At 36.7% G+C, this 144,179-nt stretch overlaps 1 long non-coding RNA gene across 1 annotated transcript; it reads right to left on the bottom strand.

The window, feature by feature from the left end:
• Positions 1-20,636: 20,636 nt before the first annotated feature.
• LOC134512599 (uncharacterized) lies at positions 20,637-98,954 on the bottom strand. Its single transcript, XR_010070171.1, has 3 exons — positions 98,720-98,954; positions 96,687-96,720; positions 20,637-20,771 (listed from the first exon to the last, which is right to left on the bottom strand). It is a non-coding gene; the product is annotated as an uncharacterized LOC134512599 (long non-coding RNA).
• Positions 98,955-144,179: the final 45,225 nt, after the last annotated feature.

Consider the following 144,179-nt stretch of genomic DNA (forward strand, 5'->3'; position numbering starts at 1 on the left):
TCTGCTTATTAAATACGTATTCGTTTTGGGCTTGTGTTTGGTTTTCTGTACATAGCTAGCCTGAACTAAGAAACATCCTTTCCAGCCCCCCAGCGAGATGTCACAGAATTTAACAGAACTCAAGTAGGCCTCTCTACCTTTCTAACATTCCAGGAAATCAATTTTTTGACACATCTGACATTGTTGGATGGTCTACATTTTTTTTACAAATCACTATCTGGTCATGAAATGCAATAATAACAACTCTGAGCTCAGAAAGTGCCACTCATAAAATGCTTTGGAGAACAGAATAGTATGGATTGCTTTTGATCGAGGATACTTAAGTGAAATAGCAAAAGTATAATCCTTTAATCCACTTTCATATTCTAACGCAGTCTAAGATTTGTAGATAATAGCGGGAAATCTGTTTCTTGGCTGATAGGCATGGCTAGCAAGAGCCCTAGTTCTTGCTGTTTCAAGTACCTGAGGATTATATTTAGGGTGTATTAAATATTCTGCTCATTCTGATCAAGGTTATCTTGAAAATTTTGAGACACTCTGTTAATTATCCCTCACTAAACATGAATAAAAAGTGTTAGAAAGATTATTATTGTGATCTTTGCCATGTCTGCTCTTTTAATGGTTTTCATAAGAATTTTACAAAGACAAAGAGTTTATGGAATCCAGGGAAAAAGAAAACCTAAGAGGCAACTGTTTTACCTACAAAGAAACAGAATGAAATCAGTAGTGTACAAATCTGGATATAGGACAAAGAATAACCTTATAGCAAAGAGGGAACAGGAAAGGTAGGAACCAGGTCACAGGTATATAAAAAGGAAAGTAAAACTGATTTGGAGTGAGGCTTAAGAGTTTGCTTATTTTGTGCTGGGTATATGATTACATCGGATTAGCCCTATTCTCCATCAAACAAGCTCAGATTTTGTAAACAGAGATCTTGGTTTGTCAGTAAGAAAAGTCTTTATCTGGCCATTCTACAGACTACTACCAATGAAAATGGCAGGATCAGAACTGGTGACAAGGAAATAGACTAAAGGGAATTAAACAACCAGAAATTATTAAAAAACCTGAGAAATGAAGCAGAATTAATTAACATAAATATATTTTAAAAAATTTCCAGAGAATAAGTACAGATTACCAAATTAAAATCAAACAAACAAACAAACAAAAAACCCAAACTGATCGTTATATGTATGCATTTCAGAAGACACAATTTAGAAAAAATAATTTTTGCAGTTAATATTATTAATGGATAACAGAAAAATGGAAGGTGGAAAGGGAAAGCAATTTTCACCTCCAAATCAGTTAAGGATATATAGGTGACCACATGAAAATTGTTACAGCTGGAAGTGATCTGAAGGATGATGATACAGAGATGTGTGACTCACTTTTGGGAATAAAACCTTAAAATTTCAAATTTGAAAGGTTACTCTTTTTAGCCTTTGATAGAGTTCCCTTTAAAACTTTTAGATTGTAAATCAGTCACAGGTTTCAAAGCGAAAGTGATAGTCAACTACAAATTAGGATAGTAGTTTCAGTATGCTAAACATGGAAATTATAATTCTTTTTAAGATAAGACAACTTTCACACCCTGAGAGCATTAATGTCTTTAAAGGTAATAAGTACATACTTCCTGTATGTACTTATGTATGTATACACTATATGTATATACTTAATGAGTAAAAAGTGCTAATAAATACCATGTTTAATTTATACAACAACAGATATTGCTAGTGAAACGGCAGTCAGATGATATAATGGAGAAAGTTAATTTGAAACACACTGAAACCAAGAAAATCAACTTTGTATTGTTTTTTGCTGCATAAATTTGGAAAACGTATAGTTGTAAAGGGAGAGCCAACACTTTGCCATCCTAAATTTGTTTCAGTGTTTCTCAAATACTTGTTCAGTCTTCCCTTAAACTTACATGAACTTTTTTTTTTAATCCACAACATTCTTTGGCAAGGAGTACTATAAATCTGCTTACTATGATGTGTAGAATCAGCTGTGTTTGATTATTCTGAACATGGCTTCTAGTAGTTTCAAATGAAGGTCACAAGCTTGGGCAATGGAACAGAGAGTGAACAGCTGAACAGTTCTTCCATGCCCACTATGCCACTCACAGATCTGTAGACTTTTACTGTCCCTACTATATGATCTCTTTTCAGTTTTTTATACAGCCTGTTTAGTCTGTTTCACAAACTCCTAATAGCAGGTATTTTCTGTTTACCGTCAAAGTTCAGTATTACCAAAGACAAAAAGGAAAAATCCCCAAATGACAACATATTTATGGTGATAAGTCCAACAATATACCATGTTTCGTATCTGTCATTTTCATGTTTGAAAAGTATTAAAAAGAAAAGCAAGAAAAAACAGAATTAATTACTTCTGATGTTTTAAAATATAAATTGAAATCAGATGGACTGCTAACATACAAAGAGTCTTGTATAAGACAAATACACTCAGGATAGGCTACTGAATTTTACATTTTAAACCAAGGACAATAGATAACCTAGCAGACGACTGACTCTGGTGATAGGTTTTAACTTGAACTAAATTTGTCTAGCTCACTCGTAAACCCCGTGAAGAATGTTGCCTTACAACAGCATCATAATGCGTGAGAAACGGCAGCACTAATGGATACCAAAATGATAAAGATAGCGTTCTGTGGAGATGAATGCCTCAGAAGAAAACTTTAAAATCCTGTAATTAACAAAGAGTGTGATGTATTGCAATATGCTCAATTTTACATTGGAAGGCACTATATAAAGCACATCTATTGATTAACATAAATCCTGACTAACAGTTTGATCTATGGATAATAATGATTTGTATTACACATTTACATTTTACATTGTTTCAATCACTACATCCCGTAATTAACAGTAATTCTCTCATTGGGGTATTGAAAAGAATAGTAAGTGGGAGGACAATTTGGTTTCTGTACTGAGAAAAAAGACTAACCTTAAAGACCTACTCTCCCACAAAACTTATCTTTAAAGATCACTTTAGGTGCTGGCAATAGGTCTGTTGCTGTAAATGGATATAACGTAAAAACGCAATCAGACTAACTCTTCATTTAGAGAGATGATAGATGGTAAATATTTTTAAAAAAGAATAATTATTGGAGGGAAAGCACTGTGTGCAAATGGTGTAGAGGGGCAGAATCACCTCCCTGGACACACTTCTTTTGATGCAGCCCAGGATTCCCAAAATCTTGGGAAAATGATCATATCTTTAAATAGATTTGAAGACTTAGTTTCATTGATACAATTATTTAATGCAATATATTTCAAGGTTTTCACAACATTCTCTTTTTAATTTATATATAAAATAGAGTTATGAGGTACACATAGGAGTCAAGGAGCAGTCTTATGGGACCCATTAGTTTTGGGGGGGCTTGCTGTCAAGATAATCAACTATAAATAAAAAAGAAGAACAGAAAGTGGTAGACTATCCAATGAACATACAATGAGAATATAAAACTATGCATTTAGCTTCAAAACTCAGCTACTTTAATGTACTAATAAGAATCAAGAAGCCCAACTTTGAATACTGAAGGAAAATGCAAAACATCAGCATCCTAAGGGAAGTACCAGCATTACTGATCTTCTGATCTTATGGTCTTTCCAATGATAATCTTTCCTCTTGGAGCTTGAGTCAGACAGGTTCTTACAGAGTGATACAACATGGAAGACTTATTCATTACAATAATTGTTCATAAAAGAGATCTGGACAATAGTAATATTCTTCATGGTTAAACCTGTATTTCTTTTATTTGAAGCAGTGAAGACTGACAGGAGGCATAAAATGGGCAACAAAGACAACAGGAAATCCCACTACAGCAAAGTGCTGCACTTTATGTTGTGGCTACTTATGGTAAGGTCTGTCTTCCAGATGCTCATAATTAAATTAGTAATAGGCTATGTTATTGCAGTGTTTTCTGTTCTCTTTATTTCCTGTATCCGTAAATATAGGACTGAACCCAAAGGCTTTCTCACAGTCCATCCAAAAGATACTGGGCCTTCATCTACGTTTTAGGGCAGTCTAATAACTGTTTGGTAATAAGAAGCTGGATCTCAGTAAGTTTCATTTGTATTTTGTATCACTTCTCCATTGTGTTAAGATTTTTTTTTTATCAGTTTGAATTCTCTTTCTTCTGTTCCTTATTATTGTAAGAATATTTTGATTAGTATAAGTAGCCAAGGAAAAATAATTGCTCCCCAATCAGGGAGTCCCATTTACTTTGTGTTTTGTAGCTAAATTTATTTCAGCAGAGGATCAAAATAGAAAGAATTATTCAATATCTGATTTTCAAATTATATCTCCTCAAAACAAAATTTTACTCTGCGGTGGTTTAGCATTGTCTGGCACCCAAAGGCCCATCCAGCTACTTACTTACTTCCCCCTCAGTTGGACAGGGGGAGAAAATAGGAAGAACAGGATTGAGACAGTTTGTGAGTTTAAATACAAAAAAAGGAGATTACTTTACAGTTACTGTTGCAGGCAAAACAAATTTGACTTGGAAGAATTTTAACTTATTGCCAATTAAAATAAATATATTATTACTGATTCAGGTACTGGGAAGCAAAAACAAAAATCCCAGAAACAAACATTTACACACTTAGGGAAAACAGCTTTTCCTCCTGCTTTCCTGGGTTCAGCTTCAGTCCAGACACCTCTTCTCCCTGCTTGTTACGCTCAAGTTATGCTCAATGCTTTCAGTGAGGCAGTAGGAGATGTGGTGGGTGGTTTTGGCCAGGACATAGAAGTTTCTCTCTGCTGCTCTATCCTTTGTGCTCTGTTCTTTTGCTCTGGTGAGGGTCCTCCATGGTCTGCAGCCCCTTCAAGGGGAAAGGGCTGTGCCTGATCCACCATGGAGCACCTCCTCTTCCTTCTCCCCAGTCCCCCTTTTTCCACATTCAACTTCACTCCTTCTACCTGCTCTCGTCTCCCCAAGCAGCACAGGGAGATAGGGAATGGGTGTTAAGATCAGTCCCTAAAAACTGTAATTCTGTAGTTCTTCAACAGTAGTAACTGGTAGATAGAGATTCCTGCATACTTTAATGGGATGTAAGAGGGCACAGACAGACCTGTGAGCTAATGGCTTTGACAGTCTCCCAAAACCCCAAAAGTTACAATGGGAAAAAGCAAACAAACAAACAAACAAACAAACAGACAACTGAGTTGGTAGCTGGTTTTATCTTAAAAGTTCTGAATAAGATAAATGGCTTTTCCTAAAGGATCACTATTTTCCAGGAACTAATGAAAACTGATTTTCTATGGCAGACTTTTTCACAATAAGCAAGGTTGTCTACCTATATAGTCTTCTAATCAAATACTCTGCAGGACAGGGAAAAAAATCATAATTTTCATGAACTATCTTAAGTCTGAATAAGCTGAATACATTTTCCTGTTGTTATGAACAACGAGCAATTTGAGCCTGAGCTATTTATTTGCTCTTCTAGCAGCACACACTAGCTGGCTATGAGAAACTACAGTTTGTGTCATTAAGGTTTCTGAGACAAATCTTCTGGCTTAGCATGCCTTCATTACTGAGGAGAGACTCCATTCTCTTTCATGTTTCTGGAACACTGTGAGAAGTTAGAATGGTTTCTGACAATTTCCTACCTGCTAGGTGTAAAAGCTAATACTTTGCAGACATAGGTATGGATGCAAAAAAGACTATGTGGAAGGCAAAAATACAGTTTTAAGCAACTATGACAGCATGTTTCTACCTTTCCGTAATACCTTACTGGAACTACATAAAAACTATATCAACAAGATTGCAGTACTATTACAAATGGATTGGTACTTTAAATATTACCTGAAAACATTAGATTTCAATGATGTGTTTTTTACCTTTCTCTTACTTTCCCAGAGAGCAGTATAGAGTGATTCAAAGGAAGAGTACTCTCCTCCCAAGATCTTAATGTTTTTGTGTATGGTTTTTTTGTTGGTTCTTTTTTGGTTTTGTTTTGTGTTTGTTTTGTTTTTTTTTTACAGCAGCCATCACCACAGAATTCACCACACCTTACCGTATGCTTCATTACTAAAAATACTTCTGATTTAATGTTGATTTAATGTATCTTCAGAAGAACTGTTTTCACTGCAATAGTGCTACAAACACTAGTGAAAGAATATGTTATTTCAGAAGCAAATATCCGTGGCTGGCTTGAGATACGCCTGTTTACATCAAACCCACGTGCATGCTAGATGCATAAATATTTACAGATGCTGTTAGAGGTGTCTTTTGTAACTACTATTAGGCTACAGCAGCTAAATAAACTGCCTGCTGTTGTTAAAATAAATGGTAAATTGTATTAATAATTATTGAACAAAATATGAACACAGAAATACTGTTTTCCATTTTTGTGCATCTGCTGTGCAAAGTAAGTGTAGACTGCTGCTATTCTGATCTAACATCGTGTATAATCCACATCATATTCAGATTGTATTGATGTAAATAATTACAGGAGGTTCAGAGTAATGAGATCAACTTGAAACTGTTACTTAAAGGAAAAATAATTTAATGAAAAGCAACTTTTTTTGTATACTTTATGTGTATTTCTGAAGAAGAAATAACCTATAGTAACTGAAAAGTGCTTGGTATTCAGATGCAAAAGTTGCAGCGGTTCTTGCAAAGGTTAATTGATAATTCTTTAGGATTGGGCGATGGGAGCTATCGGTACATACACAGAAATAGAGCAAGATTAGTGATAAAAGTGTCAGGAGTTGCTGAATTCAGTAGGCTGACAGAGCTGAGGCTGCCATGGCTCCACCTCCCCAGGTCCAGCCAGTAGTGAGACTGATCCTGTTCCTGATAGGCACACATGCACACAGCACACGTACACATGGCTGAACACACAGATTAACACAGATGACACACTGAGAACTCACACAGACATAAACAGCACCAATGGCCTCTTCCTGTTCCCCTCTCTAGTTGATCAGAATGAAGGTCTCTTTGTGGGAAATACATATCCGCGTCTACAATGTGGATCCCTCCAGTCTGCCCAGTAACTGGCCCCTGGATGCCAGGACTCCCCAGTTGCTGACTCTTGTGTATTACGAGTCCACAATACCCACACTTCTAGTCCAAGTGGAATTTCTGTTTCAGGGACAGGAGAAGGAATATTTTAAAAAGCATGAGAAAGGCCCAGTAATACAAAGAGAAAAAGTTGGAGAAGTCAAGATAAGATGACAACAAACAAAGGGAGCTTCTCAGGGTATGTGGAGATGAAGTATACCACAGAAGATTTAGCCCTGACCTTCATCTGAAGTAATTGACTGTAAGTATTTTCTCAAATTTTATGTTCCTTATTGACATAAATGTATTTCTACCTGGCAAAATAAGTACATAACGTCTTCTGAACCACTTATTTCAATACAAAATAAATTATGATTGCAATTCCAAATTTTCACTCATGTGCACACATACATTTGTGAAATAACCCTTTGAGTGAAATTGGGACACAAATACAACAGTGATGGGTTCACTAGAAGATGGATATTCTGCTCCAAGACACATGCTGAGGCTTCTACTGGGCCCACTTATTTATTTATTTTCTGGTTTAATTCCATTGGTTTCAACAGAGCTATGTCAGCAGAGGTATGACACACTGCCTTCAACGGGAATAATATCCATGCACCTAAAATCAAAGTTTTGAGCTCAGAAACAGTTTGGGAAGGATTGAAAACAGCATAGACACTACCATATTTCAGATTCCCTTTTCTCTCCTTTATATTCTCATGGGAAATGTGTTATGCTGAAAAAGACTTTGATTTACCTAAGTTATGGTTCTGTTCTAGTTTTACGAAGTTAAGAAAATGGCTAAAAAAGATGGTTGTGATGAAGGTGATGATTATCAAGTTGGATGATAATTTCTGTAGATAGGCTAGCTCATGAGCTTGTATTTTTCCCTTTCTAGCTGAATAACGAATCTTAACATCAAACTACTCTAAGTTCAGAGCTGCCTTTTAAATAAAGTTAGAATTAGAGCACTTTATGGTACGGTTGTTATCTATATACAGTATGGAAATATTTAGTGTCCTCTATCAATGAATGCATAAAATTCCATTAACATGATCAGGAGATATATGTGGGCATCAAGGAGAGGCTATATTTTTCAAAAAGACATTGAGCTTTGGAGAAAGATGTTTTTAGACTTATCTCTGAATGATACAGTGTCAGCTATCAAAGTAACACATAACAAGCATGAGGTTAGAAGTATGAAATGCCAGGCCACAATATGACAATAGCTTTTAGATAAGATATTGTTGGAGAAATGTATTGACCATGAAAAGTGAGTTAACTGAAAGAATTCCTAAGCAAAGCTAATGACTGGCTTTAGCATGTTATTATTAACAGCCATACGTACTGTATTGGCATAGTTACAAGTATTGGTATAGTTACATGTACTGGTATTTTCCTTATGTGAATACATTTTTTTCCTCTGGATTTTCAAGTATGCTGAAAATATTCAGACAGTATTTAAACAGGATTTGGGACTGAACAACTGAATTTGTGACTTGCTAATCACCCAAACAGAAATAGGTAGGACAATGAAAACAAAAATAATGCGAAATGACTGTTGTCTGTAGTTGAGGCTATAGGCATGCCATAAGATGACAGACAGCTGCAGAAGGTTGAGTGATTGCATTTTGAAAACATATCCAAAACATTGCTGTTTCCAAAATGAAGTTGTGAAACTTCCTTTCTCTTTTTCTCCTACAAAGATGTAGTGCTCTGTTAGTCCTTCCCAGTTGTGGCTCTTTCAACATATTTTTAAAACATGACTCCAGCTTGTCTGTAGATTTCTTGAATGAGCAAAAGTGTTCTTTTACTTTATTGTTTTCCTCATAACTGAACATTGGTGCATACATTTGCCTACTTCAAAGATGCTCATTAGTGAAATCAACAGTGAATCTCCAGTCTCCTGGAAACTCTGCAGTGGTTTAATGAGACTTTGTAGCATGATTATCAGACCATTTTGTCTTTCAAAGAGATCAGTAATTTACTGAGAATTAAAGGTAAAAATCAGAATCCTTAATAATGTTACCACTTCAGCTAAAATATAAAATGTATGCAAGAGTTTATCATTCGGATGATGGACAAGACTGACAAGTTGTGCATGAACCCATTTATGGTAATTTCATTAAAAAGAAACAAAGTTGATAATGTAGGCTCCAAAGCAATGAATTGTGTTATGTGTAAAAACAGCCACAAGAGGTAAGAGGCAATGTCTCTCCACAAAGTGTCTGGAGCCTGTTCGCATAATTCTTCTAGAGGAATACTCCACAGATTGATGAGAAAAAAGTAATGCAAAGGAATGTTTCCTCTTTTTTTATGCCTTGTAAAAAAAGTATTCTTCTGCAAGAAAATGGAAGGACTGGCACCGGTGCTTTATAGATACTGGCTTTATGAGCAACTTTAATTCTCAGAAACAGACCTTTCAAAAATGAAATAACCTATGCAATGCAAAATACAATCATCTGAAAAATTAAAATTCTGCTCCAAAAACTTGAGACCACTGAGTTATAATATGATTGATATCGCGGAAAGAGCACCCATAATTCAAACATTCAGAGTGTAAATTTTGTTGTCCTGCTTTTACTAAATTATCATACAAACACCAAAATTATATCTTGCTTCTCTGACTAAACCCAGGAGAGTTTATTTAACATGTTTTATTCCTGAGATAGGTTCTTCTTCTCCCCCCACTTTGGTAAAAATTTTAATGTCATTAAATACTTTAATCAAAATGTGTTGGGGTTTTGGTTTTGGGTTTTTTTGTTGTTGTTGTTGTTTTTGTTGTTGTTTTTGTTTCCTGGAGGAACAGCTGATTTCAGACCATTTCCCAGACTCCTTTCTGGTTTATAACTGGAGGAAAAATACAAAAGGCTGTTTTTAGGTAATTCTGCAAAGAAGAAAATTTGCACTGGCAAATTGCACTGGCTACTCCTGCAGGACCAGAAGAAGAATTGGGTGTGCCATATAAAATTTTGGTAGACAAGAAAGATGGAAAAGCTATTTTTTTCCATGCTATCCCTGAGATCAGAAGCAGCGTAAATGATGTAAATGATTATCAGATTCAGTGTAAAGGATAATGAATGCCAGTGTATTCTCAATATCAGTATTGTAATTTACAGTGATTCAAGTGAACAGAAAACATTGCAAGTACCCTAATTTTAAACCAATTTCAAACTCATAGAAAAGAAAGAATGTTTACAAAACACAAAACCATCAAAAAAACCCCATGATAAAATCTTTGCTTAGTCAACTTAATGTCTTCAAACAAACAAGACACTTGACATTGTCTTAAGTTTTAATGTAAAATTAGAGGATCGTAGTATTTAAATTATGCAATATCAGTAGTGTCTCTCCTACACTTTTGTAAGTATTTCAGTTTCTCATTATGCAGGGAGGATGATCTGACCTAAGAGGAGGACAGAAAAATTAAGAAAATAGGATAGAAATTATTTTAAGAGTCTCATTGAACTCCCACTGGAGTCGATGGGTAAATGCCTAGCTATTTCAGTGGGAGTAGTACTAGACTTATGATAAGCAGGTTATATTTTCTAATATACAGTATGTAGTGGTCCTATAAGATTCAGAAACTAATTGACCTTCAGGTTGCTTCATCTTGTAGAAAGAAAGAATTATGGAGCAAATACTTATAGGTCTTCCTAAACTTGGAGGAATTGGATCACATTTTAAAGAAGAATGCATAAGAAGAACTCATGCAGTTTTTGGTCACTTATTTCACAAAATATGTGACGTAGACATAAAGAAAAGGAACAAAAACTGTGGATTTAGTCAGGTGATTATATTGCACATATTTCTTAAAATATATCTTAGACTGGTCATGTAGCACAAATGCCTATCCTGGATGTTTTGGGTAGCACTGTAGCAAAAGTGAAATAAAATCTACCTAAAGTTTGGTTATTTGTTTTTGTGTAGGTTTTTTTTGGTTGTTTTTTTTTTTTTTTTTCTCCAGAGAAACTTCTTTTTAAAATTTTAAAATATGAAGTTTAAGTGTCATTAATTCTTGTTTCATCAGCTGGAAATAAGCATAAGTATAATTATTTGAGAACTGGGAAACAGCAGCTTTTGGACATTACAAATATATAACATTACAAATGTCAGCTGTTTCAGTATTCATTGTTTAATGCCCACTCCTCTAGGATTATTATAATTTCTTTCATTAGTACTGTGAATTCAATGTTTTAATAAAGGGTGTCGTAACTTGAAGAGAGTCGAATTTAAGAAAACAACTTTGATGATTGCCATTAATATTGCTGTAATTAGATATCAATAACAAGTAGTTTAGAAGGGGCTACAGATGCATATACAAATAAGTTTCGAAACCCTTAGTGTGTAGAATGAAACTGGAATCAAAGATGCAAAATAAGAATGTCTGGAAAGCAAACCACCTCAAGACTGTAGCAGAGGAGCCAGTATGTAGAATAGCAGAGGCATTGCAACACAGGCACCGGTTGGTGCCAGAAGCCTCAGGACTCAGGTGGTCAGTTATTGATATAGAACAGTGTAACAACCTAATGAAGCTGCCCATAGCTGATAGCATAGTTGGAAATATTTAAGACAACAACAGCCATTAATTGCACAGTCGTAACTGCTTTAGAATTGGTTATGTGAAACTAACGGCCCTGATATCCTGCAATGTTACCAGACGACTGGAGGGTGGCTAATGTGATGCCCATCTACAAGAAGGGTCAGAAGGAGGATCCGAGGAACTATAGGCCTGTCAGCCTGACCTCGACACCAGGAAAAATCATGGAGAGGATCATCGTGAGCGAGCTCTCACGGCAAGTGCAGGGCAGCCAAGGGATCAGGGCCAGCCAGCATGGGTTTAGGAAAGGGAGGTCCTGCTTAATTAACCGGATCTCTTTCTATGACCATGTGACCCTCCTTCTGGATGCAGGGAAGGCTGTGGACGTTGTCTATCTGGACTTTGGTAAGTCCTTTGCCACCGTCCCCCACAGCATTCTCCTGGAGAAGGTGACGAATGATGGCATAGACAAGTGTACTCTTTGCTGGGTTAAAAACTGTCTGGATGGCCGTGCCCAGAGAGTTGTGATTAATGGGGTGAAATCCTCTTGGTGGCCCGTCACCAGTGGTGTCCCTCAGGGCTCAGTTTTGGGGCCAGTTTTGTTTAATATCTTCATCAATGGTCTGGATGAGGGGATTGAGTGCACCCTCAGTAAGTTTGCAGATGACACAAAACTAGGTGGGAGTGTTGATCTGCTTGAGGGTAGGAAGGCTCTACAGAGGGACCTGGACAGGCTGGATTGATGGGCCAAGGCCAACTGTATGAGGTTTAATAAGGCCAAGTGCCGGGTCCTTCCTTTTCATCACAACAACCCCAAGCAACGCTACAGGCTTGGGGAAGAGTGGCTGGAAAGCTGCCCAGCAGAAAAGGACCTGGGGGTGCTGGTGGACGGCCAGCTTAACATGAGCCAGCAGTGTGCCCAGGTGGCCAAGGCGGCCAACAGCATTCTGGCTTGTATCAGGAATAGCGTGGCCAGCAGGAGTAGGGAAGTGATTGTGCCTCTGTACGCAGCACTGGTGAGGCCTCACCTCGAGTGCTGTGTTCAGTTCTGGGCCCCTCTGTACAAGAGGGACATGGAAGTGCTGGAGTGTGTCCAGAGGAGAGCTACCAGGCTGGTGAGGGGTCTGGAGACCAGGTCATATGAGGAGAGGCTGAGGGAGCTGGGCATGTTTAGTTTGGAGAAGAGGAGGCTGAGGGGAGACCTCATTGCCCTCTACAACTACCTGAAAGGAGGTTGGAGAGAGGTGGGTGTTGGCCTCTTCTCCCAAATGAATAATGACAGGACCAGAGGAAATGGTCTGAAGTTGCGGCAGGGGAGGTTTAGATTAGATATTAGGAAGAATTTCTTTACTGAAAGAGTGGTCAGGCACTGGAACAGCCTGCCCAGGGAGGTAGTTGAGTCACCATCCCTAGAGGTGTTTAAGAAGCGTCTAGATGTGGCACTTCAGGGCATCCTCTAGTGGCAGAGATTGTAGGGGTTGGTGGGTTTTTTTGGTTTTTGTTTGTTTGTTGTTGTTTTGTTTTGGTTTTTTTTTTTTTGTTTTTTTGTGTGTGTATGGTTGGACTCGATGATCTCAAAGGTCCTTTCCAACCATGAAGATTCTATGATTCTATGATTTAACTGTCATTAAAGGGAAATACCTTTAATGCCTGTGTTTGGTTTAACCTTCCACCCTTGAGATTTGACTACAACAGAAGGTCTCATAAAAATAACAAATAAAAAAAATATTTGGTAACGCCTTTGTATATTACTGATGCAAATTTAGGCAAACAAGGGTTAGAGGGAGGAACTGAATGTTGTCTTTTTACAAGTAAAGTTAAAACTATTTTTGTTTTTATTTTTTTCAAGATGAGAGGCTGAATCACTTGCAAAATAAAATGCTATGAAGACCATTTGCAGATGATTTGTAAATTTTATTACTCTAATCTATTCAGCACATATTGGTAATATATCATCATACTGACGCTGCACTCAGAGTGCGTTATATTTTTAGGAATGTTTCACTCCTGTGCAATTCAGCAAAAAGGAAAAAAAGTATGGTCTTCAGAGGTGCTTTTGTATGATGTAGGTTTTAGCAGCTAATGGATTAATTCATATAATCCAGCATGGAAGAACTTCATATGATCAAGAAAAACAACTCCTATACTCCTGTAAAATTCATGATGTCTAAATAAAGCAGTGCTTTTTGACTCTTCAAGCATATTATTGCATAGATTCTTTATTCTCAAATAGTTTTCTGTTGCTCTGTGTACAAATTTGGTTCAGTACAGGGTTTTAAAACATTCTGCAATCACTCCTCTTTGTTTTTTTTTCGTCATTACACTTTGGTTGTTTTGTCTGGATGTTTGATGGTCTGCTAGGCAAAATCCTGAGAAATTAGAGAGGGATTGATATTGACCTTTTACAGCTTTGAATCTACAGATGTTTATGCACATGCTTGGCTTTCGGAGTGAATGGTTCCACTGACATCAGTTTGACCACTTTTATTAAACTTAGAAATTTTTGCAGGGTCAGGATTCAATACTGCAGAAATCCAAATGCAAACAGAAGAGGAGGTGACTAAGCAGGTTTCTCTCATTGGTATTAACAAAAATTCAAATGCAAACAAAATAAATCTAAAAGGAAATAGGAAAATTCAGTCTTAATTTGCAAAAGAGGACTTAGAAGCAAAACCATTCCCTTATTTTTAATTAAATTTTCTCTTACAGTCAAACCTTTTCTTTGTATGCACAGGTGGAATTTCTATATTTCTGAAGTACCAGTAATTTAATATGAAATGATTTACCAAACTGTACATCTGATAATTTAAAAGCTAGGCTAATATTACACTTAGATTAATTGCAAAGGAAATCAGTGTTTAGAAGGCAATGTCAATTGTAGTGGTAATTATTAATTCTATTCCATTTAGTTTTAAATAATTTACAAACTTCTGGAACTTAAAACACAATTGTGTAACCTACTGTATTATATCCTACAGAGCTGACCATTAAATTTAACTGCAATCTCTATGGCTTGTGATCTAAAACTCTTATCATTGTAATTCCTGCAAATGATTTGTTTACATTTTGCTTATATTTAGGTAAATCAATTTTCCTATAGAGTTTCAAGCTATGACAAAATAACTTGAAACAGAGAGCGAATTAGTTAGATTTTAAAATATGCACAGAAACTCTGAGGATAAAGTAAAATCACCAAATACTAAGGTCAGTCATGTCAATTTCATCTTAAATAAACATCAAGCTACCAGATCATGTTGAAGAAAAAGTGGTTTTACTACTCCCACCTGTGAAGTTCCCTCTGGAATTGTAATATGGAACATTATTATCAACCTCTAGAGTCTGTGGGGAAATAAACTCCAGTTCAAGTGACCATGGATAAAGCTATTCTTCAGGGAAGAAGATAGCACCTATTTTCTTATCCTGAACACCAGCATCTTAACTGGACTTGAACAAAAGACAGTTTACAGCCTTCTTAGCACACAGATGTTGGACATTAGTCAATGTGACAATGCAAAAACTTTAGCTGGATGCTTTGCAAATGTAATTCTAGCCAGTTTGCTCATATCAGTTCAATTTGTATAAAACATGATTTTTTTTTCTACTCGCTTTGTGTAAAATTAAGAAATAATAAATTACAAACAATCTTCCTTTTCATGAACACCTCAGATGCAAAGGATAAGCTATGACATTTGATCTTTCCTGCAGGTAAGAATACTTTTTTCTTTTTTTTTCATAATTTCCAGACACCATTTTTCAATGTACTTATACTTTCTGATATCAAATTAATATTGCAGCAGTGTGATGTATGGATGTATGATATATGTATGGATGTAATGATGAATGTGGTCATTCTCATTAAAGTACAGTCTGCTATGTGGGAAAAAAAAAAAAGAAAAATTTATAGTGGTGAATTATGTACATATTTCTGCAATATCTTTTAACTACAGACCATTAGAAATTATTTTCATCACCATACAGTACGGTCTGTACTGGTTCTTATTTCTTGAGTTTACAAGGGTAAGAAAGAGATCAGATGACCGGGCAGCATGACCCTGTTTGACAACATTGCCTGACCTGTGTCGGTAGCTATCCAAATCAAACCTGCAGGTATCCAAATAGGAGAAATACTTTTCACGTTTGTGGCTTGTTGCTATAACACCACATCCAAAAATAAAGATGTTCTGTCAGTGTCATGGCATGAAAATTTGCATTTTTCAAGAGTTTGTAAGAACCAAAGTGGGGGGGTTGTTTGCTCATTTGATTTTGCTTTTTTTTGGTTTTCCTTCCACTAGTTCTGTATATTGGCAGGATTCTAGTAGGATCATTAGTTTATTTTCATACGGCTGGTGACAAATAGCAAAGAAACAATTTTTTAATGTTTATATACTTAGATTAAATAAATGTCATGAAAAGTAGGTATTCTAGTTGAACGTAGATTTCTTATATGCACCAACTGCTGTGAGGTTCTTAGCACGTGTACTTTTAAGGACAGGATATTTTTTATTTTCATGTAAAACTACCTTATTTGGAAACCCATAATATACCCATGGTAATATGAAGCTTAATGCAAGTGCAGGGCCAAAGATCACTTTCTGGCCCATGCTGGAATGTAAAATCCTGTGACCAAGCTAATAATCCTGTTTAAACTGGGTAGATAAAGCTTAATATATCTTTGGGCAATGAATTCACACTCCTAACTGTAATGCCAGTGTACACAGGCTGAGGAAGAAAGTGCTGTGTTTGGTGTGTTTTGCTTTGCTGTGATTTGTTCTGTTTTGTTCTATTCGAAGCGAAGACCTGTCATTACAGAATAAGACAAAAAAGTCAGTAAAAATTCTCACGCTTGCTCTGCACCTTGACATTAGAAATGTGCTGTTGAATCAGGTTGTTATACACATGAGAAGGGAATTTATCATTGTTAATTTTTCTAACTGATAGAAGGTAGATGATTCTGTATATAAATTATATTTTTTATATATTATATTGATTTTGGTTTGGAAAATGTAGTCTAATTACTTATATTCAAAAGTATGTGCATGTAGGTCTTTTTCATTGGATCCATATGAAACACCTACCTCAAAACAGAAAATGCTACATATATAATACATGTGGAATTACCATTCACGGGCTTCTTCAGTAATCAGTTTTTTTGGGAAGAGTGCTTCAGAAAAAGTGTCTGGTTTAACAACTATTAATTGCCCCTTTGAAATGAGTTATTTTTTTCATCCTCATTTAAGGATGAAGCTTAGGGAAAATAATACATTTATAATACAAGTATGATTTTGATAAACTGTCTGATATGATCCTACTATAGTATTGCTTATTCCAGACCCACAATTTTAGTAGTCATTATTGCATACTTTTCGTCTCACATTCTGAAGATGATAGGCCACTTGCACCTTTTGACTATGCTCCAAATCTTCATGCCTTTTAAATAATAGCAAAGACTACTGCCTTCATGGTTGTGGCTGTAAATTCAAAATGGCATGTTTTCAGTAGATTTACATTATTAGCATACTCTGCATGGGTATGCAGGACCACAAATACATGAATGCATATTACTACAATTACGGAGTAAACTGTAATGCAGTATATAGGTTTTTTAATAAAAAAAATGCATTTTTTTTTGTTTAGCAGTCATTCATAAAATGGTACAAAGAAAGTGATCTGAAGTAGAAGTATTTTACTGTCTTCTGAACTAATGGTCCAAGTCTTATCACCTGGCAACACCGGCTCAGCTGTGATTCATGATAAATAGATAAAATGTAAGGCTATAGGCAGCAGTCATAAAGTCTAACTGGCCTCATGAGGCTAATCTCCCTTGGCTTCCTCAGTAATCCATGGACAATGATAAGTCCTTGGAAGAGTGATTCAGAGAAGGTGTCTAAATCAACCATTATGGATTGTCCTCTGGAAAACATATCTTTTTCCCTTGCTTAAAGATGAAATCCAGGAAAATTAGTCTTAAGGATTCCAGTACACAAAACCAGCTCTTGAAACAGAGACCCTATATGAACAAAACTACCATCAATTTAAAACTCTGCATTCTTAAAGGGGTCCTTATGAAAAGGTGAGGATGCTAAATGTACCCCGTTTGCTCCGCCTGGGAAGCCTAACTGTGCAGAGAGCAATTGAACGCTTAGACAAACAGAAAATAACTCATGTTCATGGTAATTCAAAACGAAAAGTCTGTTTTCATAGGTCTTACTGCAAAAAATTCTGTCACTGAATAGCACTGCTGAATGTGCTTCAAAGGAAACTGGTCAAATTTCTCGACTGAGCCACAGAACATGAGGTTTTGCTCCAATAAAACACCTAAACACATGCCTAACTGACAGGTTAACATCTGTGGTACTATTTGTGCTTAAAATCCAAAACACATTAAATACTTGAAATGACAGTTCGGGACTTTAAATCAACCAAAGGTAAAAATAATTTCAGGGAATTGTCTAACCTATTCACATGGTATAATATTGACAAACTGATTCAGAGTACTCAAGGTCTCAGTACTACATACACTGACTTTTTTCCTGAATAAAATGCAATATATAGTCGTTTATTTGTTCTGGAATAGTTCCACATTTTAGCTATTTTTGCCAGACACATCAACCAGTCTTGGTTTTCATTTTTATTTTTCTCTTCTTGCAACATTCACTTTTTATTTATGACTTCAACAAGGGAAACCGATGCAGGAATATCTTAGCTGACATAACACTCAGGACTCTGTCCCACTGCATGTATTAAGGGTTTCAAACATTTCTGTTGTGCCCGCGGTTCTTGTGCCATGGCAATGCAATACAGTCAGAACACCAGAGTCAAATGAGGTGATTTTGAACTCTTGCCTGCTGTTGAATATCATATGAACTGGAAACCACAGCACTGTACCCATAGAGCCAACTGTTCTTTCAGAGAGAGAGGGAGACAAATAGGGTATGCAGAGAGCAGATGTCCACGGATCTACAGAGATGTAGCACTTGTTTCACATTAATCTCCAAGCACCAGAGGTTAAAAGGTTAGGCTTTCTGGCCTTTTCTCCATGTCACTTGGTATAAGTATGCAGCAAATTTTGATTCACATAGTTTTGGTATTATCATTCCCTCCTCCTACACATTCATACACATTAGCTATTTTTCTTCTATATTTACATAAGGTAATACAGCTGTCATGCAAATGTGTTAAAAGAATCACGAAGCTTCTGCATTACTAAGGAACAAAGAGGATAAGCAAATGGGAGTAGTAATTCTGACTTTCATTGAACAATTTTATGGGTTTATATTGGACATAGTGACATTGTAAAGTATATTTTCCCAATCCTGGTTGTGCTAAGAATATTCACAAAATGTCATTTAATAAATAACATACTATTACAAGTCAATGCACTTAACAGCTTTGAAACATTAATTATATATGATGTAATACAAATTAGGATCTACATTGTTGAGGTCTACATTAAAAGAAAATGAAAACAAAGATCAACTATGACAAGGTGGTAAAATTATTCATCAAGAAAAAGTATTTTTACAAAGTAAAAGATAAAAGAAGTCCATCTTCCATCCATGAAAAATGCATTCTCAATCAGGTAAAATTATTGTCTTATTTCACCCATTAGCAAATGCATCACAGTGAAAGGATTGAACACTGACACAATCAGAATGTAAAAACACTTCTGTAATTATTCTCAGTGTTTACTTCTAGAAATATGGAAATCGCTGCCACTTCTAACTTTTGCATGGTTGTTCCTGCTTTTCAGTAGCCTCTCAGCACATGATTTGCTAGAGGGTATTAAAAATGCTACTTGGTTATAGTTGCAGTGGTAGATTCCAGTGCTTAAAACTTTATTAGGGCAGAATCACCCATGTGATCACTCTGGGTGTCAGATACTTCCTGAGACAACCTCAAATGCTCAGGAATAATAGGTAGGTAATTTATTTAAAATACCTAAGTATTAACCTCAGAAAAAAAGCATGTCTGTCTGTTTCATCTAATCCTGTTTTGTTTCTTCAATTTGAACCTGAGGAAATTTTTTACTGAAATATGTAACTTGTGCCAAAGTTACTTATTAGAATTTGATTCACTTTTTACACTTCTACCCAAGTTAAGATAGTGATATAATTAAAAAAACTATGAAGCTTGATCCCCACAAATTTTCACTCAGGAAAAAAAAATAAAAACATGATCAGTCATACTGAGTTCAGCAGTATAAACACCAGAATAAGGTTACTTTTGTATGTAGGTATTTTCAAGGCTGAAACAGAAGTTATAATGCTAAAGGTGTTCTCCTTCTAAAATAGCTTATACAAGTTGCATGAAATAAAAAGATGGTTTTTGTCACTGGTTATTCTGTGTTCCCAATGACCACACAAGGTGAATATTTGTTTAGGGAGTTTTGCCATTATAAAATTATAATTTTAAAAGGTCTTGATCTAGTATTTCTCTTTCAGGTGCTTATGCCAGTGGAATTCCAAACAATAAGAAGAAAATCATCTATTGATCATAGCATGAAGAAAAGGAGATTTCTGTTGTATTAATCCTTCACTCTTTCAGGAAACCTGTGTTCATCTGAAGTTAAACAAATGGTAGCTCTCCCAACTTATTCCAGAGAGATATTAATGTGTCCATATAAAAAGATAGATCTATAAAATTTGGTTCAGACAAGTATATCTTAACAATTTCCATATATTTATTTAGATAGGAGCCAGATTCTCAAGCTATATCACCTACAGACTATCATGGACTTCTTGATTTTACTTCACCTAATGACTTGTGAGCTACGAGAACAAGTGTATACAGCAACATAGATGCTTATTCTCAAAAGTGAGATGCTCATTATTGACCACAAGTGCCAAAAGAGTTGGCTGTAGGATCACTGACAGCAATATTAATATTAAATGTGTGTACAAACTGGTTGGCAGATAACTTCCAGTTCATACAGTGTCATTCTCTGTCTGATGGCTTAATTCCAGTTTCACAGTGCGCCATACTGACGAGCAGATGCAGCAGACTTGCAAAAGAGGAGGTGAAGAAATATGATCACCACCATGATCATGTTGCATGATGGAGAAGTATCTCTGTCCTCTTCCAGAAGTGCTCATGGTTGTGGATGCAGATGGTTGGAAAGGAGATCAACTACTTCTGCCATGTCCATTTGAAGTGCCAAAGAGAAGACACGGAGATACACAGAACGTATATAAATTGTAGTCTCTGCAGTTGAAAAATGGGAAACAATAATTATTTATTTGGTAAATCTCCATTTTTAACACTGGGATTCTTATTTAGGTCTTTGTATTTTTTGTTGTTGATTCTAAATCAATGGAACAGGGAGCTTGTTTGCTCCCTTATGAAATTTAAAAATTACACTTTTACCCCCAAAACAAATCAAAATGACCATGAGTGTATCAGGATTTTTTTTGCTTTGATTGCCCTTTAGATTTTGTGATATTTCAGATTTTTTTGATTCAATAGAATTGCCTCACTAGTTTTGGTTTATGTTTTCATATGTTCCTAGAAGGCATTCTATATGGAAGGGTTGAGAGACATCCTAACACTTTATTTAAAAGGGTATATTTCAGGTGATCAATCAGTACATAGGTTTGACATCATATAGAAATTCTGCCCTTTCAATAAGGTTGCCAACACCCATTCTCCCGCTCCAAGCAGTATGTTCATCCTCTAATCAAAGCATAGCTCAGCCTCTTCTTAGTGGTGCCTGGTGGCAAGAACAAGCAATGGACACAAACCAGAACACAGGAAATTCCATCTGAACATGAGGAAAAACTTCTTTTCTCTGAGAGCACTGGAACAGGCTGCCCAGAGAGGTGGTGGAGTCTCCTTCTCTGGAGATATTTAAAACCCGCCTGGACATGTTCCTGTCCAGTCTGCTCTAGGTGACCCTGCTTTGGCAGGGGGATTGGACTGAAGGTCCCTTCCAACCCCTACAATTCTGTGATTCGGTGACTCTAAGCCTTTGTGTTGAAGCCAGCTGATAAACATCAGTAGAAGAGTATATAGGATTTTTAAAGTATTTTCTGGTACTAGTGTTTGGTTGAAAGTTGACTGTGGAACTCAAAGTTTTGGTTGGGTAATCTTGTGGCCTGTAAGTTATTGCCAAAATATGAATAAAGATGCATTAGAAGCAGCATATTAAAAAATAAGCATTAATTTTTCTGGGAAATTTTTAATTAGATTCATATCATCATGTGGGTACGTATCTCCCCTTTCCTTTCTTTTTCTAAGTTTACTGTTTAGTACTTGCAATTACAGGTTTGACTGGTACTTTCCTGGATGCTTGGTACTTTCACTGAATCACTGAATTTACCCTAAACAGGACTATAGCATAGCATCAAACATCTCAGTGTATGCTGGTTTAAACTTATTTTTTTCCTCCACTTCATGCCTCTCAAGTTCAAGTTTTAAAAAGTGTATGTGTATTAGAGTACTTAAAGACTACTTAAAGACCTGCAGCCTGAGTCTAGGAGCTACGATATGTACAATTCAGATTATACAATTTGTGGTGGAACTACCATTAGGCCATCGTTTTCTCTGTCATAAAGTATCAGACACATCAATCTTCCAGTCTAGGTGTTCATCCATCTTTAAAAAGGTATCATAATGATTTTTTTCTACTAAAATGAATAGTAGTAGTGTCTTATTGGAGCCCAGTGGCACTTTCACTTAAGCATGAATTAGAAAGTGTAACAAAAACATTGAAATAATACTTTGTTTTCCCTGTGTTCTGACTTTTCTGGTCTTGCTGCAGCAGACATTAAATGAGACTCAAAACAGAAATTTCTATACATTACAAGGAGATGTTTTGCTTCTTAGCAAATTTTTAAGGCAGTCTTAGGCAAAACGAGTGTGGTCATCCAGACAAAAATAAATCTGAAAATGGTTAATTAATTCCTTATCACTTAGTTGCTTATAAATACAAGCAAATCCTTAAAAATGTTTTGCATTTCTCACATAAAAAGCCAACCACTTCACAAATGAACAGTGTCCATGCAGGGGAGGGAATCAATGAACTGTATTATATTCTATATTTCTTAAACATCCTTTAGACACATATTTTTACATGTGGATAGTTTATTTAATAGGTAGTGCTGAGTCACTGTTAGCTGTGATATACTGTACCTTCCTCCCTGTATGGAGACCTTCTCTTCTGTAGCCATAGAAGAAGCCTTAAAAAAATTTCTTAAGGTATTAACTTCATTGGACTCAACTGCTCAACTCTAAATATTGTTATTGTAAAATGAACTTGGGATATTTTTGAAATATTTTTCTGTTTGATGGCTACGATTCTGGAATCACCAAACCATGAGCCACATAGTGGCTGCATGTCTTCTGAGTTTTCTGTTTCTGGCCTGGAGCATCATTTGGCTGTTTACAGCAAACCTGCACAAGCCTATTGCATAAAAGCCGGAGCAGCACATGTAAACACTGCATGCTGGCATTACACTGACTCCCAGCAAAAGGAATAGGTCTTTTAGATATGCTTAGCTACAAAGCTTTTATAAAGGAGACATTTCTGAATAGCATGCATTTCCACCACAAAACTAGTTTTCAACTCTTTCAAATCACTGATAGAATCTTATTCATGAACTGAAGTAAGAGAGTATTATTTTGCTGCAGCAAAATATTTCAAAACAACCAATGAATATATTTGCAGAAGAAACTAGAGTGAAATGCAACAAGAGCTCCAAGGATTTATATGTAGAATAGCAAAAAAAAACCCCCAAAATAACCCTGTGAATATAAATCTGACACTATAATATGTAAATATAATAGCAAAACAAACAATCACTCCCTCATCATTCTATAGAGACCAGATATTTAAGAAGCAAGCTATCATTATACTTAAAAGCTTTTGTAATGTGATTAAATTCTTTTAGCTATGAGGGAAGTTTGAAGATTTTAAAACCTCTCTGAGACCTCTTTAACAAATGCGTGTTGATGACAATGAATCAACACAAGCTACAGGTCCAGAGTTAAAATGTTCATGGAGAGACAAAGACTTATTCAACAAACTGATGATATTAATCCATGCTGCTTGCTTTGGAAGAAGAGTTTTCAGCGAAAGGTTCCTTATTATCTCAGAATACCATGTCGCTGAGCTGTTGTGTGCATATGTATTTTACACTCTCTGTGCCTTCTTTTTAGAAAATTACAAAAGGACTTCACGTTGTTCTGAGGTGGAATAGAAATGAATTTCAAAATCAGATGAGAAATAAAAGGTTTGTTTTCCAGATAGCCTTAGGTCTTTGGAATTGCAGGCTATATTACATGGCTTAAAGTCAAGGGGAAAGTATATAGTCTAGGGAAGGAACTGGAAAACTTGTGCTGGAGTCCTCTCTTTTTATTACTGCTTAATTAAATTCACTTAAAATTAAACCGTTTCTTAAATATATCAGCACAAGAGAAAAGAGAATCATCACCTCCTGTTCTAGAGGTTAAAGAATCTATAGTTATTCCATAAAACTTCTTATATTTTCCAGTGCCTGGAATTTGTTGGATGTCTTTTGGCAAATTCTTATTTTAATGAGTCTTTCACCTATTCACAGCAGAAAATTATGTAAAGAAGAAATGGTAGACCTCTAGGCATCAGGACATTGACACTCCCTTCAAAAAAATTTATTTAATGAAAGGGTGTTGATACAAGACAACGCTAGAGTAAACAAAATGATCAACAAAGTGATGGAGCACCTCTCCTATGAGGACAGGCTGAGACAGTTGGGGTTGTTCAGCCTGGAGAAGAGAAGGCTCTGGGGAGATCGTATAGCAGCCTTTCAGTACTTAAAGGAGCCTACAGGAAAGACGGGGACAAACTTCTTAGCAGGGCTTGTTGCAATAGAAGAAGGGGTAATGGTTTTAAACTAAAAAAGGGTAGATTTGGACTGGATATAAGGAAGAAATTTTTTACAATGAGGGTATTGAAACACTTGAACAGGTTGCCTAGAGAAGTGGTAGATGTCCCAACCCTGGAACCATTCAAGGTCAGGTTGTGCGGGGCTTTAAGCAACCTGATCTAGTTGAAGATGTCCCTGCTCATTGCAAGGGTGTTGGACTAGGTGACCTTTAAAGGTCCCTTCCAACCCAAATTGTTCTATCATTCTAAATAACTTACACTGTCTTCTTTAGGTAACATTTGTCCGTCAAGCAGAGAGCAAAACACATCAGTGGGTCACCAAACCTGATAGGTATTTCAGTGGTATTTCTTAAAGAGGTCGAAGCCTACAGGTAGATAGCAAGAAATCACAAGACTTTGGCAGTAGAAAATATATCAAAGGTAGTCATGCCTATATAGATTTTAATTTATTTTTTTTCTGTTAGTAAGTGGCAAAGTCAATAGTGCAAAGTTAAATGTGTCGTTGCCATTTGGTAGTGGGACAATTGACAAATACTGAAACCAGTCCAGCAGCAATCACTCTGGACCTTGGTCAGAGGTATATAGCTCCATTGATATGCCTACATTAATATGCCCTTCTCTAAACACAAGGTTACGTGAATGTGGCTGGAGTGTCTGAAACCTGAGTGGGTACCAAAGTGATATAAGTTTTTTGAGGCGCTCAGATAAAATGGTGATGGATAAGAGAAGCATCCCAAGTAAATGGATTTCATGACAGCTATATTTTCTGTCATTTGATCATTTAGCTTCTGGCTTAGCAAGATTATTGAGCATCCATTCTTTGCATATCTGGATAGTCAAGTGTAGTCAACATTATTTTTTCCGAGGTTAGGCTTAGACATTCTTCAGTTTCTTTCAGAGCATTGGTCTCTCATGTCTAAAACAGTGAGGATGAAGCATTCTTTCCTCAGAGAAAAAATATTAGAAGGTATTAGTTCATTAGTATAAAGCACTCAGATGTTATAGTGGCAAAGTCTATGTACGCAGAAAAAAGATAGATTGCATATTCTGCACTTACTAATGCAATTCTGACTTTGTGCAAGTAACTGCAGGATTTTGGGTTTTGCATATATAATTAAAAATGTAGTTGAACACATATCTCAACATATAAGTCATATCTTCAAATAAATTACTTGCAAGTGTCTTGATATGTAGATCAAAACTATATATTTAACGTAATATTCTTTTGTATTTAAAGACGTTATAGAAAATTAGTCATTATTTCTTCACCTGTAGAGTAATAGTTCCTAATGTTCTCAAAGTCGCATACTAGCGTCTGTTGAGACTTAAATTACCCCTCTGGGTTGGATAAAGAATACCTAAGTTTCACTTTACTTGCAGTTGAAGTGTAGCCAAACGTAGGTTAAATGTAGCAGATTTCTTCTGCTCGACTGAATCAGAGACATGTTATCAAGAATATACTTGAGGTTATTCTGAACAAGAACGTTCTTAGAACAGATGAGTAATACTCTCTGTTTTAGGCAAAACAGCAAGGAATACCAAGCTTCTCTTTGTGCTTATTCCAAAATACGTTAGCTTCAGGGGAACAGTCATCAATGACACAATGCTGAGGTATTATATAGGTCAGTACTGATTCTGATCATAACATAGGAACATATAATTGTTGTGTATTAACACCACTTCCTAAAGTAATACCCATTAGCCATTGTTCTATTTAGCCACTGAAGCAGTCTGGGAGCTTGTTTTGAAAGGTATAACAAGATAACAGAAGGGATTACTAAACTCTGAGATTTTTCATTTATAGATTGAAATAACAAAGATACTGTATTTCAGCTCTGGACAGAAGAGTGCTTTAACACATTCTCAGTTTTAAATGAACAGTGCTTAACCCCAAATTAAACAGTTGGCTTTGTATGACCTACACTGCAAGACACAGTGCCCTTTTTTGTAAATATGGAGATGCACACTGTGTGATCGAAATTATGTGTGATATTCAATTTCATACTGCATACTGCATACCCTTACACAACTCATAATTTCCAACATTTTCTGGAAACTTTCCTAGTGTATGATGTGCATGCAACTGAACAGCTTTTAGCTCTGAATTGGTTTGTACTCAGATTATGTTTGCATGTATATATATTTTTAATTTTAATTTTAATTTTAATTTTAATTTTAATTTTAATTTTAATTTTAATTTTAATTTTAATTTTAATTTTATTTATTTATTTTATGTATTTATTTTCCTTATATTATTTCTAAAACTACATTTGTTGTTTAAATAGTATAACAATGAAAGGGAAGGATAGCAGAAATGAATTCTTATTTTTACCTCTAAGATCTGATATAGATTATACACAATAAATTTAAAGGATCAAGTTATAACTATTTCAGGAGGTTAGTGTCCCTCAAATGGAACTTATTACCCCACAGTGAAGATGTGTTTATTGGCATTGGCCACCACCATGATCAGCAGGTTATCATTTTAGCTTCATGAGAGTTAAGAGCTAAACTATATGACTTGTAATGGATGAGAAATGTGCTTGAAGAAAATTCTCTCTTCTAAGACGAGCGGGGCAGTAAGATCTTAAAGTACAAAACTTCAGTCACTTGTGCCTAGCTGATCATACCCTATTTCTGTGTCCGTCAGTTTCCCTATATGTAGCATGGAGTTGTTTGTCTAGTTCAAAGGATTGTCAGGAGAATTAATTGCATGGTATCTGAATACTTGAAGATGGAGAGAGCTGCATATAACGTTGTAAATCATGCTTGTTGCAATACTTTGACTAGAACTGTTAATTATCATGCTTGCCTTGGACAAGATATTTTTTACCTCTTAATCCGAGAAGTCTCATTTGCAGGCTGGACAGGGCTTTTACTGTGATCTCAGTCGCTTTGCTAACTAAAGCAGCATGTATAATAGGACCAGCTTTTCTCAGCATAAGCAAAATTATTTATCTTTATGTATAATCTCAGCCTTTTGCTTCCTGTCCAATATTCTTAGCATTTAGGATCCAACTCTGCGGATCAGTGCGCAGCAGGGGCAGGCACTTTCCTTCCAAGGCTGTTAAATAGAGGATGGGGCCAGACTCATGAGCTGGCTGGTAGCTGTTGATAGAATTTGTAGAGGATGGAATATTACTTTATCGTAACTGCTTGCAGGAATTATAGATTTATTCATAGTATCAGCTTTTGCTCCCCTCCTGTTTTGGTTGTGCCTTAAATAAAGCATAGGGCTACTTAGTGGGATCACACAGGCTCAACTGACTTTGGAAGATGTGGTAAGACTTCCTTCAGTTAGCATTTCCTTCTAATGCTTTAGTTACATGTACCATTGCAAAAACCAGAGGTTTAAAATCTTACCCACATGCACTTTTGGAAAGTTATTTAGTACTGCCAGGAGAACAGTCACCACAGTTCATTTAGAAATTCTACTGTACACCATTGATGGGATCTTTTTTTTTTTCCTTTTCAAGGTCCTTGAACTTTCAGGTTCTGAGAGAAAGTCAATCTAAGATACTGAACCTCAGCTTTTAGAACTAACACACTGTGCAATATGAAATGCATATGAACAAGACAAAGGAACCCGCATACATTTTTACAGAGTGCATATTAAGATGCTGAGGGGTCATTTCTTTCAGGATATCTGAGGAAATTAAAGACTCCTCCTTTTCAGGAAAAGATTTTCATTTTGTTGGAGGGAACCAGCGTCTTAACTGCATAGGCAATATTTTAAAGGTCTCTTTCCATTATTATTGTTTGTGTCACCAGAATTAATAGGAGCAAAAGAACTTTTCTTTTATTATTTATTATTACTTTCTGCTATACAGACACCATCTACTAGTTTGAAATAGAGTGTGTTTTGCTAAGAAGCCAATTAAATCTGGTAGTAGCAGAAATCATTAATATGTGGGATTATTTTCTATGATCATTTTAACATGATTTTTACTACCATATTCAATCCTGACATACCTGAAGTAAGCTTTTACATTGGAAATATTTCAGATTTTTTTTTCATTACTGTGATTTTTTAATTTACTCTGCATACTAACAAATAAAATGTGTGAAAGCTGACATGACTGTTTTTTTCAGTTATAATTTAAAAGCATTTGGAGGTGATTGAGAACACGGAGACTTTCAGTAGGGGCTCACATTTGGGGGTATTTTAGACATTGATCAGAATCAGAAACACACTTTAAATGTCAATAAAGTATGTGTCAGTTAATAAAGAATTAATAAAACTCAAAATATTTGTTCTTAAAAGTGATGTGATATAGAATTAATTTAGATTACTGGCATCTTATTTATGGAACAAAGAAATTTCTAGAGCAAGAATCAAACTCATTCAAGGTAACACAGTTTATTTCTCTGTAAATAATACAAAAGAAGTTTTATATTAATGGATGCTGATATGCAACTCTTTCTTTTGTAAGCTATTTAGGAAGGATTTGACCTGATGAAACACATTTTAAAAGCACACTCTTAAAAATGTTATGCAGCTTCCTCCATATAATTTCTATCTCATTTTACCTTTTTATTCATCTTCCTTGCATTTTCTGTTCATTTGGTCATTTTCTTCTCTTTGCTTAAATGACCTTGCTTTTCTCAATGATATTTTTTTCATTCCCTTTTATCAGCTCATTGTTATTTATGCTTTATATTGCAGTATTTCCTAGCGTAGGGATTCTCAAACACAAGGAGTCACAATCCCACTTAGGGTAATGAGTAAAACCATGTAAACAAAAGTGTGGTTGCAAGTCTGGAAATGACCCCAGAAATCAGAATGGAAATGGGGATTGTGAGTCCTGAAGTGGAGCCAGAAGCAGAAAAGTTTTCAGAACATTAGCCAAAGGGTAAAATAATACATATCCAAGCCTATTCTGAAAAGTGCTGCAGACTCTACAGGGGGATAATTATTAGAACAAGACAGAACTGTCAGATGATACAAACAAATATGAAAAAATGAGGTGATTTGGAGAACAAAAATAATAAATTGTGAGAGATTCTTGGCCTGTCAAGTAAATCCCATTTTTTTTCTGCCTTCACTTTCCTCTTGAACTCTTGCTCCTTCTCAAAATTATCACTAAGTACTTCAAGCTTTCAAATGTTCCTCTCTCTCTGCCCTCCCAGTTTGCAGCTTTTCTCCATATCTTTGTGAAGAAAAACAAGGTTGGATGGTGTGGGAGGGAGCTTGCCTTTTAAACAGTCCAGGATCTTCTGCCGATACACTGGCAGCTATTAAACTGCCTACCCACTTCTCTACTAAGCCATGTTTTCATAGGGCAATACAGGCCATCCCAGGTCAGGCACCATACTGCCCTGCAGTAAAAAAAAATCACTTCAAAGAAAGAGAAAAAGGATGCTGACAGATGAAACTGTGGCTCTTTTATGGGAAAAGGCAAGATGAGGGACCTTGGAGCTCTATAAGAAATGGCATAAACTTTGGATCCACCACTGAGTTAAATGTAAGAGGTTAGACTAATTTTGACGGAGTATTTGAAAAATTTTTTCTAGCAGGTGTGCCATGGAACATTTGTGATTGTAATCTCCATTTCTTCCATAGCTAGAATTTCCAGCACCACCTGGACGCAATACTGAGTTGATTGTTTACATTTCAGTGACTTTTAAGCTGTTGCTAATCAGTTCTTTAAGGGTATGTCTGAAGACATAAGAGGCAAGGTTTAGAATTTTGATCATAAATTCTTTATCTGTTTCACATTTGAAATAAGCATCTTAAGGAATATCAGAGAATTATACAAAAATGACATATTTCCAGCAGTGTAGTGCATGTATTTTTATTTTATGTATTATGTATGTGATTTCTCTACTTATCTTTGTTAAATTTTGATCAGGTTAATATTATTGGAATCAGTAACACTGACACATCTAACAGCAAAATGAGATGAGAGACTTAGAAGTGTTTTTCCTTGAAGAAAGCTCAGAGTGCTTTGCTCGGGATCTCAAAGCAGTGCTGTTGGTTTTTCTCCAGTTTCACTTGCTTTCCTTCACATTATTTATTTATATAACTCAAGAAAATAAAGGTTAATTCGGGAGAAATCGGTGCAAGCTTTAAAATCAATACACTGAGATGAAAAACTTAGCAGCAAGCATGTTGGGTAGTTTACTTCCATTTGGTGTGGCTGTCTGGAATGAAATGAATTATTTCCCATTAAATGCGACAGCTTTGGGGATAGAAATACACTGACTCTAAGTGGTTTACTGAAGTGTACATCAGTGTGGAAAAATTAATAGGCTGCCACACAAATTAGGTGGGAAAAAAAAATAATTTTTATAGACAGCATATTTTTTATAGATGGGGGGGGTTGAGGAGCCCCTCAGTCTACTCCTGCTCATCTGTCTATCTTTGAAATGGACCGTGAACACTGGAAGAAAAAAAGACTAATGTGTAAACAACACGGGATGAGGGTGAAGACTACTTTATTGGACCTACTAGGACTTCTTCACACTCTGTTTTAGCAAACAGAGTCAGAGAGCATTTCAGCTGGGAGCTGGCCCAGTCTGTTAAAAGATAACTTGCAAGGCCATGGGAGATTAATTTTTGTATGACGTACGGCTTCACAAACTGTACTGGACACACAGGGTGATGATATCTCGCCTTTTGGAGAAATGACACTGCTACACTAGCTTTTCTGTCCAAGAAAAACTCATGATCAAAATTCCCAGTGGAGCAAGACGTTACATTAATCACACATTTACAGAGAGACACCGTGGTAATATATCATGACAAACACAGTATTTCCTCTTTCTGTTTCCCTTTTGGCCTGGATATCTGGCAATGGAATTACTGTTTAAGTATCTAGTTTTGATTGCTGTGCAATCCATGCCTTATCAATGAGTCACTTCTGAGCTCTGGACATGCTACCACTTCCAATACGATGAACAGTGCTGTGTTTATATGTGCTAGGTGGTATTTTGTTTAAGAGTTATGTGCAGCTACCAAGCACAACTTGTAGACTTTGCCTGCTATTCCCTACCCCTGTTTCTTTTTACCATCAACTAGCAGTGGCTGGGGTAGCTCACTGGGCCATGCAGTCAGGAATTACTGGGTTGGGGTTCAAACCATTGAAATTGTTAACAGGAGGAAGGTGGTATCTCCACACTCCTGAGAACAGCTCCCAGGAGCTGCGGCCACTGACGCTTCCCTCCTCACTGATGCCCGTCCAGTCTGTGAAAGCTCATTGAGCATCATGCCAGGGTACGGCATCATAGCTTATTAGATCCTATTTATATTTATGTGTGTTAACCAACACATAACTGCTTTAGACTATCAGACTGTATATATCCTACTTGCAGAGTGTCTTCTTACCAGGTTAAAGATGCCCAAGAAAACTGGCCCAGGAGAAGGATGGGAATTATAGGAAGAGACCATCAATAAAAACTCAGGCACGCAGTGAAACAATAAAAAGCTACATATATTCACCCAAGTTTAAGTTTCTTGATTTCAAACTATGTTAGGAGTTTTTACATAGATGGTTAGAGATATGGTAGGTGCATAAGTTCTTACAGTTTTACATTGAAGTTTCTTAGGTTCCACAAATTCTGCTTCTACATATATAAATACGGTCTTCACAATAGAGAATAACTTGGCTGTATCAAAAGCAAGTTCTGCCAGACTCTTTTAAACTAAGAATTTCTCTTACTTTGTTGAAGGATAAGCAGACATTTTTCCCTGCAGATGAAATGTGAATCTGTCTTTTCAAAGCAAAGATGTGGAGGTCTCCTTTTTACCATGGACCTATGATCAAATAAGAAATGTGAGGTTGATTTGTGTCTGTGGACAGCAGTTCAAATCTTTATGCTCCACATCTGTAAAAGTCTTATTCTAAGGTGGCAGTACTATTAAGTCAACATAAAATAAATAAATAAATAAATAAATAAAAATATCTGTTCTCTTTTGTATAAGATAAAGAAGAATGCATTGGAATCAGATGTGATGTATATAATAAGCCTGGCTGTCTTGTCTAATGATTGTTCAGTATGTTCATCTGATGACTAATGGCTTCCAGTTCATCACACATTTTTAATATTTTATCAGCGCTTTTATAGGGTAGAATGTATAAGCAACCCTTAAAACCAGCATGAAAAAATAAGCCATTCTTTGAAATTGTTTTGGATCAATTCCAAAGAAAGTGCAAAGAATGACATGATCCTTCTTCCAGACTACAGTCAAAGCTGGTGGCTAAAGTACTTCTGATTTACTGGGTTTGAATTCAATAAGGTAAAGGAAGATATTAAGTCCGCATCTCCTTGAGCTAAAATAGAATGTTACTCTTCAGCTGCTGTGTGGGGAAAAAAAAGCATTAATGTCATCTCCACCTACCATTCTAATTCACCAGCAAATAGCCTTTGGTTTTCATTTGAAAGAAATGTCAAAAACACCTACTTTTAGGAGGTGGCTCCACTCCCACTGCTCCCAATTGGTGAGAAATGCTCATGGTCTGGAAACTATCTAGACAGAGTCTGTTTTTTCTGCTTGCTAAAGTAACCAAATTCCAGCTTGGGTTTTTTGTTGTTTTGTTTTGTTTTGCTTTTTTTTCCCCTAGAATTTTGTGAAATCATTTTTGTGACAAACAAAAAAAGTATCTATATCCTCCTTTGCATCCTCAGGCACACAAACTTCCTTGAAACTTTTCTAGAAAAGTTGTCAAGCCTTGTTCTACAGTGGGACCCTGCCCAGTCAGCAACCCATTAGGCACTTAAAAGGGTGATTATTGCCCAAGGAGATGATTTATCAACATCAGCAGTGCTGACTAATTCATTTATTACATCAACATCATGATTAGAAATGAATGAAAATGTCTCTCAGTAAATAATTTTTGCTGATTCAGTGTTTAATAGTGCCCACATTTTTTCATCTGTGAAGAGTAATTTCAGGTATTACATATTTCCAGTACCATCTCTGTAGAGCTCCTGTGTTTTCCTTATTCATTTTTCTTCATGGCAGCCTAAGTGAACAGCAAATCTATTCACATCCTGTTATGTTAACATAGTATCTTATCATTTATTCTAGAACTAGTGGAAGATATGGTGCTTTTTCAATTAATTTTTGCATGTGATTCATATCAGCTAAATTTAGATGTCTATAGTGATGACATCTAAGTCTGATCCAATCACCTTAGACTCACATTAAACAGATGAATCACCTGAGGTGTGGTAATTACGAGATAAAACTTACTTGAAAGCACTAATTTCTTTCCACTGACTGCAAATAGTCTAGGGTGACTAACTCAAGTATAAGAATCTACTTTTTCCCAGACAAATTCCATATTCTGTGCCTTTTCTTATCTGCATTTCATATGTCCTCTTAGTAATTTTAATTTCTGCTTTAGATTATACTTACTTTCATTTATTGGCATCAATAAATACATATATCAATAAAATGAGTATCAATAAACTATAATGATAATAAACACTAATTATTGACATCAAGAAAATACTACGTAGAAGTTGTATTGAGAACAGAATCCAAACCCAATGCACTTATTTATATATTTCATGCACATATGCAAACACAAATGTGCCTTGATGTCCAGCTTAAAAACATAGTCTAGTACAGGCACGCTAAGTTTGATAACAGGCTTTGAAAACAACATTAAGGAAAGCTGATCTGGAGTATGGCTGTCACAAGAACAACAATCTGATATTTTTACTTTGAAAGGTTAAGCTACCATTTATCCACTGTAAAACTGTAAAACAAAGAGAAAAAGAACAAGAGGATTAGTGAACATTAAGGACCACAAAACCTAAACATTGTGCAATAAATTTTACAGTATACAAAAATAAGCAATGGACATGAACACACACTCTTTCATGCGAACATACCCTGAAAGGGTATTTCAGTGTCAGAAGCAGCATTGTCAGAACATGCTGCTTGCAAGAAGATCTAGTCAGTAAATCATTAGATAAGAAACATATTTACTTCATTTTGCAGGACTTTTTAAACGTGTATGAAACTTTAATAAACATCCCATGCCTGATGTTGCTCCTCCTGAAGTGACCTGTAAGTCAACCATGCAGATAAACAGGTGTCGGTCAGTTTTTTTACTACCAGTGCTATTCCCATCACTCGCCTACAGCCAACAGATTTTACATCCCTTTTCACTAATTCTGCTTCTGTAGGGCATCTTTGACAGAAAAAAAATCTAACTGCAGTCCTAAAAATTTACTGATACATTTTATTTTGGAATCAGTTGCAGCATTCTCTCTCTGGGAGGGAAGGGGGCAGGCTCTGACACACAGCAGAAAGGAATGTGTATTTTCAGATAATCTGATACATTTTTCCACTTCTTGTATCCAATTTGTTTCTAAAGTAAAACAAGCAGATAAGTAGGGAACTATACGTGTATGAATTTACCATGCTGCTAATGCCTTTCCTTCAGACAGGAAAATTTGGGTCTTGTATCACAAGACTTAGCTGTACGAGGGCTGGGAAAGCATTCTTAGCTCCATTAAAAGCACTCCATAAATATGTGGAAAATCCACAGAAGTAGAAAATGAATGTCTTCTTCAATCTACATTAATATAAGGTTGGGACATTAGAAAGCTTTGCAATATGAGAAAGAAACCAAAGAAATGAGGATGGCTGAAGGAAGCAGAAAGACATGGAAATCCAGGAAATCCCTTGAGAGATCAAAGAGAGCATCTGTCATTTGTTTAGAGGCCAGTCCAGCCTAAACCATGACAGCAGCTAACATCAAAGTCCATTTGAGATCTACAGGACTGGGAATATCCTAACCCAAATTTCCCGAAAAGCCTGGTCCAGAAATTCCATAACTGGAGTTCAATCTCAACTCAGATTTCTCAGCAATATTTCCCTTATCCTACTCCCTGGCATTTCTAGCCATCTGGTAAAAGTTTCACTGAAGGAGCATTACCTACTTGTCCTTAAAGAGTAAGCCAAACTTTTGTTTTAAAAAGAGGTGAGTATGGACATAGGGTCAAAGCAACTGAGCTTGCCTAGTGTAACAAGTTGTCATCTAGAAGCTACCCTATGGTAACTGCCCATGTTAGTACCCTATACTTGTTCTAAAGTGATTTGCTAAATCACATAATCCCCTTTAACTAAAAAAAGATAATATGGAGAAGGTTGCGAGTTGTAAGAAACATGATCAATTTAAGGCTACACAGTGTTCCTAGATCCTAGACCCTCTTCTCAGAGTTTCCCAATGGTTCTTTCTAGTCTTCTCCAAGTAGACTGCTACAAATACGATTCTCAGATGCAGAATAGTGCTCCTAAAGTTATTATACAGAAAAACAAACAAACAAAACCCCTTTATAGTTTCTACCATTTTCTGGAAAAAAAAAAAAAAAAAGGATGTAGGTTGATTACTATGAGTTGTCAATATCTGGAGGTGTTTGTCAAGATGTTTATGATGTTCATAATAGGAGTTTCTTCCACCTCTGTCTTCGGGTTCACTTGTTTTTCTCTTTATACATTACCCTATCACAGCTTGCTTCCTTTTTACTGGTTCCTGGCTGAAACCCATCTGGAAGATGATCTGGTTTCTAAAGTTTTGTATTTTAAGTGTATCCCAAAATACCCCTACCTAATAAGTTAGAGACCTAGCTCTTGAGGATGTCTGAAGGGGATCAAGAAAGTAGGGAATTGGCATTCTATTTTCATATGTTACCTTTATGTATGTCTAGTAAGCATACTGGTTGCTCTGAGAACAGCGAAAATTATGGTATTATGATTGTGATAACTTGACACTTAGGTTGAAGTGAAGACAATGAGGTACAGCTATTTATAACCTACTGTTTAGAGACTTTAGTGAGTAGGAGACATTGACGATAGGTTCATTCACTGAAACCTGAGAAGATTTAAATGCATTTTTGGTGAACATGTCTGGTTATTTTCTGGGAAATGAAAACTGTGTATTGGGTAGAGGAAACCAGTAAACTCAAGTTTTCCTCTAAACTATGTGAGTGTTCAGATCACTGAATTAATGATTGAGAACACCATTTACTTCTATTATAAAACAATATAGTTACTCATCCAGTTAAGTTTTCACTGTAAAATGAATTTATTAGGAATATCATGTTACTGGTGTTCATGCTAAAGTCAAATATCCATAACCTGTCTGACCCATCCTCCTCCTGCATATCTTCCTGTTTACCAGGAGGTGCAAATTAATGTTTAAATTTATTCTCGAGCACCTAACTATGACAATAGGGAGCCTAGATACTTTACTCAAGGCTATGGATTTCACTCGAGTAGGAACAGAGATAAATAGGCATTCCCCAGCTGTAAACTGGGCTAATTGTATTTCCTTGCCCCAGAAAGCTGGGTAGGCAAACATTTTGTGAGGTTGAGAGACAGCCATGTACCGCTGTAGTGGGGACCATGTAAGTACTTTAGGTAGAATAAAGTTTTTCTTATCCTGTCAATAAAGAACTTTCATATCATATTACAAATGCCCTGCTGGGCTGTCTAAGATAGTGAACTCTAGGCAGTCATAAATCACCTGTTGAAGAAAAGTGTTATCTTTGTATTGTCTGTGTGAGAAATAAGCACTATGTATTGCTATTGATCATACCTGTCCAACCTATGAATGGCACTAATGAGGTCTGGAAGGAGTCACCTCTGGCTCTGCTAAAATAGCTGTGCTAGTCTGTAGCTTTGTGAAAGGGATTATCCAGGAAAAGGAAGCGTGTAGGGTTGTATCCACCCTTACTGTGTCCACAGGAGAACTGAACACAATTTGTGAAAGCAATTTTGTCTGTACTAAGAACATACCATTTTTTCCTTCTGTTTCCCTTGCGGTAAATTTGTCCTGCAGGGACCACTCCAATAATAAAAGAAGTTGTTGTAGTTTTTTGGTGGTTTGTTTGGGTTTTGGTTGTTTTTTTTTTGTTTAGTTTAGTTTAGTTTTAGTTTTGTGCTTTTTGTTTGTTTGTTTGTTTGCTTGGGTGGGGGAAAGTGTTTGGTTTGGTTTTGTTGTTTTGTTTTTTTTTCTGGGGAGAACAGGCACAGTTTGAGTTCCTTATTCCTGTACAGAAAATATCAACATACGAGCAGTTCGCACACTACGGAAAAGGAAAGATGGGAGTCCAGAGACCTCTTTATGCTTCTAAAAATCACTGGATTAAAAGTCACAAAGTCTGTTAGGAGAAAGGACAAGAACTCCCAAGTTACCCTGAGAGTTCTTTAATCCTTAGGCTATGGATGCACCTTATCTCATCTGCTTTCATCTCCGTTTGAATGAATCATTTCTGATCGCACAGTTGTCCCACTCTGAAACAGTCCACTCAGAATATTCATTAGCATCTTGGTTAGGGCAATAGGTAAACACTTAGCTGAAGAGTTTTAGTACTTTAGCACCAGGACAAACTGGAGCACACATCTTCAAGTTTCAAATCAAAGTATTTAACAGCTAGGCTAATATAGAGAATAAAGAAAGAGCATGTCATCGATGGATATTTTTATAAAGAAAACAGTAAGAAAATTCTTCACAGTTAAAGGGCAGACTTTACTTGTTTTGTGTGGAAAAGTTGACCAGATCCCTTTTTAACACTTCGGACTGGCTGAGCTAGGTGCTGACTTAAGCCATTTCATGCTGTGTTTTGATGCGATAACAAATATGGTATTGGAGTACCTACTACTGGATCAAAAGACTTCAGCCACATGACTATTTCACCAAGCAGTTTTATAAGCCCTTGAAGGAATAACTTTTTTCTTTGTTGGCCTTATGCTAGATAAAATATCGCTTGTCTGTACCACTCTGTTTTTATGCTGCTTCAGGTGTCATCGACTGACTTACAGCAAGCATAAACCTTGGTTAAAAGTATGAAGTCAGCATAAAATTCACATCATCTGCTTTGATTACCTGGACAGAAATACAGTCCTATGCTCCAATCTGATCTGCAGTGCTTTGTGATCCAGCAATAGATGTAGTATGAAATTATTATGAAATGATGTAACACAGATGACTACAGGACCACGCCTTCATAGATCTGCCTCTTTTAAATCCTATTCTCAGGTGTGGATTCAGGAACATACTTTCTCTGGCAGCTCAGAAAGTAAAAACGCCAGGCATCCTGGCACCATAGTTCACTGTCTTGCCAGACGAGCGAAGGTTTGTGGGGCTATATTATAAATGGGATCACTGAAGTGACCTGGGTTAGGTTAAAAAAAACAACCAAAAAACTCTTTACTGTTGTTGCTGTTTGTTAAACTCTTTTTTTTTTTTTTTTAAATTCAGTGAACTCATTTACAATATTCTCTGCACACAGCTGCATCAGAACAGACTGAGAAAACAACACAGTGCTGTGTGGGCTAAGAATAAATAACTGGGGGAGAGGAGTGAGCAGAAAGTTCTTGCAGCTTTTGCCGCTAAAGGAAAGCATCAATGAACACCATCCCTAGGCTCTTAATTCAGGTTTATGGATTTCACTTTCTAAGCTGGATGTCTAACTTTCAGACTCGCCAGCACTTAACATGATATATGTCCAAGTCCCTTAACTTCTTTATCGTCTCTAACCCTTGTTCCCTGTATCTGTAACATAATTTTTAATGGTTGCCCTGCCTATGGTTAGCTGCCTGCGGTATCTGTGGAGAGAGGAAGACTATAAGGAAATACCTTAGATACACACTTACGATAAGAAAGGTTTCAAACGTGTCAGAACATGCTATATATTTTCACAGGAATGTGTACAAAAGAAGGTAGAATTCTTCCTTTGTTTATTTGTTCTGTAAATAGATCCATTTTAAAGACTGCTAATTCATTCTTCTACTGCCACTATTCAAGTACCAAAGCTGAAAAATATAAAAATACATGTTACTTCAGGTTTAAATGTGATATTTTTGAAATTATTTATTTAGTAATTTGTTTAGGAATTCAATGTACTCCAACTGTGTAATAGTGATTGAACAACTGTTTACACTTCAGACATTGACATATTTCGGTATACTGGATGTTTTTTTTAATAACAATTGAAGTTAGAACCTTAGACAAGACAGCTAACATGCTAATATTGTTATTTAGCATAATAAATCAGTGTGCTCATCATTTGTATTAAGGCATAAGAAAGATATAGACAATTTTTCAAGATGTATGGCATCCATTTTTAATAGTATACTTACTGAAATGACTCCTGGAATTTTGCTCTAGGGGCTAGTTTCAGTCCCACTAAACAGTATTTTCTGCATGGTAAAGAAGGTTTAGCAGTAAGTATTGAGATCACCTCCTCATCACACCAGTCTAACCAAGTTTATGACAATTTACAGTATTTTCATTAGAGAAGAAGGGATGGTGGGTTTGAATCCCTTCAGACACGAGAGGGGCTTGAGATCTTGGGCACTGCATCCTAAACAGGCCCTCTAAGCACTGGAAAAACAGGGCACTGCGGCCACCATCACATTAAAAGGATAGGTATGGATAGCTTTTGAAAAATTATTAACTCCGCTTAGGGGATTATAGACCTTTACCAAGGACAAGATCATTACTGTCACTTGAATAGACTGAGACACTTACGTGATGGAAGGAAGTGGTCTTTAAGCTTTTTCTGCTGGCTAGCTCTAACCAGCTTTCTCCTCTGAATGCCAGGTGGGTTGTAGTGCACTGTGCCCTCCCACTTCTGATGTACTTGTTTTACAAATTTCAATCTACATCTGCAATTTAACAGAAGGGGAGTCTTCAAATGAATTGTAATAGACCCCAGATGGTAAGACAGAAGAGATGGCAATCTCTCCTGGCATCCACAGGTTTCTAAATTAATTCTAGAGGGTTTTCCCCTTGTTTAGTGGTTTTAAGCTAATAATTTCTGCCTTTTCAAGCATATTAAAAATTACATCTATTCTAAATTTTATTTTATTTTTGGTTTTAGTGATAGACTGGGTTGGAGTATATGACTGCATGAAGAGAAGTGTATTATTCAGCTATATGGCAAATTCACATTTAGGGTTTGAGGGTCTTGTTATATTATTTGTTATTGTAACATTTTTTTACCCATTGTTTTACTAAGTTATATATTTAAGGAAATATTTGCATAGAGGCTTGGAGGATCAAGATAACCTGTTCCCCCATTTCCTCCATAATCTTAAAGAAAGAACCTGCTCACATCTGAAAAGCAACTCGAGAAATTCTTTAAATCTCTTAAAACTCCCTCTATTATCACGCCTACCTATTCCTGCAAGTAGAAAAGAACCAGACAGCAAGCCGTGATTATTCCTTCCTTTTCATATTTTGTTCTCTTTTTATTAACTTCCATAGTTCTGCCATTCTGTCTATTTGACCTCTACTCCTATTAGAAAAGACAAATGAACAAGAAAGGATTCAGCTACCAAAGCTCTGCCAGTCATCACTGTTTTCATTTGCTTGAAAGTTATATATCCACTCCCAGCCCTCAACCTCTTTGTGCCTTTCAGATCATAAGCTCTGCTGGGCGAGAGCTGTCTATTTATCTGTATTTGTACAGCACACGGCACTATCCTCACTGGGGCCTTTGGGTGCTATCGTCCTAGAGTAATCATGTTCATTAGTAACAATAAAGAAAAGCTATGTTTGAAAAATTAAAGGAATGTGCAGTGAAGGTCAGGCCTGGGCCTCTGAGCCACCCTTTCTGTTGAAGATAGTTTTGATTTCAGAGATTTGGAATAGTTTTTGAACTTTTATGTGCTGAAGGGCTCACTCCAATGATCCAAAGACCTCTACTTTTCAACACTTTTCTTTTTTTTAAACAGTAATAATTTAGCAAAAAAGAAAAGCAATATCTAACCATCTCTTCTTCACTGGGGCTTCCTATACATGCTTTAAAAATATCCACTTTCTAACCTTTAACTCACAGTAATACGCAACTCAAAGGTGTTGCACAGGCATTTTGATACATATTCAGATCAGCGGACTTCGCTGTCTAAGATTTGGAGTGCCATGCTCAGGTAGTTAAAGGGGTGCAGAAGGCTGACTTAGTCTCAGCTACATCCAAGTGTGATGCTATCAGTGAATCAATTCTAAAGCAAACCAGAAGGTGTTGGCTTCAACAAAAAATCGTATCAAAAGAGACACACAAAAAAAAAAAAAGGCCAGAAAAAAACACTTTAAAATTGGGTGAAACTTAAAGGTCGTTCCTTTAAGTTCCTACGTAAGTAGGTGGCTTACCAATTGATTTAAGCAGGAAGACAATGTGTTAGGCAGGAGGCAAAAAGGAAGAGCTAAGTTTTCATGCTAAAAACACTCTAGAGCTATCTCTAGTTCTGGTCTGTGTTTCACAGAGCTATGTATGCATATCGTATAAGGCATTTGTACTTAGAAAAACCCAACAAAAACAACAAGCAGAGCACATGCTCAGCCCAAATTTCCCACATTCTGCGCTATTGCCCTCCTTGTTATTGTATTGATTTCACATACGCAGCAATATTCTCCACAACTGGATAACGATCATTTAGGTGGCTATGTTCAGGACAGGTTTTGGTCTTCCGAATCTGAAGTGGATGGAAAATCTTGCGGTTTGGCAAGATGTTCACAATTACCCCTGTGTTTTCTGTTGATTGCATCCAAGTAGCTCCTCAGTATTGGGAAATGAAAATTCATATCAGTACTGTGTTATTTGAAAAATTCATGCAGCATACTACATATTCACATTAAATATCACACTGGTTCACGAGTCTAACACATGAAGGCTTGTGTCAACTCCATCAAAGAGCATTTATGCCCTTATGTTCTTTATAGAAGGGACAATCAGTTGGGTGTTCTGAAATGGTGCACGAGGCAGAAGTCTTTACAGGCTTGGAAACCAAAGGAGGCAGTCTGAATTGGGCCCTCAATTATAATTTTAAAAATCGTTCACTGATGGAAAATCTCCTGCTTCTGCTGGTTGTTTATTTCAGCAGTTAATTATGTCCACTGTTAAGAACCTGTGTTTGCTCGTGTATTTGAATTTGTATGACTTCAGTTTCTAGCCCTTGATTCTTGTTACACCTTTCTCCGTTTCATTAATAAAAGCTTCAGTGCTTTCTACCTGTGGAAGTACTTATGCACTGTAATTGGGCCTGGCAGGGAAATTCTTCCCTTATCTCATAAAAGTTTTTATCATTTTGGAAAAAATCAGGAGAATAATTTAATGAAAGAGTCTGAAATGTAAACGAAAATGAAATACAATTGTGCTTCACAATGTAAGAAACAATATTGAAATACTTTGTATAAATTTTGACTTCTGGATTTTTTTAGATTTTTTTCTTCTAATGCTATCATTATGTTTCTAAATCTTACGCTCATTAAACAAAACTGATCAAGCTCTTATAATTCTCTCAACATTTAGGATTTTCCTCCACCCTCTGAAGTGTTACTGTAATTCTTTTTATTCATGGACTTGCTAAGTGACAGCACAGGTTTTTCAACTTTTTGCTACTGATCTTAAAAGGGTTTTCATTTCAATTCAGAAGTGCTGTATATGGGAAAAAAGACCTGCTTTCTAAATGCTGCTTTCTCATCAACACATAAAAAAGCTAAATTAATCTTTTCCTCATGGCATTAGTTTTGGAGCTCATGCTAAGTGTTGTCTTTTAGTCTGTCCTCTGTTCCCTGTCTTTTTTTGCCTTACTAGATTTCCATATCCTTTTCACCAAGCCATTCTTCCGTTTTTGTAACAGGAATACACATTCTTAAACTTGCATTAGGACCTCACAGTCAGACAGTACTGGTTTGATGGCTTTTTCCCAAATAAGCCATATGTGACCTATAGTCACGGTCACATTATCCTTTATATTAATTCCTGCACAGCCTTTTAGATCTGCTATCCTTCTTATACCTCTTCACTTTGTCTCAAAAGGACTGTACATTTTTTTTTAATGTTATTGTTCTTTTGCTCTAATCCTGTGGACCAGCTGGCTAAAAGCCTGTCTAATAAGCTTCAGTGATTGTCCTAGGAAGACCTTACCATGATTTGTCTTTCTTGACAGATACAGTCTCAGACATTTCCCTTCAACCAAATACTGATTTTTATCAAAACATCAGAATTTACCACAGGATTTTCACTGACTTTAACTGGTTTGCCTTTCTCAGTAAAATTTTATTTATGTATATCAGAGAAAGCAGGAAGGACAAGCTCTAGCGGAAGAACAAAAGTCCAGTTTACCTCTCTGTCATTATTACAATACTTTGTGTATCAGATTTAGTCACCTTCATCCTTTTTTACATGGTTTTGTGTCACCTGAATCAGATTTTGGCATCAGAATGTGCTATTACTTGAACCTTTAACAAGACATTTCTTGTGTTTAAGAAAGAAGATGTGGAAAGGATTGTGAGTCACCTATTTAGAATTTTTTTTTATCCTACTCCTGGATTCACACATCGATTTACCTCCTTTTACCAAGTTTAACTGTAAATAACAATCTAATTCAACAAAAACCTAACATAAGTAGCAATAAAATATATTTATTAAAGCAGAGAGCAACAGACTTTAGATGTTTAAGAATAAAATCTAGAGACAATTATGAAGATGACTGAACCATCTAAGTGATGGTAAGAAAACAGCTACAGTTTTCCATATTTCCCTCAGGGTTCTCTTTTCTGTCATGTCTGTACAACACAGATATATACAGTTTCCCTTAACTGATCAGCCATACTAGTAAATTTACATTATTTACATCTTGCGGTATTATCTTTCCCGGCAAATGATCATTCCAAATATTTATTTTTTTTTTAAATTCGGAGGAGTTCAGAAGGACACTAAACTATTAATACAGTCCCAAATGTGAATTTTAATACATTACATTTGCTACTCACAGCAAAATGGATTTTTCTTGCCCACTACATGACATAGACATTTCACCGTACAATGGAAGACTGCATTCCTGACTCTCTGAGAAAACTATGTGAGCGAATGATCCTTTTACCTGTGTTTTGCTGGTACAAGGCTATTAAAACACTTAGATAAAAATTATCTCACACAGAGATCTCATGAGTGGGTGGTTGCAAGGAAGCCTCCACCAAAAAATGGAAGAGCACAAGTTATAGAAAAAGAAAAATGACATCAACAAGACAAATGACAATGACAATAAGGTGAATACAGCAGCAAGAAGAACTAATCAGCAGCATATCTACATGACAGTCCAAGTGACAACACCAAAGCTGCCAGCCCAGATGCCTGAGAATTCTGCCAGGGACCCAAAAGCATTTGCTGAGGAAAAAATATCTGCACAGTTTGACATCTCTGCTGCAAAAGATAAGGAGGATGAGCACTATAATGAGCTGAAAATAGTATATGGCTTTTTTATTATTATTATTTTTCAATTGGCAGAAAAGATTCATGGGAAAACACTGAAAATTGACACCCACACCCTCCCACACCCCCCCCCCCCGAGTAATATGTTAAACTACCTCAGTATTGTTTTTTTTCTAGTAGTCAGTCACCATAAGCACAGGTATATTTGGGGCAAGGAAGCGTCATATACATAGCAAGTAAAGAGCTTTTGCTGAGTGTTTTTCTTTGTTTCTCTTTAAGTCATGACCAACTTTACTTTACACACTAACTTTTATTATTTGTTTTCTTATGTCTTAATGATACTGAAGTATGAAACACACAAAGGAGTAAGATGACTGTAAGACAGAGTAAAGCTTTTGAAGCGATAATGCTCATGTGTCAGTTCAAAAACTACTTTCTCTTACTGTTAACATAATGACCCCTCTTCAACCAAAAAGTCAATATGGCGTTCCTTTATTGTCAGAATAATTGGCCAGTCAGTGCAATTATTTCTTGTACATCTAGTTGTATAATGGCAATTTAGAATGAAAACCTACTTTTCCCATTGAGATTTAGAATAAGTGAGTGATTTTAGGATAATCAAATGTCAATGGAATTATTTCAGTTCCGTTCTGATTTATTATAGCTATTAAAGCGGAAGGTAAAGCATAATAAAGCTATCTGCTTGGTATGCCCAGGAGCTATTTTTCAACACTAAATAACAACCATCTTAATTCTTTTCACTCGTAAAAATCAGAGGTTCAGAAGAAATTATTGAAATCTGAAAATAATCTTTTTAATATAATAATGTTATCTCTTTTCTTTACAGACATTTTAAACCAATAGATTTTTTTTTTAATATTCTTTGCCTATGGAATTGTTTCATCGATTATCACCTAGTTTTGAAAGGAGTTGATGCTATGTGTGAAATCAGGGGAAAAAAGCAAGGTCATAAACTTATGAAAAACTGATATCATGGTCGAAACAGGAAACTCACCTTTTATAGCAACACTAATGAGAAACACTCTAATAACTACTGTAACCAGATCTATGAAAACAAATAAAAACCCAGACAATACATGTTTTAGAATATTTGGACATATCTTAGTGTGCATTAATGCCAGACATTATTCAAAATCCTTAGTGGTTTAGTGGGTTGATTAGGATTTTTAATATCTTCATATTAATTCTCTGTGAAATGACAAAGCCAGGGTTTGTACTCTGAACAGTATTAAAATGAGACAACGGACAAAAGAACACTTGGGTGTTTTTCGTACAGGAAAATTGTGCAAAGTATTTTAGCTCTGGGATTCAATAATACACACAGCTTGATATTTTAGAAGTTGTGCAAAAATCATTTCATCACATTGAACGAACTCTTCAAGAGACCCAAGAAGGAGTATTAATCCATCACTCTGTTCTATGTGACAGAAAAATCAGTTGTTATTCTTTGTGCTGCATGATAACGATTGCTCGTTTTACTTATTTGAAGTGAGACTGTTATTGTGGAAACCACAGAAATCCAAAGAAGTTTCAACGGTTGCAAACATTTTGCAAATAAGGCAGCAAGCCTTGGAGAGACCATTCATTATGCTGTGTGGTAGAGAAGCTAGCATTAAAGAAGTTATGGCAAAGCAGACACAGCAGTAACACAAAACTAGGTGCAGTACAGCACTTCCAGGACTGTGTGGAAAGTAAGCAGGGCCATGAGTAGTACAACCAGTAAAGCTCAGCCTCCTGTGGAATTGTGTTTTAGTTTGAGGATTATCTGATGTCAGAGAAGATTTGTAAGCACACAAAAGCACTTTCTTCAGTAGTGAAATGACATGATCTTTCTCTCTTTCAGACAACTACCTATTTTTTCTCTAAATTCTCAAGAATTTACTATCTATCCAGACTATTAAAACAACCCAAGCAGATTAAAATGTTACTAGGATGATGTCTGAAAGACAGATATGCACATAAAGCAGATTTTAATTGCGTGTAGGGGTTTACAGAGGCATAGGAGTCTAACATACTGTCATAGTAAAGAGAAATCTAGTCAATAAACTTAGTGGAGTCCAGGCAGTATTTCAGCTGACCCTCAAGTACAGAGGGATTCATTTGCTCTTGTGTAGGAGTCTAGTATCATTAGAATCATTTAGACATATTGTGTGGCCTTTGGTAAGAACTTAGAAGGGCACGAGTCTCTCACAAGCCCTGTGTCACATTCACATCTAACTGTCCTATGTGATATCTCAGGTGGTCTAGGGTAGCCCAGATGGCATTAGACATCACTATGCAAGTAACTGAACCAAGCATCTAAAGTCTATGCAGCTGAATCACCACAGATATCATCTAGTTCCAACCCCCCTACCATGGGCAGGGACACGTCCCACTAGACCAGGTTACTCAAAGTCCCATCCACCCCGGCCTTGAACACCTCCGGGAATGGAGCAGCCACAACTTCTCTGGGCAACCTGTTCCAATGTCTCACCACCCTCACAGGAAAGAATTTCTTTCTAACGTCTAACCTAAATTTACCCTCTCGCAGTTTAAAACTGTTACCCCTCATCCTATCACTACACTCCCTCATAAAGACTCACACCGCATCTTTCCTGTAGGCCCCCTTTAGGTACTGGATGGCTGCTATAAGGTCTCCCTGGAGTCTTCTCTTCTCCAGGCCAAACAACCTCAACTCTTTCAGCCTGCCTTCATAGGAGAGGTGTTCCAGCTCTCGCCTGTATTTGTGCTTGGGATTGCCCTGACCCAGATGCAGAACCTTGCACTTGGCCTTGTTGAGCTTCATGAGGTTTGCACAGTGCCAGTTCTCAAGCCCTCTGGATGGCATCCCTTCCCTCCAGCGTGTTGACTGCACCACACAGTTTGGTGTCACCAGCAAACTTGCTGATGGTGCACTCAATCCCAACATCCATGTCACCAACAAAGATATTAAACAGCACCAGTCCCAGTACCAACCCCTGATGAATGCCACTCGTCACTGGTCTCCACCAGAGAATAAATCGCCAGCCTTGCTGACTTGTTGATTGTGCTGACTAGGCCTCCTGTACTGTCTTCAGGTGTTCAGCCTTCGGGATCTAGTGGCATTTAAGATGCTATAGAATACCTTGTCTAGCCTCCAGCTGTGACCCTGGGATGGCACAGGTCTTCCATTGTAACACACTCTCCCATGTTTATGTCTTTGATAAAGAAGGGTATCTAAAATGGTGCTGAATACTTACATGTAAGCAACTCCATTGAGACCCACTGACTGTAACAGAAGACCAGATACCTATGGCATATATAGGTACTTATATCTAGACACCTTAATTTATGTTTATAAATCTAAATTAAAATCGGAGCTCTTACCAGAAATATATATACATGCAGACTTTCTTGGGATATCAACAAGGCTTCATCAATATGGATTCTAATAATTTTCTATGTCTATACTTAGAACAATAATATCACAAGAAATTTTGCTGCAGAAAAGTAAGCAAGCAAACAAACAAACAAACAAACCAAACCAGCAACAGACTACCAAATTATTTCACTTATTTATGATCTGTGCTCTTATTTTTCAGTACATACAGAATACAGTATGGACATTGAATACTAGCTGAACATTTCCAGGCAAATAGGTACTGTAATGCATGTGCATAACAACGCAGCTAAATAATGATAAAAATAATCAAGAAGCCAAGATATTTTATATTTCCCTTTAGGGGTTTCTAGAGCAGAAGTCTAAGCACCTACAGGGAAATTTTTAGTGTGAAGATCCACAAGGTTTTTAGCGATGACTAGGATCAATCATTTGTTTCCAAAAAAAGGTCATTCTAGATCTGAATGCATAAAATACCTGAACATTTCTTGATTGTTCTGACCAGATTACTACTATCGTCTACTGCTATAGTATTTGTTGGCAAATGTCACCCTTTCTGACTGTAGGCCTTACAATTCAAGTAATTGATGTTACAAGTGCCTACAAAGAACCAGGAACCATAATTCCAGCAATAACCAGAATGCTACTGAGTTATATAAGGATGATATTTCCCAAAAATCCCTTCTGTTCAGAATAGGAACATGGGAAGAAATAAAAATATAGAAGACATTGACACAGACCAATGTACAGAAATTAGTAAGCAGAGCAACACACGCCAGTAAGCGTAAGAAAATCAATACAAACTCACAGTATCACATTTATTGGAACCCTGCCACCTCATAATGATTCATCATTATATTTATCAAAGCTGAAACATTTTCTAGTTGTCACAAGTTTGATGGTAGAAAGTTAATCGAGCAATATGAATAAATCACCACGTCATTTTTAATACTAGTCTGATTCTCATAGTTAAAGATCCAAGATAGAAGTCCAAAGGCATCTATTGCTGATTACTTACACACCATTCAAGTGTATTCTGGAAGTTCTGCATTAATTTAAAAGGCAGCAGTGAGAATTATTCTTCTTGAGAAAGTGATCTGGATATCGATGGTGACACTAATGAGACAAAATCTCAGAATGGTGCCATTCAGTTCAATGAAACAGAAAACTGGGAAAAAATCAAACCAAAAGAAGTCATATTAAACTGATCCCTTTATATGTTTCCTGAGTATTTTGGATTCTGTATCACACTTTTTTGCATCCATATATTAATCCAAATTGTGACAGTTTAAGATGTTACTTTTTGTTTACTGTCTCTCACCAGCATATGGGTGCTGCTCAGTAACTTTGTCAATGTCCTCTTAGTTTAAGAATAAAAATAGCCATAGAACAGATAATTTCTGTTTCATCTAACTTTTATTCAAGTATATAATGACTTGTGCAAATGTGTGGCATAAAACAGAAGTACTATGGAGATTATAAATCACTGCATTTATTCTTACAATATCTTGTATTATTTTAAGAATTGAATAAATGTCTTACTGCACTTAGTAGATCTACTCCTTTTCTATAAAAACAGTACTTAAGCTATGTATGTGTGAACAAATGTGGGAAGATATCCTGGTGTAACTATGATAGAGCAGCTGATATTGGAAAGATATATTTAAGAATGACAGCATATAGTGGGGGATAAATCAAAGGAGAAGAACACAAAACTTTTAAATAAGACTTAAAGAGGAGGAATTTCAGGTACTACAAGACATCTGGTGACAGTTTATCTTACCTCTGCTTCAGGCAGCTAAGAAAGGTGCTTTAGATAGGAACAAAGTAATCTTTAGTTCCTTCTTGGTCCTTTATTTGTTTAAAAATTACTCATTTCAGTGGATCCAGGCCTTTGAGTGCAATCAAACTGATCTAATGTTGGCATCTTAAAAACTTAAATTTTAAGAATAGTGCTGGATGGAACTTTTACTGATAGTTTCCCTGAAAAAGTTAACAGTGGATTTGAAAGCACACATTGGAATCTATTTAAATTCATTATATGTCTGAAATAAATGCTACCAGTCAATGAAAAAAGATGCTTGCAAAATCTTTTTTTTTTTTAACTTTCCCTTATCACAATATTCTTTACATCTCCATAGAAAATCAAAATTCCATTCTCAAGAGCTCTAAGATCTTTTCTTGTTGCATTGAAGAGGAATACTTGAATGCGCCAATTTACTCTCTAAAGGAACATTCTAGAAAAATATGCAAATTGTTTCTGATAACATGATCTGACAGTGCATTGCTGCAGTTCTGTGTTGCTTACTTTCTTTCTGATTACCAGTATTTTTTATAAAATATAAAATTGGGTTTGAGGTTTGTTTGTTTCTAAGGAAAAAACAGTTTTTTATTGTTCAATGTCAAAATGGATATTTTTATGTCTTCAGTATCCGGATGGAGACCTGAACTATTTGGTTTTGACATATTGTAGAGAAAAAGGATGACCTGCTGAATCTTGAGTACCCGTTAAATGGATGCACAATGTATACACTATGGACAGTCTGGATCTTCAGAAACAACTTATTTTTGTAGGGAATAATTTTTTATGTTGGATCATAATGTCCAAGTTTCTGTTAGTTCAAGTACTTTTCCTAAAATTTATTCTAGAGGTAAATCTAAGCATCTGTGATGTAGGTTGAATTTCAGATACTCTTGAAAAATACCTGGTTTATTAGAATGCACATTTAATGTCTAACTTAGACATTACTTAGAACCTACTTAGAATGGGTTCTGACAATCACATCCACCGAAGAATTATATATTTAGAGAAACCACAGTCAACAAAGATCATTATTTTAATCACCCAGCTTGACCCTAAGGCATTGATGTATGCAATTGATTATATACATTAGTTGTAAATTTTTTTATATCTAAATGAGTAATCCCATTCATAGAATGGTTTGGGTTGGAAAGGACCTTAAAGGGCAGGGACACCTCTCACTAGACCAGGGTACTCCAAGTCCCATCCAACCTGTCTTTGAACACCTCCAGGGATAGGGCATCCACAGCTTCCCTGGGCAACAGGTTCCAGTGTCTCACCACCCTGACAGCAAGGAATTTCTTCCTAATATCTAATCTGAATTTAGCCTCTTTCTACATCTATCCTTTTTAATTGTTTTGAGATATTGCATCTATGGCTAAAAGCTTTTATTGGTGGTTTTTTTTTTCTCATTTTAATTAATTTAATACTTTGCTCTGAGGAAATGGCCAAACCACAAGGCAATATAATACCCACCATTAGCTCCAGTTTGTTAATCTGCATTTCATTCTCTAGACAGAGCAGAGATTAAGAAGCAAACAAAACAAAAATACCTAAATAGTTCAATTCAGTGAAAACAGTATTAGTTCTACAGTAATGTCATGAATGCAGCACTTGCCTTTGACATTCCAATGTTAAGCCATTATACAAGGATTTCTGAATCAAAATAAACTTTGTGGCCCATCTATTCCTATTCTTAAAAAAGTCATGACACACAACATATAAATTTCATCAATATGTTTGTAAGTTTGTCTAGTTTTCTGATATTTTGTTCAAAGCTCTTATAACATGTTGTACCAAGATTTTTTAAATTATGGTTTAGACTTCTGTATTTTTTGGTTGGAAAGCTGTTGATGCTCATTTTGGATGGACAGAGAATCACAAATGGTTATAGGCTTTAAATACCATCCTCTTCTAAGTTCATTTGATTGCAGAAGGAATTAAATTGGCCTTTGATAATTCTGATCAGCTGGTTTCTGTGACCTTTCAACATATCCCATTCGTAGTTAAGATGAAGAAAGAAAAATTCAAATGTGTAATGAGAACTGGCATATTATGACATTTAATAACTGAATAGAGAACAATGTAAAAAGTTTGATGATAATTAAAGACAAAGTTTTGTTCATTAGCCTGAGTTCAACAGATTCTTAAATCAATGTTAAAAATTCTTTGCAAAAGGTATTTCCCATTAGACCAAGAAAATTTATATTTTAAATAATCATTTTTATACCTTTGAAGAACACCACAGAATTAGACTTTGTAGACAGAGATTTGTGTTTGTCATCTTCAGGTCTGGGAAATACCTGCACCTTTCTTAATTACAGACATTAGAGAAACAAGCTACATGCATTTCCCAGGACAATAAACAAACAATTATTATTTATTTAAGTTGTTTAATTAACTGTTATGTATCTGAAATAAGAAAGCAAAATAGTTACATTATAGCAATGCACATGAAAACATAAAAATACATGGCATAATGCTGAAATGTAAATATGCATCTCTTTTTAGACAGGTTATCCGTAACTCTTCTCAGCCAAAAATTAATCAATGACTAGTCGCTTCAATGTTTAGAGAAAGTCAACACAAAAGGGACTGAAGTGCAGCTGAAATGAATTTATCTGATTTACTTGCATGAATATTCATGAACATTGATTGTTAGTGTTTGGTGGATTCTACTAATTAGAAAATGTACACGATGACCCTTGGGAATCTCTGTTCATAATGCAGGGCATCAGATGAGTTGCTTCAAGCTGGGCCACAGGAACTTAAGCCTTACAAGACATCCCAGCCTAAAAATCTATGAAGATTACTACGCTAATAAAGTACAGTATGAGTAAAGTGTATTATCACTATTAGTGTCAATACCAAAGTCAGTTAAGAAACAGAGGCTCCAGAAATCATACATGCCTAAGTACAAAACATTGGAAAATGAAAAGGAGTAAAATGAAGTAATCTGTCACAATGATGGCTCTTCCCCTTCCCTGAAAAATTAATGGGGATATGCAATAATCTAACAGAGAATTCAGCTGGTCTGTCATTGCTTGGGCCAGACTGACCATTGAGATGAATGACAGATGCCCTCCCCCACCTCTCTCCTCAAGGAGAGAAAGGGCAGAGAGAAAGAGACTTATGAGTTTAGAAGAAACTAAACTACTTTAATGATAATATTAATAATAAAATAAGAAGAAAATAATGAAATGTATACAAAAACAGTATTGAGCTCCCAGGATGGTGATCACGTCACCAGCAGGCACTGGGAAAGTCCCAGACTGGATATAGTGGTGGATGGGAACTGGATTCTGGATCCGGAGTCAGCAAAGCACAGACTGGAATGAAAGGCAGATGAACAGGCAGAGTCCTCCTTGGACGCCGGCCATTGAAGAAAGAGGGCTGACCCTTTGATCCCTCAGCTTTTCTACTGAGCAGGAGGCAGATGGAATGGAATACCCTGTTGGTCAGTTTTGGGTCACCTGTCCTGTCTGCTCCTCCCTGCAGGTGCGACCCCTCTATGCTTTTCCTCTTCCAAGCCTCCAATGGGGCAAATAACAAAATTAGCTGACCTTGGTTGCTACAGCAATAAGTATAAGCAAGAGCCTTTCTGCATACCACTCCTTGGCATAAACTATAAACATAGGTCTTATCACTCTGAGAATGAACAGTTTTCTGCCCAATACACTGTTAATTTCAGAGAGTTTGAAGAGTTAGAAGAGGCTTAGCTGCCAAGCAAAATTACTGAACAGAAAATTGGTTCTGTTTTACCTCAAATCAGGATATTGTCTCACAGTAGGAAGTGTCTGATGTGAAAAGTCACAGTATTGGTCATTTTTGGAAGATTTTATGAATGAATTGGTAGAACATCTCTAAAGATTTATGTTAAAAGAAACTGGAACTGAAGGTATGAACTGTAATGCATACTGAAGGTATGCAAGAACCTTCTAAGAAGTTAGGACATGATACATTAACTTAATCTTTTTATGAAGACAGACAGATAATTTCAGTTGCCATCCGTGGGTGTGTTTCAATAATGGGAGTACAGATACATACTACTGTTTACTTTATTTTTGCCCATCTTCACAGATATTTCTGAATAATCATTGTTACCGCTAGTGTAGTAATTTTTCCTGCAGTCAAGTGAAAATGGGTTTTTAACACCCTATAAAAACTTTTCCTAAAAATAATAATAATTTAAAAGAATGTAAACGTCACATAGCTTTTTTTCAAAAGCTTAGCATCCTTAATTCCTGTTACACTTAATTCCAATACACTAAAATAAATGAGTGCTATTGTAATGGCTGTGATCCCCTGTATATCTTATTATTAAAGAAATGTAGTATAAAAAAGAAAAGAAAGGATAGTGTAGATACTTCCTGGTTGTTTACCCGACATTCATTTGAAATTTCCAACTTGGAGGTAAACTTCCAAGCCTAGCACTGCATTGCCCTGACATGGGGAGAGAACAATATGAGCTTTGCCCAAGATTATTAGACCTTTCCCTCAATCAAAATGGATAAGAAAGGTGTCAACATGAGATACAACATCGGGAGAGAAAGAGAGGTCTGAGAGAAAAGGTAGCTATAGCATACTAAGATTATTGTGCTTTTTAGAAGACTGCACTATTTCACTGTTTTAAGTGACAACTATCAAGGTTTTCCCTTAGTCACTCACATTTAAAGGATAAATCTTATGAAGTTTCCAAAGATAAAAATACTTTTGGCCTAATTTTCTAATGTGCTGACACCCACAGCTGCCTGTGAAATCAGTGCCGGTTTTGGGTGTTCAAGACCTTTGAAAATCAGGCCACTTATTTTTAATTAAAAGACAGAGGAAGAAACGTGGGGAAAGAAGACATGTATAACTATGTCTAGCCAGTTGGAGTTCTGTGACCTCTGCTTCTTACCCTTTTCATAGTTGTCGCACTGTTACCTTGTACTCTCCTCATCTCTTTCTTGTATCCACCCAGTTTTACAGTTTTACTCTTAGTTCATAACTTTTGGGGGCAACAGATATATTTTAATGACAATAACATACAGGGTGTAGCGCATACAAGCTTTGATATCCTGCTAAATACTTTCAGTCTTTCCATAATATAAATTAACAGCAATAACAATCAGAAAAAGACTTCATCACTTCAAAATCTGAAACATTTTCCACAGGTACTGAGCAAAACAAAAAGATTATCTCCACAAATTTAAAAGAGCAAAAGCATATCTGTGTTGGTGTCAATTCAGAACAATACACAACATAGACTGTCATACAGTGATGCTTGCATCACAACAGTTTAGTTATACCAGTTTGTAAAACTCGCTGCTGCTAGAATGGGCTTTTTGAAAGCCATAGACTTTATACATATGACTCTATACTTTCTCTGTGTTTGTATTCATTCTTTATATTAAACACATTTTTTTTATATATACTTGTTTTCTGAAAAATAAAAAATTGTTGGATGTAGTTTTCAAATATTACTGGTTAACTCTTGACACAATTACATGTCTTTTAGATTATTTCTTAGATAGGTATGACAAACTTAGAACTATTTTTATGTAATTTACCTTGCATTTCACATTCATCAGTGAAATATTCTCTAGAGAGGAACATTGTATTGTGAAATCCTTCCCTCAGCTTTTTGGACTTGCTTTTTAAATTTGGGGTATTTGGCTTACGCATTTCTCATTCCGTATCTAAAAGTCACTCACTATATATAGGGCCTTAGATCCTACCCTTTTTTTTTTTCTGTTTGTGAGGTTAATAATAACTGGTGTGTTGACAGATATGTAAGACACTACATTATAATTTATAAAATACCTAATGAAGTAAAGTAGTTGTATATTCTCACAAGTCTTTCCAGGTAAAACAGGCTAAAAAGCCTGAAGTCATGTAAATTACAGTCAATAGATAATTTGAAAGTCATGAAAAATTGAGAAGTGAGAGAAATAAAAAAAGAAGTGGAAAAAAAAAAAGGAGTTTAAAGCAGTCTAAGAAAAGCCTGAGGCATCTGAAGACAGTCATTACTGATGCAAGACAAGGGATATACTAAAGATAGGTAATGTCAAGTGGGAACTATAATGAGCTGGAGTTAAAGCATGGCTGCCTGCCTCCTAACAGCCGAATAAACTATTGTAGGCCTGCTTAAGCTTTTTATTTTGCTGATGGTTATCTTTGGCAGGAACATAAGATTCCTCTTACATACACACTTGATAAAGTAGGGTATTGTCTGCCAAAATTCTAGGAGCAACAATCATTAATGCTAAATGGTTCTTGCAGGAAATGAGAGGAAAAAGACAGGGTGAAGGGAAAATCCCCAATGCATAATGGTTTATTAATAACCACAGATATTTCTCACATCTGGAATTATCAGCACAGTGAGTTAAAGCATATCAGTCAGTTTAAACATCCATCGTTAAGCTAAGAACTATGGATGAAAGAAAAAGAGGAATAATTGGGTTTCTTGATTGTTCATTAGAATATTCCTATTATGTCTCTTGATTCTAAACCCAGCTTATAAAGAGCTACTGGCACAAGGAACAATCTACAGATGGAACAGCAGTAGCACATACACAGTTGTGCCTATCTGGTATATAGCCTTTTGATTTTAAGTTTTTTACACAGCCAAATTTTTATGTGAGGGCTGATGCAGACAGAAATAAAGTCATGTCTGTAGGCAGTAGCTGTAATGTTTCTTCCCAATAAGAGCCTAAGCACTCAAGCCAAGGCCACAGCTCTTTTCTCTGCTTATAACTGAGCAACCATCAGATTGCCTTCTATCATCCACTACTGAAGACTTCTAGGGAAAAGACTAGATTGCCTTAAAACTGATGGACACAGATGGTACTGTTAGCTGTGCATTGTTTTATTTTTATTTTTTGTTCATGTAACAAATATGGGTCTTTTTCAGTTAATCCAATTATGTAAGAAGAAGGGGAGAAGAAATAGGTAGTTCATATTTAATGACAGAAATTTTTATGGAATTTTTAACCTCAGCATAGATTTCAGAAATCTATGGTAATAGATTGGTAATGGTAAATAATGGTATTAATTGGTAATAACAAATTGGTAATTTGGTAATAACAGCAAATGGTAATGGTAATAACAGCAACACAGGTATTAGGATGAGGCATTGATTTAATATCTACAAGGTGCCTTAATTGATCATAGAGGTCTTAATGTTGCCAGCAACACCTCTTTTGTAGCTACTCATTCTTAATTTTTCAGTGAAAACCCCTAATCTTTCCACTTCAACCATGCAAAGTTCTTTCAATCCATTCTGTGCAGTAACTGAAATAAAAATTTCTCCTGTGATTTCAAAAGAATACACATTTAACTGAGAACTCAGAAATTTAGTCTTATGTTTGCTCATTATTATTTCGCAGTTTCATTTAAGACTCTGCTTTTTCTTTTTTCCTATTGTCCCAGTCATTATTTCACTTTTTTTTTTTTAAGGAGCTTTCTACAGTAGCAGTAGAAATTTTCTTTGAAGTACTCACCATGAACATTTTTCAAATTACTGTGATGGATTTGGGCAAAATATAGTGCTTATTTGTAAGCTGTTTGACTGTGGCTCTATGGGGCCCTCCTTGATATACAAAAAAGATAATTGAGCTATAGAAGTAATGATTGGTGGATCTGTTCCCATAAATGCCATATGTCTTAATTTCATGGATAGAATTTTTGAATGCTACAGCAACGGGTGCTGAAGGAGAAAGAAAGAGTGATCATAACAGCACTAATAACAGAAATAAACAAAAATAATTTAACAATATATGCTTAATGTTTTGGGATCCATCTGTATAAAAAGGGACTGGGTATACATAAAATTCTTATTTTTTCTACTTCTAAAAAACTGTAGTCAATTACTGTGAATAACGTTCATATTTTTATAGATGAGAAAACAAATGAATTTAAAACATGGAACTGGAAAAGTGAGTATAACAATATTCATAATTGGAAATAATCTGAGAGTCTAAATTTCTCTCTTTCATGTTTTCCCTACTTCTCAACTGATTATTTTTGACCTCAGAAGTCATCCCCTGTAGGTCCTCTCAAAACAGATAGCTAAATAAATAAACTAGCTCTTAGTTACATAAACATGAACCAGACATAATTTCAATGACACTGACCATTTTTCTCCATCTTCAGACTGTTTCACAGTACAATAAGATTAAGAAGGATAGAATCTCGCTTAAACTTTCATGTCCCATGACTTGGATTTATTGCCTCTAACTTTAGGAATCTTGTTGAAACACCTCAGTTAGAAACCCAGTTGCTATGCGCGTAGTCAGAGAGTCATAGGCAGAGAGAAAGACGTGGGTGACTTTCTAGGAGCTGAATAGTATTCAAGAGAACTTCTATTTCTCTACTGATTCCAGGGGAACTGTAGGTCATCACCTCAGATTAAGCATTTATGTCTGTTTCCAAGGTAAAATGACAGAAACACTAAAAACGCAGTAAATTGAGACATTATTTTTAGAGCTCCTGCTCATGGCCTAAAGTGGAGGGTAGAAAGAGAAAGAAGCAGGCAGGTGTCCAAGTTTTTAAGGCTACTAATCTATTTGTTTCTTGGAAGGGAACCTCCTATGTCATTTAAACTTCTTGCTTTCTATGTCAGATCTCTAAAACAAGAAAAAAAGACAGGTAGATTAAAACTTATGTATGTATTATATTCACTGGGAAAGCCAACTCTTCATTGTTGTTTTAATTCTTGTTTGCTTTGACAAGGCCATTGACTGTGTTAAATCTACAAAAGGGTAAACCTGCTGTTGTTCCAATAGCAGAATGTAATTCAGAATGTATCTTTTGCAGATAAAAAATGGCCTTACATTTTAAAAAATATCTGTAGCGAATTATACTACTTAAACAAATACAGGCTGCTGTAGCCAACCTACATACAGATAGTGCTTAACTAAAGTCAACAAGAAGAACTATCTTACTGATACTGTTCATTGAAATATTAATTCAAATTTCAGCTGTAAAAATAAGAAGTTCTTTAATAAAGTAGCCCTGTTCTCTATCAGAGCTCGCAGAATTCTGTTCTGCCCAAACTGGAGTATGTAGATATAATCAATTACAATAAAGATTAAAAAAAAAAAAAATCAAAATTGAGATAACATTTGAAATTTCATTGTTTCTATGTTTTAAATAATATTGCTTAAATGGATATTTCTTTTGAATATATTTTTTCTTACTTTTTTTTCCTATGCCAAACATTTATTTACACATATCTGTTCTTAGACTCAAAAAAAGCCAAGTAGATACAAGTATGACAAAAAGGCTTAAAATGTTAAACTGTGTTGTGCTCAGCTTGGATGATGGAGCCAGTGGGCACTAAGTGCTTGGCAGTGAGATGCTGTGCCATTCCCTGTATGTATGCTGATAATCAAAGCATTGTATGGAGTGAATGCCACTTCAGTTTTATGAGCTTTTTATGTGACGTGGCATATCAAATCTGCCAAGCGGAGGACCATCTGGAAACAGGTCATCAGAATGGATTCTGACACCCTCTGACAGACAAGAGTGAAGACAAAGAACAGAATGGGGGAGAAAATCCCAGCCCACCCCAAAAAAACCCTGGCCATACACCAATAGAGATTAAGTAAAACAAATCCCGTTTCATTCCGTATACTGCAGTAACATTTTACTTAATAACAGACATAGATATACTCAAGTGAATTTAAAATTCATTTTAAAAAGTACTCCCTTATGCAAAAGCTGGTTTTTTGCTTTCTTTTTTCTTTCAGTTACAAAAGCACAAATCTTTCTGGGCATAACAGAAGTGTTATCCTTTTTTCCTCTTCTTTTTATTCACCTAGGGAATAAAAATGTTTTTTTAAAAGCTTCACAGCCTAATGTTCAACACACATTGCACATTGTAGAAACACTCACAGACAGATTTTTGATAAGCATTCTGAAGCCATTAGGCTACTGTTGTTCAGATGAAAAGATATTACACAACCATATTTCACTGCAAATGTAAACTTGTGCTCTAAATGTCATCCAGTTATTAAAGTAACACAACTCCTGATAGTTTGACCAATATGAAGACCTATGAAAAGTGGTTATTTTCACTTGATTGTTGGGTTCTTAAGGCAAATTTATCATTTATACAGACATTCTTATCAGGAGTGGATTATAAATGAAAAATCATGATGCCAGAACGGAAGGGTTAAAATATCTTTTCATTTTTTCAATAAAATATCTTATCATTTTTGAGGACCAAAAACATGCTCTGTGCTTTGTATGACTGAGAAACAAACATATACCCTCGTTGAAGGCAGTCACAGTCTAAAAACCTGAACAAAACAAACCACAGAATGTTCTAATGATACAACACAATACAACACATGTGGACATGATTATAGTTCCAGTCTCCAAATTTGGTCTCAGGGGCTATTATAAATCTCATTCTCTCTCTCTTTTTTGTTTGTTTCTTTTCTTCCTGTTTGTTTTTTGAACACTGCTTGGAAAACAAGTGCTTCCAAGCTCCAGAGAGGCTTGAGTGAGTTACAAGGTAGACTTAGAGCAAGATGTTGTTGAAGAGTGGCAAAAGAAGAAGTAAGGATTGTTGATTAGCCTAGCAATGAATGCAAATGGGTATTTTTAATTCTCTGAAATTGGTTATTGCAGAGAGGCAAAGATCTAGACACATTTCTTTTTTGTTTTTATTTTTTTATAAACAGCTGATGTATTAAAAAGAAAATGATGCCCCTAGGAAATCCAAGACCTCCTTTTTCTTAATGCAGTTCAGGTTTGTTCTTGAAGCTGTTGATGTTAGTGTGATTTATGTGGATATACTAGAACTGAAAAGTAGTGAGAGTATAATGGTTCTGTCATGTGACGGTAACTCCAGGTAGGTTTTCCCTCATCTAATAACATACTGGATATATTTTATCGCTTTCCCTTTTGTACTTTGTTGGATATTGTAACTAATTATCTAAATTTTTGAATACAGTGACTAAACTCATTCATTTATGATGATACTAAGAACAGGACGAAGTAGAAATTTGTACTTCAGTCCTTTTATGCAGCCAGACTGTGAAGGCCAAATGTCAGAATAATTATATAAAATATTGATGTGAAAATTTCAGGGAAAATAACTTCTTCAGGCACTTCCCTCAAATATCCTTGGAGAAATACCATTTTGAAGTACAAAAGAACCAGAAAAAGTTTAAAGCATGCATTAGCACTGAGGTTACCCTTGGGAAGTGTAAGATGACAGGAACTCCGCTACAGAGACAGAGCAGAAGACATTGAAATGAACACGAGATCTTTCAGATTTTGTGGTAGGACTCTGACATGAGCAAGCACAGTTCCCAAATAATTAACAGATCTCTTCCTTTCTTTGTCCCTTTAACCCAACCCAGTCCAAAAATCTATTAGAGCAGTTAATTAGGATGTGAACGACAGACTTAGATTCCGTCTCTGGTTTAATTAATAAACTATTGGTTAATCCAGAGTGATCCAAATGATCTCTAAAGGGCCATTTACTAGTTTGTTGATGAGTTTCTCTTTCTAAAAAGCATTCTTGATAAATATTTAATTGTTATATTTCTATAGAGGGGCAAGAGTTAATAAATCAATCTTTTCCAAACAGAGAACAAGGGAAAAGGCGGTGAAATCTGTAGTGGGGTTCTTTTATTTTACACATCCTATCCTCCTCTATAGAACCAAAGATTAATGGATGACATGCTGCTATTTTCTACTTCGAAATACAGAAATATAGAATTAAATCTTTTTGTTGCCATGACACCGACCAAAAAATGGGTCAGATGCGGCGTTAAGGAAAGATTTTAACTGAATTTTAATATATCTGTATGACCTCTTTTATGATATTTATACATGTTAGTATATCTATGCTATGTACATATAGATCTATATATGTATTTAAACTGTATATATTTATTGATACAGAGGACAAATTTAATCCCTCTTTTATAGATGGAGAACTGAAACAAAGAAATAAACACCTCCTCTGGGGTGAGAAGGGGAGGTGTTACTGCAGAATACCAACTCATCCTGCCATGATCAGCAATGCATCTAGGGTTCAGCATGAGAAATCTGCGTTCCATATTGAATGCAATTTTGGCATATATGGTGAAGAAAATGGTTACCAGAATATTAGCGCTATGTTCCCTAGAGAGTGAATAACACGCAAGAGGCAAGATAAAAGGGCACAGTGGCTTGGACAGGAGGAAGTAGAGTTACACATTGGAAATCAAGCAAAGGAATCTTTAAATTATGCACTGTAGCGAAGGAGAAGTCAGTGAATGGATTTAAAAAGTATGCTGATTTATTTAGACTGATTTATGAGCCTGTGTTGTTAACTCCAAAATTGCTGAAGCCAAGCACTGCCCAAACAGCAAGGGGACAGGAAAAGCTTATAGGGCAACCATGTAAAATGACAATTAGCTCAGCAAAGGCCATCGTCACACTGATTAGTCAAGCTACAGACCAACCTGGTCTACCTGGACTATAGCTGCAGCAGTGGTTTCCACTGTCCCAATTTTGGGGGGAATTGGGACTGAGACCCCCACCACCAGCAACCATGGATCAACGGGATGCTGCTGAACTTCCGGAGTACTGCTGAGACGTCGTTGGGCCTGTGGTGGTGACTATACTCTTGCTACGTTCCATAATACTGCTTCTCTTTTCTGCCTTTCCTCTACTTCTGCCTTCACTCTATCGCTTGTCTTAGTGACTTTTGCTGGGGAATAACAATAAACCTGCAGTGAGCAGCATCTGACCTCGTTTGTGTCTTAATTTCACACTTGGAATCATTGTGAACCTCTCCTGGGCCCGATGTAGTCGGACCGGGACGTAAGAGGAGGAGAGAGAGGAAAAACTGGAGTTGACCAGTCAGCTGGAAGGCTCTTCTTAACAGAGAAGGTGCAGTGCTGTCAAGAACAGCAGAAGTTTACTAATGAAAAAAATACTGAAGAGAAGTATGGTATTTATTTTGGGATGTATTACTTTTTAAGTTGACGAGGAGACCTTAGAAAGGAAAACCTGAGAAATATGTGGCTTTGGTTGGAAGTGATGCAATGAATAGGAAAAGAATAATAAAGTTAGAAGGAAGGTGTAAAAGGGTGCAAAAAGACAACAAGGTGAGGAAAAAAACAGTGTTAATGAAGATAAGTGCCCTAATGTCTGATTTGTGAAGTATTGTTGGGATCTGTGTAGTTTCTCTTGCACATACATAGAAAATAATCTTATTAATAAATTCCAATGGCTTTATTTAAAATGCTGTCATGTAATAATGTGTTATGTCATACAGCAGGTAGAAAAAAATGCTGAAATCTTAGCTAAAGTAATATTCTGTTAAGAAATAAAAGCAGAGATTTCTAGGCGCTGCTAGACCATTTATTCAGTGGTGTGGGAAGCAGGGAAAACATGGACTCCATCTTAACTAAAATCAGTCCACTGCTAAGCTTTTGCTGGTATAGCTTTTCAATCTATCTGCCAATATAATAAAAAAGAAGCTATAAATGAACTGATTAGCTTGCTCCTTTTCTGTGGAGATTCTTCCTTAAAAAAATCTCTAGAATATTTTATTCCTCCCTAGAAACAAACTTTTAAATTTGTATAGGGAGCAATTAAACTTAAGGGTGTGAGATGATCCTAAATAGGAACCAGGTAACAGTAAAAGAAAAGTCATTTTCCACTCTCCACATCGTTCAATCTAAAGCAGTGTAGGACAAATTACTAGTGCAAACTTCACAAAAGGAAACTTCACTTTTTCTGATGAGAATTCAGCGGTGTAATTCCAAATCACCACTTAATGCCTTCTGTTCCCTGAAACTTTTCCTTATACTGGTTATTAAAGGGTAAATAGCGTCTTTAATTCAAGTGTATGTTTGCATTGATAATGGTATTATGGCTTTGGTTTTTTCCTTTTATGGCAATTTAATGTAATATAATTTGTCTTCAATAAAGCAAAAGGCTATGGAAGAGAGACTGGGATGATGCCTCATGAACAGTGCTGTTGTATCATTGTAAACATTTAACTTAATTATGAAGTTCTGGTGAATCATCCTTGAACAAGGTCTAAAATATGGCTCATTAAAACCATATTTTGATCCCCTCATCTATCACAGTGCACAATACAAATGTCTTCAACACTCTTGCAAATCATGTATTCACCGCTTAAATTTAATGCTCAAGATTGAAAGATATAAAAAATGGATGCTGCTTTCCTTCCCACATAAAGTGTGTATGTGTGTGGGAAAGAGAGGGAAAGTGGAGAGATTCTGACAAAAGTTAGTAACAGAAGTTGCTGCAGCCTGAAGCTGAAGTAACTAATCTCTTGGTGACTTATGTGGAGGTTTTATGTTCTGTCTTGCCTAGCCAGTCATAAAAAAATCATACCTTAGCTACTCTAGCCAGCTGCCACATTTATGAGTAAGGACTCATTCTACAAAACTACAGATGGACAGGTGTAGATATACCTATTTCTGTACAGCAGACAGTAAATATTTATTCACAGCTGGCAAGTGAACTCAAATTACCTGCAAAAAAAGTTCACTTCAGCTATTGATTTGGGCAGGAAAAAAAAAAAAAAAGGAAAAAACCCTACAAAGAAACAGTATATGATATTGAGGAAAAATTAGAAGTGGGAAGATAAAAGTTTTAGTGGATTATGCCCCAGTCAGGCCTTACCCTGGGAGGTGTTTAGTGAGCTAATTTACTGATCTTTGGTTTACATTTTACATGCCAATTAAATGAATTCAAACACTGCACATAGTTGTGTATGCACATAATGTGCAAATACTGCACATTATTGTATTATAAATACAATAAAAACAATATAAATTATAATACAATAAATACAAATAAATTACAATATAAATGCTATAAATATCCATACAGGCATAACAAAGAAAAAGAAATAGAAAATTGATTCAGTATTACATCTCCTAAGACGATGAATTTAATTTTGGTTAATTATTAATTAACTGTTTGCAAAGTGTTGCAAAATATTATGCCAAATATACAATAAACGCTAAAAGTTATCACCATGCTTAAGAATCATACATTCATTAACACTAGAAGCCACTTAAAAAGCAGTTAAGTGCACAAAGCTGCCAAAAATATGTATTTTTGTGCATCTTGAGAATGATATTAATGTGCAAATGGCAAATGAGGAGTACTGGGAATATCAGGTAGCCTGTTAGGGTGAATAGAGTGTTCCTTGAAATGTTTCCTGCTATTTTTTTTCTATACGCTATTGAGGTCAAAGTGCACTCCTGTTACCATTTTGTTTTATCTTAAGACATTAAAGACTCAATTTCAGAAGTTAAAAAAGGGAGCAAGACACCTTGCTTTGCCTCTATGCCTTGAGCCAAATATATACATATATTTAGATGTCACTATGCCAGTTTTCACCTAAACTATTAATTAAGTCTCCAGGACTGGTAACAGAGCTCACAGCCCTCAGCTGGATGCCTGACTTTCCTCCAGACTGAATACAGTTCTCATCAACAGTTGCAAGCTGTGTGTTAGGACACTGGAAAGAAAGAAACAGAAACAGATAAAAAGGCGAAGGCAGAGGCCTGGAGCAGGCTTCTGGCGGGACCTGTGGCCCCGTGGGGGAGCAGTCTGTTCCTGAAGGACTGTACTCCATGGAAAGGACCCACGCTGGAGCAGTTAATGAGGAACAGCAGCCTGTGGGAAGGACCCACATTGCAGAGGTTCATGGAGGACTGGGTGTGTGTGTGGAGCAGCGGAAGAATATGAGGAGGAAAGAACGGTAGAAATAATGTGTGATGAACTGACCGCAATCCCCATTCCTGTCCCCCTGCTCTCCAGGGCAGGATGTAGTGAAACTGGGAGTGAAGTTGAGCCCAGGAAGAAGGGAGGGTTGGGGGAAGGTGTTTTAAGATTTGTTTTTATTTCATATTATCCTACTCTATTTAATTGGCAATAAATTAAATTAATTTCCCCACGTCGAGTCTGTTTTGACCGTGATGGTAACTGATGAGTGATCTCCCCGGTCTTATTTTGACCGATGAGCCTTTTGTTATATTGTCTCTCCCTCTGTTCAGTTGAGGAGGAGTAGTGACAGAGTGGCTTTGGTGGGCACCTGGAGGCCCGCCAAGCTCAACCCACCACAGACAGAAAAAGGAACCTTGATAAAGAAACCTAAAATTTAGGCTATCCAGTTAAAAAAATCTTTTTTTGTGTCTGTTTTTATATTTTAAGCTATTAGATAAAAACAGATAGAATCCATAACATGGGCATGAGATGCGCTATCTCCTTCTCAAAAAAAGTGCTTATACCACAAAATTGGACTGGTTTTTGTTGCAGCTTGCTCTCCTACTAAACCCATTTCAGAAACTGCTTCTGTTCACAAGGCAGGAAGACCTATACCACAAAGATGTCTGTCCCTACTTTTGAATAAAATGGACTGTGACTTGCATTTTGTGCTTAACTCAGTGTTGTCAATATATGTTAGCTTCTCTCAGAGCATGCCTAGTCAATGGGCCCATGAGGGAACGTAGCACTAGCAATGCCTAAACCATGAACATCAAACAACCCTATGAAGAAGACAGTTGCATCAATTCTTTGTGCAGTAGGTTTGCTGCTGATGCAGAGCTTTGACACCCAACAAGAATGCTTCTTAGGAACATCTGACCTCCTTAGCACCATGGGAGACTGTAGGTAGCTAAGGAAAATTAGATGCTGAGTTTGCATCTTAATTTTTGCATTTGTCTCTTCTATAGGGAGTCCTAATAAAGAACTGGTGGCATCTCTATGCAGATTTGCATGCTGGGTGACAGATTAATTTTCACTATACCCCAAGGAGTTTCAGGATGCATTAGATGTTTCAAGTCTGTCATAATTTACTTCCCAAAGCCACAAGCAGACACCACCCTATCCCTGAGCTCCTCCTAAGGTTACACATTTCTATTCCATTTCTCGCCCCTTTATCGAATATTAAGTGTTAAAACATTTCTTTGCAGCTGTTCTAAATATGTATAAGGGGGGTAAATTCACTGTCAAGTGTTAATATAAAATTCTTCATTCAGTTCTTTGTGGTATCTGACTGAACAATTGTCAGCAACAGTTTTGTTACTATCTAAGTTGCTGTCCAAGTTTCTGTTATTGCCTAAGTCCCAGGGGATAATGGCTCTAATGTGTCTCTGTACGGCTTCTGAGTAGAGAAGAGAGTTAAAGAGAATTCTGCATGGTAGACAAGTTATCCAGCTGGGTGATTTTTCTGTCTCCCTGATCTAATTATCTTTATTACCACCTCCTCCACAAATAAAGTTTAGCTTTTATTTTTGTAGATTCAAGAATATAGGCATTTGATGGCTGCCAGGAATGCCTTCATTTCAGGGTTTGAAATCTTGAGCCATGAATTTATTGAGACTCACACAGAAGTCCACAAAGGTGTGATTGTTTTTTTTGGAGTGATTAGTGTGGATTTGCCTCAAACTGCTTCTGATGAGAAAGGTGTGGGTGCATATTTACTTTTCTCTGTCTCTGCCTCTGTCTCCATCTCTCTGTAGAACAGGATTTTTTTTCCCCTTTCCCCTGGTGCATCGTATCTGCTTGGTGTATCTAATCGATTTTTCTATTTCAGAGGATTGGAGCTTTGCCAGACTTCTAGGGTCTGCCTGAAGCTTTTTATAGATCTCTCCTTCCTGCTCCCTTTGCTTTCCTTATGAGTCTTTTCCAATTGTCAGATTTTCTGTATTTAAGTAATTTTTCATTTAATTTTTGTCTTGTTTAAGCAGGAGATGAAAGGAACTACTTCCTTCAGGGTGCTGCTTTGGTAGGCTTTCCAGGGTAGCAGGGTGGATCCCTATCCTTTCTTAGAGTGACAGATAAAGACTAGATCAAGGACTGCTCTGCAGATGTCATAGGGAAGTCACAGGTAATTAAAGAGGGGCTGAAGATGTATTAATGTGTGACAGAAACAACTGGAAAAACATCTAAAACAGTTTATAATAGTGTCACTGGGATGAGATTACAGGTTTTTACACAGAACCTGGCTTATGCTCCCAATAAGAACTAGACAACTTTGAAGACTTGCTAAGATGCATGTGGGGAAGGCTGCTGAGGTTACAAAGGGTGGGAAGAAAGTGATTCTTGGTGTTTTCCTTCTCTAAATCCCTGCTGAGTTTTTCAGAAGGGCTGTGTTCCAACATGTATAACAACTCTTCCTAGGACCACTGTATGTTTTGATCACTATACAGAGGGAAAACAAAGTTGAAAAAATGGAAGAAAAACTCAAACCCTAATCTTCTGTTCCTCCCAGGTATTTCAGAATAAAACATGGGTTTAGGTGCATCCATATTCATCCCAGATTTTCAATAGCTTCATAATCTTAACTGAATTTGTACTCAGGTTTTAATGAGTGCAATAAAATCAACTTAATCTGAGGTCACAGAAGGTGTGAAGTCTTTTCTCCAATTAAATTGCATTATACCTTTATTTGACCCAGTCCATGAGATCAGTCCTGATAAGTGAAAACTAAAATAAAACTGGCATTTTAAGCCTTATACACATAAGCCTTAATAATGAGAGTTTAGAGAAATTGTACTGTATTAGTTGGATTATTTTTCTTTAAAGTAGATAAGGGATAAATAAATATGAAGCTAAAATATATGTGCATAAAACCTATGCAGCATACAACATGATTTCATAGGTTACTGGAAATGAAATTAAGGTGTTAACTGGTCAGAAATCAATATTATAGGAAGCTGCAAAAATGAGTGGCTTTTGTATTGTTTACAGTAAGGTTGTAGTCCCATGTGCTGTTAAGTTCACTTTGGAATTTATTCAGTCATGGCACCAGGCTATTTGATCAAAGCACTGATGCAAAAGCAAAATGGGCAAAAGCTTTCTGCTCAATCAAAACTGATATAAAATTTTTGAAGGGCTGACTTGTTCAGCACCCTTATCATGTACTTATCCTAATTCATAATGAGAACCTTCTCTGGTATGCTGCAGGCCTTTTGCACCATAACTTCCTTGTCTTTTGTCAAAAATCTAGTCATCTAATGTCAGCAAAATGTTGCTGCCCACATTTCTGAGAATATATCTTCTCTGTACCTTCACTCACTTAGGTCCAATTCTTTCCTTCTGTTGCAGGAAGTTTTTTCTTCCCTGAGCTGTCTCGATGCCAATTGGTTCAGAGCTCAATGGCCAGACCTGTATGTTTCTATAACCTAAAGACATTTGATTTGCCAGTATGAACAGCCAGAACCATCCAGAACAAAAATTACCCACTTAATGATTTGTGCACCCTTATAATTCCAACTAGACTCAAATATTAGATCTTCTCAAGTACTGGAAGAAAACCTCCTTAAAGAGAACAACTTCTAAGAGTTTGAAGGATGGGATAATATATTATGCCATCTCTATAGACTGTTATTACAATACAGATTTGATAGATCTGGACTGCTAGGATGTTGTGTCTGTATGGCAAGAAGAATAACATCCCTATTTGGTATGCAGACTGCTGACCCTCTGACCTGAGCCAGGAACCAAGAGTTTGAGGAATTATTACGGGGAGTGAAACAAAAAACATTTTAAGAAGATTTTAAAATAACTTTATGGACAATGTTTATTCTCTAAGTCATTCAGTGAAACAAAGCAACCAGAAACATTGTGTGCAAGAAATAGCTTTGACTTTATAAGTCATTAAAAAAAAAAAAAAAAAGGAAATCTTAATACTGATATACATATATATATATAAGGTACTAAGAAAAACAAGTAGGTGATTGCCCACTTAGAGCTAAAGCTAGTCTACCCATCAGATATTAGTTGGGACGATGCAAAAGACTCTTAACCCCTGCAGGTGGGAACCTCAATATGAAATTCTGTCTAGTTCCAGAATCACAGAATCACAGAAGCACAGAATGGTAGGGGCTGGAAGGGACCTCTGGAAAGCATCTAGTCCAACCCCCCTGCTAAAGCAGGTTCTCCTAGAGCAGGTTGCATGGGATCATGTTCAGACAGGTTTTGAATATCTCCAGAGAAAGAGATTCCACAACCTCTCTGGGCAGCCTGTTCCAGTGCTCTGTCACCCTCAAGGTAAAGAAGTTTTTTCTCATGTTCAGATGGAACTCGTTGTGTTCCAGTTTGTGCCTGTTACCCCTCGTCCTGTTACTGGGCACCACTGAAAAAAGTCTGGCCTCATACTCTTGACACCCTCCTTTTAGATATTTATAAGCATTGATAAGATCCTCTCTCAGTCTTCACTTCAGGCTAAACAGACACAGGTTTCTCAGCCTTTCCTCATAAGAGAGGTGTTCCAGTCCCTTAATCTTCTTTGGAGGCCTCTGCTGCACTCTCTCTCCTTGTGTCTCTTGAACTGGGGATCCCAGAACTGGATGCAGTACTCCAGATGTGGCTTCACTAGGGCAGAGGGGGAGGATAACCTCCCTTGACCTGCTGACCACACTCTCTTTAATGCACCCCAGGAGACCATTGTCCTTGGCCACAGGGGCACATTGCTGCTTCATGGTCAAGTTGTCCACCAGGTCCTTCTCCACAGAGGTGCTTTTCAGCACGTCAACCCCTAACTTGTACCAGTGCACGGGGTTATTCCTCCCTAGGTGCAGGACCCTACACTTGCCTTTGTTGAGCTTCATTAGGTTCCTCTCTGACCAACTCTCTAGCCTGTTCAGGTCTTGCTGTATGGTGGCACAGCCTTCTCATGTGTCAGCCTCCTCTCAGCTTTGTATCATCAGCAAACTTGCTGAGGGTACATTCTTTCCAATCATGCATGTCATTCATTGATGAATATGTTGAAAAAGACTGGACCCAGTAACTACCTCTAAGGAACAGGACTGGTTACAGGCCTCCAACTGGACTCTGTGCCACTGAACACAATAAATTGTTGTCAGAAACAAAAAAAAAAATCACATGGTATTCTTCAAGAAAAGGTATCTATGATTTAGAGCATGTCTGGTTTTGTGGATGAATAGTGAATTTCACCAAGTGGATTTGTAATAATTGATAAGGTATATTTCTCTGTGTAAAGCCAACCCGTGCTCAAATATGAAACAATAGTTATATTTTAATCACCAAGTGATGGAGAAGGACAAAAAGTGTTACTGGAAAGGGGATCATTCTGGCTATCAGGATTTTCCAAGGCATGTGCAAATCATACACAGAATTTCTGCTCATGTCACAAATGAGATTTATTTCTTGTTACCTATAAAAAAAAAAAAAGTGTTAGAAAGTGCTGTAGAGCCCTAGATCTTATGTCTCACTTATCAAGTAGTCCTACATGAACAAATTTTCACTGTTTTCGGAAGAAGAGGTTCTCCAGCAGATCTTACTGCAGTTCCAGCTGTATTGAATTGTCAGGGCAGGTCTTAAAGATTTGAGGAACTCTTTTAAAATTCCTTCTATGACACTACACTTATTTCCTGTTTTGGTTTGGATTTTTGTTTGTTTGTGTGTTTTGTAGGGTTTTTTGTAAAGTTCCCTGTACAGATAAACTGGAGAAATGTACGATGAATGATTTGGATAATTTATATAAACTCCATTCATGTCTGTATAGATTAAGAGTGAAGCAGGTTAAAAAGACAGACTACTCAGTCAGGGAGGACTGAGCAAGCTTTTTTCCCTGTTAAGATCTGAAGATATGATAATCATATTCTATTATCATCATCAAAATGTGAATGGAAGTTGCCACGCTGCTTATCTCACCTGTGTTTAAAGTTAAGCTTATCCACATCTCATGATATCATCAGAAGTACCTATGCCTGTCAGTTAGAATGATACTATCTTCTATTAAAGCTTCTCTACTAGTCTCTAATCTGCCGTTATATTTAACTCTCTATACCTCTCTATTCTATTCTACTGGTTTCACAGTAGTGTTATATTGTCTTTCTACTATATTCAGATTTTCATCTGTATCTGATCCGCAAAATTATTTTATGCTTTTTCTGACGTAGCTCACACGACTGATTCAAACTTTCTCATCATCCTCCACAGTCCCTTCCTGGTTCATATTTAAGTTTTTCATAAAATATTTATTTCTGGATATGGCTAACAGTGAGCTGAGAAAAGCATCGTTTCCTTCCCCAACCTCTTAATGGTTGTCTTCCCAGATACTTTTCCTTCTTCAATATCTGAAATGAACCTAGAGTATTCTAATTACTACAGTCAATCTATATTACTTGATTTAATCATGAGAAGAGGCTGAGCTGCATGATGATTTACTTCTGTGCAACTCCGTATAAATCAACTGGTGTCAGAAGAGAAGATTTCTATTACTGTTTTTCTTTCTTGCTGTACTTCACACATTCCCTTACAAACAGAGCTGTAAAACAGTGCTACTGGATGTAATATGTGAAATGGTTACTGTGCCATAATACAAGAAAAAATGGAAAAGGAAAAGGAAAAGGAAAAGGAAAAGGAAAAGGAAAAGGAAAAGGAAAAGGAAAAGGAAAAGGAAAAAGGAAAAGGAAAAGGAAAAGAAAAAGGAAAAGGAAAAAGGAAAAGGAAAAGGAAAAGGAAAAGGAAAAGGAAAAGGAAAAGGAAAAGGAAAAGGAAAAGGAAAAGGAAAAGGAAAAGGAAAAGGAAAAGGAAAAGGAAAAAGAAAAAGGAAAAGGAAAAAGGAAAAGAAAAAAGGGAAGGGAAGGGAAGGGAAGGGAAGGGAAGGGAAGGGAAGGGAAGGGAAGGGAAGGGAAGGGAAGGGAAGGGAAGGGAAGGGAAGGGAAGGGAAGGGAAGGGAAGGGAAGGGAAGGGAAGGGAAGGGAAGGGAAGGGAAGGGAAGGGAAGGGAAGGGAAGGGAAGGGAAGGGAAGGGAAGGGAAGGGGAAACCGCCTGAACATTTAACCTTTATTTCCAAACAGTAGAAGGCTGAGTTTGGAGAACAGAACCTCAAGATGATATTTCATACAACAATGTGCTATCAAGCAAATCAATTATTGCTTGGAGCTTTACACGCAAACCTTAGAAAGGCAAACAGATTTTCTCTGCAGTTCTCAGCTATTTCTCAAAAACAGCAAAAGTCAGCAGAATATGGGATAGAAACCCTACAGCTCTTATTACATATAATCTTCCATGGAAATGGAAATGTTTTGTTCAAACTTTCTGATGGTGATAAATGATAGAATGGTCTTTAATTTAATTATTTACAATTCTCACCTAGCCCAATTAGCAATATTATTTATTTATTGGAGAATGGTGGATAATAGAACACTGCTAATTCTGGAAAGGTGTGCTGGTTTTGACTAGGATAGAGTTATTTTTTTTCATAGTAGCTTGTATGGAACCGTGTTTTGGATGTGTGCTGAAAGATAATACAGGAATGTTTTCATTATTGTTGAGCCGTACTTACAGGGTCAAGGCCGTTTCTGCTTCTCACACCACCCTGCCAATGAGCAGGCTGGGGTTGCACAAGAAGTTGGGAGCGGACAGCTGAACCCACCTGACCAAAGAGATATTCCATACCATACGATGTCATGCCCAGCAATAAAAGCTGAGGGAAGAAGAAGGAAGGCGGGGGCGGGGCGGGGCAGGGAGTGGCGACGTTCAGAGTTATGGCACTTGTCTTCCCAAGTAACCGTTATGCATGGTGGAGCCCTGCTTTCCTGGAGATGGCTGAACACCTGCCTGCTGATGGGACATAGTGAATTCATTCATTGTTTTGCTTTGCTTATGTGTGTGTCTTTTGCTTCACCTATTAAACTGTCTCTATCTCAACCCGTGGGTTTTCTCACTTTTACTTTTCCAATTCTCTCCCTCAGCCCACTGGGTGGGAGTGAGTGAGCAGCTGTGTGGTGCTATGTTGTCGGCTGGGGTTAAACCACAACATAAGCCTTGGACAAGTTTGTAAGAATGTCATTAAGTAAAACAGTGAGTTGACTGGGAAACAATCTTGTGGGTTGATGACTGTACGGAAAAAAATCAAAAAGGTAAAAAAAAAAAACAAAACTTTTTCCAGTATTTACATTTTTATGATGCCTGGTCCTGACACATTTTTCTTACATTACTATATTATATTATATTATATTATATTATATTATATTATATTATATTATATTATATTATATTATATTATATTATATTATATTATATTATATTATATTATATTATATTATATTATATTATATTATATTATATTATATTATATTATATTATATTATATTATATTATATTATTTTTCTGCCATTTCTTATTAGTTTGTTATGCATTGATTGCTTTGATATTATGTTGATTTTGCACAATAAAATCAATAAAACTTATTGGACATTGTCCCATAATTGTTTGATATATGCTGTCACTACAACTTGCTATACTGTTTAAATAACTACAATTTGATCTGCTGTTTTTATATTAACATAAGCAATCACAGAGGCTTTCTCAAGACATGTAATACTTCTTAATGCTTGCCTGTACAGTCAGGGGTGAGACACAGGCAGAATGGAGGTAGACTTGATGTTACTGAGGGGCTCCATGGAGCCTCATTGCATTCTACATTCTGTCTGCTTTGTGGAGAATTTCATTGCTCCTTTCAGGAGGACAAGATGACCCACCAAAGGCTGCATGTTCCTTGATGAGAACAGCTTCATATTGTATATGAGAGTTATGCAAGGTGAATAAGGCACCCTGAATCCAGCTATGACAGACAAGAACTTCTGTGTCATGTAGCAGTCAGGCTACAATTTAAAAATAGTATATATTGTAATGAAATTCAAATTGAAAAGTGGTCGTAATAAGCAAATCTCAAGGTTCCATGATAGATGTGTGTTAGAAAGGGGCGGAAACTTGTTTCTTTTTCCAGACGAAAAAAAAATCAAAACCAAAAATGGCCTCTGAAGTCTCTCAGTGTGTCAATAAATATAGTCAAACATAAGGCTTTACATAAATAAGCAAATAATAGCAATAAATTAGTGATATGTAAGTGAAAGGCTGTATTTCTCTCTACGTCATTTGACAGTATGCCTTAGGACAAATCCAGAATCAGACTTCTGGCTGGATATCAAGGGATGTTAACTGTTCCCCACTCCCACACCGACAGGATAGCTGTGATCACCATAATTTCTTATCAATAATAACACAGTCAGAGAGGGATTTGATAAGGAAGAAATTATTTTATCATAGTTATCTCATTTTTTATATCATGCTTTTTCACACTGTTTTAGCAACAGAAAATACTTCACGTTGACTGAGGTTAGTTGCCACAAGGAATACTAAGACATAAATACTGTACATATTCTAGGGCTGTATTCTATGTAACTGACTGTACCTGTATTACAATGGGAGAAAAAATACACATATCTGTTTTGAAAAATATTGAGAAATGGCAAAACAGTGGACAGAAATGTATTAATACAAACAGAATTTTTCACTTATATTATATCGATATTATATAGTGATTATGTAGATTATATAGATATTATATAGTATTATAGTGATAAAAATTAAGTTGAAAAATGATCATTTATTAAGATATCAAGTATGATTTTTTTATAACACCCAGGGTACATAATATCTAAGAATAAAATTTTGTTCATAAAAGAAACAATGAGCAACAACATGCGCCTGTAAAAACTGCATTTCTGTCTTTGAAAAAGATAACTTTTACTCTCCTGCACTACAGAGAGCAGAGAATCAAGAACATCATGCATACACAGCTTCACAATTAAAATATATATTAAAAATATGATTAACTCTAAGTGCATTTGGAGACAACTTTAAAAAATGAACAAGACTTAATTTTCTTCAGTGCCTTGTGGAAGTCAATGCAGTAAGACAGCAAAAGAATCAAAGCTGCATGAGTAACAAACTCAGCATGTGGCTTCAAGTCATTACAAACCCCATTGAGATCCCCCTTGGTGGTATTGCTAAATATAAAAATGGATGGAATATATGAAACAATTGACTTTTCGTTGGTTATCTATTTATAGGATCAGTTTCCTTCTGAAAACCTTTAAAAAAGTGAAGAATTAATTTGGATAATTGCTGAGTATGAATCCAAAGTTATTCCACTGAAAAAAAAACCTAGAGACAGGCCTAAAGAGAGGATAGTGGCATTTTAGACTCTAAGGAAGCAATTGTTAAACAAAACAGAGAAAATTTGTCCCTGGTTTTAACTGATACTAGTCTACTAAAATAAATTGAAATTTTCTGATTTGTGTAAGGCACAGAATGGGAATGGGAATAATATCAGGGCGCGCTATATTTATCTAAATACAAACCATAAGAAAATTCCTGGACATATAGAAAAAAGTTTCTAAAAAGCTTACAACTGGCTTAAACCTTTTCTCTTTCATGTCAGCTAAATAAATGAGAAAATATTCCTTTGAGAAATGGAAGCTGGATATTTGCAACGTTGTTTCACAGTGAATCACTTAGTCTTGACACTGCCTTTTTCACAAAGCAGACGGACCCATTGTGGGCTAGTTGTGAAATCTGGCAGTGAAGTCTGTGAGATGGGTTAAAAGGGTGGGAGTGAAATTTCCCCTCTTGGAATAGCCTTTACATTTAGCCACATCTTATTGTTAAAGTCAATTTAAGTGATCTGGAGCCTGTTCTCTTGCTGAGGGACATAAAAGCCATTTTTAAGAATTTCAAATGGCTATTTGAAAGTCCTAAATAGACTTTGTGATATTGCTTAGTTGTTTTGTTTTGTTTGGTTGGTTGGTTTGGTGGTTTTTTTTACACACAGGTACTTTGTAGTTGAGAAAAGTTGATGTCACACTAAACAGTGCACACCAGATAGTTCTACCAAATTTTGTAGTTAAGTTACATGACTGCCTGGACCCAACACCACCTTTCATGTATAGTGGTTTTTTTAAGAAAATAAGTTTTATATGGTGGCTTTAGCATTAGAAAGAGATCAACAACACTTGTTTTACGCTTTCTATGAAGATTCATAAAAGAGGGTGTAACAGAAAATTAAGAGTGTAGTGAGAACACTTATATGTTACAACTGTGTTGGTGAATTATTTCCTTTTAATTATTTTTCAGATTTTGTGGGATATTCATTATTTTAATGTGGTACAGAAGATAATGTGGTAGCATATCTGGAGAAACAAACTGGAAATTGTGTCAAACTATTTTGGAAAAATAAAAACAATGTAAAACTAGCTAAACTTTTATTTAGAGTTCTTCTCCCAGGCAGAAATTAACTTTCCCTCAGAATACAATTATTTTTTTTCCTTTCTTTTTTAGCTCTGATACACAAATATATGGATTGCTTGTTTACATGAATTGAAGGAAGCAAAATGAATTTCAGCCGAATAGAAAGCCATAACCTAAGAAAAAGAATGCAGAACATAATTGGAGAACGTGTAGTACCTAACTGTGTACTCACAGATTTACCAGTGAGTTATAGACTCTGAAAAGAACTTGGCGGTCTTTGAAGTCAACCAGCTAAACATGTGCTCCTTATTCAGTATTATGGCCAAGACCAGTTGTTTAATCCTTATGGACACTATTAATTGCAGTAAGAAATTAAAATTACTTCTGTACTTCTGTAAGTATGACCAGTTTCTGTCCAGGTCAAGTGTGTATAATGTGTGTTGTATGTTGATACATTGGAGGAGCTTAAGATATAGCCATCAGATCACAGAGAAATTAGAAAATATGCTTTCTGGTAAGAGGTCTTAAGGATCTTAATCTATGCGGTTTGTAGAAGAGAAAATATGTTAATCATCCTGTTAGTGTTTTTATTTCCTACAAACCTCTTATAAGGAAAGTTTCCTAGATGTACATTCATCAGTTCAGGCATGTAGAGTGTCTTTTCCTGGAAGTTACATTGAAGGAAGATATAACATGCACAAATATGACTAAAAGACCAAAAGGATTTAAAAAAAAATATATTGAATTTTTAAATTTTAAATAGTGACAGATAGGAAACAGAGCAGGTCTATAAACAGCTCTTCTGCACCCTTGCAGGTCCTTTTCTCAGTCAAATAAGGAGCATTCTAGGTTTCAGAAAAGTCTCTGCAGCTCCCGCTGATCCTTAGGAAGAAAACTAACTGGCTGCTAGCCGCTTCTTTCTGAGTCTCTTGGACTTCATGTGAGCTAGGGACTCTCAGCTTCTTGCTGTGATTCCATCTTTAATGACCTCTCAGAAACATGGTGCAGTCTGGAAGTACTTCCCTGCTAAACAGACACAGTCACTCCCTGGGGACCGGGCACAACCTGTCATCCCTCCCCGTTGTTACTAGTGTTACAGAAATGATGCGACACTCATCTAAGAAGTCAAACAGTCCTTCATGCCAAATTGAATATTTACAAGTAGGAAGTAGATAATATCAGGCTAAAAATAAAGTAATTTTAAACAATGGGTACAGCTGACCAGTAAAATAGCCAACTGTGGAATATTCTTCATATTCCTAAATTACTAAATCAAGGGGATTCCTTTATATAGTTCAAAGAAAAGAATTATTTTACATTCTGCAACCTGTATTATGCAGCCCTGTAAAGTTACATCATCTAAATATTGACCTATTTAAAATGACAAAGATTATGATAGATATTTTATTTATACTTTCTAATGTTTTGTTATTGTCTTCAGTGCTTGTGAACAGTGGCAAAAGCTTAAAATTCCCACTGTAAACACCTCTGCATTTTCTGCAACCATTTAGACAAGTCCATTCTGAAAGCTATAGACTACTGTGCTTATTCTTATTTTAATGCTTACTCTGAAACGGTGAGATGTTGCAGACAGGAACCAGTACAGAACTCATCCCACAGCCCTCACAGTATGCCACATCACATCATTCTGTATTTTCTACAGATAGCAATGAATCTGCTCAATATGTTCAAGTACTTGCCAAAATATTTGAGTATTTGAGAAGGCAGCTATAAAATACACCAATAAACGAATCTTCAATTTAAGTTGCAGTATCTTATAAAGCGAAGAGACATAAAGATGATTTTAATTTCTTGAGGGTAAACTTTTATATTATACTACAAACACAGATTGTCCCCATGCAACCTTGTAATTCTAAGTTATTACTTTTTCATCTGCATGAGAACATAGTAACCATATTTTTTTTCCGTATTACACATCTATGTAAACCTCTGTGGTTGATGTAGGTTTCTGATTAAAAACTCTCCCCTAAAATATTTAACATATTTGATTCCATGCAAGACAGAACCATACCACAAATCTTACATAAACCAGGCATCCTGGTTACTAAAAAAATATGTGGGTTTTTTTTTTTCCCTATTTGGATGTAATTGTCTCTATTTTTTATTGATTTCTCTAATTGTTATTTTCTCTGATTGTTATTGATTACCCTGCTGTTTAGGTAACAAAAATCACAGCATAATGGTCTACAAAGTTTAAGTAAGTTTTGTCATGATAAAATTTGGGGGAATTTTTTTTCAGCTGCTAATTACTTCACAAGCAGTGAAATCCCAATTTCTTATTTACAGAAACATTCAGATTGTAGGAGTAAAAATGCTTCGTAGACTTTCTAATCATGAGACCAAAATGTTATCCTAATAAGCCATTTTAAAGAAAGTCCTTGTCAATGAGAGGTCTGGTCAGTATATGCCATCCAGATACTGAAAGAAAAAGAGAAATAAACCATGGGGAATAACTCTGTATTTTCATTTTAAGATTCATGCTGCATCTTTAAGCAAGTGAAAAAAAATACATAAATATAATTAACAACTCTATGAATTTTTTAATAAAGTATCTTAAAAAAATGTCTATTTCAGAAAGATTTTTTTTTGACCAAAAGTCTGTGCAATCAAGATTTCTTTTTTTTATTTTCTATATTTTCAATATGATTTTGTGCTTTTACTTAAGAATGTTATCAAAATGCTTGAAAATTTTATATTTAGCAGAACTTGTTATTCACTAACACCACTAGCATTTTCACTAACACAAAATATACACGTAGAAAAAAAGAAATGAAAAAGTCTTTCAAAATCTGTGATATCACTAACACTTGATATTATCATTTCTTACAAGAAGTGACATCTTTTTTTTCTTTAGGTGATGAAACACAAATGAAGTAGATATTTTCTGCTTTGAAGCTACTGAATAAAACTTACAATAGTTTTTCTAGTACCAGCTTTTGAACAGGTGTACTTTGTTTTCTTGCTGGTGCTCACTATCTCCTAGGAGATGGATCACACTGTCAAAGAGTATGCAAAACTAAAAATCAACACAGAAGTTATTAACTGGCTGAGGCTGTTCTTAATGTCTACCTTCCCCTCAAGCAAAGCAAGGAATATGAATTGTAACAGCAAGAACATAGACACGGAAAGGAAAAAAGGAAAGAAAAATTAATCCAGCCACCTGTTTTGCATATAACTGAATGAAAGAGTACCAGGGTAACAGGAAATTCAAGTAGAAGAGGGAAAAAGGTCTTGAGACCTCATCACACTTCAAGTGCTGTAGGTCTGTTTCACAGCATCAGACATCTGCACCTCTTATCTCCTGTGACTGTGGCCCTCCTATCCACCCACCTATTCCTTTGGCTAGAAAATTCTCAGGATGGCTGGCTGAGAGACAGAGGACATGAAAGGCACCTGTAGGGAGGAGACCAAGAAATTGTGGCTCTCAAGGCCTAGCATCCCAAGAAAGCTGCCCAGAAAACATCAAGGAAAGCAGGATAGGTTTGTTTAAAGTTCTTACTTTTACAGAAGTTAATGGACTCCAGAGCATTCTCACAACACATTTCTGTTTGACAAATCAATATTTTCCAGTGAAAAATTGCTCCATTTGGCGAATTCCTGGCTAGGATTATTTAGGCTGGTTTTCAAGAAAAACAGACACTTTCAATATTAGCTGTTCCACTCACATTTTGATATAAAAATTTTTGAAGTGCCTAAAGAATAAAAAGAAGCAGTTGTCAACTGTAGTGATGCATTATTATTATGTTTTAGAGAAGGTTTATACAAAGAAGTATGATTTTTTCTCCTTTTTGAACTGAAGTAATTTTTCACTAAATGTATTAATCCTCCTGAAGAATATTTTGTAAAACGTGGTGGGTTTCCCCTCCTGTTTGTGTTGTGACCTCTTTTTCTCTCTTACGCATACATACACAAACAAAGCCACGTGCACATTCATGCACATGCACACTCCTGCACGCTCTTTGAGGCTTAAATGACAGCCAGTCTTGTTCCAAAATCCACCATTTTATAAGAACAGTACATTTTCTTTTTCCCCACAGCACTAAGTGACTCAAAAAGGGCCTGCTTCAACATAGCTGTCATTGCACTGCCTTGCATTTCTGCCCACTTGCCTAGTTTGCAAAGGGGAGGGTGACGAGAAATCAGGAAGGACGAGTGGGTGGCAGTGGTTGGTTTCTATTTGGAGGAAACTATTTGGAAAACTGTAGAGTTCTTTTATCTGTCAATGATATAACAGAGTCTGACATGCCTAGCAGTAGGCAGAAGGAGCTGTCAGTAGTAGTATAATTTATTGGTATTTCTTTTTGACTAAGAGGCCTGACAGACTAACATGGGAGCAAAGGGGAAATCTGCCAAGTCATTGGCTTACACCTCAGGCTCAGACTGCTGATAGCCCACTGTGGAGTGTACACAGCATTAAATATGTATTGATTAATTCAGTGGCACAGTCCACAGACTGCATTGTCAGTGATAAGGAAAACGGCTGAGACATCACTTCCTCTTCTAGCTGAGAGAGAGAGAGTCCCACGGCCATCACACTAATTTCCAGAATCGTCTCCAGGAGTAGCTAGACTTGTCAACAAACAGGATGGCCTGGAAGAAGATTTTTTTTGTGCATGTTGCAAAGCAAAAGCAAATTGACAATGAAAAACAAAAGGTGTGATGGATAAAGAAATTGATTCAAAAACCACACAAGTAGTAATTATTGCCTAATAATTATACAGTAAGAAAATCAATTTGATTGATGACATTGTGCTCCTGTTAAGTATCATCCAAAAAAAATAGAGGAAATCAATTGTCTGTGCTTATTAGATGAATATTAGGAAGTGGTAGTGAACAGAAAACACCTGCTTTTTTAGTTCTTACTACTGCTGTGGGAAGTGTCAGAAGGAAGGTGACTCAAGAGCGCCCCTCAGATTGCCCCCACATAGCACCACACATGGGGCCCAATCCAACATAGACTTGTGGTAGCTACTAAATACTGTTTAAAAGGACAACATTTAAGATCACCATTAAAAAGTCAACATTTTCTCACTTTAGTTCCTGCAATACGTAAGTCGTCTTTGTGACTGGGTTTTTTGGGGGAGTTTTTTTGAGAGAGTTGTGTAGGGCTTTTTTCCTGTAGGAGTTCATGAACAAAAAGTAACTACAGTAACTCCATGGTAACAACTGGTAAGTAACAACATCTTAATGGTGAATCCTGAATGTATCATACTGAGCGGACAACCAAAATACAAAAGATCAGGCAATTTTTAGGAATTTCTTCCTCCAAGTATCATGAACATGATTGCAGGCCAGAGCTGCTTCACTACTTTGGATTAATTGTCTTAAAGAGTTTATTGTGAGCCTTTTAAAAGTCTTTGCCATGCGACAGAGAAACGAAAAAAAATTAACAACTACCTCAACTTGATAATGAAGCCAAAGAACAATTCCTAATTCAATCTATTGTTAATTGATAGTGTGCTATTAATGTTGGAGAAAAAGGTAGCAGTGATTTTGGAGAAGGTTCAACTGGTAATGGCTTTCTTCAGATTCTCCATGGTCCTACAAAAAGAGTAAATTCTTATGCTGAAGTATTTTTGTACTATTCTCTCCTTTTAATCTTCTCAGCTGGTAGGAAATATGCATCTTTAATAAGAACTGCAGAAATCATGATTTTATGCAGCTAAGATCTGAAAAATGCATTTCAGTGAAATGCATACAAAGATTTTGCTGATCCTAATAGATGATTATGTTCAACTTGCATTTGCTGGATTTTCAGAAATAGGTGTCTATATTAACGTTTCTGCACTGGACTCTGTTTTTCCCTTTACGCTCTCCCAATGATAGAAAAACGAAGGCAGTATTTAGTAATCTTGTCAATTAAATACATGAAGAAACCTGATTATAATTTAATTTTAATTGGAGTATTGGATTTATTTTTCAAACAAAAAAAAGTGGGCAATTTTAAAGCCTCAATTTATGTTGAATATTTTGCTCATATTTTACAGCTCAGCTTCATAGTTCTGGAAACCTTGGAGACTACATTAAACTTTCCTGGAACATGTTATTCCATAACTAATAATTTCAGTTTCTTGCAACTTCCTTTGGAGTAGTTTGTATTGGTTACCATTCAATAGAGTGTTTATCACCGAGCCTTTGACCTGATCTATTCTCTCAGTTCCTGTATTGCTAGAATTACATATTTTCAGATGAATGTTAATTGATTTGTTATAGTGGGGATGTTGCACAACTTTTTTCATATGCTACATATGGGTCAAGTAGTCCTTGTTGGTGTGTGTAGATCTCCTGAGATATTTATTGGCAATGTTTTCTCCCAATGGGCAGATGACAGATCATCCTATGGAAATGCTAAATAATCTGAAATGCATGCTTTTAAAGACATAAAGCTTTGTTCTTCGTATGTACCATATTCAGAAATTCTGAATCAATCTTTCTCTTTGAGACAGAAGTGAAACCTTTATTCTGGGAACATTTTAGGCTTTGCAGAGACAGAGATGGTGCCACTACCGGTCTTTCATCTGTATAGGCATTTCTGAAGCTGAAATGTGACACAGAGTGTATCAACCTAATTGAGAAACAACAGTCTGTGTAAAAATATCTTCTTGTACAAAAATATTTTTCTGCAGCTAATCAGGATATTTAGATTTTATTTCAGCCTCACAAAAACTTTTAGAAGATTCTTTTGTAGTCTCAGTTTTGTGATCGCATCTTAATTCTGCTGTGTGCTTTAATCTCTACATTACTGAAAAGCAAATGTAAGAAACAATATAAAACCCTACACTAGAAATACTGTCTTAGCTTTATATTATAAGGAAAAAAGAACATTTGGTTCTGAAAATTTTGAAAAGTATTTTCTCAAGGATTTCAATGTTAAAAAAAAAAAAATCTTTATTCCAGAACCATGAAAACTTGAATAGAATCCCAAAGATAGACTCAAAGATAAAATGTTCAATTAGATTATTATACTTATTAGGAAAAAACCCAATATATCACTCAAGGGAATGGCTATTACAATATGCAAATTGACAATCTATCCTGAATCCAGAGCAAGTCAGATACCATAAGAATAAAAGAGCTTGTTGCTTTTGTTTTTTTTTTAACTGTGTTACTTAGGGACCTTAACAAATGGGTCACTTTGTCCCATCATCATGGTTAATGTTAGGTCATGTGATAAAAAGCTTGTCTCCAGACACATGAAGAACACTGTGGTGTATGAGGGCACGGACTCCAGCTGTGATAAGCACAAAATCGTTTATTGCTTCTCAAGCCTCAGCTTTTATACCTGAGCTCTAAAACTTTCCATGCACGTGCTAGGCAAGTAAACACGTATTTCAGATCACTAACCCAGTTGCCTTATTCAGTTCCCACTAAGATAAGCACGGAAGCTGTTTTCTGTTCCATGTTTATATTGGACCAGTTCCTCTTCATTCCATCCATATCAACATCTACGTTCCTGTTTCTCTGTGCTCTGCTCACTGTGTCTTTGGCTGTACGCAAGCCTCTGCTCATAGATCTGCCACAGAACACAGTCCCAATGGTGGGCAGGGGCATCCCAATGCCCCAGTCAGAGATACAAACCCCCGCCTTGGACCCTCAGGACTATCCTAGGGGAACCTCAACTTTGGGGCTGGGGGACACCCCACATCATGAGTCAGCAAGGGCATCTTTCAAAGGCAACTCACACGCTGCTGGGGGTCACTGCTTAGGGCTACAGGGATCAGCATTGGGAGATTGAACAAGACTGGTTGTGGGATTGGAGGAGGAACTGAAGGTGGAGAAAGGGAGTGATCACTTGGGAGGGAACAGGCACAATAAAATACAAGGATAAGGGCATAAACGGGGCTGGTCACATGTTAACAGTTTCTGTTCAGTATGTGTGTCTGGCTGTTCCCTGAACTTGATCAGCATTGTCTGTCATCTCTTCTTATTAAATTCCATTTCTAAGTCTTTTCTTAGGTGAGGGACTCTCTGTTCTGTGCCGGAGTGTGTGTGTGTGTGTGTGTTGGTCTGAATGCCAGCATGGGACCATGGGGCAGAGGGGCCACGTGTCTGGGGGTCAGCAACCAGAGAGACGAGGGTGCGTGTGTATCGTGTGGGTGCTTTTATGTCAGTGTGTGAGCGCTAGGAAACATCAGACTGGAGTATTCAGCAAGCAGGATAAAAGACTTAGGAGGCAGGTGTTGGAGGTGCCCTAATTCTGAGCTGGGTGCTGGAGAGACCGGAAAGTCTGCTTGTTGGCTACTGGAGGGACCAGGAGGTTCAAGCAAGTGGGGAGTACATGGAGCATGGGGTTCAGGTCCTGGTGCAGCCATAGGTCTGGGCCAGCTACTGGAGTGACCTGTTTACATGTCTCCATGCAACTGGGAGACCAGGGGATCCAGGGCCAACTGCTGGGTCTCTAAGGCCAGTTACTGAAGTCATACACATTGTGTATGTTTATATATATGTATATATATCCTGCTAGTGGGCTTTTGTGCTGAGAGAAAGGAACAGCATGAAGCTATTGGTGCTGTCTGCATTTGAGCAAGTGCTATGTTTTCCATCTGTGTTGATCTGTGCAGCCAACCATGTGTATATGTACTGTGTGTATGTGTACCTGTTGGGAACACACACTGAGCTTCACTCCTAGCTGCACCTGGGGACATGGAGCTGCAGCAGCCTTGCATCTATTGGAGTACCACATTCAGCAACTTCTAACAGTTAAGACCCATGGGAAAAATGTACAATTTAAATGTTATTACCTTCCTTCCAAGAAAAACCAGAAGAATTTCTTGTAAATTGGTTTTACGTGGATGCTGAGAAATCTCTGCTTAACCAGAAAACCTCTTTGTAAATAATGACTTCAGAGACCTTGAGGCAATTTATAGCTGGCCGAAATGCTCATACAAACAGGAAGAGGGGTTTTAGATTTAAAGCAAGATGTTAAGTCTCCAGGGGCCCAGTCCATAAAGATATTTAGTAGTTAAGTTTTCCTTAGGGGGAGTCAACATAGACATCTGTTATTGGGGAAGACAGAGTGTGTATGTCCTATCATTGATCAGACTAAGACTCCTTAGGGTGAGTGGGTATTTGTCTTGGGAAAACTCATTTTTGAAGACAGCATTCAATCAGCTAAAATGAGGCTGTATTGCAGCAATGTATACTTACTGCCCATTCTAGTTTCTTGGAGCTTCGTGTGGAGCTTGAGATCAGCAGCGGTTTGACCTCAGAGTTACAACTTGTCTTTGTAAGAGGATGCAAACCCATTTGATCCATTTTCTGTCATCTTCGTGATAATGAACTCTCTTCGGGCGAATACAGTTTTCCCGGTAAGGTCCTTCTCTGCAGTTCAAGAATCCATGTGTATACAAAAACTTCTTTCTTGTATATCCTTCCTGTTGTTTTCCTGTCCAGTGTAAATAATTCATGCTCAAACTGCTTGTTGTGTATAAAGAAAATTTAAGAGAAAGCTCCAAGCTGTCTGAGATGCTTAGATGCTCAAGGGATTCTTTAATCGTCATCTGATCCCTGTGAGACACAGGCAAATAACCTACATCCCAAGTACAATGCACCATCATTCCCAAAGGTATACATTATTTTATGAGCTTACACCAAGCGTGACAATTTCAGTGCATATTAAAAAAAGTCATGATTGAATAGCCCTTGAGACCCACCCTACATTTTCCTTTCATGAAATTATTGCAATGAGAATACATAGCTATATTCTCTTCAGACTTTCCCAAAAAAGGATTTTTTAAGGATGATTTCTACAACAGAAAGTCTCTGCACAGCACTGCTTTATTAGTTCTCTAGCACACTTTTATCAGCTTCCTCCTGAGAGTAACTCTATTACCATTTCTCTTTGGAGAAGCACAACCTTTCCTTATAATCCTAAGGTCACACAGCTCAGTTGAGTGCTTAGCTGTTAGGTGGTGTCTCTTTGAGCTGAGTCTATACCTTGGCTATGAACTAATCTTATCCTTAGTGACTGACTGATTTGAAAGGGCTTCCCTTTCCAGTCAGTTCTGGGTACATCCCATAAATACAGGGAAGCCTGTAAACTTCTTCACATACTTATCTGCAGATAAGGGACAATTTATTTCAGTAGGACAGGACTAGGGATTTCCAAAGAGAAAGGAAGAGTTAAGTATCTGTCAGGGTAACCATCTCTGAGTGATAACCCTTGCATTTCTTCTTCCTGGTTGTCAGCTCACATAGCTGCCACCAGAGGTGGGATGTATTTTCCACTTGGTAATCCTTTCATCTTTCCTTCCTGTGGATGTTGTTACACCATGCTGTTGTGTTTTATCACCTGTGTTCATAGGTTGTTGCTGTCTTTTTTTTAGATCTAGAATTTATGCAGTCTCTTGGCTGTCTATTGCTTTTAGGTCAGGCACATTTCTCCCTTGTTGCTTTTGATGAGGTAACTTTTACTGCTCTATAGCTATTACTGTCAATACACTAAACTGAAGATGTCATTCTGATAGGGGACAGAGAAGGAAAGAGAGAGAATTCCTAAATTGTTAAACCCTGGGAGATCTACCACAAAATTTGTGTTTAAGATTCAGAATATTGTTGATCTCCTAGTTCCTTTCGAGGAATTAGAAACAAGCCCAGTCCTCCTTCTGCCTTCTTCAGTATACTTACCTGACAATGAGAGTCTGGAATTTCAACAAATTGTTTGGTACCCATTTTTCTTCCCTCTTTCTTTCTCAAAATGAGAATATCTCATTTGAGATACATTATCCTCTTCAGTTGAAGATATATAATACTGGTGAATGCTTCCAGGTTAAAATTAATGTTTTTCCTACTTTCCCATGCTTTTAATTTCAATGTAATTTTTTATCTGTTTCTATTAGATGGTTCTCAATCCTTTTCAGGGTACGTCCCTTCCTCTCCATTATGCCTTTTCATCCTTTCTCTATTTCTTGTTGTGGGACTCCCTGGATAAGGATGTAGTTCAATTCCTTGATGGAAGAAAGCCAATACACTTTACAGGGTTCGAGTGTTCACTCTAGCAAAAAAAAAAAAAAAAAAATTCTGACACAGATTAAATGTGGTCAGAATTTCCTATTGTAAACATCAGAGGGATTAATTTCAGTTCTTTTCTTTCCTTTCCTTCTACCCTCACTTTAGAGTAATTGAACTGAACGAGCTTACAGCTCCTGATAAAACAATATGGTATCTTCTTCATTTTTGCAACCCAGAAATCGTATGTAAAGTATAGTTTATATAACTGTGTTTAAATCCTGTATCCAAAGTAATCCCTACAGTTTCTGTAATGAGTCATTCCAGATTTTCTACCTCACACCTCTGTGAGGTGAAGGGATGCAGTTCTGTACCAGTTCATGTACACCATTTCCTCTTGTCTTGCATTGTTTCCTGTGTGATAATATGCAAGTTTGCTTCAATAGTCCCACATCAATACTATAAAGGAAAAAAATACTAATTTAAAAAGAGCTTTCATTGATAATATAGTTGAGCAGCTCTTCTATGCAGTTATATTTTCAGCCACATGAGTGCTTTGATGTTTTTACATTTTTCAGATTGTTTATAACAGTGCTAACAGAACACTTCAAACTCCAGATGAAGAGTAAGCCTGAGGGCCTAGTGGCAGCAAGCTTGTAAGCTAAAATTAGCACACTGTGAAGTGCATGCTTGCCATCATTTAGAGCTATGGTGAACCAACAGTTACCCATTAAAAGTCAATGTCAATACATAAGACATTTGTAAAGGCTTCACTGTATTTTGGATCAAACACAGTAAAATATTTCTGGCATTATTTTACAGTCTTTTATATAGTCAAAAGTTCATTTCAAAATAAATTCTCAACAGATTCAAAAAATACTTGCTTAAATCTAGAGGAATTAAGCTATAATTTCCATTCTTTTTTTCCAATTATTTTTTCTGTCCTTTACTATTATCCAAAATAAAATAAAAGAAAGTGAAAGATAGTATTTTAACTAATGGAATTGGACATTTTTACATTACTGATTTGACAGCTTCTGCATATTTTTTCTATCAAAAAATCTGTGCATTTTTATTCTTTCAATACACAATGTATATAATCATTGTACTAATGTTTGTTCTTCAGTCTATTTATAGTTTGAACTTTTAATCCATTCAAGCAATATAATTTGTACATCACACTGAGTCTATATTTTAAGCTATGTATTATAGTTCACAAAACTTCATTGCAATGCATTTTTAGATCAGTTAACCTGATGTTCTATATGTCAAAGTCCCATTGACCTCCTACATACCAAGGTCCCTAATGTGCTCACATTTGACTAACCATTTTACTTTATATTCTTTTGAGAAAAAAAATAGCAGCTTCAGATCAACCAAATGAAAGACCAAGCTGCCACCAATCCCCCAGAATCTTTCTATGGTAGGGTTTCTTTTATGTGAGATAAGCCAAAATTATCTGAATTTTGTCTTTGTGCGGGCTGGATTGGAGAATCAGAAAGAGAGATACTCCATACCCCACCTCTCTCTCGGTGAGAAGAGAGAGGGAGATAAAGAGATTTATGGGTTTAGAAAAAGCTAAACTAATTTAATAAAATATAAATAAATTAATTAAAAAATAAATTAATAAATTAATACTAATTAAAAATTTAAATATATGCAATGTATACAGAACAATATCAAGCTCCCAGGATGACAATCACATCGCCAGCAGGCACAGGGAGAGTCCCAGACTGGACTCGGTGATGGACGAGAGCTGGATTCTGGATCTGGAGTCAGGAGTGCATGGATTGGGATCAAAGGCAGACAGCAACAGAGTCCTCCTTGGACGCCGGCCATCAAAGAAAAAGGGCTAACCCTTTGATCCCTCAGATTTTATGAGCATGAGGCAGATGGGATGGAATACCCTGTTGGTCAGTTTTGGGTCATCTCTCTAGTCTAGTCTAAATCTAGTCTAATCATCTAGTCTAAATCTTCCCTCTTTTAGTTTAAAGCCCTTACCCCTTCTCCTGTTGCAACAGGTCCTGATAAAAAGCTTGTCCCATCTTTCTTATGAGACCCCTCGAAGTACTGAAAGGCCACAATAAGGTCTCCTCAGAGCCTTCTCTTCTCCAGGTTGAACACCACCAACTTTTTCATCCTGTCCTCATAGCAGAGATGTTCCAACCCTATGATCCTTTTTGTGGCCCTGCTCTGGACCTGCTCCAACAGGTCCATGTCTTTGCTGTGCTGAGGGCTCCAGAGCTGGACACAGTACTCCAGGTTGTGTCCCAGAAGAGCAGAGTAGAGGGGAAGAATCACCTTCCTCAACCTGCTGGCCACACTACTTTTGATGCAGCCCAGGATACAGCTCATCTTCTGGGCTGCAAATGTACACTATCAGCTCATGTCCAGCTTTTAATCCATCAGAACCCCCAATTCCTTCTTAGCAGGTCTGCTCTCAGTCTCTTCATCCCCCAGCCTGTATTGATACTGGGGGTTGCCATGATCCAGGTGCAGGACCTTACACTTGGCCTTGTTGAACCTCGTGAGGTTCACACAAGCCCACTTCTCAAGCTCATCCAGGTCCCTCTGGATGGCATGTTGTCCCCCAGGTGTGTCAGCTGAACCACTCAGCTTGGTGTCATTGGCAAACTTGCTGAGGGTGCACTCAATCCACTGTCTATGTCATTGATGAAGATATTAAACAGTGCTGGTCCCAATATGGACCCCTGAGGGACACCACTTGTCACCAATCTTCATCTGGACATTAAGACGTTAACCACTACCCTCTGAATGCAACCATCCATCCAGTTCCTTCTGTACCAAAACGTCCACCTGTCAAATCCATATCTCTCCAATTTAGAGAGAAGAGTGCTGTGGAGGACTGTGTCAAAGGCCTTACAGAAATCCAGATAGATGACATCTGTAACTCTTCCTTTGTCCACTGATGTAGTCACTCTGTAGGCTGGTCAAGCAGGGCTTGCCCTTGGCAAAGCCACACTGGCTGTCTTGAATCACCTCCCTGTCCTCCATGTGCATTCTTATAGCTTCTAAGAGGATCTGTTCCATGATCTTCCCAGGCACAGAGCTGAGGCTGACAGGTTGGTAGTTGCCAGGGTCCTCCTTTCTATCCTGTTAAAAAATGGGCGCGATCTTTCCCTTTTTCCTGTTACTGGGATCTTCACCTGACTGCCATGACTTTTCAAATATCATGGAATGTAGATTGGCAACTACATCAGCCAGTTCCCTCAAGACCTGAGATGCATCTTGTCAGGTCCCATAGACTTCTCTATGTTCAGGTTCCTCAGGTGATCACAAACCTAATCTTCTCTTACATCCTTTGCACCTTTAAACATTTTATTTCCTAGACTGGATAAAACTTACTCTTCAATAAAGAAGCCTAATCTCTCCTAGGAAGATATGAGCTGAAAGTAACATCAGCTTCCTAGCACTCTACTTAATATCTAATTACCTCACAGCTACGAAATTACTTCTTATTTCAAGGTTGAGTTTATCTAATTTTAGTTTTCATCCTCTGTATCTTGTTATGTGCTTATCATCAGCTGTGAAGAACCTCTGTTCACAAATATTTTTTGCCATGTCTTCCTTTGTTTAGTGATTGAGTAACTTCTTGAAGGTCTCCTTGGTAAAGTCGAACTTTTTAAGACTTATGATATAAGATTTATTTGCCAGTTCGAGGACCTTTTCTTGCATACTATTTATAAATCATTCTGATAATCCATATTTCCTTTAAAGAATGGTCACAAAAATTATACACAGCATGATATTCCGGGGGATACAATATCTTTGCCACAAAATGACCAAAGTGTTTCCCCGCGTATAAATTTTACTCTATATCCAGGAATCTCACTAATCCTCATAACACTAAAGTAGAAGCTTATGCTGAGATTGTTAGGTCTCTTAGTCACTGCCTTCCAAGACAGTCTTTCATGCTGTTCTTATTTGATTTTCCTCAGTGGAATGGTTTGTATTTAGCTCTTGAATACACTTTTTGTTAGAATATAACCAGCCCACTGCATCTGAGAAGCAGGATGGTCAGTCAGAAGGAATCACACTTATGTAGTGGAAAAGCATGAGTTTCTAGAACTGTAGTAAGCAAGTAGAAGATGATAACTCATGGAAAATCAGATCTTCCTTACATACTCTCCACCATAGTAGATATACGTTTGAAATTCCGTATACAATGCATAGAAAGTTTTGGGTCCCTACTATAGCAATAACAAATCCAGTAAACTGATCAGAGAGCTTTGTAGGCCTAGAATCATGGAACCACAGAATGGTTGATGCTGGAAGGAACCTCTGGAGGTCATCTAGTCCAACCCTCCTGCTCAAACAGGGTCACCTAGAGCTGATTGCTGAGGATCATGTGCAGATGGCTTTTGAATATCTCCAAGGATACACACTCTACAATCTCCCTGGCAAACTTGTTCCAATGCTCAGGCACCCTCATAGTAAAAAAAAGTGTTCCCTGCTGTTCAGACAGGACCTCCTGTGTTCCAGTTTATGCCTATCGCATCTGCCACAGGGTGCTGGAGCCTGGGCCTGTCTCCTTTGCACCCCCCCTTCAGGTATTTATATCCATGGATAAGATTCCCCCTGAGCTTTCTCTTCTCCAGGCTAAAAGTCTCTCAGCCTTTTGTCATAAGAGAGATGCTCCAGTCTCTTCATGGTCTTTCGTTGGACTGTTTTTGATATGTCTTGTGCTGGGGAGTCCAGAACAGCAAGTGTGGCCTGACCAGTGCTGAGTAGAGGGTGAGGTGATCACTTCCCTCGACCTGCCAGCAAAACTCCTACTAATGCAGCCATTAGCCGCCTTTGCCACAAGGGCACATTGCTGGCTCATGTTCCATCAGGATCCCTATGTCCTTTTCTGCAAAAGTGCTTTCCAGCCTGTTGATGCCCAGCATATAGTGAGCGTGGTGTTGTTCCTCCTCAGATGTAAGAGTTTGCACTTCACCTTTGTTGAACTTCATGAGGCTCCTGTCAGCCCATTTCTCCAGAGGTTGCTCTCGATAGCAGCAGAGCCCTCTAGTGTGCCAGCCACTCCATCCAGTTTTGTATTAATTAAATAATGGTAAACATCAAAGATATGACTGGTTTTAAACATCACATCTCTACAAGTTTAGCTACCGAACTGGTAACAAGCACTCTATAAGGAAAAAAGATGTCCGCAGTTCTGTGAATAACCTTTCTTGAAATTAGTTGTCTATGTCAGGTGAACACTTCATTATTAAAAAAAGAAAAAGTGGAGAGATACCACTTCCTCTCTCCCATTTTCTCTGATCTCACACACCAGAGTTGCAATGAAAGCCATATACTCATGGAACTTAAGAAATGAGTGATAAAAATGCTAAAGTATTACAGGGATAAATCGTACAACCAAAATAAATAGGTTGGCAACTAAGGAACTGCTCTTAGCAAACACCGTATCAAAAGCAGTTGTACTGTGTTTTCACAGACAGCCTCAAAAGTCATGAGAAAACCCCATCCTTTTAGACAAGGTGCTGAAAAGAAAAGCATTTCTGAGTGCTAATTCTTCCTTTTCCCCTCTGTGTACGACCTCAGTCAGCCAAAGCTGCCATGGATGGAAGTGTCCTTTCCCATAAAGAGTAATCAAAAGGACTACAGAAAGAAAAATATTAGGGACGAGGCCAAAGTGCAAGCCACAGACATTAGTTGGTGAAGGTGAAAGTGATACATGTCCAAGAATTAATATCTAATGTCATATTCAAAGATCTTTAGTGTGCATTAAATTAAGATCCTCTCTTACTGTTATTCCATGATGTGAAAGCCTAATGAAGCTCTGAATTTTATCAGAGCATAAATATGTTCAAGTATATATGGTAACTATGTAAATTGAGCTCTATTATCTCTGGTGGTTATTTTAAAGAAATGTTAAGATTATTCAGATCCCGTGGAGAAGCAAACTAAACATTGTTATTGGGTCATATTTGTTCTGAGGAATACTAAATTATGGCTTCTAACAGGACAAACATAATATAAAATATAGATACTTCTTTTGCAAGGTTTTATTACTCACTCCAGTTATTATTTAGCAATACTGATCATAATTTACAGCTTGCCTATGCTTTACTCATGACTTTGTTTAAACTTAGGAATGATTTTTTTTTTTTTGCAGTCAAGGATAGTTCTAAGCTATAACTTTATTTTCAAAAACAAAGGGGTTGTTTAGGAGAAATGTATCAACAAACAAAAAGTTGTCAAAATTCTACACATTTCAGCTTATGAGGTGGTGTCTTCCAGAACCCTAAATACTCTGCTGTCAATAAAACTATTAAAGCCAGCCATTCTGGAAACTGCTGCAGTTAAAGGCAACTCAACTGGTACATCTCTGTATAATGTGGGATGGCAGATTCTAATCGTTGAACACAGTTCTCAAATTGTTAACCTACTAACAATGTAAAGAACAACAACAATAAAATTAGTGCTCAAGGGTTGTTAGCAACAGTGAAAAGAGATGTTTTACAACTAATGCTGATCTTTAGTAAAACTGCATAAAATCAAAAGTGTGTCCTTTATTTAAAGGATATTCAACACAGAGGGAGTAATGCCTGAGATGAATAAACCTTTCCTTCCAGAATGCAACAGACTTCAAAGATCCAGGTTTTATATTCACCCTTTCGGTGCTTCCAGATTCTCACTTTGCTGTTGAATAATTAATAGGTTGAACTTCAACAATTTCAACAACAACTGAAAAATTTGTGAAATCACAATTATGATTTCCTCTTTTCTTAAACAAATTATAGTATACACTCTGTAATTGAGATGGTAAGTGATTATGAAGGGTGCCACTTCAAATTGTAGAATTCATTTTGATTTACTTATTATTTTGCCAGAATTTAATCATTTGAGCTGACATTTTCTGTGTTAGAGCTCTAGCACACACTGTTACAGGAAACAAAAAAAAAAAGAAAAAATCAAAACATTTCTTCATCCTATAAGTTCATTGTTACTGAGAAGAAAGACACATAATAATATGTTTATTCCCAATATTGAATTTATTACATCTATACATGGGGTTCTAGCACATCTGTGCTTTGTATCTGGAACGTGGCAGTGGATATTTCCAGTGTAAAAAACACATCCCTCAGTGGCAGACCTACCCAATTTCTTTCAGTTACAGATACCTGAAAATGTTTTTCATGTATTCCATAAGAAAAGTGTAATCAAATTATCTGATAATTCAGTCAGTTGAGCAAAATCTGACTTCACTGACCTTCACCAGAACAGAGCATGCTCTCAATTGTTGCTAGCCTTGAGTTCCAGCAGAGCTGTAGCAGTTAAAAGACGTTGTCAAGTTGCAGAATGGGGTTTTATATTGACAGTCCTGGAGGAGACTGTTTTTGGCTTGCTAGTATGACTAGTGATGGACGATTGACAGTCTTTTTACTAAACTACTCATACCCCTGCATTATTTGGAGGGAAAAATCTTTATTCAGTCTCCTCAGCAATTAAGTATAACACCATTGCTGTTGACAAGGAAAATATCATATTGAAAGCTTAACTTTAAAACTTGTTGATGACCTGAACAATAAAGGAGCTGTCAGTTTAAGTTTGTGGGATGGAATTTGCTTTTTCAATTTTTCCTTAAGCAAATTGACCTCGGAATTTACAAAACAAAAGAAGTATTTTGAAAGAACACATCAGCTACAAAGTCTGTCTATCTCAGATATTCAATGGTGCTAGAATTGTTAATTAATAACTGCGTCTCCCTGGGTAGGGGCTTTATTAAGCAATCTCTAGTTCAATATTTTGGTTTTAGTTCTATTTCTTTGACTGGCCTCTGCCATTTGCAATGTACAACACTTCCTCTGAATGACTTACCACCCTTTTTGGAGCAGAATACCAGTATTACTGCATTTTACTATGAAAAAAAACCCAAACCATATTATGCCTGCTTCTTGGCTGCTTAATTCTTTTTCAACCTTGCTGAATTTAAAGTGAAGGATGCATGTAAAAATGAGCCAGGCTGAAACTGTTTTTGAAGGTGTTACTTTGTGTTGGTCTCCTCATTACACATCTGAAAGAGGAAATCTGTAGATACTTAGAGAGTTACTCTATCTTACCTTGAAAAGAAATGTGGTGGTGACTGCAAAATGAAGACATTTTGGACAGACGTTTATGGTATTATGTAGGTCTACCTGATTTCTTTGGCTAAGAATATACATATAAATCAAACAATAAATTACATGAATAGTTGACGAGTGAGTTTGAGAGAATAAACACAATGGAAAACTTCTCTTGGGGAAATAATGAAGTTCAGTTAAAGTTAATAAGACTCTGTAATAGATATCTAATGAAACCGAGAATAGACTTAAATGAAAGTCTAGGTATGCCAAAATTATTATACAGATATAGGTGTATTCATCTGTGTTTAACGAACACATAAATGGTAAACATTACTTGTATCCACAAGTAAAATGCAAGATATTTGCTTGCTAACAAACGCTTTACCTTGGAATAGGTGCAAAAACACAAAGGAAATAATATTGTCCTTCCAGTATCAGTGTGAACATCATTGCTGAATCAATAGCTCTATAACAATCTGATCAGGTATTTTATGTGATGTATTTACCATCATGATTCCACTTAATTCCTGTCAATCTGAACTAACCATAACTGAAATAATATTCCAGCTTAAATGACAAAATATTTGTAATTATTTAACAAAATATTGGTATACCTGATTTAAGTAATAAAAACTATTTCTTGCTTTAATATTAATGAACTGAGAAAATATTTTATATTCACTGTCTCTAAGATGCCCAACATTTCATGTAGCAATCCAGCTTTTTTTTTTTTTTTTTTTTTTTTTTTTTTAATATCGACATTGTTATTAATCTAGCAGTAAACTACCTTTCTCCAAGTGGCAACTGATGTCATCATTCTCCTGGAAAAATTAAAGACTGAAATTAAAGACAGTCAGAAAGAAAACATTCAGAAAACAAACATAACTTTGAGAAATAATTGAAGGCTGACACAATAATGATGGTTTTCTGTGCTTTCATCTTACATTTTTCTGGTATTCTTGTTTGTTTCTTTGTTTGCAAGGCCATATACACAGTATTATTCTCATAAATCTACCTCCAATGCTTGATTTTTAGCTACTGAGTAGGCATAGATGCTATCGACTTCAGTGTTGCTGTTCAACGTTTCTGAAATGACATTCTTGTTAAAGCACTGGGAATTTTAGATTGCATAGATTGTGAGAGTCTGGCCTTGATAGATATGTTTTCCTTACTAATGAATGTCAGGAGCAGGCAAAATGACTGATAGTTGGGAAAGCATCTGTGTAGTGAAGCAAGTTAAATGAAAGAAAAACAAAGCAAAAAGCAAGAGACAGGGTATCTGTATGGGAAATGGCAGCGAGAAGATGAAACAAGGGAAGGTGAGTGACAATCAAGGCAACAAAGAAGAGACTTGTGCAGTTAAGTAAGAATTAGACAAAGAAGGTGAAAATCATGTGAATAACATCCACTAAATATATGTTGCTAAGATATCACCTACTTCCATATAAAGATGACACCTAAAACCCTAGGCTGCTACAATACAAAATCCATATAATAGGGTTTACATCTATTGGAGAAGGAATGTGGAAGTTCTCTGGGTGACTGGTGCATAGGTAGAAGCCAACCCTGAGAAGTGAAGTAGAAGGTTCTTCCTCTTGGCTTAAAAAAGTGGCCAGGGCAGAGGATGCTAATAGAGGTGTGGGAAATCAGATTCTTTACCAGCATATCCTCAGAGTGGAAGGGACAAGCAACATGGACTATGGGGACCCACTGAAGCTTAGTGGTCACAAATTACATGGTGTTGCTCTGGCAAGAGCCTGGTAATAGGCTTCAGGGACAATTAGGGATTTTCACTGGAAAATGTTAGCAAGTAAGTTCAAAATGTATATACCAAGTGTGTATTTATAAGATACATTTATCCTTTTGCAAACCAGAATTCACAGTCTGTTTGTCAGTACCATATTAATTCTATCAGGTTTCTGTTTGTTCCAGAGTTGATTTGAACTTGCATTTGAGCTGAAATTTGCATTCTTACTTTTTACTCAGTGAAATAAGCATATTTTTTAAAGTTTTGCCCTACCAAACATCCCTGTAAGCTATTTTCCATTAGTACTCCTGAAAACAGGTTATCCAGATAGCATAGAAAATAAACTGTTGTGGAGTTCTTCCAATTCACGATGGAGGTCTGGAATAAGGTGTCTTTTAATTTATCAAATTAAAAGTGTAGGAAAAACAAATTAAAAATGAAACAGTTGAAGGAATATGAAAAGTTATACGTAAAGGAGATGTAGACAGCTGTGCAATTTCCTTTATTTGTAAATTACTTTTTCTATAAGCCAAATTCCAGCCCTTATTAGCTGTAACGTATTTTCATCACTAATAGAATGATAAGTTATCCCAGTTTTGTAGAAGGGTATACCTTTGGGAATATAATGAAATATATTCCTTGAAAGAAAAATACTTGAAGAAGGTTTTTTGGTGGTGTTGTTTGCTTTCTTTTTTTTTATTATTTATTGTTTTATTTTATTTTGTAAAGAAGCTGTGAGCTAGAGAACAGAAAATGCATGTGTGCTACTTCTTTATTTTGTCAGCTGGAAGTTTCTGGGAAGATAATCTGAATACCTGGAGTTGCATTAGCTATACAAGTCCCTGTACCTTCAATAGGGGTTGAAAGCTGATGAGAGAGATGAATTTGTTTATGATAGTACCTCCTTACACACCTTACTAGGAGAAGAACAATTAATCTAATACTACGTAGTCTAATACAAAATTATTGGAATATAGTTAAAATAGATTCTGCTATTTCCATACATTTATATTCTTAATAAATAAATAAATAAATAAATAAATTCAAACCTATACACAAGAATCAGTACTTACCTTAAATTACTTATTTTTCAGTCATTTCCCCCCCTTATATTACCCTTTCTTTGCATTCTCCCTGTTCATCTCTCTTCCATGCAGCTATGTCGATTATACTGCACGAGTGCTTCTAATGAAGGTTTTTCCTCTTATCCTTTTAACACAGTGGAAAAACATGCATTCCTTCCCAACAGCATAATTGTCCTTTTCTTATTTTCTCAGCTCACTGTAAGAACCAAAGCTCCTGTAGTTCGTGCAGTTGACAAAATAAAGATGAAAAGTCTATATATCTTTTTCATTTTTCTTTACAATACAAGTAATATTAGCTCAGGAGATCATATAACAAGCCCTGTAACTGCAGAGTAAACTAGATCCCTCTTAAATGGCACATCCCAGTGGAAGCAGAATGTGCCAATTAAATGATCATCCCAATTACAAGAGGCTCATGGGGATACATTGTGCTGGTGTGGTTTATAATCGCTTTCATTTCATGGATTGATTAAAACAAGCAACAGCATCAGCTCCCCATCTTGATTACCTAATAGAGATGATTTATTTTGTATCCATACAGGGATTCTTTCCTGTGTCTGTGACAAAAATAGTGGAACTGATTGTACAGTATGTGCCAAAATAAAAAAAAAAACAAAACATTTTTATTCCCATGTGGCTCAGCTAAATTCTCTATGGCTTGCTGATGAAAACTCCATTGTCTGAGTAATATATTTTAATATCAGGGAAAAAAATAGATATTGAGCTCCATCGTGATCCCAGAGGAATGAACTGGAAGTATTTACTCTTGAACTGAGAGCAAAGCTCAACACGTTTTAAAGGCAGCAGGTGAAATCGATGACCAAAATCATGAGACTTCAGTGGAATCAGAATGTAATTCGGAAAAAAAACCATGGAATTTATAATCTAAAACCAGAAATAAACCAATCCATCCTGTCCTCAAGTCAGATACCTGCCTCTGGAGAAACTTAGAAGAGCTGTACAATCTCAGGGAAAAAAAAAATTCTTTTCTCACTGTTAAACAAATATTAAAGAGGTTACTTACTTGTAATACTGTTTTACTGGATTTTACCCTTTTAAAAACCAAAAGAGCTCCCAACAAGAAAAAAAATCAAACAACCCCAAACCAACACAGATAGATACTTTTATATATTTTCACAATTAAGATAATTAAAAAAATAAGCTTTGTTACAGAAATGGGGAAGTGTGATTGAAGCAAATTAGTTATCTTATTGAATGCCACTGACTTTTTAAAATTGGCTGAATCAAACCAAAGAGTGAGGTTATTCTTATTGCCCACCTCAGGTGTTTCATTCTGGTGTGGTGGGCAATATCTAAAATAAGAAGTCCTTGTTTCTTATGGAATCAGTAGGCAACTCCAAGAAGCTAAATTAGATCCTTCAAGTTACATGATGTGATTACCTTGCTGAGAGTCAACAGGGAGATATACACCTCTATGTTTTCTTGATCGTGATTCTATACTAGATACTCATAGCACTCTGGAAACTTAAAACCTTACATTAGAGGAAACTTCAAAAGAAAAACAGTATCATACTGATCACCTTTCACAACCTTCAAAAAAGTCAGGAGCTAATCAGAAGTTTCTACACTCATGACTTAACATTTCTCATTTTTTAATGGATTACATAATTTCAATTTTGGGCACTTTCTTTATTTTAAATGACCTTTCATCTGGTTATTAAGATCCTTCTTAAATCATACCATTAATTCTAAGGATCTTCAAGATTTAAAGTAAGAACATACTTTGATGGCTTAAACATGTTTCTTGGACCCTAAACTTACTTGTATGTTGTAATAAATTATGTCTATATATACATGAGAACATCTATACTTATTTTTATAGTAACTTTCAGATCACTGCATATAAAAAAAAAACTTTATTAGAATAAATATCAGCAGTAAATGTACAGCAATATGAATAAAACTGAAGACACAGTCAAAGACTAAGGAAAAATATTTCCAGTGCCATTTTAAATGAGTGAAATTCAGTAAAACATTGAGATGAGGTGGAAGTGATACATAAAAATGTGACTGCAAAGGAGAGGTGCCAATATGGATGTGAAAGTGCAGGGTGAATACTCAGTGAGCATGTAGACAAAAAAGATTTAGAAGAAATTATGAGATGAAATCCTGCCTACGAAAGTGCCTTTTCACTTTCACAGGACTAGCATTCCACCCAAACCCTGTAAAAGCAGCAGACATCATTGCAGGTTCCTATTACCCATCCTAACACATTTACTTGCAGGTAAAGTCCTTCACCGCCACTTACCCGTATCCTTCCTACATATACCTCTAATAGATTGGCAGAATCATTTTACTTTCCTCCTCTTTGTGGATCATCATTACAGCCTGCTGTACCTCCTTCCCTAGCTTTCCATCTTTTCTGTGTCTTTTTATAAGTAAGCTCCTTTAGGAGACCCTCCTGTCATGAATAGGGATCCAAGAATAACTGCTCTTATGTTTAGCCCTGAGCAGTTTAATGTTCCTTTCCAGTCCCAAGGGTAACAACCTGGTCCTTTTATCCCTTATATTTTATCTTTCTGTACAACCACTGCTTCTAGCACCATTTTTCTAACATTAGTGCTTATCCTTGTATAGCCTTCTTTGGAATGTCGTATGTTATCAGTTAAATACAGCTTCTGAAATTTCATTTTCTTTTCTCTCCAGGTATCAAAATCTAGTTAAGTAGTCCATTACAAGGGTTTCACCCCCATGGTAAGTTTCTTGGCTTTCATGACTCTTGAGGGGGAAATTTTCAGTGTGGTGACTGAGGAATTAAATGTGCAACTGCCATTGCTGTTAATGGGAATGGTGGTGCGATTTCCTACACTTCACATTGACAGTTCGCCCTTTGATGTCTAGGACATGCTTCAGGGCTAAAACTAAGTTGTAAAAAACCCATTATAATTGACAATAAAATTTGAAAAGAATACATTTATGATTTCTTAAATTCAACTTAACATTGGTTGACTTCTTAATATACACAAGAAAGCTGCAAAAAATTATATAATCAGAAGGATAAATCAGAAGGATACTAGAAACAAACTTTCCAATGTCTATTTCGAACTTATGCAATTTCTAGTAGTATCTAATGGCTTCCAAATTCCTAAGTCACTATGCCTATTGCAAACTTTTCTTAAGATATTTATACTTTTGATATTTAGATACAGAATATTAAGTATGCACAGATGTCATTTGATTACTTGATATTTCACAGATTCCTTTCTATTTCACTAGGAAAAAATCTTCAATTGTAAGCATTTCTGCTTCAGAAAGGAATAATAGTACCTTGTTTATTAGAAGCTGGAGTTTACAGAAGTGGTTTAAAAGAAAACAATTAAAAATATTAAAAGGAGACAGTTTTTGTTTCCAGAAAGAAAAAAAAAAAAGGAAAAATATAATTCTAATAACTTTCAGGGTATGACTACAGAAGTACTGTAGCATCCACCTCTAGAAAAGCTCTCATGCACATACTAAACATTAAGCATATGATTTGTCAGACTACTGAAAGTTAGACTTGTTAAAAGCTACTGTGGATCAAGCTCTGCTAAATTATCAGCTAATTATCAGCAACATCAGTTGTCTTTCTATATGTTAACCTCCCTAATAGCATTCAATGACAACAGTGGTACTGCTAGATATACAAATGGTATTCTACAATTTGAAATATAAATAGGAAGTCATGACTATAAGGCACAAAACTGTAAAACATTTGCTGAAATTATGAACTACTGTGTCATCATTTTACATACTTAAGTGACGAAAATGAAAACATTTATTACATTAAAATTGCTTACTGAGAAAAAAAAACACAACAAAAACCCAACAAAACAAAACACCACCACATTTTTATGTAGGAAATTGTGTTTAGCTTTTATTCTCATAATTGTTATTTCCCTACTAAATTATGAACTATTCCAACCAATGCCCTTTCTGGAAATAAAGAAGGGGAAAAAGTATAAAAATCCTTTAAGAATCCTGTCTACCCTTTTTGTCTACTGCATTTTGCTTTTTAGCTTGGGTTACCCTGATGTAGTAGATAAAAATCATATGACAATTCAGAGTTTAACTACAGTGATTGGTGGCAGGATAAATCAGAAGTACCTCTACTGAAATCCCTGCAATTATATCTTCTCTATACTGTGGAAGTGATGGCAAAGCAATGTTCTCTCTATCAAGTGTAGGACAGAACCACCACCAAGAAAGCAATACAGAAATAACTAATGAATGAGAGGCAGAGCACGGCAAACTTCACTTATATGACTTGTATAAGAACTTCTGCTTAGGCCTGGAGGTAACCCTTTTATATAGGTGATTTCTACTCAAATGCAATATGAAATGTAAACTATGTGGCTTTTATTTTTCCAAGCTGTTAGTTGCTACAAAAGTAAGAGAAGAAAAAATGTTCACCTTCTGTGACATTTTTATGTTTTTAATGTACTTGGATACAGATTTTATACTGTCCTGTATAGCTAGAACAAGCACATACCAAGAGCACTGTGAATATTTATAGACACTGGAGTGAATTCAGCCAGAATGTGACAGCTCTATACCTAATACAAATACTCCTGCCAAACTAGAAGAGAGAGAGAAATCCATGGTAGAACATCTCACAGCTTGGTGTTTAATGGCTAACACAGGAGAACAAGGCAGTTTCCTTTGTTGCTGTCTGTCAGAATTTTTAAAAAGTTGTTGCACAATGATCCTTTTGCATAGCCCAGTAGGGGAAATGAGTGTTATATGAGTTGTACATAGGAATATTTATAGGAATTAGTTTTAAAATTTTCATATGATACAAAACTGTGAGGAGTGGTTGATAATACCAGAGGGATGTGATGTTATTCAAAGGGACTTGGGTAGGCTGGAGAAATGGGTTGATAGGAACCTCATGAAGTTCAGCAGGGGAAAGTTCTGCACGAGGGGAGAAATAATCCTATGCACCAGTACAGGCTGGGGACAACCATCGGTAAAGCAGCTTTGCAAAAAAAAAGACCTGGTGGTCCTGGTGGAAAACAAGTTGAACACAAGCCAGCACCCTTGCAGTGTCCTGTGCTGCATTAGGAAGAGCATTGCCAGCACTTCAGGAGAGGTCAGCCATGATAAGACATGTCTGGAGTGCCAGGTCCAAGTCTGGGCTCCCTAGTGCAGGAGAGACACGGAACTACTGGAGCAAGTTCAGCAAAGATGGTAAAGGGATTAAAGCATATCTCATATGAGGAAAGACTGAGAGAGCTGTGACTGTTTAACCTCAATCAAAGAAGGTTCATGGAGGTTCTTATCAATGAATAAAAATACATAATGGAGGGAGAAAAAGAGATATAGCCAGACTATTCTCAGTGGTTCCTGGTGAAAGAACAAGAAACAATGGGCACAACTGAAACAGAGAAAATGCCATTTAAACATTAGAAGAAAACTTTTTTTGGTGAGGATGATCGAATACTGGAATAGATTCTTCAGAGAGGTTGCAGTGTCTGCATTCTTGGAGTTATTCGAAACCTAGCTGGACATGGTCCTGAGCAACCTGCTATTGCTGGCCCCACTTGAGCACAAGGGAGTTGGACTGGATGATCTCCAGAGGCTCCTTCTGACCTCAGCCAGTCTGATTTTGGTATTTTATGGACAGGTAACAATAGCTGAATGTTTCTGAAATCATTTGGCCTCTGGATGTTGTAGTCTTACAGGGTACAAACAAGCAGCTGGAGCTGAAGTTTGAGTAGTCATAAAGAAAAAAACCAAAACACCACAAACCAAACCAAAACCCAAAAGCTCCTACAACTATGACAATACATGTTTCTATGAACAAATAAAATATTATTATTATCATTATCATTATTATTACTATAATAATAACAATATACAGTTACCAAGCTGAGTAGTTCAGTTGACATACCTGAGGGACAAGATGCAATCTAGAGGGACCTGGACAGGTCAAGAAGTGGACCCATGTGAACCTCATGAGGTTCAACATCAAGTGCACGGTGCTTCAACTGGTTTGGAACACTCCCCAGTATCAATGTAGATGGGGGATTAAGGGATTGAGAGCAGCCCTGAGGAGAAGGACTTGGGGGTACTGATGGATAAAAAGCTGGACGTGAGCTGACAATGTGCACTTGCGGCCCAGAAGACCAATCATATCCTGGGTTCAGTGTCCAGCATGTGGAGGGATGTGATTCTACTCCTCTACTTCAGTCTTGTGAGACCCCACCTGAAGTACGGTGTCCAGCTCTGGAGCCCTCAGCACAGCAAAGACATGGGCCTGTTGGAGCAGGTCCAGAGCAGGGCCACAAAAAGGATCATAGGGTTGGAACAACTCTGCTATGAGGACAGGATGAAAAAGTTGGTGGTGTTCATCCTGGAGAAGAGAAGGCTCTGAGGAGACCTTATTGTGGCCTTTCAGTGCTTCGAGGGGTCTCATAAGAAAGATGGGACAAGCTTTTTATCAGGACCTGTTGCAACAGGAGAAGGGGTAAGGGCTTTAAATTAAAAGAGGGAAGATTTAGACTACATATAAGGAAGACATTTTTTTACGATGAGGGTGACGAAACACTGGAACAGGTTTCCCAGAGAGGTGGTAGATGCTTGATCCTTGGGAACATGCAAGGTCAGGTTGGATGGGGCTTTGAGCAACCTGATGCAGTTGAAGATGTCCCTACTCATTGCAGGGGATTGGACTAGATGGCCTTTTAAGATCCCTTCCAACCCAAACTATTCTATTATTCTATAATATTTCCAGAGTAAAATAACTTCCATCTTGGATATTCCAAACCAAGAAGAGATTAAATGTTGTTGGTACATTATTGGCTTGAATATTTTCCTTACCCACAAAAGATGTGCTAATAATTTTCTGCTATTTTGAATGCAAGTGTTCACAAGAATTTGCAGTTTCTTATACCTGTTCTCCCACTTTTGTTTTTGTTTCTAACTGAACTTCTATAGTGCCTATTAAATGGTGGTAAAGCTGGATTTTAATTGTGAATAGCTGTGCTGGCAATTTATCTCACCATCACCTGTTCCTGCCACAATGAGAGTTGAAAGTGATTTATATGGATTTATAATACAACAAAAAATACAACTACCACAGAAATCCTGCCATGTTTTTTTTACACTTCACCCACCTGCTCAGTAAGTGGGAGATAATGTTTTAAGAATTTGATGAATGGAAACCAGGTTCTATTCTAGTCAGACAGTGGTTTTGGGCACCAAATCCATGTCATTCCCAACTATACACCGTCTGGATGATGGATAATGCCAAGCTACTGGGCACATTTTATTCCCCTGTGTACAAAACAGTGGTGAGAGAATTAGGAAAATGCCCAGAGATTCAACTTCCAGATTTTCCTTTGAGGACTACCCATGCACAAGGACATAGAGCGAGCTGCCTCTTCACATTGCTAACTCTATTATTTCACTGGTACCAACATATTTAGCCCAGATGTTTTTCTGTTGTCGGCATGACTGCCATGTGTACTCTCTGCCATCTTTCTTGAAGTGCAGTGCTATAGGATTCTATCACTTATATGTAGTTATGAAGACAGTTCAAGTGCTGCCTTCCATCCCAGTGATAGCTGTCAGAGGCTAAATGAATAATCTTCTTTTATTTAATAATCTTAATCTATTTAATAAACTTAATTTATTAAAATGTTTTTAAAATTAGGGACCTACTCTCTTACACTTACAACCTATGGCTATTTTTGTGTATTTTTTTTTGTTATTTTTATTTAGTTCATTTTATTAATATATATTTATATATATATATAAATATACATATTTAAAAGACTATGAGACAATCAAATCCACTGTATGAAAATTTTACAAGTTAAAATATTTGCCAGGAAGAAAAATACATTGGAAAACAAAACTATGCATTTATTTCAAAATGTCAGGAATATTATGTATGGTATAAGAACAAGGAAGCATTAAAGAGCCATTTAATACTTTCCACTGTGTAGTTAAAGCTTCCAAAAGAAGCTGAAAACATGATGTACAAGAATCTGTCAAAACAGACATTGTTTAACACACAAAAAAAGTCTTTCCAAAAGAAAATTAAATTTTCAATGAGATGGAGAAACAGAAGATAATGAGGACTCCTTTACACTACTTTAAAGGTATACAGCTGTAGAGAAAGGTAGACATTCGTACAACAATTTTTTAATAGGCTGCACTGAGGCACCCACATAGCCTTTAAAAGAGACTATCTAGATGATGAGTATTCCTATGCATCAGCTGGCTGTACATCACTACAATAAACTACTGAGAATGTGTGGAATAATTTCTGATTAATAAACAGGATCAGATAGGCTTTGGAAGTTAAGATGAATTCTGAATCGAGAGTATTTGCCTCTATGCTTTGGCATATCTGTTCTTTTCAATCTGAGAAATGCCAACACGCATTAGAATGGCTTTCCTTTCACTTGTTACAAGAATTCATCATATTCAAAGGCACAAACCGTGAGTCAGCTTCACCTCTCACACACTCTGATGTAAATAAAGAATATAGACTGAAGTCTATACAAATATAGTTTCACTACATACTTTCATGTTTTGGATGCTATGCCATGATCTGTCTTTGGAATTTCTCACTTGAAACAGGCAGCAGATTCTACAGTGCCTTTCGGTCTAGGTAATGTCTGATGCATTTCTGCTGTTCTATCAAGATCAACCTTATGAATCAGTGCCATCAACTTAAAGCTTAAGACATACATGTAGACAAACTGTATTTCTGAGTTCTGTTCAGAGGTTGCTTAAAACATTTAGATGGGTGTTTCATGTTACTTGAAAGTAAATAAATAATAATTATGTAAGTATGAAAGTTCTAAAAAACAAGAAACTTTTTCTCACTGAAAAAAGTATCACAAAAAATAAAGTAAAAGATATTGCTCAGCTGCAAGATAAATTAGTAGGAAAAAAAAGGGTTGAGGCTAAAATGTCATGTATGGCATGATAGGGTTTAGGAGAGGAAGAGTTCAATTCTCCGTGTTCTTCCTCCATAGGCTGAAGCACATTTGAATTCCCTACATTTAGAAAAGTGTAAAGACTGCTTCTCCGTGGTTACTTCAAATGCCAATAATAACAACCTTCTTCCCTGCTTCCAATAAACTATCAGAACAAATCACCTGTATTGGATAAAAACAAAAAAGGCCAACATACTATGTTTAGGATTTGGCTCTCCGCTTCAAAATTACAGATGTGTTGGGAGAACTGAGCCTTGATGGCTTGATTTTAATAACTAACAAACATTAAAGAACTTTATAATATTACAACTAGTAGTAGTAGTAGTAGTAGTAGTAGTAGTAGTAGTATATTAGAAGTGCAAGATACTTGGAATTTGCTTGCTCATGTTCACTTGGATTTACAATGCCACTGAAAACTAAACACTCCCTTTTCCATCAGTAGTTATCTCATGTTCAACATCACAAAAGATATTTCTTCCTATAGGGCTGGAGACTTTCTCAGTGACTAGTTTTGTTACTGCATACGGTAATTTTATGTAATAAGAATAATGTGTAAAAATACATAAAATAATGAAAAATAAACTCAAACTCAACTCAGTGATACAGTGTTAAAGAAAAAATGTTTCACTCATTCAGAAAAATACATACATTACCTAAAAAGAAAAAAAAAAGTAATATTTTTTTTTGTGAATCCTACCGTGTTTAAAAATCTAATGTAGACAGTATTTTGTAAAGGAGTATTGAAAATTAGTTTCATTAAATTCTCAGTCTCATGAAAAAAAATTCAAAATATTTGCTTTTAAAATTGTCAGGAGGATAACTGAACTTTTAAAGGTACACATCTTGCATCTAAATATCTGATACATATTTAGATAAAGGTTTTTGACACAGAAGCAGATTGGAACTAGTAATTTAAAATACAAGTCTCATCTCAACCAAAAAAAAACCCCAAACAAACAACCAAAAACAACCCAAAAAACTTTCTAAATTTAATATCTTATTAGACCATAAATGCCAGCCTAGCAGATAATTAGGAACAATTTCTTTCATTGTCACTGAAAGTAAACTATCTATATTCTACTTCACAATATTGTGGCTACACTTATATTCTAGGGGTCGTTATCTTGGGGTTTCTGGTTCCATATATTAAAATGAGGCTAGTGTCTAGCACTTCAAAAAGGAAGGCTGCACAGCACTTGATTCAGATTTCCTGTAAGGTCTACGTGTCGTTCCCCAAAATGTAATTACTATTCTGTGTAGGGGGTTTCCTGATCAATGTGAGACTAGAGTACTGTTCACAAGAGGAGTATTTCTGTAGCATAAAAAGAGTTATATATTGCATCCCCTTTGTTGAAAGACTAGAGCAGAGAGAGGTAAAGTTGGAAGGATTATGTCCATACTTCTGCTGCAAGCAGTTAACTGTCCCAGGACCGTAAAATATTTTCATTGTGTCGAAAGGTAATTCATTTACTCCAAAAGTCTTCTTTTTGTAAATGAAAACACATGTACTTTAGACAATCAGGGACCCACGGCTGACTTGACATGCTAAGTTATTGTACAGATGTAGCACATGCTTAAAGTAAAATAAGCTCTATTAGGTACTAGAAGCAAACACTACATTAGCATGGGGCTTTCAATTAGCAAATTTATGATGCCAATATCCACTTAAATTGTACTGCTTATTTTAAGTGAATTATATGACAGACAAACTGCTGACAGAGATGCTTAGATTAAGTACAGCCTTTGACTATGCATAGATACAGACACATATGCCATGCTCTTCCTTTGAAAAATAGAAAACTCACCTTCTATTTTCAGATATGCTGTTTTGAATGTGTGCATTAAAGCTAAACAAATTGCTGGTAAATTTTAGAGCGCAGAGCATTTCTGTATTCCTCTAATGAGCTCAGTGAAATACTAAGATCAGCTAAGCAAGGAAGGGGAAAAATGTCTTCAGCAGCTTTCTTAGTAATTTCAGGAGAATGGTTTCAGAGTATTCTTTTTTTTTTAATCATATGTAGAAAAAATTACTCCTTCCCTTTTGCCTTCTTCCTGTGTTACGTTTATATTGCCTTTTTAGGTCTGTCTAGTCATGTAGAGGTGCTGAAGACTATCTTACTCTTCCAGAGACTACTGTGAAACATGAGGGTAGCAAGCTCCAGCTTTTCCTGGTCAGCATAAGTAGATTTACATGTCATTTTAATGAGACTGAATGATGAGGTGCTACCTCTTGTTGGAGACCATATGGCTGTGGTTCTACTTGTAGTTTAAGCACTGCCTGAAATACTCCTGGGTGCGGAAACTCAATCATCTCTGCTGCTAAACTGCTAAGGAGGTCTGATGTTTTCAGTCTGTGCAAACCAGAACTCTCCAAAATGATTCCAGGACATAGTTTGGGAGCTAGAATACTTTCTAGACCATTTCCAATGCATTTAGCATGCAGCCACGCTCTTCTGCTAAAATACTTTACTAACATAGACACAGGATACTTTTTACCAGCTGCACTGAGTGCCTGGGAACATAACCAGGAACAGTTAAGTTACTACTCTAAAGGCAGTCTGTGGACCCACTTTGAGGAATGGAGGTTTTGGTCAGAGAGTTCTTGTACTTAAGATTTGAAAGAACAGATGATGAAAAAACTAATCTCAAGAGACTGAGGTTAGAGAAAGGCAAATGAAAAAAAAAATAATAACCTCTATATGTACAGCTGAACAGGGCAGAAGAAAACAGACAAACAAACAAACAAAAATATGCATTTTAACTTCCTGACTAGATCTTTTTCACTTTGCAATTCAAATGTTACTCTCTTGCTGTTATGATATTGTTACTTCGCTGGTTGTCTGGTTGCTGAACTATAGAAGACATGATTTTCTAATTTAAAAGTCAAATAGAAGATAAGAAAATTCCTGTATTTTTCAGTTATTCATCATAAAGAAGCAAAAAAAAGAACAAATCTGACCTTTTCCCTTCAGATACCACCTTCCCAAATACTTATTCATCATGCACGGGTTCACTGTGCGAAGACGCACACTTTTGCTAGTTTTGTGGAACCAAACCAGACCTCTGAACTTTATAAAATGTACCCATCGCTATTTTTTTCCACCAGTAAACTACTTAACTGAAGCAAGGAACATAGGAAGCACCCCTAGATTTTATGGTCAGAGGTCAGATGAATGAAGTGTCCCAGGTTTTGCAATGCCAGAAAATAAGTACCCGGCCCAGGCAGGCAGCCTGATCTAGGTTCTCACATTTGTTTAGTGGTTCTTTGTACACTGAGTTCATACAGGGGCTTTGGCAGATCAATTCAGAATAAAAAAGGCACTGAACTCTCTCTGCAAACCGTCTTGGGATTCTACACTTCCAGCCACTTAAGCCAGTCAACACAAGATACAAGGAACACAGGTATATTGGAATCTAGCAGGTGCCCACTGTGCACCTGGGATTTCAGAACATGAAGGCTTGTTCAGGCAGGAGGTGCCTCCCAAACGTGTATGGAACTCCCCTCAACACAAAAGCTAAAGTGATGGTGGCACTGCAACAGGCAGAGAGTGGCTTAAGTTCCTGCCTGTCCCCTCTCTATAAGCTAATGTGTATTTCATATTAAATAAATGTCCTTACCCACACTGCTACTGGATGAGGAAGGAAGTCCTTTCTGACTACAAAGGCAACAAACATCATCCAGAAAGTGGACGACGCACACAAAATAAATGCTACCACTTCAAGGAGTGACTACTAAGGCTAACCTGGGCACATTTCAGCAGTGCTTCCCACGAACTCCCTGTAGGGTGTTAGACATCTGTGAGCAGAAGACCTTAGAAGAAAGACAGTGACAGCTACAAATACCTCCTAACCTGCTATAAATCCAATGTTCATAACTGTGCCTCACAGGAACATATTTGTCTCAGCCTTCTTTTTCTGTTTTTTCCCTTCATAGAACTTGAGGTTTTATTGTTTTGGGTTTTTTCCCATTCGTTGGGCAATTTACTAATTTCACAGTTAGATAGGGATTTATTTTTTTTCTCTTCATTTGTTCAATAAAGCTAGAAAAATAAGTACTTGCTTCAGAATCAATTCAACCTTTTTCTCACTTTCTGTGTCGGTTTTCTACAGGTTAGCTTAAAATCTGAAGTCTTCTCTGTCCACAGGACTTACGATGAAAGTATTGAAATCCAGCAGGCCATCCTTTCTCTCAGGAGACACCTACTTGACATCCCTTTTGTTGCTAATGGTAGAATTTAAATGTCTGACTGCTTTCTTCATGTGGGTTTGCTGATTGCACTTTGAAACTGTTTCCTAAAGAGAAAGTACTTGTTAAAATGTGTGCCTTTTCCATCCCCATACACACCTTTACTGAAATATGCATAGTGCTGGGAAAGGCTTATAAATATCTAGTATTCATGGGAAAAAAAACACACCAACGATCCAAAATTATGTTTCTAGATCATAAATGGCTACATAATTATTTAGCAGTGGATTTTGGAAAGTTTTTTTGTCTATTGTGATGAAAGGAGCTGACATCTTGAATTCCAATCACACAAGTCAGACTACACCTGCATTATCTTTAAAGATGACTTTGTGTTTTTGACGACTAAGAGCTTTGGGTAAAAAAGCCTGAGCTTGGCAGAAAAGTCAGTCTGAAGCACTTTGGATTTTTTCCCAGATCTGCTGTATCTCTTTCATGCTTTATAGTGACATCAGCATTTTATACCTCAATATTTATTCTAGGGAGGAAATAATTTTCAAAGCAAAATAAACAACGATATCATTACATTGGCAACTTTGCCAAGGAAAACAAATACAAAGTCTCTACATATGGTACATATAGCATGGGCTGAAAGCAATATCTATTTCTATTTGTCTAAAGACATTTCCTGTCTTTTTTTTTCTTTTCTTTTTTTTTTTTTGGGAAGTGGGAGCTTTTGAGAGGTTTTATCAAGTTTTAAAAATGCAATGATTCACACAATGTTTACTGAGTTCTGATAACAAGTTCCTGAATATGTTGCAAGCTGGCAAAATGTAAAGTAGTGAGCTCAAAGGCTGTTATTTTCTCGCAATACATACATCAGACCTCCTGTTGGCATTCAATACCCGTCCCCCCCCCAAAAAAAAAAAGATATAAAACCAAAATATGTGTTAAAAAGAGTGTCAAAGACTTCTAGTGTCTTTATATATGACTTATGCAAAGTCATAGAAATGTTGACAATACAGCAGCTGGAATAGAATTTGGTTCAGTCGGTATCTGACAAGTTTTGAGCTACACAAGCTGGTGTGACCAATATTTATACCGGAGTCCTCCAAGCTGCTCCTGGAAGCAGAATACATGAGTCAGCAGTCCCACATCTTCCCCGAGGGCTTCCCCAGTGCTACAGTGTGGTGATGAATTGTTTGATGTCCTCTCTAGGATAAGACAAAACCAAGTTCCTGATAATCTCTACTTCTCTGTGTTACTGTACTGTGTATTGCAGCAGCTTGTTTGTCTTGGCTATATTTCTAATTGGTTGAAAGAATCCTTGTTTGGGGTTTCTGTTTCTCCTCAGAGAAACAGCTGTTATCTCCAGCTCCTTATCAAATTTTCGGTCCTAATTTATTTAACTCCCAATAGGAGTTAAAGGCATTTTCCTCTTCACTTTCATGTGTTGTGTAGATTTTTCTCTTCTGCTTTTATTTTGAAAAATATGCATTTATCTCAAAAACAAGAATGCAGAAATATACCTAAACAATTCTTAATACATTAATAATTTTTAGCCATCTTAAAAAATATATTCAAGCTACAGAGCCACAGCTATACTCACTTACGTTACAATCACGTAATATGTGCACAATCATTCATTACTTCATATACAAGCAAGGAAGAGACTTATAAACGTTTTGTAGGAATAAGGTCCCTTTCAACCCAAACCATTTTATGATTCTATGGTTCTATGAATAATCCATTTGTGCTAATTAAATAAATGCTTCACCCACATTTCTACATTGTTTTCTCTCAAAGAAAACACACACGTTGTCTTTTTTTTTTCTCCTGGTAAGACACTCATGACACATTTTAAGGATGAAAACAGTGGAAAATGATGAGACGTATAATTTGACACTCACCACAAGAATATCCAGGAGTTCTGTAGTCTATAGTCATAGCTGTGAGAATGTTCATGCGTGAAATTTATTTTAAAACAGTTTCGGAAAAATGAACTATAATGTCTGCATTTCGTTTTTGAAAAAAAAATCCAACAAAATATTGTGTTGATTTTATTATTTTAGTATGGATTTGAATTTTAATTATAACGAGGTTTGTTGTGATGCATACCACATACATGCAGCATTAACTTTCTACAAGAGACTGACTTATTTTTTTTACTGAACTTATCAAGAGGGAAAACTCATGATATGTTAACATGTCACATTTACTAAACATTCAATTTCATTGTGAAATAATGATAAAAAATATTATTTAAGAAGCAGACATAAATTAAAATAATTTAAAAAAATTTTGTTTTTCTATGTATTTCGGCAGCAGCTCCATGAATTAAGTCACTGTGAGTTTCTTTCTCTTGTAGCTTATTTGGGAAGCTGCAAATAGGAAGCAGTTTTAGAACTCTCATTTTATTCAACAGAGGTGTGCCCCAGAAAGTGTTAATACAGTAACTATTGGTAGATCACGTAGAGACAAATGGGAAGAGTAGCCCAGTTTCAGTTATTATGGTAGTAGCTTTATAGATAGGTGAGGGTAGACATTGTGCTCCTATACAGAACAAAACTATGAATATATAGGAAAAAGTGCTATGGTAACATCATTTTTATGATTTATAAACACACTCACAGTTCCAGTTCTTATTCCTACATATAAGTTTCTCTCTCCCTCTTCCTTTCTAAATATATAGAACTTAAATTGTTGCTGAACTGGAAGGCAGCAAATTTAGATTGCAAAAGGAGATGTGAGAAAAAATAGCATGTTTTCAGATAAAAGAGTGTTTTAAAGTGTACATTTATTCACAGAAGTATTTTCACAAACTTCCAGATCTGTACAAAGCCTTCATCCCAGATAATCTGTGTAGTCTCATAGACAGTTTAAGTGAAATTACGCCACAGAATTTTGCCAATATCTTTAATATGGTCAGTCTACTCTAGATATGAGACAGCCTCTGGAAGTATTTATTTTCTTTTTGACTGTAGAGGGATCTTGGGGATGCTTCAGTTCAGTGACTGAAATTAAAATGGAAGTGTCCAATTGTCATAGTTTAACATGAGCACATGATTAATCCTGTTTGGGGGTTATGCTACCTCGATGAATACTGTAAATTGTATGGCAATATAAAGCTCAATTTAAAGTATTATATTTCTTTTTACATTATTTTTATCATCTCTGAGCAAACTTGTTTTTCACTCCTGATCTCTCTTTGTCTTGAAACTGCGGGTTTTTTATAACTGTGTCTGGATAGTGATATTCTAGCCTGATGAAACACCTCTTCTGTATTTAAATTCTATCACTTGCCTGGTGCCCTTCAGCAGGGATTTAAAATAAAGTATAGAAAATACATTTGCACTTCTAAAAGGGGAATGAGACATTTATAATCATTAAAATAGAGTGCTACAGATCCAGGAAGGACTCCACAGCAAAACCTAAAGGGCAGTATTCACAAAAGACATGAATTGCCTAAACAGGAATGAGAGTAGGCAGCATGGGGCAACCAAAGGAAATGGTGCCTGACTATTCAGATTGTTTTCTACAATGAGCTGACTGGCTCTGTGGTTAGAGGGAGGGCAGTGGATGCTGCAGTCCCCAGTTTTTGCAAAGCCTTGGAGAGTCTCCTATCGTGTCCTTATAGTAATGTTGGTAAGGCACGGACTACATAAATGAATGATAAAATTAGTGGAAAAATGTTGGGGCTGCTTGGTTCAGACCATGGTGATCAGTGCTACAAAATCCTTTAGCACCAGCTAGTTACTAATGGTGTCCTTCAGGGATTGATACTGGGGACAATACTGGGGACAAAATTATTAAGTGGCTTTATTAATGACCAGGATGGTGAAATAGAGTTCTCTCTTAGCACATCTATGGCTGAGACAAAACTAGAAAGGTGTTTAGTGGTAACTTGGCAGTGCTAGGTTAGTGGTTGGACTTGATGATCTTAAGGTCTCTTCTAGTGAAAATGATTCTATGATTCCACAATTCTGTGATTTCATGATCTAGTTTAACTGATCACTTTTTTAAAATTTCAAACACTGTTGGTCTTTGATTCATGCTGAATCTCACAGTTGCTCAGAATTTCTGGAAATGATACTCAAAAAAGTCATTCAGTATCCTCTTACAAATCACTCTTTGGCATTTTCCATTGCAATAATATTTAGAGAAAAAAAGAATATTTACTCCATTTCTTCACTGATACCACTATTCACATTCACTGATATCCTCTCTTTATTACTCTGTATTGTCCCAAACAACTGCTTCTCATTGTACACAATCAATATGGATATATACAGTCTTTTGAAGGAAACAAATTTTTGTTCTGGGTCATAAACAAGGGTACCTATTTGGAATGAGAGTTTCTTTGATCTACACTAATAAATTAAAAAGTCAGTTATTTGTAGGTTTGGTGATTTTTTTTTTTTTTTGCAGTTTTGTTATTGATTTTGGTTAAATTATTTTTATCACTATGTTCATGCAACTGAAGTGAAAAAAAATTCTAAGCTGTCTTACAAACATTACTGCAGTTATCTAGACCACATCATGACAGCACAGAAATACTCATTAAACTTGAAACTCATACATAGAGAGCTGTACCTCAGCAGACAGTGCTGAAATTAGTACACAAACCATAAGTAATAAGGAGTTTAGAAAAAGGAAAGAAGGAAGAAGAAAAAAAGGACAGGACATGCTTGCTTATTATTTCCGCTTGATGATTTTAATGTAAATAGTTGGCATTGCAATTCTAAAAAGCTCTAGCTTTTTCTTGTATTTTCTCACATTTTTAAATGATATATAGCATTCTAACATAACTTGCACAAGCAACACAAGGAATCCAGGAGGTTCCTGGAATATGTTGATAATAACTTCATTCTCCAAGTGATAGAGGAGCCAATGAGAAGAGGTGCTACGTTCTTACGACCATGGAGGGGCTGGTGGGGGATGTGAAGCTCAAGGGCAGCCTTGTCTGTAGTGACCATGAAATGGTGTTGTTCAAGGAGGGCGCAAAGGAACTTCTCTACCCTGGACTTCAGGAGAGCCTCTTCAGGGATCTGCTTGGTAGAATACCATGGGATAAAGTTCTGGAGGGAAGACGTGGCCAAAAAAGCTGGTTAATATTCAGGGATCACCCGCTCCAAGCTTAGGAGCAATGCATCCCAACAAAGAAATCAGGCAAAAATGCCAGAAGGCCTGCATGGATGAACAAGGCGCTCGTGGACAAACTCAAACATCTACAGAGGGTGGAATCAAGGACTGGTAGACTGTGAGGAATACAGAGAAATTGTCCAAGCAGCCATGGATCAGATTAGGAAAGCTAAAGCCCAGACAAAGTTCAATATGGCCAGGGATGTCAAGGGAAATAAGAAAAGCTTCTACAGTTAAGTCAGTGATAAAAGGAAGACTAGGGGAAATGTGGGCCTCCTCCAGAAGGAAACGGGAGACCTTGTTGCCTGGGATATGGAGAAGGCTGAGGTACTCTATGACTTTTTTGCCTTGGTCTTCTCTGTCAAGGGCTCTAGCCAATCTGCCCTAGTCGCAGGAGGCAAAGGCAGGGACAGGGACAATGAAGATCCACCCGGTATAGGAGAAGATCGTGTTTGAGACCATCTGAGGAACCTGAAGGTGCACAAATCCATGGGACCTGATGGGATACATCTATGCGTCCTGAAGGAACTGGTGGATGAAGTTGCCAAGCCACTATCCATCACCTTTTAGAAGTTGTGGCAGTCCAGTGAAGTTCCTGCTGACAGGAAAAGGGGAAAACATTTTTAAAAAGGGGAAAAAAAGGAAGACCGAGGAATTACAGGCCAGTCAGTCTCACCTTTGTGCCTGGCAAGATCAGGGAGCAGATCCTCTGGAAACTATGCTAAGGCACACGGGAAATAAGGAATTGATAGGTGACAGTCAACATGGCTTCCCTAAAGGCAAATGGGATCTGACAAATTTGGTGGCCTTCTATGAAAGCGTTACAGAGTTAGTGGATAAAGGAAGAGCAACCGACATATCTACCTGGACATCTGCAAAGCATATGACACTGTCCCACAGGACATCCCTGTGTCTAAATTGGAGAGACATGGATTTCACAGATGAATGGATGGATTTCACTAGTGGATAAGTAACTGGATGGATGGTCGCACTCAAAGAGTCGCGGTCAACAGCTCAATGGACAAGTGGAGCCAAGTGATGAGTGGCATTCCTCAGGGGTCAGTGCTGGGACCAGTGCTGTTTAACATCTTTGTTGGCAACATGGACAGTGGGATTGGGTGCGCCTTCAGCAAGTTTGACAATAACACCAAAATGTGTGGACCGGTCAACATGCTGGAGGGAAGGGATGCCATACAGAGGGACCTTGACAGGATTGAGAAGTGGGCCCATGCAAACCTCATCAGGTTCAAGAAGGCCAAGTGCAAGGCTCTGCACCTGGGTCAGGGCAATCCCAAGCACAAATGTAGGCTGGGTGGAGAATGGATTGAGAGCAGCCCTGAGGAGAAGGACTTGGGGGTGTTGGTGGATGAGAAGTTCAACATGACTCTGCAAGGTGCGCTTGCAGCCCAAAAAGTCAACCATATCCTGGGCTACACCAAAAGAAATGTGGCCAGCGGGTCAAGGGAGGTGATTCTCCTCCTCTACTCCACTCTCGTGAGATGACACCTAGAGTACTGTGTCCAGGTCTGGAGCCCTTAACATAGGAAATACGTGGACCTGTTGGAGTGAGTCCAGAGGAGGGACACAAAGATGATCAGGGGGCTGGAGACCTCTCCTATGAAGACAGGCCGAGAGAGTTGGTGTTGTTCAGCCTGGAGAAGTCAAGTCTCCAAGGAGACCTTACAGCAGCCTTCTAGTACCTAAAGGGGGCCTACAGGAAAGAAGGGGAGGGACTCTTTATCAGGGAGTGTAATGATAGGTGTGGAATTTGGATAATGAGGTCTCTGTGCTCAAAGAGCAACTGAGACTGGCTTTGCTATCTCCTGTGCAACCCTGGGGGTTGAAGCCTTGTCTGGCTGTTACAGGATATATGGCTAATGGAGCTGTCTCGTGGAGACATGATAGCCCTGCTTTTCATCAGCAAAACCAGTAAAATCAAGATAACAAGAACTTGTTAGTTCTTTGTTTCTACCGTACCCCATAATTGACCTTTGCCTCATTACTTGTGAAATGCATATTAAAGTTGACACCTCTGCATATGCTAATGAAGATTTTAGACATCATGTTAAACATATATGGCTATAGGACTCTTCTCCCCATGCAAATCATACATGTCACCTAGTGGAGGGAAACCTCATAATTTTGCGGATAAAAGGATGGAGAAAATGACTGTTAAATTGGGAGAGAAGAAACTTGACACCTGACAGACCAGTCGATGGGCTGCATTCTTTTCCTCCACCCCAAGCAGGGAGGCCTTTCTGAGTAAGTGCTGCACCTTTCATCCTCTGGTGAATGTTACTCCCCGGCTGTTGTATTATCATTATTTTTGCTAGCAGTATTAACCTTAATTAATTAGCATTATTGTAGTTAGTGAATTTATCCATGGCAATCTTGAATCTGTTCTGTCGCTCCCAATAAACTAATTAATTTTGATTATTTGTGAATCTGATTCAGTGAAAGTCCTTTGCTGGGACTCTGACAGACAAATATAGGAACTATTACTATTTTTGCTGGACTAATTTTGATTATTTGTAAATCTGACTCAGTGCTGGGACTCTGATAGAAAATCAGTGAAAGTCCTGGGACCCTGACAGACAAATATAGAAAATACAATCCTTTTAACATGACAATAGGATAGGGGGTAACAGTTTTAAACTGAAAGAGGGTAGATTTACATTATATATTAGGAAGAAATTTTTCATTATGAGGGTGGTGAGACACTGAAACAGGTCAGTTGTGGAGGCCCCATCCTTGGAGGTGTTCAAGGCCAGATTGGTTGAGGCTTTGAGCAACCTGGTCTAGTGGAAGGTGTCCCTACCCATGGCAGTGGGGTTGGAACTAGATGATCTTCAAGTTCTTTTGCAGCCCAAACCATTCTATGATCCTATATTTCTATGATCTCACTGACAATTTTCCAGAACAGAACTTTACACAACTGGTTATTATTGTATGCATTTTTTATAACTGAAGATAAGTACTCCACCTTCAGAAAAAACAAACAAACAAAAAAAAAACAAACCAAAAAAACCACAAACCACAAAGAAACACCCAAGGATACCTTGGTATTATGTACTATCATGCTTAGATGGCAACAAACATGTAATGCAATAGAAAAGAGCCGGGGGAAAACATCACTTGATAGTTATCTGATGGAAATGTAGCCTTGATTGTTTTGCAATTTTTAATGTTGTCCTGATTGATTTAGCATAAACAAAGGTTTATTTTACATGCACAGTTTTATCAGATACATATATGTCTTCAAACACTGAGATATATAGCATTTCCGGTTAAGGCAAGCATATAATCAACTCCTCACAGGTGCGTTTCTGTGTGTCTCCAGATAAGAAGCTGTGTCCTCAGGGTATGTCTTTACAGTACTCCAGAAGCAGATGAACTGATCATGAAACTCTGTTTTGTTTAATCATTTTGTATAACATAAATGTTCAGCTGCAGTCACTTTAGTAACATTGATTCATGATTAAAAGCTTTTGTCCATCCATAAGGAAGTCTTACTATAAACATTCTTCATTCTTTGGTTTTTTTTCTCAGACAAAATCAAATTATAATTTCTTTCCAAATGTATTTTTTTATCACTAGAATTTCTCTCTTTCACATAATACGGAAAATTTATGAAGGCTGAATTCAAGCAGGGTATATAGACTGCTGTTCTGTAAGATTCTGCACTATAATATTAGATACTAAGACGTAAGACACTTATTTGCTTTTATTAGGGGTCAGCTCAAAAGTTTGGTTTTTAAAAAAATATGTAGCTAAGTTGAAGGAGTTAAATTATTTTAATATCCAGAGTTACACGTAATTTTGTGCTGGGAAATTAAACCTCTGTGTCTGAAGCATGAATTCAAATTGTAACTCTTCTATGTGGTTTCGGATTTGGACTACAATGACATCTTATATTGACACTGTAAACTCTCAGCTAATAGTGATGAGGTAAAGAAAAGGATGATTCTCCTGAGAGGGAATTTGCTTCACAAATCTTACGGGCAGTTTGGACTTGCAATGTGTTGAGAATTTGAGGGTAGAATTTCAGGTGGAGCTTGGACACTAAGATAACAGCTGTATCTGTTGGAAGGTGGCACTGACATCTCCAGTTTCCTTTTGTTGGTTTTGTTTGTTTGTTTACTTTGTCTGATGACAAGAAAAGCTCACTGCTATTTATGCTGCTAAGAAGATGCTGAAAAAGCCAGAATACTTGGCACAACTTTTGCTGTCAGCTGAGGCTGTTGCTGAAGTTAAGAAAGTTCCTAGTAGTCAAATGACCTTGAACCTGAAGTGCTAACCAGAAAAAATGTAAGTTACATAAATTACTCTACAGAGTTTAGATACATGATGTACTCTGCCAAGGAAGAGGTACGAGCTAATATGGAGGGAAAAAAATTCCAGTAACTGAAGGCTATTGGGAGGAGAAGGGCCAAATTTGTTTAAACTATCAGAGAGGTTAGTCTGATTCATTAACAAGCTATGTGAGAGCAGTCTTGAGAGATGAGTTCACCATTGAATAGTTTCATCAGGTATTTGCTTTACCCTTTGCCATGCCAGTCTCTTTTCAGAATTACGTCTTAAATGCCAAGATGTATATTGAGTAAACTGGTACCTTAAAATTAGTAGATGAAAAATAAGAGTGTACAAATTGTGACCTCGCTGTCCGCAAGCAGTTGTCTGTGATATGGAAGAGCAAGGCACAATTTTATCCCTAAACTCACAGGGAAGACTCCTACAGCTTTTCCCTTAAAGGCAAAGTCGTTCACTCTGTTTTTATTTCACAAGGATGACAGTCAGGAACCTCACTATTCCTATTCTCCCATTTGGTATCAGGAGTTACAAACAGTTAAAGACGCATTAAATAAGTATTTAATACAGAAGGCTAAGAATTGTGGTGCTTAGCTCTGGAACATCTAAAAATAAAGCATTCAGCTCCATCAGTAAAAATTAGTGCTGTCTTTGGCACCTAATTGTGAGACCATCAGCATTCAGCATTCCTAACAGGAATAGTAGGAAAGTGAAGGGATGATGAGGTTCCCCAAGGCAGACAGACCATAAGAAACACCAAAGGGAGCTGAAAGTCTGAAGTTCCACCCCTCTGGAGACCTTCACAATATCAATTGTAACAATTTACAGTGTTCATTGAAACTCAAAAATCTGAAATGGTTTCTCTCATATACATAGATTGCCTATCTTCCATCTATAGACTAGAATATACACCCCAGAAGTGGAATATTTAGCTTAAAACTATACCCACAAACTCTGCAGGAAAAGGGGAAAAAAAGTTTTTTACCACACTTATTCCTTGCTCCTTTTCTCAGCACAGTTCATAAACAGTTGGACTACCATAATCAAACAGTGTGCAGGAGATGGGAATGAATCCATATAGCTTCTGTGTTCTTAAACTTCATGTTGTAGAAAAATAAATAAAATAACAAATAAATAAATTCTTAATTTTAGCTTAGCATTTAAATGTTTATTGTGGCTTTAACATGTTTGGTAGACCACAGTAATTCAGCGTTCTCTGCAGAACTGTGATCCTTAGTAAAAAGGATCTACTAGTAATAAATATAGGGATTTTAATTTGCATGCTAATTTTCCCTTTTTTTTTTTTTGTCTTTTATCTTTCTAAGATGATATGAGGCTATCTCAATCAATTACTTTCTTTGTACATTAACCTATCATAAAGATCCTCACAGTCTATCAAATCACTGCAACTGGAAATAATTAGAACGAACCCAGAAAGACAGCAATGGCAGATAGAGATTCAACTTCAGCTGTAGATGCCTTTATTGTAGATGATACAAGCTATGGGAAAACTCCTGTATCTTGTTTAAAACTTTGGTCAGTTTCTTTTCCCTATTGTCAATAAAGGGACAGTTCAGATTGTGTTTCATAGATCTGAAGAATTTTCCCTTTTTTCTAAGGAACAATCTTATTAAAATTTCATAAATAATCCACCTCCCCCAATGCCTCTTGCAGGAAAAACCTGCCACTTTGCATTACCAGTTCTCTACTAAGGTTTTCTGTTTTAATGTTGCACCATAGAAAATACAGTCTTTAGAGACTGTGATTAAATTCACACATATGTACTTTGACAGTTTGTTCCTCTAGAAAAGACACAAGAGGTTAAGCAGTTTCTAATGATTCTGATCTTACCACTATGAAAAGGGCAATTTCCCTATCCCAATATGACAGAGACTAATAATGTTAATAAAATTCTTGCAAAGGGGATTCCATATGATTATGATGGACATAGGGAATACCTTTTGAGCAAATTTTGCCATTTTCTTTCCGAACAGACTCTTCTAGATGTCTTGGTAAGAAAGATTCTCTTGTGGAATGTATGTATATCACCCATGGACCTGAATTTCTCTGAAAATTGCAGGTATTCTTCTGCAAGAGAGCAATTTAATTTATATATATATATTGACAGTGGCTGATAGCTGCTTAAGAAATATACATGAGTCAGTGTCTTATTTATATGTCCATCCTTAGCAGTAGAGCACTTGGCATTGCTGAATAACTGAATCAATACTATCAGGTTGTACTGAATTTGGCTTAGACCTTTCAACCAGGCCTGCTTGCACAGATTTTGTCACTTATGTGAAGCCCCACTGAGTCCTGAATGGAGTATGTAATCTATATTTTGCTCTTGTCTGATTTCTTTCTGCCCTAGAAAGCTGACTAAATGAATACATATATATATATATATTATAGAATCATAGAATCATAGAATGTGTTGGGTTGGAAGGGACCTTTAAAGGTCATCTAGTCCAACTCCCCTGCAGTAAGCAGGGACATCTTTAACAGATCCAATTGCTCAGAGCCTCATCAAGCCTGGCCTTGAATGTCTCCAGAGATGGAACCTCCACCACCTCTCTGGGCAACCAGTTCCAGTGTCTCACCACCCTCATTGTAAAGAACTTCTTCCTAATGTCTAATCTAAACCAACCCTGCTCTAGTTTAAAACCATTGGCCCTTGTCCTATTGCTACATGTCCTTGCAAACAGCCCCTCCCCAGCTTTCTTGTAGGCCCCCTTCAGGTACTGGAAGGCTGCTATAAGGTCTCCCTGCAGCCATCTCTTCTCCAGGCTGAACAACCCCAACTCTCTCAACCTGTCTTCATAGGACAGGTGCTCCAGCCCTCGGATCATCTTTTCTGCACCCGTTCCAACAGGTCCATGTCCTTCTTGTGCTGAGGGTTCCAGAGCTGGATACAGTATTCCAAGTGAGGTCTCACGAGAGGAGAGCAGAGCAGAGGGGGAGAATCACCTCTCTCAATCTGCTGGCCACAGTTCTTTTGATGCAGCCCAGAATGCAACTGACTTTCTGGGCTGGAAGCATGCATTGTTTTCTCATGTCCAGCTTTTCATCCACCAGTACCCCCAGGTCCTTTTCTGCAGGGCTGCTCTCTATCATGTCATCCCCCAGTCTGTACTGATAACAAGGATTGTCCCAACCCAAGTGCAGGACCTTGCACTTGGCCTTGTTAAACTTCATGGGCCCACCTCTCTAGCTTGTCCAGGTCCCTCTGGATAACATCCTGTCCCTCTGGCACGTTGATCACACCACTCAGTTGTCATCTGACAGGTGTCATCTGCAAACTTGCTGAGGGTACACTTGATCCCACTGTCTATATCATTGATGAAGATATTAAACAGTGCTGGTCCCAATACGGACCCCTGAGGGACACCACTTGTCACCCCTCTCCATCTGGACATTGAGCCATTGACCACTACCCTCTGGATGTGACCATCCATCCAGTTCCTTATGTACCAAAACGTCCACCAATCAATCTGTATCTCTCCAACTTAGAGAGAAGGATGTTGTGGGGGACCGTGTCAAAGGCCTTGCAGAAGTCCAGAAAGATGATATCCATTGCCCTTCCCTTGTCCACTGATGCAGTCACTCCATTATAGAAAGCCTTATCTACTGGGAATGAAAACTTACTGTGCTTCAAAGATGCATAAACATAAATTTCCCCATTTATTATCAACTCATTACAGTAAGGATTAATTAATGCTTGTATAAAAAAAAATTATATGGAGTAGAAGATTACATTGATAAATATATCAAACAAGTTCTTCATAGTATTGTGGCATTTGTTTTTGTATATACAATTATATAAATTAATCCTTCCGGTTGTATCTTTGCATCCACTATCACATGTAGTCTAGTACAACTTTAAATGGCCTCATGAGTTTTGGTTGCAAATATTAATTTTTCAATGACATCTTTATGTTTAGGGACTGCCATCTCTGGTTTGTGTTTGCACTTTTCAGCCAATATAGTTCAGAAAATTCACAGTTCACTTTCACGTGTACACAGATCTAATTTTAATGACCGGATGAGTTATAGCAAGATATTCTGTAGAGGAGGATGGAGGGAATAGAAATTGGTTCAATAATTCTATATTTGCATTAATGCTCTTTTTAGTAAAATGCCCCCAAAATATATGAAAAATCCATTTATAGCATTTTTATTATAATAAGTAAACAAAAAATAATCAGAATTTGTGGGTAAGACATTTATATCATCAGAGCTGGAGGTAGTGATAACAAAACACTCCTGCATATTTAACAGACCTATTTCAAAATTCACTTGCAATTATGTAATTTATTCATGCTTTATATTCTTGTGCATACAATAGATGTACTGTAAGAATCAGATTTCATTAAGTTAAACCTTCAAACCTAGCAACTTAAATATGTAAAGGAGCATTGAAGTTAAATTATTTAAAATGTTTGATCAGAAAAATATTCCAACTGTAGGTCTTTGTGATTTTTGGATGTACTATACTTTTATGAAAACTGTTATTATGACAGATTAGAAAATATGATGGTTAAATGCAGAGTGTCATTATATCGCGTCATTGCATTACACAAAAGGTTGCATGAGCAAGTTCTCCCGCGTTAACCAACCATGCTAAAATTCTTAATTTTCCATATGTATTCTATACTCAACACAGAAAAATTACAATAATTTCCTCAGGATCATAAATTAAATAGCATGGTGAATTAGGACATGATGAAGAAACAATCCTTGCAGAAGTAAAACATCACTGGATATTGCTTATCTATAAATTTTGTTGTAGGTACTTTAAACAAATTGAGAAACAGATCACTGGAAAAGATTAATAAAAATTCCAAATGTTTCTTTCCTAAAAAGCCTTCTCTTAAGTTATACAAACAAGAATTTGCAGGAAGCAGCTACAAGAATTTTGAGTAGAGATGAGGGTTACCACCACAGACATTGGAAGCCATATTGCAGAAAGGTGCAAGAAAAGTTTGCTTATCAGCAGACCACAGCTATCTATTTAGTCTTTATAGAGTGGTAAAAACACCAAAATTTTTTTTGGATTCAGCCTCGGCTCACATCTTCTCAGTCATGTACCAGAGAAGCAGGTATGACAAAGTCTATTCTATTGTGGCCTTCCCAATATCCTAGATAAAGGTTACTTGTTGGTCATCAACCTAAAATTATATCTGAAAAGCAATACAAAGAGGTATTGCAAAATGATTTTTTTTGTTGTTGTTATTACCAACGAGATTTGAGTAACTTCAAATTTAGTATATCTTATGCATAAGTCTCACTGCCAGGAAGTCCCCTTCTTAATCACCTGTTCTTTTCTATAAATACCATAGCTCTAACTACGTCTGAGAAGAGACACGAGAAATCCAAGCCTACAGTCAGTAGTGAAATTCCGTTAATGGTCTCTGAAATAAAAGGGATTACTTACTCTGTTATGAACAGGACCAGAAAGCCTTGGATTAGGTTGAACTTAACTAGTTTCTCCAGGGGGGATTTAGTAATTAAAAATAACAACAATCTTAAAACCATTGCCTTTAACTTCAACAAAGGATTGTTCCTATAGGGCCTTTATTTTGCAGTCATAAATTCTTCTAACCTCCTGTAATATATAGTTACTTCTTAGAAACATTTGTACTCTAGAGTAGTCAGCAACAGGCGTAAGTCAACACGGGATCACTCAACGTTTTTCTAGTGTTCCAAAGCCAGTTGTTCAGTTTATGGAATGCTTGTGCTACTGTGTTTGAACACCATCCTTATAATCTGCCAAAGCCATATCTTGCATTTTAACCCTTCCAAACTATGTGAAATGAAAAACAGAATCCCAATTTGAAATTTGAAGCTTGACCTGTTCTCTGAAATATATGATGCTGTCACTAAAAAGTAAATGTCTGACATAAGTTAACAAACATATACTGGTATCTGAAACAGCTGCAGTAACTTGGATTCCAGTGCTTGCTAACATACAGTAAATTTTTGCTTTTTATAGCTGATAGATGTAAATATATTTGTTAGGAATTAAACAGAGAATCACATCCTGACACATAAGAAGATCACTAACAGAAAAATAATATAGGTAACTTTTAGGTTATTAATCTTTAAAGTTTTTTTATTTCCTTTCTCTGATTTCTCCCTCAGAGAGGATATAGGGAGGGAAAATTAGAAGCACAAGAAAAGCATAAGAAGTATTGTTGGAAATGCTCTTGGCTGCACATAAAACATATTTTATATATCATGGGGATGAATTTAAGATTGAGGGTTCAATGAAAAAATAAGTTAATATAATTATTGATGGCAGTTGTAGAAAGAGGGGAAGCAAGAATTGACTTAAGAAATAGCTTTCACTTTCATCTTTGTCTACGTTTTGATATTCAGTAATCTAGCCTTCTAATGTCCAGCTGGGTTGAACTAGTTGTCTATAATTTAGCAAAGTATCCTTTTCCTGATGCTGGCACTAGTATATGTTCTTTAGGAAGAGCATGTGAGCATGGCTGCCTTCTGCAGTCCTTTACCTATGTATTGCTCTAATACTCACAGATGTTTTCTGAGGATATTCCTGCTACTTCTCCTTAGTACCTGCATATAAATCTGCTGTCCAATAATCTAATTTTAATTATTTTATTTTTTTTAAACCTACTGATATTATTGGCCTTCGCAACATCTTGTGTGGTGGTGTTTTAAAGGGATGATTTCAGAGAACTGTCGAGACCATTCCTAAAATCTTTGAGTTTCAACTGCTAGTTTCAAGTCCAGCATCATGTAAGCATGGCTTAGATTATTTTTCCCTAGATGCATCATTTTACATTTGAAACTCATAAAAGCTGATTTGCCACCTTTTCCTTTGTTTATTCCATTTTATGGGGTCCTGTGCATTTACCGTTGATACTCAGCCTATTTGATAATCTAGCCTTCAAATGTCTAGCTGGGTTGAACTAGCTGTCTGTTATTTAGCTAAGCATTCTCTTTCTGACTCTGACACGTATTCAGCATAAAATGTGAATTCCCAAAGGACCCTTAATATCATTTGCCAACTTGGAGATTTTGTTGCACACTGTCTTCTTTTGGTCATTAATGAAGTTGATGAATGGGTGTTGGTACCAAGGCAGCACTTGAGGAGTACTGGTAGCCGAGTGAGATGGAATTTCCCTCCACACAACCACCTATTGTTTTGTAACAGAGTTTTCTCTCTCTACAACGAACTTCCGTAAGTGATCTCTGTCTAGTTTAAAGACTTATGCTTCCACATACCCAAAAAGTACAAAAGGGTTTCGGATTCTGAGGGAATATAACTTTCAGTGGGATGCAATGGTGATTTAAGACCCTAAAAGGCTCAGCCTACAGCTGTGGTGGAAGCAAATAATTTACAAATCTAAATTTGCAGGCAAAGAAGTAAGAAATTCCATTAAAGAAATGCAAACACTTTTGCAGAGAAGGATCAAGTACAAAACTCTTTAAAAAAAAGATTTAACACAAATCCATTGGTTGCTTACTAGATCAGTGAGACCTTCAATTGTAAGCATAAAGGCTACACAGAACAGTGTGTGAAGCATTTTGGTTTTCTACTGAGTGTTCCTAATTCTGTTTTAGTTCAAACATGAGTTGCCTGTGATCCTGAAGAAATTAATCAAAAATTTTGTTCAGGTGCATAATGTTTGGAAGATTTCTCCTAGATTATATACTGCATCTGTTACCTCCACATTTAAAAAAAAAGTTTATTTATCTATTATGTATATTTGTAGAGGAAGAAAAAAATGCTATTAGTAAATTAAATGTATGTAGTCCTATGACTACTTTATCACATAATTTTTGTGGAAAGCAATTAGTTAGTGGTCAAAATGATTCTCTGTTTGTTCATTTTTACGAAAGCATCCAATTGTTTTTTTTTTTAATATAAGTAATGTAAAAACTTCAGATGTGAAGAGAATCATGCCATCTTCCTTACTGCAGGAAAGTAGGGAAACTGTTGTGTTTTGTCACAGAACAAGTTTCTGAGAGCACATATTATATATGCAAATATATATATATAAAATAAGGTCTGTTCAGCTACAGAAATTAATTAATATTTTCCAAAGAGCAGCATGATTGTATCTGCTAGAATTAATTCATCACTGAAATTTTACAGGGAAGTATCTCTTTTGCTATCAGCAAAGCTACACTGAAATACCACTGAAACAACACAGTGAAATTCTACACTTGGATATCCAGTGGAGCAGTGTAACTATTATTGGCTGCAGAGGAGGGTGAAATTTTTGTTTTAAAAAACAGAAGGTTGACTACTTGCACTAAAAAAATAAAACTTGCTTATCTCTTATTTTTTGCTGAAGGAATATTACACCAAATGAGTGTTCAAATATTTGATTATGTGATCTTTAACATTTAGTCATTTATTCTGTAAAAAAATGAGTTGAAATCAGAGCTTGAAGGAAAATATTTTACACAACACCCCACCTCCCTTACCCCCCTTTTTTTATCAAAGCAGTAGCTGATTTTTTCAGGTCTTCATTAAACAAGCATGCATAAAAGAAAGAACTGCTGCTTCCTTTGGCTGGATTCTTAGAACCTTCAGCCATGATTCCTCTAGCCTGAGCAGGTCAACATATACTGCTGGCTGGGTGCATCTACTGATTTTGTTTACTATCAGGTTAGTCACTTGTACTGGCTGTCTGTGTCTAGTTGTTGGCAGCATGGATCTGCTGGGATGGCCAGTGTGAGGAGAGGGCTGCCCTGTGCTAGACACAAATGGTGTGGTCTCTAACAGACACACCGCAGGGCATAGCTGAGCCCACACGCCAACATGGTGGTGCCTCTGGGAAAATGTATTTAAGAAAAGGCAAAACACCAGCACTTGGCCTTGTTGAACTTTGTGACGTTCACATACATCCACTTCTCAAGCCTGTCAAGGGCCCTCTGGATGGAATCCCTTCCCTCTAGTATATCAACTACAACACGCAGCTCGGTGTAATTCGCAAACTTGCGGAGGGCACACTGTCCCTCTGTCTATGCCGTTAATAAAAATGTTGAACAGTACAGGTCCCAATATGGGCTCCTGAAGGACACCACTTGTTACTGATCTCCATTTGGATGTTAAGCCATTGACTGCAACTCTTTGGACATGGTCATCCAACGAATTTCTTATCTGTTGAATAGGCCACCCATTAAACTCATAACCCTCCAATTTAGCAGAATGGATGTTGTGTGGGATCACGTCAAAAGCCTTACAGAAGTCAAGGTAGAACACATCAGTTGCTCTTCCTTTATTGACCAATGCAGTCTCTCCATCACAGAAGGATGATCAGATTAGTCAGGCACAATTTGCCCTTTGTGAAGCCATTTTGGCTGTTTCTAGTCACTTCCCTGTCATGCATATGTTCCATGTTCTTACCGGTCACAGAGACGAGGCTGACTGGTTGGTAGTTTCCAAGGTCCTCCTTTTTAACTTTTTAAAATAGGTGTGATGTTTCCCTTGTTCCAATCACTGGGGACTTTGCCTGACTGTCTTGACTTCTTGAATAGGATGGAAAGCAGCTTGGCAACTACATCAGCCAATTCCGTCAAGACCCTTGGATGCATCTCATCACATCCCATGGACTTGTGTATGTACAGGTTCCTCAGAAATACAGATAAAATAAATGAAATACACATAAAAGTTAATGTATAAATGAAATACAGACGAAATACTGATAAAAATACATTGATTCAAAATTATAAGGAATTTTAAAATTAATTTTTAATGTCTGTTTTATGTAAATATACTGATTTAAAAATAAGATCAGTATTCTTACAATTATCTTATTTCAGACACTAAAATCCATATTATATGAAACAGCCTTATTTTTGAAACTTTTTGAATACCTACAGCTTCCAGCAGTTGACAGTTATATGAGAAATTCAAACCAAAATCAGTCAAGTTTGTAGAATCTCTGGAATTTCTTTGAAAAGTTGATAGATTCATTTAGATGCTTGTATATGGATTTACTTTTGTTCAAAAGTTCTATCTTTTGACCTTAGTGCCGTGTCTGAGACCCCACTAAGAATTAGTGGCTTAGAGAAAAGTGGAATTCATGGCCTGATTAGCCCACAATATTCTGCTATTGCCTATGTGTCAAATTTAATGGCTTGTGACAGGTCAATTAAAGCTAAGGAACTCAAGGTTTGTATGACAGATTGGTTGTTTATGAAGTGAATTGATATGTGTACATAATGTAATAATTTGCATAGTTAATTTATTATTGTTGTGAGCATCATATTGGCTTGTGTAAATTATACCAGTTTGCTGTTAAGGCAAAAATGGATATTGATGGATTTGTTTTGACTCTGCACAGGTTGGCCCTGACTAGAAATTTGTCTGGATGCAATTCTTTGCTGTCTGGCATCAAATGGCAGAGTACTTCTGCATGTCAGATCTGGGGACCTAAGTCAGTGGAGACAGGCAAAACTGCTTAGGTCATGATACTAGCAGAGTTCAAACTTCTGTTCACTGTTCTGAAAGAAGGATAAGTAAGAGAGAGGGTTGTCAGACCACCTCCATACCTCAGTGCTCAGGGCTGTCACCAATAGATGTTGGACCGCTACCAAATGCATATATTCAAGTTTTATAAATACATGTTTGAGGTAAAACAGATTCCTCAGAAAAGATTGATAGGAATGTAGGTCCAAAACTTTGATATTTAGTGCAATTTCCTGGAATCTGGGAGACTTAAATTTAAATCTATTCTACAAAGGGTGATTTTAAAATACATGTCTATTTTTATTCTGTAACCGTCATAGTCACTGTATCACTGGATATATCGTGGAATACATCTTTATGTTTTGTTTTCTTCCTTTTTTTCCTGGCATATAGCTATCTTAGGTTATATATCTGATGTTGATTTGGGTTTATCCCTTTTCCTCTTCAAGAGTTAGGCCTGTGTGTTCCTTTTAAGTATACTGTTCAGTATTTATACTTAGATATCTTAGATAATTCTTCATTCAACGTAGTTCAGGTATCTATGAATCCTTTCCTAAGCCTTTATGAACTTCCCAGAGACCTATAAATCTCTTCTGAAATAACAGAGATATTGTTGGGGTAGTTTGGGAAAAAACAGGTAGAAGAGTTGGTAAATTTTTAACAATATACCATTTTAAAGGCTACTTATTGGTTTACAATTGGTTTAAGGTAAATTAACTCTGCATGATGCTGAAAAGAACTCTTTACTCATTCTTGTATCAGTACTTGCAATCAAGTGAGTCAGATCATTTAGTTTTGGTGTTGTGTTTTTTTTTCCCCACAATTAGTTTTCAGTCATAGCTAATCTTGATTTATTGGAAGGCCAAATGATTGCTAGTATTGGCTGAAGAGAGGCAGCAAAAATTGTAGCTGAGAAAGGTGAGTGTTTTATTTTGGCAAAAATACAGTCTTATTTTGGCTTAAGATGATTATGAAGTAGTACTGTAAAATGTACTCAGGACATCCCCTTCATGGTCAAATAACTGTAGCCAAGCCCAAACTTTTAATCTGTGTACAGTGACAAGAATGCATCTTGTCCATTTGAGACCCTGTCACATGTTTCAATGCCTTTGTTATCTTTTTATTACACAGGTGTAATGAAATACATATTGGTCACCACCTTCAGGCTACTCAGAAAATGAAGCAATATAATACGTGGATCATGCTTGTTAACTGCAGTTTCGTGTTGTGATTACATCACACCACTTTCTGAAAAGTAATGGCTTTCAAAAAGATTCTGCAGGCTATGCAGGATCTTTGTATTAACCTATAATATACGTATTATGTCTCAGCTCCTCTGTTTTGCTCACTCTGTCATGAACATAATCTTGCAGTTGACGCCAGTGGCAACTTCTGAGCTAGTGTTTCTTGTTTTAAGTGGTAGGCAATTACTGACAGGATGTCATCTGTTAGATTTCATTCCTTACTGTGACTCATTAAAGCCTACTTTACCTTCTGTGAATGCTGCAAAGGCTACCCCTTCCCCCACTTGCCCTTTAAAAAAAAATAAGAAAATATTTGCTAGTGACTATCTTGCAAGTAATGCAAGGTGAGCAGCTATTTCTAGCACACCTTGCTGTACATTGTAATTAATGATATTATGCCAGACAGATGAGGGTCTAGAAAAAGATAGTACTGGCATGAAAAATATGTAGTGTATTTGCTTTAAGATGAAGAAAGGACAAACGTAGCTCACATTTTTCTGTAATAAATATAAATATATATTGTATATAGTTAAATATAAGCCTATTTGTTTTTCCACCTCTTAGAGTGCCTTCTGCTTTTATTCATACAAATACAAATCTAGAGTTACTACAGCAGAGGGAGGGTGATAGGTAAGAATCTGCCTGTGTATATAGTCAACTTGCATACACTTTCTAATACATTTAAATAAATGGCTCCATCATTCATGTCAACGACAGCACTCTAGCGCACTTCAGACAAATGAAATGCTAAAACCTGCAAAATGGAAGCTTTCAAAATGGCACCTTCAAATTGCCATAATCAATTTTAGGCATTCTTTAACTTTCCCAAGCACAAAAAATAATTATATAAATTTTGAAAAGCCCATGGGTTTTAATATTCTGTCAGTCATCTTGTCTATACTGTTTTTTAACGTTGATCTGTTTAATTGAAATAATTCAGTGTTAAATTTCTATCAAAATAAAATGAATGAAACAACACCGTTGTTTTGAACTGGATGTGGGTTTTTCAGCCTTATGTGGCAGAGCTATTCCACAGAAATTACAGTTTCTTTTCATGCCTATAAATTATTATAGTAAATATTTCACCAAATAAAACATCAATAAATGTACATAAATACATAGTAAGTATATAAATAAAGTTTCAATTAAGAGTCTATAGGACATAATCCTGGGACCAGTATAATTTTCTCATGGCACTTGTTAAATATTCTAAATACTCCCTGGGCTGACCAGGAGAGAGTTGTTTAAATAAACCGTCTGGTATTTATATAAAACAACAACAAAGTAACCTGTAAAAGCACTGAACAACAAGGTTCCTAAGATTTTTTTATGATTAGGAAGGGATTTACAGAAGCATGGAGAAACGTATATGAATACCTGATGGGAGGGTAAAGAAGATCGAGACAGACTCTTCTCAGTAGTATTCAGTGACCAGACGATAGGCAACAGGTAGAAACAGAAACATAAGAAATTCCGTTTTAATTAAGAAGGTACTTTTTTACTGGAGCACTGAAACAGGTTGTCCAGGAACATATTGTTGAGTCCCATCCTTGGAGATACTCAAACCCCAACTGAACATGTTCTTGGGCAACTTGCTGTAGCTGACCCTGCTTTCAGCATGAGGGATTGAACCAGCCTCCAGAGATCTCTCTGAGTCTCTACTATTCTGTGATGCTGTGTTTGCTCTCTGCCTCCACAAAGAGAAATTATGTAGCCTTCATTCAAGACAGACACAGAAGATTTCACTGAAGGATTTAGGAAGAGATTTTCTGAAGCATTCATTGTTTCCACTTAAACCATTCACATCACCAAATATAGCTGATCTACATTAAGGAAATATAGGAAGTTATAGTCACAAACCCATCCACTGACGCCAGCAGTTCTGCGGTGCAACTTTCTCATTAAAATAACACTGATTTCACTGTTTTTTTTACATCACTGACTTTCTTTTTCTCCACTTTAAAGAATACTCTTTCAGTAGCTTTGTTCCACCATGAGTTTATTAAAGGAGCCAAAGAAATATCCAACTGTGCTGCCCATAATGAACGTTATAAAACTTCACAGCATGTTTCAGCTGAGAGATATTCTATTGCAATAAGATAAGATATTTTAAAATCACATTTATTATTTCATTTAAGTTTTATTATAGGTTAAAAAATTAACAACAACAACAATAAGAAATCCCTGAAAATGTCAGGCAATTTCAGTGAATTCTGAAAAAAATGCTGGACAAACATACAGAAGAAAAGCCTTTTAGCATTCCCAGGTAGAAAAAGAAGATCTCCTTGATGTTCATGAGCCACAAAGTGCTGAGAGAGAGAAAACTTTCTGGTGAAGCATCACATTTCTGTCTTTTATAGCATTTTCTAAGCCATCTCAGTGGCCATTGTCAGAGATACTATATTGGTCCCTATGGACATATTGTCTGATGTGCAGCAGTCTTTATGTCTTGCATAACAGATATATCAATTTAAGCCAAACAGCTTATGTCTTGTATTGATAAATAAAGACTTAAATATCCCTACTATATCTTTACAGTACGCTGCTCAGCTGCTTTCCAAACATTTAGCTTTCAGTTCCCTGTCTGACCTTTGTGCTTGCTGAACATAAATTCTTGATATGTTGGCTTACTGGCAATAAATAAATAAATTAATAAAATGTTTTCTTAAGACCTCTGCCAGCTGTGTTTTCTACGGCCCTAAGGATTAAAAGGATATTTGAGTATGTACAGAGACTCTGAAAGTCCATATTCTGGTTTCATGTCTTATTGATCACAGAATGAATTTACACGGGTCCCCAACTGCAATATGGAGATTCCTTATCTATTAAATGCTTTGAAGTGGGAGAAGTATGCACACGCTGTGGATGAGTTAAGACAGGGGCTTATCACTATCCTTTTAGCTGTAGACTATAGGTGTTTATGTTCATATTTGTAAAATGAAAGTGGATCTAAAATTTTTCCAAAAGAACAGCACAGCAACGGAGGCATTCCTGAATAAAATTTTGGATTGGCATGATTATGTAACTCCAAAGAGGTATTAGAACAGTTTGTTCTAAATTGTACTCTATATTTTACTGTGTAATAACATAGGTTCATTGTATGTTTTAATTATGACATCAGCTACAGATTTTGAATTTCATAAGGTTTTAAACAGCATTTTTTCTAATTCATTTCACTGGTTAGCTGTGTTAGGAGATGCCAAACCCAGTAACCTGAGAGATATGAGGTTGCCACAGCTCCATGTCCCCACATTCAGAAAGGAATGAAGTTGAGCACATGCTCCAGTAGACACGCACACAACCAGGACAGCCAGCCTACCCTACCGCTGGCCTCTGAACCCCAGGCCCCATGGTCTCCCTATTCAGTTGTTTGGACCTGCTGTCAGGGAGAATAAATTCTTCTTTTTTCAACAATAGAAGTTCGAAAGATTGTTTTTACAGTGATCTGAAGTTTATGTACATCTAGAAATATATGAAAAATTCTCAAATATTTGAGGCTTTCAGAATAGCAGATAGGTCTTCCAGAATGCATATGTTAATCTGTTTTATTTTTTATTGAATGTAATCTATCATAAAAAAATTCATTCTGTGAAAGCTCACCATTTTTAGTATTTCCTTTACCAGATGTTACCCTTCAGTAAGACCCATGAAGCAAAACCAATGCATAAAATTCCACAGAAATAGGTGCTTAGATCATGTACTTCAGGCTAATCTTCTGTACACAGCTGACTTACTCTCAGTATGATTTCTGGGTTTCATGTCTGTAGGATAATACTCATGAAAACATGTTCACACTGAGAAAGACTTTGATAAGCAACTCTCTTTTCTTTCCTTTAATATTAATATCCTGAATCTTATTTAGAATTTCTTGGAAACACACTAACTTATGAAACAAAATATGCAAGTTTCATTGTTTCTGAACCACTATTCCTATTCCATAGGAAATGTTTTGTATGACTATCCAACACAATTTCTTTAATTAATTTTATTAATTAATTCCACACTGAGACAAATATATAGCTCTGTGCTGAGTATTCCTGTTTCAAACTCCAAGAGCAAGTTTCCTTGACTCCCTACTTCATAGTACCCTTCCCTACATTTCACAGTATGCCCCCTTCACTCTGTTATATCTCATATTTAATTGTAATAAAGCACATTGTTGATTGTTTACGATTATTTAACAAAGAAACTTTTGTTAATTCTACAACAGTAACAGATATTCATTTTCATCAGCTGTTTTTCATTTGTCCCTGTTTACAGACTCTACTATCAAAGAAACCTACTAAATCCTCTCCCAACAAAACCTGATTCCGGCAGAATCCAAATAGAACTTAATCCCTTTTAGACCTTTTGGTTTCAGTTCCACATGCAGACACATATGTATAGGTGTAGACATCTATATAGGAACTGGAAGTTTTATCTGCCTATTATGGTCAGTCAAGATCCAATCAATATTGTTAGTGGAGTTCAAGAAACTATTAAGCTGACCAAAGGCAGATACCTATTAAGGTTAAGATAAGTAGCTTTTAGACTCCAATAGCTGCAATGACTGGATTTTATGGACTATAATGAGGGTTTAGGCACCTATAATATAAGTCATAATCTGCATAGTAAAATTGCCGGTTCACAGAATAATTGAGTTGGAACGGACTTCAGGAGATTCTCTAGTAAAAACACCATCTGCAAGCAGGGACAACATGTCAACACTATAGTTAAGTGTCTAAGTTAGGCACTAAATGTCAATCCTAGTAGACTAATAGTCATAAAGAAGGGCAGAGTTTTCCTATGTTTGCAGGCTTTATTTTCAGAGGTTTACAAATTCTTTAAAAAACATCTGTATGATTGCTTAAATTCCCCACATAGTCCAATTCTGAAGGTCTTCAAAGACACTATAATCTCTTCATGGACTGAATGGAGAAGTTACATATCTGAGTTAAGTGGATTAAATCTCACTACTGTTACTATTGTCATATATTATGGACAGATATTTAAGGAACAGTTTATCTTATCTTCCAGGAAAATCTAATGATTTTCTACCTGGTGCATTATGTAGAATTTTAACCTATAAATGTTCAAAGCCCTGCAACGGGTAAAGATATTTTCTCCATTCTTGCTTCACGAAACAAGTTTTAGTCACTTACTTTAGTACTACCCTTTGAAGATTGAATACACCAAGTTTCATTACCTATAAGGTCTTTCTTGCTCTTTGTCATAATTACTAAGGATGAAAATCATTGTGAAGACAAAAAAACCCAAAACAAACCAAAACCAAAAAAAAACCCACCTCAAAAAGAAAATGTTTCTTACTTGCCAATTTATACTTGAATTTGTCATATACTTGGATATTACAACATAATAGTTTGTTATCATCCACTCTTTCACAGTTAAGCTTCCACAATTCAGGATCACATTATCAAGACAATGTCACAATATGTTGCACATATAACGCCATAGTACTTACTTCAGTAGCCTAAACACAGATATAAAGATGGGTCTGTTGTACTTTTTAAAATGGATTAAAAATCCATTAGTTCTACAAAAGAGGGAAGGGTTCTCATAAAAACTTATGCAACACAGACAACATGGAGCTGATGTCTTTAATTACACGATCTTATACTATTTTTGTCATATATTAATACACTGTATCTTCTTTTATTTTGAAGGATTTGTTGCCTATCAACTCCACTGATCATAATACACTTCTGTGGATCTTTATTGCATGTAATAAATTTTTTTCTCTATCATTTTCATTAAAAAAAACAAAATCAAACTAAACTTATTCTGAACATAGTACCAGTGATTTGTATGTAACGGATTTATTGCACTCAGACTCAGTCTTAAGTTAGCTATTTATATACATTGAGTTTGCTCCACTCTGAAATGATCACCACTGACTCATAGAAGTATAAATATAACCCAATACTAAATCAACAATAATTCATCTTTTCTTAATTATCCAGATAAATAAAACTATGGAAAAAATATTACTGAATTACCCATGACTATGTAATTTACAGAACAAAAAAACACTAAGGTCAAAAATCCTGAGGTTATTGCAAAAATAAATCTAGATTTTTTTAAACACATGAAACTGCTTATTCTTGAATTCCTGTTGTTCTCATGACACCTTTATTTTGAGACTGAGTTAAATTTCATTTCTCGAGATCAGTCATGAGAATTTAATTATATAAAATTGTGAGTCAAAACTTCTACTCTTAAGAGGTGTAGGTTTTTTTGATCTGATCTGGAGATCAGATTTCATATTTTGTATAATTTGTGAAGAGTAAAAAGAAGGCTAATTACAATGACAGCACTGAAACTGTGATGGTAAAAGAAAGAGACTGAAAATAAAGTGTAATTCCCTCCTAAAGGACCGTTCCTTAGATGCCAGCATAAAACTTCTGTCTTCCCCAATAAATTTGCTGTGCACAGAATAAGACAGACTATTATCTCTAATGATTAATTTCTTACTGTAGTCCACAGATTAAAAAACATGTAAAATGAGATAGGATTGATAAGTAATTTTTTCTGGCTAGTAAAAATTTTATGTGTATTTGCATATCTAAAAATATGATCCCATCACTGCAAGACTATGACAAAAACTTCAGGTTACCAGAAACCTGAAAAATTCAGGGACATTTGTGAAGAAGGTCAAGTTTGATAAGACAAACTTAAGTTCAAAGCGTTTGAAGTGGCCTTAATTCACCAGATCAACTCCAGATAATGCTATAAACAAGGCTTCTTTAAAGATTTGTTAATCTTCCACATGGTCTGTATAAAAAATAACCTGCAAAATACTAAGAACACTGCTCTGTGGATGTGGGCTGTCTAGTACTGTATTTTCTTTTTCCTGTAATGTTTATTAATGAACAAAAAAAGATTTTTTAAAGGATTAATTAATATTTGAAATTGTAGTTCTGTAGCCCAAGAAATGTCATTGCTGTGACTCATAAAAGGTACAGGCTTTTGCCGCCATTGAAGCCTGAAGAATTGTCTAAACTTGTCTTGGCCTGAGCTGACTTTAGCTTGTTTAAGCTGTCATAACAATTGTTTAATGGTCGGGTAATGATTGGCTATCTCGGGGCTTTGGTTAACTTCATGAATACCATATATGCTAAAAATTTAACAAATCTGTGTAGAGGATCAGTGAAGAAAGAGTGAGTAAGTAGTCTACATAAGCAAACATATGAAAGTAACCCTAAGCAGACCAAAGACAGAGAAGGAAGAAAAGCCTCCCCATCAAACCTGTATTCTCCCAGTGAAGAACCTCTGGCATTGCCAACTCCTCGCAACTCCTTGCAACTCCTTGTACCCATCTGGAGTAAGATGGGTACCATCATAAGTCTATGGGGCCGGATGGGATTTACCCAAGAGTACTCAGGGAGCTGGCGGGAGAGCTCACCGAGCCTCTCTCCAGCATTTATCAACAATCCTGGTCAACAGGGCAGGTACCAGATGACTGGAGGGTGGCTAATGTGATGCCCATCTACAAGAAGGGTCGGAAGGAGGATCCGGGGAACTACAGGCCTGTCAGCCTGACCTCGGTACCAGGAAATATCATAGAGAGGATCATCTTGAGTGAGCTCTCACGGCAAGTGCAGGGCAGCCAAGGGATCAGGGCCAGCCAGCATGGGTTTAGGAAGGGGAGGTCCTGCTTAACCAACCTGATCTCTTTCTATGACCATGTGACCCGCCTTCTGGATGCAGGGAAGGCTGTGGACGTTGTCTATCTGGACTTTGGTAAGGCCTTTGACACCATCCCCCACAGCATTCTCCTGGAGAAGCTGGTGAATCATGGCATAGACAAGTGTACTCTTCACTGGGTTAAAAACTGGCTGGATGGCCATGCCCAGAGAGTTGTGATTAATGGGGTGAAATCCCGGTCACCAGTGGTGTCCCTCAGGGCTCAGTTTTGGGGCTGGTTTTGTTTAATATCTTCATCAATGATCTGGATGAGGGGATTGAGTGCACCCTCAGTAAGTTTGCAGATGACACCAAACTAGGTGGGAATGTTGATCTGCTTGAGGGTAGGAAGGCTCTACAGAGGGACCTGGACAGGCTGGATCGATGGGCCAAGGCCAATGGTATGAGGTTTAATAAGGCCAAGTGCCGGGTCCTGCATTTCAGTCACAACAACCCCAAGCAACGCTACAGGCTTGGGGCAGAGTGGCTGGAAAGCTGCCCAGCAGAAAAGGACCTGGGGGTGCTGGTGGACGGACAGCTTGACATGAGCCAGCAGTGTGCCCAGGTGGCCAAGGCGGCCAACAGCATTCTGGCTTGTATCAGGAATAGCGTGGCCAGCAGGAGTAGGGAAGTGATCGTGCCTCTGTACTCGGCACTGGTGAGGCCTCACCTCGAGTCCTGTGTTCAGTTCTGGGCCCCTCTGTACAAGAGGGACATTGAAGTGCTGGAGCGTGTCCAGAGGAGAGCTACCAGGCTGGTGAGGGGTCTGGAGACCAGGTCATATGAGGAGAGGCTGAGGGAGCTTGGAGGAGAGGAGGCTGAGGGGAGACCTCATTGTCCTCTACAACTACCTGAAAAGAGGTTGGAGAGAGGTGGGTGTTGGCCTCTTCTCCCAAATGAATAATGACAGGACCAGAGGAAATGGTCTGAAGTTGCGGCAGGGGAGGTTTAGATTAGATATTAGGAAGAATTACTTTACTGAAAGAGTGGTCAGGCACTGGAACAGCCTGCCCAGGGAGGTGGTTGAGTCACCATCCCTAGAGGAGTTTAAGAAACATCTAGATGTGGCACTTCAGGGCATGTTCTAGTGGCAGAGATTGTAGGTTTTTTGGTTGGACTCAATGATCTCAAAGGTCCTTTCCAACCATGAAGATTCTATGATTCTATGATTCTACCAGCCTCAGGACTTAAGACAGGCAGTGGAAGGTTGAAGACAGCACCAGAGATAAAAGGGTAGATATAGGAAAAGCGTCGCTTATGAATCACCCTGCTCTGGCAGGGGGGTTGGACTAGATCTCCAGAGGTCCCTTCCAACACCTACCATTCTCTGATTCTGTGACAGGGACATTAGTTCATTAATTGTATATTTTAGACTGTATTAACATCATTGCAATAGGACTGATAACTATATTGTTATATTTTAATTGGTTGTTTGTTGATTGTTCAAGCATTAATTAGACTAATAGTAAGTTCCTGAATACATATATAAGGCAGTCCCCTTTTACCCATAGTATATTTTTGAATGCAACATTAGAGGTAGGAAAGTTAAGCACTATGTTGATGTTGAACATTATTGTTTGGTACACCAAATTACCTCGGGTAGGATCTTCACCCAACAAAAGTTTGCCTATGAGTTTGTCCATGTTCTCTCTCCTTTTGATCCAGAGCTATGTTAAAAGTTTATTTATCACTAAGGACTCAGTCAGAAATATATTTATCTAACAATATAATAATGTCAATTATGCACTCATAATTAATCTCCCCCTCCCCCCAATGCTTATAACATATTTTGTGTACAGAAGGCTTATCCTATTAGTTTTCTCTTTGTGTTACAGTAATTACCTTTTTGGACAACTCATCTTTACAATACCAATTCAAACTTTGTTTTACTGTATATGGTCAAAACACGTTACACAAATGTAAAACAATTTCACACTAGATATCTTCCTGAGTTCGTATGTGCTTTGTTGAACACACTCATACATTTGGAAATACGAACACAAATGAGTTTTCACCATAACTGAAAATCTAGTGATTTTTCTTGGTGTTCCAGATAAATCAGTGCTTTTCTTTCATCACTGAGTTTAATTTAAGGACTACACTATTTAGCAAGAGTTACTTCAATTTTTTAAATACTCTCATGACTGCGTCCGTGGTTCCATTGTGCTTGTGTATTATATGCAAGTTTATTTGCATGGGTTTAATTTTGGTCCAAATTTTAAACATTTTTCGTAAGACTATAGGGTCACAGGACTGAAAAGATGATAGAAGCCCTCCTGCTTAGTGCTTTTTTCCTTGTTTTTTCCAAGTTTTCTAAAAAAACATCATTCAGATTCATTTGGTTTGGCGTTCTTTCTGAATGCTCAAAACTTAACTGATCCTGTTCTCTTCTCTTCTGCACTCTCCAAGGGTACTTACTTTTGTAATTGACAAGGTGGCAAAAATATTTTTAATTAATGGGGTTCTTTGATTCTGTTAGCCTTACAATTTGCAGTTAGAAATATGTTTGCTTCTCTCTGGAGACTCAATATTCAGTGTTAAACTAATGAAGAGTAAAGACTGCTACTGATGGAAATAATTATTGCTTATTTAAGAAAATATGCAAGTAGAGTAATCATTATCTTCTGTATCACTTTTCCATAATTCATTACATTTATTGTTTTTGTTTTAAATAGGTGCTTTTAGCACTCAGAGGATTGACTTGATTGATCGTTTATTATTAAAATCAGTATATCCATTGTTTGTTAAAGTTGTTTGCAGTTTCAAATCCTGTGGAAAAATAATATATTTATATAGATATCTGGGAAACAAACAATAGTCTCATACGGTTTTGAACTGTTTTTCTGTATCTGAGGTCAGCTTGTTATCAATTATGCTGTTTTAGTCTTAAAATGATAAATATTCACCTTAGTATTAACGGTTCCTGTTTCTTGTGGGAATTATGAGGCAAAGAAAGTGGATAGCTACAATGCTCTGCTGCTGTTCATAGTTTCCCAGAGCTTTAGGGAGTGAAAACAGATGACAGTCTTGCCTACATTGTTCAGACCTTTGTTTTCAGCATGGAAACTGAAATATTTTAACTTACTGACTGTTGAGCAGAAACACAGAAAATAATTTAACTTTACTTTGAGAAGGAAAACAAAACTAGACCCTGAAGAACTAACAAAAATAGGACTCCAATTACAGCTACCTGATGCAGCTGGTATAACACAATGATAAATTTTTTTGAGAAATGGAAAAGACATACCTAGAAGTACGTCTGATTTTTGATGTCTGTTCACTAATTAACACATAAACTGGCAAGCTGCATTAAAGACACTGGCTATAAAGAAAAAAAATTGTAAATTATATTGTGGGAGTGTTTTACAGAGAACATGACAGAAGGAAAGAAAAGAAGGGAATAAAATTCTGGTACTTAGAAAAAGAAAGGAAACAAAAAGGAGAAAACAGAAGAAATGGATGTGGATAAAATGAAATAATTACCCTC

The sequence above is a fragment of the Chroicocephalus ridibundus genome, chromosome 3 (assembly GCF_963924245.1).
Source record: "Chroicocephalus ridibundus chromosome 3, bChrRid1.1, whole genome shotgun sequence".
Classification (NCBI taxonomy): Eukaryota; Metazoa; Chordata; class Aves; order Charadriiformes; family Laridae; genus Chroicocephalus; species Chroicocephalus ridibundus.